The 144,179-nt window shown below is 42.1% G+C and overlaps 3 protein-coding genes across 6 annotated transcripts in view; 1 reads left to right on the plus strand and 2 right to left on the minus strand.

Moving 5' to 3' along the window:
- Positions 1-3,837, plus strand: part of LOC139696799 (solute carrier family 35 member F3) — a 153,161-nt gene extending 149,324 nt beyond the window's left edge. The window contains exon 13 of the mRNA XM_071595644.1: positions 1-3,837. This exon is cut by the window's left edge and continues 2,845 nt beyond it. The gene's annotated coding sequence lies outside the window, so the exon portion shown is untranslated.
- A 2,394-nt stretch (positions 3,838-6,231) lies between these two features.
- LOC139696423 (nucleoporin NUP42-like) lies at positions 6,232-21,920 on the minus strand. Of its 3 annotated transcripts, XR_011702619.1 has the most exons (7): positions 21,738-21,920; positions 19,478-19,622; positions 16,055-16,226; positions 15,066-15,152; positions 13,219-13,648; positions 8,999-9,177; positions 7,095-7,165 (listed from the first exon to the last, which is right to left on the minus strand). XR_011702619.1 is itself a non-coding variant. In XM_071595183.1 (6 exons), exons 1-6 carry the CDS (start codon positions 21,817-21,819, stop codon positions 6,888-6,890), a joined length of 1,188 nt encoding a protein of 395 aa, XP_071451284.1. In that variant the 5' UTR covers positions 21,820-21,920; the 3' UTR covers positions 6,232-6,887. The 3 variants fall into 3 exon arrangements, 2 of the variants coding, with proteins under 2 accessions (XP_071451284.1, XP_071451283.1); XM_071595183.1 differs by lacking the exon at positions 8,999-9,177 and having other exon boundaries at positions 6,232-7,165; positions 13,219-13,642; XM_071595182.1 differs by lacking the exon at positions 8,999-9,177 and having other exon boundaries at positions 6,232-7,165.
- A 5,586-nt stretch (positions 21,921-27,506) lies between these two features.
- LOC139696308 (chitooligosaccharidolytic beta-N-acetylglucosaminidase-like) lies at positions 27,507-103,453 on the minus strand. 2 transcript variants are annotated; one of them, XM_071595013.1, is made up of 6 exons: positions 103,264-103,453; positions 49,935-50,044; positions 41,086-41,682; positions 38,451-39,354; positions 36,677-37,010; positions 27,507-27,851 (listed from the first exon to the last, which is right to left on the minus strand). In XM_071595013.1, the coding sequence occupies exons 2-5, from the start codon at positions 50,042-50,044 to the stop codon at positions 36,699-36,701; spliced, it is 1,923 nt and encodes a 640-aa protein (XP_071451114.1). In that variant the 5' UTR covers positions 103,264-103,453; the 3' UTR covers positions 27,507-27,851; positions 36,677-36,698. The 2 variants fall into 2 exon arrangements, with proteins under 2 accessions (XP_071451114.1, XP_071451115.1); XM_071595014.1 differs by having other exon boundaries at positions 27,507-27,856.
- Positions 103,454-144,179: the final 40,726 nt, after the last annotated feature.

The raw sequence follows: 144,179 nt of genomic DNA on the forward strand, positions 1-144,179 counted from the left end.
GACATTTCTTTTTTAAAATAACCTCTCACTTGCAAATAATGTCAGGAGACAAAATTTTAACTATTAAAACATCCACCCAAAATTTACTTCCCTTCATCTAACACCTATGACGGTTCAAAGTGAAGTAAAACTGACTGAAATTGGGAGCATCGTTTCTTTAAAAAGTTACTCATTCATCAAAGCATACATTACAATAGTTTTCTTACAAAAAGGAACACATTTGAAAAATAGCTAAATGTAAATATATAATTAAGCAGGACTGAATCTTCTTCACGTTTTGTTTAATCGAAATGTTTAAAAAAATGTAGAAACTCAATTCTTCTGCCTTTTACAGAAGGCCTTCGGTGTACAATCAATTTTTCCCATAATATTCTTTCAATTTGACATCAAATTTTGCATGTTTCATTCTCAAATTTAAAAAATCTAATTTTTACAAAACATCAGAGTAGATCATTAGTCATTTATTAATGATACCAAACTCTTGATTACGATTTATCAATTTTAAACAGCCTTTTTCTAATAGTTCAAACACAACATAGCAACTTAATTTAGGTAGATACCAACATAGTTAGAGAAGTAAATTACCAATCACAAAACATGAACACAGAGACAATCATTCAATATTCAACTTCAACTCAAAAGGGGGAACCAGTTTCTTTCAGATAATTTTGCTTCATTTTTTTCAATTAAAAAATATCTTATGACTAAGCTAACTGATTGCAAACTAATAAATCCAAGAAAAACAAAAATGTAAATCTGAGATACATAATGGAGTTGCAGGTTGTTGCTTTGACTTAAATGCAGCTATCCCAAAAAAAAAACTTGGGCACAAAAAACTTCAAACTTGCTATTATTCTTACAAGGGCTTTCAAAGTTAAATTACCGTCACTGAATTTGTGATCAATACGATTTTGTGGCAGATAATTTTAGCTCCATTATGTTAGATTATTGTTTATTTGTATGATGACTTTTAAATATAAAGTGTCTTATATACATGCAAAAGGATAATAAAAGGGCTTGCAAGAAAGGGGGTGAAGAACATTTAAGCTTTCAGCTGGTACTCTTTTCATCAAGAGTTTTGTTAACTGATTCGGACCTTTGCGTTGTGCCTGCTAATAAAAAAAAACCTTTTTTATTGCCTTAAAACATGACTGCTATACATAAAAAATACAAATGTATATTTTTTAATCATTTCCAACAAAACACAACCATCACAGCCATTTTTTTAGGACACACAGAGAGATTATTTAGTTGGTGACTAAAACTGTTAATCTATCAGAGTAAAAATACTGGCACTTTGTAAGACTAGAGCATCATCAATGGCAGCTATGCTCACGCCTTGCTTGCTGTTGCCGTGTCCTGCAGACTTGAGGTTGCTAATTTAGTCAAGGCTATAGTCTTCAGCATCAGGAAACTTTTCTGCATTTGCCAATTGAAGCGATGGAACAGTGATTAGGAACTTATAATCTCTTTACACGTAATGGCTCCAGATTGAAGAAATGCATCAGCATTTCAAATATGTGTTGGTTATTTAACCCATCATTTGTAGAATAGACTGACTTTCGATTTTTAGACAGTATTCCCTCCACGTGAGAGACCAAGGAATAAAATAATGTATGTTCACCTTCTGAAATTAATGCACCAAATCAATCAAACACAAAGGTTCCAATAGAAAAGCTTGTGCAGTGTGCGATTGTTGTTGTCACTGCAAATGCTGTGTGTTTCACTCAGGTTCCAACCACCATAACTAACCCCAAAACTATTACGCCTTTTTCTATTTGAAACTTTAAGAGTATTTACCCAAATGTAAGAGAATGAATGATGTCTCAAAATTTTAGAATGGAAGTATAAATGCGTGCAGGATTTTCACACTTAGGAACCAAAAGAAAAAAAATGCCTTGGGATGAAACCTACTGTGAAAGTCACATTGACTTGAAAGAGCAAATACATAGAAAGCTCTGTAGAGTGAATTGGAAGGTAACTAATATTTAGTGATTTGTTGTATGAATGAAGAGATTAAAATGAAATAATAGTTTATTATCCAACCATTTACCATTTAAAGTAAGAAAATCTTTTTATTCCTTCCATTAAGTTTATTACTTAGCAAAAAAAAATAGGAGAATCTGAGTGAAATGTTTAATGAAAGAATTAAGATGTTTTTCAAATTATGAACTTGGGAACAAAATTTTATTAATAAAAACATTTCACGTGATGAGGCCTACCAAGAAACATGCTTGCTCCGTAAGAAAATTCACAGTATTTCTACCAGTTTCAATGCTGGACATGAATTTGAGCTGGCAAACATTTAAACAAATTGGAGCTACCTGAAAGTAATATTTCAACATTGCCAGGACTAAACTTCCATTGAAAATCATTTCCATTTTCGTCTTGAAAGGAAGGTTGAAACTGTAGGATACTCGGATGAACTCATGCTTCTTTCCTGTATAGTGTCCAATAAAAATTGAAATATTCATAAATTTTTTATCCTCTTATACTCGGGTAAATACTACTTTAGAACAAATTTAACCAATAGAGACCCATTGACTGAGGCTTACTTGATGTAAATTAGGAGATTACCCTTGCTCTCACTGAGCAGAGACAAGATACTGCCTTTCTTGTGGCATAAGTGTTGATGTTCTGCTTTGTGCTCACATGCCTCGATTGCTGGTCACTCAATTCACGGCAGATTCAATTGGAACTCCCTCATTGCCCGAGGCCAATTCAGAAAATTAACAGTTTCAGATTTGATTGGATAGATGTGTCTCAACCAAAGTATTGCTCGCTTCTACCCCTGCACATTCTTAAAAGGGATATTTTTCTGTACCTAATTGAATATTTAGTTGAGAGTGGTGCACTGCCTTTGGCAAGGGAGTGTGTGCCCGTCCATTTCAGCACCACTTGCTCAAAGGAGAGATCCAAATGTCTTGGTCCCTCCTTGACATGCACTTGTGATTGAAATACATGCATTGGGGAGTTGGAAAGAATATATTATCAGGTGATAAGAGATAAATCACATCTCTCGACTGCAGGAAAATGTGTGTTAAGCAAAAATTTAATGCTGGTAATAAGTTGTTTGTCATAGAAAGTATTTTCCATAGTATAAGTAGTGTTTAAAAACAAAATGCTGGTCAGGAGCTTCCAAGTTTTGTCATTGAAGCAGAATACATCTCGCATTTCAGTGAGCTTCTTGTTTGAGAAATATTTACCATGAATTCCTACTCCACTTTGTGGTTAGCATGAATTCTTTTATTTAACTGGAGCTGATAATAGCTTGGATCCTCTAGATCAGGGCTGTTGGTATGAAATGTAATAAAAATGAAGACACATGTTCGGCTCTGGGGTTTAGATTTGCAATAGGGCCATTTTGACCTCCAATTAAAAATTTGAAAGCAATCGAGGCATGGAGATGTAATTTCCCAAATGTTTATTTTATTCCAAACATATGATGATGAAGATAACACACGGAAAAGGGCACGGAGCAAGTTGGATGAAACTGAGAGTCAAGGAATGAAAGCCCTTGCCATAAACATATCACTCCCTCCCCTTGCACCACTCACTCCTTCCCAGACAATCCCGTCGTAGTCCCTTCCCCTCCAACTATTTGTGAGACATTAAAGAAGACTTAATGGCGATATTTTCTGTGTTGTTGTTCAACAGGGTATTTTAAATGACACTCACCTCATTCCTTTGTCAATGTAAATCTCACCATTAAAGAAATCTTTACTAAAAACTTTTTAAGACATGTTTACTAGTGCAATAAGAGCAAGTAAGTGTCTTTGATGAAATTCCATTGATGTTTTGATATGTGTTTCAATAAACATAGATTAACAATGTTTACTTATCTTTGTTTTATTTTCACATTTCTTCCAAACTAGAGTGAATCAATTAGTAATTACAGAGAGGATGAAGTCAGGGTGTGAAAATGGGGCTGGGAACAATTTGTCAAGCCAAGCATTCAATAGTTGTCATTCTTATGAGAAACAAAATTTTCACTTTTCCACAGATTTATGCAATACAATACAATGCTTTTCAGTTCATCGAAGCATCTTCAGGTACAAAATAATAGATGGTTGGATGGACTGAAACGCGTTGGTACGTTACAATAAATCTATGGAAAAGTGCAAATTTTGTTTCTCACGATGACGAACTTCCACCACATCTCGCCAGAATCTATTGAATATAGTTGTCATTCTGTAGACATTCAAGTGGTCGGGTCTCACACACAGCTCCAATTTCCATGGCTGTTTGAATAATGAGGATTGACAATCACTTTAAGAATGTTGAAATTAAATTTAAAACACTTCGCTTTTCCACATAAAAAACTTTTATTTACGACCTAGGTTTTGTTATGGTATAACATCATCAGACCTGATGATGTTATACCACAATGAAACCTAGGTCGTAAATAAAAGTTTTTATGTGGAAAAGCTAAGTGTTTTAAATTTAATTTCAATATGAAGAATTTCCACCAAGTGATGCCAGAAATTGTTTTATTTACTTTAAGAATGTGATGACTGAGCCTCGTAGAAGTACGTTTTGAGGAGTAAATAATGAACTCATAAGCCAAAAAAGAATGGAAAACCTAAGTGCATCAAAAAGTAGTAAAAAGGAGTTAATGTGATGATGCGGATAAATCTCAGAGGCAGTAAAAAGTAGATATGCTATGTAAGTAGGAATAATCAGCATGAAAAACTAAAAATATTCTTATCACGTGAGGTAAGACAGAAAAATTAAAGATGGAAACATAGAAGAACTTTATGGTAAAGAAGTTATGCCAGCAGGCTTAAAAATGGAATGAGCATAGATGAGGATTTCTTGATTCCAGGGATATTAGATAGTGAGATAGAAAAGTGCTGAGGGCCATGAAGTTTCACAAGCCAGTATTCATGGCTGAATTAATACAGTGTTTTGAAGAAAATGGGAGGAAGGCACTATCTGGACTTGGCAGAATTTATTAGAAACGAGTCTGATAAAAGACACCAGCACGCCAATTTTAACTTTCTTCGCAAGAAAAGGAGTAAAGTAGCAATTGACCTTAGGTCATGTGGATACAGTTATGGGGGTAATATGGAGGTAGGGGTGAAATAATCTGTGATGGTATTGGACAGGAGCAGGAAGGGAGGGGGTTTCGGAGGAGAAAGGTTTTGCACATCACATAAAATTAGAAAAAAAAATTACATTTCCCTCTCGAGTCTTCACATTACGTGGTCCTCTTAAGAACATTAATTAGAATGAACAAAGCTGCATTATTTTCCTTTCTGCAATGGATAAGTTCCACAAAGTCAAGCTCGAAATACCAATTTTTGGTTGGAATGATATTCAAAAAAGTATTTCCTCTTCAGAATACATAATCAATTTGATAAAAAAGGGAGTTCATCTCCTTGACTAACATATGTGAATATGGAGGGCAATCAACTTCTGGAAGGTTGTTTTGACACTATCCTCATCTATAATCCCTGCTGTTCTCAAAGGGAAAAAATGGAAGCCATGAAGTTCACATAACGAAAATGCATAATAACTAACGCATTCACACATTGGCAATGAGAGAATCACACTCAAAAGTGCATATTGCATTTCCCTTTCATGATGTACCGGAGTCAATCGAATCGGAATGAATGAAATCAGCCAACAAATAAAGTCATTTGTAAAAAATAATCGGAGAATGCAAAAATGATGATTTCTGAGCAGAGTAAGTTAATAACTATAACACTAAATAAAATAATAAAAATAAACTAAATATAAAATTACTCTATTTCTTCCTACATGAGAACCGAACAGTGTACATACAAATGGATTGTGGGATGAGAAAGGTGATTTGTAAAGAGCCAAGATTCCTGAATGTAAGTGAGCAATTTGAGCACATAAGGTTTTCTCCACTTAAATTCAGGTTGGCCAAGTTAGTTTCAAATGAAACAATTATGATTTTTTTTACATATATATATATATATACATCTACATATGTATATATATATATACATACATATATATATATATATATATATATATATATATATATATATATATATATATATATACATATATATATATATACATACATATATGTATATATATACATATATATATATATATATACATATATATATACATATATATATATATACACACACACACACAAATTCAATCATGGAACACTAAAAAAACAAAAGACGGATTTGCAATAATGTCCACTGCTTTCAATTCAGAAAATAAGTAATGTAATTCATAATAAAGCTCTTTGGTTACATAATATATTTAAAGGTTGTCATTCCTGGAAAAATGTCATTACTGTGTGAATGAATTGATCTAAGCAATGCCATTCTGTTTCCTCACAAAGGGTTTAAAGTCTTACAAAATTTATCACAGCTAAGTAATGCTGTTATAGCATTTCCCTGGCAACATCTTACATAAAAAGACAAGCAGGTGACAACTTTTTCTGCAGCAACGATTCAAATGCTAAATATTGCCCATGCATTCCGAGTGATCTAAAATAAGTCCAACAAAATTTTATCAAAAAATATTCTCAATTAAAAATGCTGTCAGATGATGATGAGTGCCATTCCCAAGTGCACCCTTCATCTCTGATACATTTAATATTCACTTACCCAAGACATAAAGTGTTCTCATTTTCTCTCGAGTCTTCAATGCCTTGGTCCTCTTTGTTTATGATGCTTCACAAGTACACAGCATCAATATACTGTATTTTGAGTGCACAATGATGACTTGATTAGAGATTTATAGTGATCACAAGGGTATCTTGTTAACTACCTATAACAAGGTTTTCATCAAACAAAAAATACTATCATTCACTGAATGAATTCATTAAGAGAGTCAACTGGATCATCTCCAGAAGAGGAGAGACCATTTGAACCTAAACTTTTGACTCTCTCTCACACACACAGTTTACTTGGGGGTGGCCTCAGGGGGACACAGCCAAGGGTGAATGTCACGGCCGTAAACTCTTTCCTCTCGGATTCCGTGAGGTCCGAGAGGGGAGTGTAGATGCCAGGAGTGCCACTTTGAGCTTGTGCCGCTTCTGCCTTTGGCTGGAATGGATCAGCTTCGAAACCTGTGGTACCAGATCCAAAGACTGAGCCAGTCGCTTGGCCGGGGTTGACTCCAAACACGGATCCCAGTTTTGTGGCATCTGACTGGACACCAAAGAACCCTGAAACATTGATTTGGGAGGATGCCTTAAATTATCATGGCATCTGTAAAAGTTAAAGAGAGAAAAAAAATTATTGTGATCAATCCATGATTTTCCATGTCAAAATTTATATTAAAAAAGTTTCCTCGGGCCTTCCACATCAAGCATCAACTGCCCTGAGGACAATGCTTGGGGGCAGAGGAGTGATTGGCAGCCAGTCAGTCAGGGCAGTGAAGATGATGCTCGAGTCAAGCTTTGAAATGCCAACCAACATGGAATCCTTGACCCGGCGGAAGACCTGAGAAAACTTCATTAAGCTGATATGCCGGGAAAGCACCAGATCACATTTCAAATTTTAAATTGTTTTCATAGTCTGTTTTTCTATGATCTCTTCCCCAAGAGGGATTACTTCATTCAAGGACTGAATATTTTGGGTCCAACAGCAAAAAATACATGGGTTGTCCAATAAGTACTTAGAAAAAATTGAAAAACAAATTATTTTTGTCCATTTTTTATTTTTCAGCCATCTCCTTTTACCTCTATACATTTTTCCCAGCATCTTTTTTAAACTGTTCAAAGAGTAGGATTTTGGAAAATAGGCGTCTGCATTGGTGATAACATAATTTTTTTATGCGAATCATTTTCCACCAAATCATTTTTTCAGGTTTCGAAATCAAAGTAGTCACTACGGACCAAACCTGGTGAATATGGTGGATGTTCTAATAGTTGAACCTTTAATTTCATAATTTTCTACATCAAAACTGCACAGGCACTATATATCTGTGCACTGTCTTGAAGGAAGAGAATTTTTTCTTTGACAAAAGAAGATGCTTGTTCTTTATTTCTCCCCTCAATTGGTGCAATTACAATGTATGATACTATTCTGTTATCATCTGTCCTTTCCGCTAGTAATTGATGTAGATGATTCCATGTACATCCCAAAAAACCATTGCCATCAGTTTGTCAACCGATTTCACTATCTTTGCCTTCTTTGGAGCCAGGATGCCTTAAGAAGCCTACTGTTTTGACTGTTCCTTGATCTCTATATTGTAATAGTGAATCCATATTTCATTGTCAGTTATACAGAAACAATGCAGAAACTTGTCAGGATTGTGACGAAAAAGTGCCAAACCAGACTCCTAATTCACCACACGATTGCATTCAATGTTCATTGAGAGCGAATGCAGCATCCATCTTGCGAAGATTTTTTGCACAAAATTGAAAACACTGAAACTTATGATATATCGCCGACCCCGGTGGCCGCGGGGTAACGTCCTCGTCTGCTATTCCAAAGGTCGCGGGTTCGATTCCCGCCTGGGTGAGTTTTCCTCCACCTAGGGCTTGGGTGTTTGTGAATGTGACCATTGTTATCGTTGTTAATAGTTCGATGTAAAGGCCAAAATGTGCTGTTTTCGGACTTATACTGAATAAATAAAAATAAATAAATAAAATAAAATATGCCTGCGGCCACAGCTATTTTGCATACTTTGATTTTCCAATTACTCAAAACCATGGCATGAATTTTGTCAATTTCGGAGGAAGTCACTTCCACCGGACGTCCAGAATGATATTCACCATTGGTGGATGTATGGCCATGTTTTAACTCGTTCACCCAATTGTAAACAGTCACAGGTGTGCCTTCCATGACCTTTATCCTACTCAGCTTTAATCACTTTCTGAGTGCAGCCTTTAAAATAGAACCCTTTTTAATGGCACAAAACTATTTTTTTTTCCGTTTTTCGAAATTAACAAAAATTTATTGCTTTAGTCGACAGTGAAATTTAAACCACGAGCTGGATATACCTGTAACTTTAACAGCAGTCTAGAGAGAGATGAGGCTAACTAAAAGCAAACCTTTTCCAATATTACATGCGCCATCTCTTGGATTTTCTAAGGAGTTATTGAATGACCCTCGCAGACTAAATTAGAGCATACACTGCATTTGATTCATTGGCTCCATTGGCTGCACCTTCATCATTTAAGTCTTCTCGTTTCTTATTCTGAACTTATTTTGCTCTCCCATCATCAGTTCACTAAAAATGAAATTTTATATTTAGATATGGTTATTCTCAGCCTAGGGTACTTCTAAGTTTTAATTTCTGGATACTTCTGGCTTCTTGGTGCTCTCTTTTGTCTTCTTTTGGAGACAGTTTTACTCCTATTCCAGGGGGCATCTATGAGTGGAAGTGGCCATTATTCAATCTGCCTTTAGGCTCGTCATTTTGAGTCAGCGCTCATGGCTCTGTGAGAAGAGTTTCGAAACATCTTCTCCACAGTTCCTTTCAAGATGAGAGTCCCATCGTAGAGTGGGTGGTCTGGAATACACCTCTTTACGTGTACTGTCAAAGGGATAGACATTATCACTAATGGACCTGTGGGGGCAGTATTTAGCTCTTTAAAATGATTCTCGTAATCACTTGAGGGAGTCAAGGCTTCTCCCAACCACTACTTCACCCAATAGAGCTTACACTAGATACAAATGTTGGGGGCCAATAAGAGTCCATTTTAAGTTTGGACAAAGATGCACTGGGCAGACTGAGAGATCCAAAGGGCTCTGACCAAGAAGTAACTTTGTCTCTCAGCTGTGGCAGAGCATGCTTCATCTAAACCATGCCTTTGGAACATATGAAAATAATAGCAAATCGAAACCTCAACTTCCCCCTGATAAAACGAGATGCCAGAGAAAGAGCCAAACACCCATTCATGACCAAACCGAGCAGGCCTTCCTGCCAGCACATGGAAATGGGTGTTCCACTCGAACCTATAACGGAACACTCATCCTGAAGGGAACTGCAGAAAACATGAGTTAAGAGCAAATGGGAGCTCTCCCCACTGAGCCACTAGCACTGACTCCCACTGACTTGGCGACATATTACATGGAAACCACCTTCACTCGAAGATGCCCTTTGAAACCCTATACACAGGAGCAAAGCCACAATCACGAGTCAACGATGGACAGCACCAAGAGCTCTGAATCACCACACACATCACATTAGAATATTCCTTTACAAAACAGGGATAATGCCCAATCATGGCATCATAGAATAAAAATCATGATTGCCAACACCAAGGCCACATGCAATGATAGCCAAGAGAGGGAACTGCAGATGGAATCATTTAGAATTGCGGCCAAATGGCTTAAATAAGGGAGCGTCCTTCGAAAGACTGACAGGGCCATCTTAAATAGGGCACAGTACCTCTCCAGGAAGTTGCCTGTCACAGAGGGCATTTACAATTCATGCCACTGGTGAATATTGGTGGACTCCCTCCAACAGCTGGTATTTATTTCATGGGAGAGTTATAAACCCAAACATAAGTACAAAGACAACCATTTTAGAATACTGTCATGCAAAACTTTAATCCTAGCAAGTCATAGCAAGTCCATAAAATCATGGCAAGAGCGTTATTACTGATTAATCAACATAAATATACTTTTCTTAATAAAAATATCAAAATGCACTTTCAGGATAAAATATTATGCTATAGGTTATGCCGTGATGGAAATGTTAGAACCAAAACAAAGTTCTGCAATTGTAGCATAGGTCAAGAAGTTTAGGTCATCCATAAAATTTGTTTTAAAATTACAAGCCACAAGCTAATGTGGCAAAATATTGTTACACAAATATAATTATTCAATATATTCTAAATGAAATAAAAATGTAAACAAGTGTTATCACACTTGTTTACACAAAATGGTGACATTTTAAGGCAGGAGTAATTAAAATAGCAAATTGGTATGGAAGGAAATCAAATAACTCTGGGTAGGCGAAGGATTTTCTTCCTGGAAAACAAATACAGCGGACTTTATTGAAGACGTTCCTTGGGAGCACCTTTCCCTTGCTGGCATGCCCATTCCTTCAGGTTTCTTGTCACAACCCATGTAAATAATTATGGTTAACATGGTTGGGTTTCCTCTTTTAGATATTCGACAAAATACAGGGTGCGGCAACATAACTTCCTTTTTTTCAAAACGCAATAAAATCCATTTTATGGAACAGAATCTTTTTATAATTTTTTTAATGAAGGTATGTATTTAAGGTTTTGTTTTACACAGTTTTGAAAATCAAATCAGGCAGGTGATGCCCCCCATTGTCCATACACCGAATAAGCCGATTTCTGGCATCTTTTATGACCCTTACCAGCATAGCAGCAGGTATGTTGGCAATTTCAGCCTGGATGTTGACCTTCAGGCCTTGTGGGGTCCTTAGACAGTTGACATAAATGCAGGACTTCATAAAACCCCACAAAAAAAATCGCAAGGGGCCAAATTGGCGGAGTGGGCTGGCCCTTATTGAGATGAGGCGCTTCGGGAAATGTCCATTCAATACAGCCATCGATGACCTTTAAAGTGTGAGCCGTTACTCCGTCCTGTTGGAACCAAATGTCCCCTATGTCCAGTTTATCAAGTCGTGGACAAAAAATTTCCTTTTAACATGTTTACTTACTGGTCTGAATTCACAGTCACTCTGACCTCATTTTCTTCAAAAACCCAGGGACCAACAATGCCGACTGAGGAAATAGCACCCCACACTGTGACTTCAGGTGAATTCAAAGGCATTTGATGCAATTCTCTGGGATTGGTGTCAGCCCTGTTACGCATGTTCCGTTTGCTGACATTTCCACTCACATGAAAGTGGGCTTCATCACTGAAATACACAATTGCATCCTCAGGAACGTTTTCGAGAGGAACCTCACAAGCGTTCCTCTGAGAATTGAAGTCACGTTCAAAGAGTTCCTGCGCAAACGCCAACTGGTAAGGCTGGTAATGAAGGTCATCACGAAGAATTCGCCTCACTGAATGATTGAAAAGTCCAAGGGCTGATGCATGTTTGCACACCGAACACCATGGGGATTGCAAGATGGCGGCTCTCATTGCCTCAATGCTCTTAGAGTGATCTGATGGAGCGAGGGAGTCCAGTTTTTCCTCTTGTTGCCCTTGTGGTTAGTCTGAATGCAGTGACCCATGTAATAATTGATTTCTGGTCCAGGAAAGGGCCCAACAGGGCTATATTGATGCGATTTCGGAAGACCCGCGGGGTTGCAGTAACAGTAAATCCATTCGAAAAGTAAGCCTTGATGGCAAACGCACGCTCCTCACTGTTCCAACGCATGATGGCAACTGACCGGGGTGGGGGAAAAACTTTAGAACCCTGGCTGTCGAAATGAGATGACTCTTACCTAACTACGATCTCTACAGCCTGATTGGCACGCATTTCAAATAAGGAAGTTAATGTTGCTGCTGCACCCTGTACCAACATTTAAAATGTGCTGTGCTCAAGAAGACAATCCAAGAGCAAAATATTAAATTAAAAATTTAATAAAAAGATACTTATATGCATAAAATGATCAAAACTACATTATGAATTATTTCATTTAAAAAACGGTTGAAAACAACAGTGGCAGAAGGTAATTAAAAAGGAATAATCACAGCATTCAAATATCCTATTTTATTTTATGTGATGTGAGGAGTGATATGACACACCAGAAGTTAAGACACATGAATTACAGGAGTCCCTCTGAAAGGCCAACACCTCCCCTCCTTCAAAGAGACCAGATTAAGCAATTGGGAACTGCAAATTGTGAGCGGGGATCATTGAGGCAGCTGGGAAAGTGTGGACTAAGTGCTTATTTTGGTGAAAAACTTATTTTAAAAAGTCATTTAAACTATGCACTGAATGGTTGAGGCCTTAACATTGTAGAATTCCATTTTTAACTTAGGAAAAATAATATCTTTGCTTTCTACAAAATAAACTTATTCGTCGACTAGTTTCGTTTACACTGTAACATCATCAGGACTAGTGGTACAATATACATTTTTCTGAGTTATATACTCGGTCGGGTAGAGGAGGCGGATGGGAGATGGGAGAGTGTAATTAAGGAAAGGAGAGGTGTAAGAGGGGGGGGGGGGGAGGGGGAAAGGTTGGGAAGGGAGTGTGGGTCTGCGTCATGGGGATTTTTTGGGGTGTATGGAGTGGGTGTTTTGGAGTGATCATCCGCACATGGACAATACCTCATCATATTATTTCACAATGACATCAAAGGAGAACCTGAATGCAGTGGCAAAGCCAGCATACCTGATGGTATCGCCTGTGGCTGCATGTTTGTGGTGGCAATGGAGGAGGTGTCAGGCGTGGCAGCACCACTCCCAAACAACAGTCCGACACTCTGCCCGAACGCAGGCTGCGTGGTCCCAAAGCTGCTCGGAGTGCTCGCGTGAGCAGGGGGAGGGGTTGAGCCAAAGGAAGGACTGCTTGGTCCCAGGGTGAACGTGAAGTTGGGGGCGACTGCAGAGGGTGGGGGACTGGCCCCTGGTGAGAAAATGCTCCCGCCTGACTGTGGGGGCACAAAGGCCATGTTCCCCCCGAGTGAAAACATGGACTGCGGTTGCAGCTGTTGCTGCGGCACAGGGGAGGTGGTGGAGTTGAAGGAGGCGGCAAAGGAGAAAGAGGGGAGCCCAGCTGATGGAGTCTCAGCAGTCGCCCCTTGACCACAGGCCATCTTCTCCTGCAAAACAAGGGCGCACATACATTGTCAACATAAGATCTCCCGCAGAATAAACAGCAACAAATTAAAATGTGTTTTCTAGTTTATTCTTCTGTGCCTGGACCCAACTAAGTTCTGAATGAAAATCATTTAATTATTCTAACAGTTTTATAATGTTGCCCTTACATGGAATGGGTAAAAACTAAGGAAACAAAATATGTATTTCATGTAAAAATATATTTTTACATGATTTACTTCTGATTATATACTTGAATACATTTAGGATTTTCATACAAATTACACTGGACACACAATTGTGAATAATAAGCCTAATTTTGTCTAAGGTTTTCGGATATGTCATCGCATTTGTGGTATCCCAATATTACACACAAGCACTAGCACTGAAGCATTATAACGTACTGAAGATTACAATCAATGATATTTACAGCTGAATCCAACTTTAATAATATCCTGACAATAATCGGTAAAGAGTTGTATAAAATAGTTGTAGTACACCCTTAAATAGGAATATCACAAATATTCAAATATCCTCTTTATTTTTCGTGATTTTGCTTCAAAATTCATTCATGGTGATGCTGGTTTGAAACTAATGGTGGCCATTTTATCAAATTAGCATGAGCATTTTGTACTATTAAAAGCAGGGCAATGATGGAATGAAACTCTACATATGAAAAGTGGCAGTAGAGTAATTCTGGCCACACAAAACATTTGCCTTGACCGGGATTTGAACCTGAATCCCTCAATGTCCAACTGAGTGCTTTAACCAGTAAAGCTATTGAGGTGTCCTATTACAATGCAAGATTTGGGTCCAAGCTTTAAAGGGAGAAGATGATGTGATGATATTTTTACACTCTGAAATTGTTGCATTGTAATGCACACTTAGCGGAAGATTCAGTTAAAATTTACTGTTGTGGCATCTACAGCAGTTTCTTTGAATTTGTAGAAAATATCATATAAATTTTAGGTGATTCATTTGATACTTAATAACATTATTGCATAGACATAAAAGTTTTCAAATCAATTAAATGATTAATTTAAAGTCATAAAATTTGGACTATACATTTCCAAAAACTGGTGATTTAATTTAAATCTCCTCCGACCTATTTGATGGGATTAATTTCAATCTCCTCCGAGCTGGAGAGGTTTAACTAACTTTTCAATGTACATCAAATCAATTCAAACTTGAAAGATTAAAATTTGTAACACAAAATAAATTCACGATTAATTAATTGGTAGAGAGAAATAGACAATAGAGAGGAAAACTAACTTTTATTAGGAGAGTAAAAGATTTTTGGGAATAAAAAAAAAAACATTTCAACACTAATGGAACTATTTCCAACTTAACCATGCCATACTCACACACATAATAAAGGAGAGGGGTAATATTATACCGTTAATAATGACCATATAAACTTACAATCACACTCATCACTTGCCCAGTTGGATTCTTCAACATTCCCCATTTCATCCTAGTTGCCTGAATTAAGTTCTCTATTTTTTTAACCTGTCAAAAAAAAAAACAAAGGACATGTAAAAAGAAAATTATGAAGGAAAAACCATAGCACTAAATTGCATCAAGTCATTTACATGGGCATAAGTTGATACACAAATACATGGAGATTGAGTGTTTCATGAATTCAAGATGTCCACTCTCCCAGTGGATTACAAATCACAATTTGTTCTCGCAATCAATAAAATCATTTTAGTAATGATGAGATAAAATGAACCTTGACTCACCACCATGGGCACACATAGAATTTTCATTTTGCATCATCTTAAAACATTGACTTCAAGCAATCACAAAATATGCATTCGATAGATTTGCATTTTCCCAATCATAATATTTACTCAGTTGTGAAGTTCAGCAAAAGAAAAATTTAAATAACGTGAAGCAAGATATTACATATCAACACTTTATCTTCACCCTGCACTAAATAAATCCAGTTAAATTTTGGCATTGCCAAGTTCTTACCAATGAAATTTTAGGGTTATTTCTATGAGCAGCAAATCAATATACAAGTTATTGTTGTTCACAAACCTGTTGTTTTCTAGAGCCATTGGCAGGGTTCTAAAACTTACCCCGTAAATATATCAAATAGGAGGCAAATCATTTATTAATGACAGATGATAATGGGGACAAATCGCTTGGGAGGAAAAACCTTATGCAGCCCATATCAATTTCAGAAAAATCAACAATTTCCACACCCATTCCACCAATATGATCCTTTGACCTCTTATTGAAATCACAGACATAGACAATGTGTCAATACCCAACAAAATGAAATGGAAAAGACAATGCACATGCCATCCAATGAAGACAGGCATAGACTGCAATTTGGAGGTACATTTCCCTTGAAACTATGGGTCCTGGTTAGGCTGGGATTGGTTAAAGTGGGTCATACTCACATACTGGTCGAATGTCCCAGAGGCCTGCGCTTGATACGCTTCGTAGCGGACCTCCTCCATGGATGTGTCGTGGAAGCCTGGGAAACTCCCAAAGTCCTTGGAGGGCGTGTAACATGAGAGGGGCCATTGGCCCCCTTCCTCCATTGCAATCACATCCTCATTGATGGCTTCACTGCAAAGCGACAAAATGCCACCCATTAGGAAAATGCATGGGCTGCATTTCAAACCCATCGTGGGACCACGTCACTCCTTTTCATTTAAGTAATTCTACAAACTGCCAGGGTGAGGACAAATATCATAGAGGGAAGAGCTTGAGTGAGGAAATAAGGCAGGGATCATCTATGCTGGTGCCATGATGTTTAGCACCGAGTGTAAAGAATTAAGTAAGCATAACATGTTAATCGATGAAACCAGGACAGAATTACTTTATAATGCAATTATTTATCACACCAAGTGTAAAAATCATTCAACTTGAATGGGATTCAAAACCAGATCCCTCAATGATCGGCCGAGTTCTATAGCAAGTTAGGCTACCAAGGCGTCCTCTAACACTCCGAAATTATAGGCCAGACATTGAGGGATCTGGGTTTGAGTCCCGGTCAAGTCAAATGACTTCTATATTTGAAATTGTTGCATTATAATTCTCATAAGCAGATGAGTCTGTTAAAAGTTACTTTCGTGGTATCTCTCACAGTTTCTGAGAATTCCTTCAAATTACAAAAAGGTACATGACACATGAAAATAATTTTGAAATAAATTGGCATTTATGAAAATTTCACACCATATAGGCAGAATAGACACATAGAATAACAAAAGAAAAATAATATGAAAAAAAGAGTATGATATGCTAATTTTTCCCATTATATCACATCATCAAACATTTGTCAAAGAATGACATTGACTTTATTTAAATTCCTAATTCCTGAAGGCTTTCTAAAAAAATTCCCAACTGTCAACAATTACAAGAACACCGACTTCCAATACGTATCAGGAAATTATGAACATGTGATGCAGAAAAGCATAAAACTTGAAAAATGGCCTAACTATTAGAATGCATAATTCTTAAAGAAATTATACATTGTACATGTGCACATTTATACTTTGAACCTCAAAGAAAACCATACATTTTTAAATAAAATCATAACAGCTTGGTTTGAAAATGGAAAGCCTTTTCTATCATCAACAGGAACTAAAATATTATGACGCTGAATTATAATTAAAACTGGAGTAACTATAAATTATAATTATAATTTGGTAATCTCAACATTCCATGTAGGTTTTGGGAAGATACCACACCTACATTTCTTAGCCTTACCAAACAAGAAACCCCAAACTACATTAAACTCTTCTCATACACATAACAGTTTCAGGTTCAACTTTGTGGGATTCCTTCATGATGTGGGTAAAAAAAGAAACTTTGCATTTCCACATAAAGATTTAATCTTTCACGACCATGGTTTTGATTATGTGCAGCATCGAAACCATGGTCGAGAAATATTAAATCTTTTTGGTGGAAGTGTAAATTTACTTTTTTTACCCTCATCTTCTCACGCAATCTACTTCCCTTCATCAAATCCAACATCCCCATTCTATTCTTTTCCTTCTTTGCTCGCTTGCCTATCATTCTCCCCTATATCACAGTCTTCAACATTCCCTCTCTAAACAGGTTGATCTGAATCCATTTTTCCTGCCTCCTTCGGACTTCTCCCAACAACCCTCTCCCCTTCCCCACCATGCCTACTATATTATCATTTAGTTTCCTTTCTGTCCACTTTCCTCTCTCCATCCTCCTCCGCAAGCACATCTCAAAAGCCTCTAATTTATGCCTATTTATGTTTTTCCTTTATCATCCTATGTCATAATGAGTTATGGGATTTCAACTTATAGTCAGCTGCTACAAAAAGAAAGCCATTGGAACCATAGCTTTTCTTAATAAAATCTTTCAATCTTGATACGATCGATATGATAACTGTGAAAATTTCAAGTCACAACTTTCACAAATTCTTTTGCAAACAATTTGGCCAAGTTCCTTGGTCACCAGGGATTAAAAACATTGACAATCAACACTTTGTACATGTTTTTTACCATATCTCATAATTTTCTATACCACAACAACTCGCGCCCTTCAATCATTAAGCTAGGACGACATGACCTTTTCATCTGATGTCACGTATCAACGGTATTTGCTACTTAAGCTTGAAAGAAAGAGATGATGGAACTCTGATGAGTTGAAGTCACACACATGGGTTGATTGCCACTGGGTCACTGTAAAATCTTTTTGATGGATGAACACTTGTGATGATAATTTTCTTCTGAAAACAGGCTGATCACCATTAGACCTTACATCCTCTAAAGGATTACAAAAGGATTCAGTACAAACACACAGAAAAGGAGAACCGAACATATACTGATAGTAACTGCACAAGGTCACATACAAATAATATAAGTTATATAATGGATTTTCCCATCAGTCTCCGAGTACATCACACAAAAATGCCTGGATGGATGTTTGAAACTTGTAGTAAGTACTTCTATCATTCAAACCTGAAACTATGGTCAGCATCTCATGAGTGAAACCTCTTTAGGATAACTAGCCCTAGTGATAACTCAGTTCCAGATCGTTGTATAGTGGTCATGCATATAATTCAACTCCGAAAGCTTTTGCTTGGCAACATTAACAAAAATCCAGTAGAACTAATAATAGCAAAGACATTAGCAGCCGACTGATAGCCTGGTAGGTTTGGAGAGTTTTCAATACTGCTGGCAATTGGGGGGGGATCGGAGGTTCAGGAAAGGAGAGATTGCGGGGTGGTAGGAGACAGCATGTGGATCTCAAGGAAAGGTAGAGAAACACAGCTTCCAACTGTGGTGCCCGACTCCCTATTCTCCCCAAACTCCCTTCTCTTAACCCTTGAGCTAGAATTCAAAGTTGAAAGCATGTTTCTTTGTGTACAAACATATAGGCTGGTGTGCCAATGCTTGATTATCTTGTCCATTCTTAGAGAATGTGTTCAGGCGGACATGATGTTGATCAGAATCTAAACTGAAATGTTAAGGAATATGACACTAAAAAGGAAACGTGAGACTTGTTCTTGTTTATTGGTTTCATGTTCATTATGAATCCATCAATCTCAAAGAACAGATTACACGTTGGAGATTCTAAGATGAAAAATAAATGAAGACAAGAATCAAATTAACTCAATGCTGATGGCTTATAGATGAATAAATTAAGATAGAAAACTTAAACACAATTATTTTTATCAAGTTCAAATGATGATATCGGAAGTCTTAAGTAGTTGAGATGTTTCACAAGGGGGTGCTTTTTACAATAGCTGCAATACTGATTCATCATCCCCCAGAGTTAGGAGTCTCCGTAGTACACATTTTCTTATTGGCCCAGAGAAATTGCAATTGTGGACTTACGCCAAATCGAGTGGATTTAAGGAGCCAGACCCAGCTTGGGCGCCTTGGTAGTTGCTGACTGGAGAATTTGCATTCCCTGGCTGTCCATGGTTGGGGGCGTGCCAGGTCCGATTGTGGCTTCGGTAATTGTTTATCTGGTTGGACCCTGAAAACAACAGATTTGGCAGGTTCATTCTGGAAGTGCAACATTCACACAACTGAGCAACATTGAGAAGTGGTTCTCAAATAACTGGATGTGGTGGCCAGTAATTCTTTCAAAAGGATCAATGCTTCATTACAGTTTGGGCTGCACTGGACTGTAACCAGTCTTGATGATCTACATTCATTAACAATCTTCACACACTCAAGGCATTCAATAAACTACCATAGCAAGTCTAGACTTACAGTTTGCACAGGTTAGTGAATAAAGCTCACAGACTGTGGATTAACCTTGGTTCTCAGCAGTGCATGTGGGTTTTTTTGGAGAAATCCATTAAATTCCATTGGAAGTCCCTTGGCCCAATTTGTGAACATAATCATACAGTGTGCTATTAACCTTCGATTCCATTAGAACATAATAATGAATTGAAAAAACAGAGGGAGGCATTGAACATCGAAACCCAGGTCTTATCGAAATAAATTTTCAGTGGAATAACAAAGTTACTATTTCATTACCAATATGAATAGATTCCACAAAGTTACGCCTGAAACCATCAACCATCCACAAACCAGTATCTTTATTTGAATATCATGAAAAAATTAACAACTAACATGACACTTCTGAAGTGAAAGCATATTTGGTTTTTCTGGCATACATTCTAGTCATATTTATGTGAAATCTGGACAGAGTTCTAACTTCCATCCCTGTGGAACTATGAGCAGCTGATACATCTCCTGCTGTACTCTATGCCTCAGGATAGCCTTCAATAAATTAATACAGAGTCGATAGCTTTCTTCTACCCACTGTATTCACAAAAGAATAGCTCTCTCCACATTTGTGCTGCATGCAATAATTTCTATTCATCTCACATCAACATTTAAATTAAGAACAGGATAAGTAAAAAATACTGTATTTGCATGGTATAACTGGGGTTAGAAAATAATACTCAGTAACTTTTAAGAAATCAGAAGTTCCCCTACCACCTCATTTCTTCTTGTTGCTTAACTCACCCAACTTTGGTTTTGTTTAAGTACAGTATATATTTTAATTCAATAAAAGATTTCGAACCTATGGGGTTTACATCGAAAAAATGGAAGTATGTCTTCAATGGTCCATGCATCTAAGTGAATATCCAACAGTTAGAAATAAACTAAACTATTTGTCTTTGCATGATTTAACAGACGTTTATATGAACAAATTCATAATATTATTTAAGGAAGGCATCACACAGTACCCAGTACAAAGCCCTACGGCGTGTGAAATTCCGACACCAGGGTGGGGGGGGGGGGCATTTCCTTTCCTTGTGCCGGTAATGGTTTCCCAAGATCTGGTACCCGTAAAATCACATAGCTAGGGAGAATCTACGGGGACTTGTTTGGGAATCGAACCAGGGCCCTCTCTTCAGTTGTCCAACGCTCTATGCCTGGGCTACCGCGACCCACAGGGTTAGTATTATCATCCCCAAATAGACAGTGAAGATAATATACTGCAGTAGACATACGGAATTTCTCAAAATATAGCAACTTCGTTTAAGTACTCGATCAAAGTACATACAATTTTTTTTCACATTTATGGGCCAATACATGTGCAATAATATATGTGCCTGCATCAGGGAACTTATGCATTTAATGTGCTTCAACATGATGCTCGGTAAAAGGTCCAATAGTATTTTCGATATCACCTCCATTTAAGTCTTTTGGCTGGAAAACTTTAAGCTAAGCTTTGTAGGACCGGTGGACCTACAATGCTTAGCCTAAGTGGTATTTTACAAAATAGAATGAAAGTTTCGCCTCTGCTGAGGTAACTTTTCTTTTTTGACTTCTCCACTACCAAAAATGACAAACAGTGTATAAGTGTTGAATGCTCTGCTTTCATTCTTTTTGTTTGGTTGTGGAGAAATGGTCATTGATCCAGAATTATAACTTTTCTCACCATCCTGCTGGGACACCAAAATATTTAGAATTAGGAGTGATTTTCGTGTGTTTACACTGTTTTGGTTTGATATACATTACTACCCATGCGCCGTCTGCAAACTCGAAAGGCTCCTTTAATAACTCTTCGGATACGACCCGGGTTTTGATTAGGAAATTCGTAATTAATTGACAAGGGTTTTTCACTTACCGCGATTCTCTTGAAAATGTTGAAATCGGCAGTGATCACCAAATTTACAGAAACCTTGAAGAAAATATCTACAGACAACCATTCTACAATAATCTATCAGAAAATTTCATAATCCCACAATATTTTCAACACGGCTGTGCGGTTTCCGCGTTTCTCAATTTGCGATTCTCGCTATAACTCACAGATTCCTATTCCCAATCGTCCTGGTTTCGATTTTAGTGCATTCGGAACCATCGATATAGAGTGTTTAAGGCGGACTACCTTGGACTAACCAATAATGAGTCAGGTCGCATCCAAATGGTAGTTGGCCCTGGTGAAGGCGCGAATTATATAAATATTAGTCATCGAAAGTATTAATTTAAGGTAAAATATCGCGGTTTTCCTGCAGTATAGCACATTTTCGCCATTATGCTTCAAGTAAAACCAAATACCAAGCCTGCTGTTGCTATTCAAAACAATATTGTTTCCCTTTTGAAGAGAACGTATACCATGGTGGGCAGCATATTGTTGGCCATAACTGGCCAATAATAATAATACTTGATTCATTTTGAAAAATGGTACAATCCTATTAAATGTCATCAATATAGATATTATTTAACATACAAACATAAGTTCGTAAATGTGGTGAAGGTTGTAATGAAAGAATTCATCCAATGAGTAAAGTGGGTGAGCCAACCAGGTATATACCCTATTCTTGAAACTATGGATGCAATTCAATAAAAACTGAGTTGGCAGATAGTTATACAGTCGTATTTCTACATTATTAAATGTGTTATAAGTTAATGACAATCTACAGTAAGTAGTATTTAGATTTGATTTACCTCTTGTGGAGTAGTTATGGATGCTAGATGTATGCCTGTTGCACTAAGTTTTATAAATTAGAAAAAAGTAAATAGATGTGCACTTGATGCTTATTATAGGACACCATGTAGGTGCTTATTAAAAAAATTAAGTGTCCTTACCATTCCATCTATGTTTAAATTTTCATCAAAAATAATATCCATCTCTTTCGTGCAAATAATGTAATTCATTCATATTCAACTATAAATAATCATACCAACCAGATAATTTACCATAAATCGGAAATTTCATATAGTAAAAGTCCAATTAAAATGGGTGTAAGAATTTATGACACATTGCCGCACTCACAGAAAACAAATGATAAAGTATGTTGTTTCAAATTGAAACCCAGGAAACTCTTCATCTGAAGAGTTGATATTCAATGAATTTATTTTTAAATGACATGCAGTTGTAATGCCTTGTGTTTTTATAGCATAATTTAATGTATATGGTCTTTTTAAAGCATTTTCATCGTGACTAAATGTACCTGTATTTTGTACTCTTTGTTCTATGACCATTCCTACACCTGCATGATATATATGGTCAGTGGACATTAAAAGTATTAATATTATTATTGAAAATTGGGCATTGTCCTGTAATAATCTTTATTATTTTTTATTATTGCTATGTGTTTGGTAATCTACCATTCAAGATCCCTTCATTCCATTGCACATGCCTATTCTTTTCTTACTCCTTCCTCACCTGCCCTCCCCGCCTAATTTTTCTCCTTACCTCCTCTGCTGCTTCTGCTGTTGATCCCACTTTTCATGGATTTAATGTGATGAGAATTGTCAAGGAAGCCTTCCTTGCGTCTACTGTCGCTGGGAATAACACACAACTAGTGAACAATCCTTGCTTTCAGTTGTTCATTCTGAATAATTTGGCCATCACATTTTCTTGAGACATATAATTGAGGTGGTTTCTCATAGCTGTCCTCAACAGTGTTTTTTATGTGACATAATCCCTCATAATATGGTGAAACCATTGGGGTCAAATGCTTTTGCAACCAACTCTTTGATGAACAAATGCACAGACTACTTTTTGTCTGGCTCCTATCCTTTGAGCTAACTCCTGGTGTGTTATGAGTGACCATATCTGGAACAAATATCGTAGCTCGCAACAGTACCCCTCTTGGGGGTCATCATAATTGACCAGGCCTTTCATATTGTCAAGTTTTTAGTTCATGGGGAGAAAGATGCTTAAATAAAAAAATTTATCGATTATTCAGCCATCATTCCATGCATCCAATAGATTCATCAAAATACAAGTAAAATATATGACTGAGTTAATAGTATTAATTATGCACATCTCTTTCCTTAGCATTTCCACAATTGGTCATTGAAAATACAGTGGGCCCAGATGATGAGGTAGTCTTCAGCAATGAAGTTGTGGAATGAGATTGGCCATCACTTCCCCCTCATGCACCACATGTTGAGAGGCTGACGTGCTGAATACTGGCCTCTTGGGGGGGTTGGGGAGTTTGAATCACCAGAGGCTACCATCCCTGCCTGTGTGGACTTATGGGATATCTTAGGGTATTTATTTCTGGCTTGAGTTCGAGTGCACGATCTTTTAATACATTCAAATGTTTGTGTCAATATTTTCTTGCCAACTCATTGACAGGTCTTTCTTTGAAGGTTCAATTTGCAAAAAAAAATAAGTTTTTCAATAGTTGTCAAAGAGCTAAGGTTAAATATTTCTTTATTTTATGGCAGCAGTATTGTCAATCAATACTCACTTTTGTGAAGCAGCAAATTCTCTGTAAACATTGTTGGTTTACCTATTTATTCTCTTAAAGCAGCTGTGAGGGACGGAACCATCTCAAGGATTGATTATTTAGAAGTCAATCGTCCAGCTAAATATTTGTCAATAGCCTGGTACACTGAACTGGGTTGTTTCCTGGCTATTGCTCAGCCATGTAATTACTCAATAGGTAATATGCCCACTACTAGTAGCAAAAAAAAGATAAAGAATGTTGCCATTCCTTTATTCTCTAATTAGTGGGCTAATCTTTGTTTCAAAACTTTAGGCAAGGCTTATAGAAATGTACCTCATATGAATATCAATAATTTCCACACGTTCACACGAAATGGAAATCAATCAATCAATATTTATCAATGAGAATAATTGTGAAAGAAGTGTTGAGGTTTGATTTTTTAATGTTTACTTTTACTTGATTTTCTTTCAACTTGCATTTATCAAATGTACCGAACTGATAATGAATACAAGGCGTAAAAACATTTTTTCACAATTAAAAGGTATTCTAACAAACTGCATGGAAGAATTTAAAACTGTCAGTTGATTCCTGTGTCACAGATACTTATACTTGAATAGTTCAATTTCTCTCATCCATTTAGGCATTTAAAACATATTGGAAAAGGTTCTCTGAATTCTGTGGCTTGTCGAAAGCTGATATAGAAACCTTACATTGCCAAAATATACATTTTGTAGTGAGATTCATTTGATATATAACTGGATCATTAGCTTAATGATTTTAGGGATTTATATTGGTATTTTCCATGTATACCTGCATCTTTTGTGGTGTCTAAACCAAGTGTTGGTGATGACTAGCCCCTGTACCTTGCAGAACTCAACTGCTTTCTCCCCGCGGTCATTCCTCGTGCCTAAACCGTAGTCCCCGACCTCGTCACCATCTCTTCCTTCGCCTACCGTCGCATTCCAATCCCCCATCACTATAAAATATTTCCCTGCAGGAACACACTGGATTATGTCCTCTAACTCATCATATATCTTATCGACCTCTTCTTCCTTATGGTTGCTCGGTGGCATGTATACCTGAATAATAACTAAGTTCGTCGGTTCTGCTCTTATCTCTATTAGTAGTATTCTATCCGTTACCTGCTCTATGTTGACTACGCTTCTTCCTACCTCTTCATTTAATGCTATGGCAACCCCTCGTTGGCTCTCGTCCCTGCCGCTGTATATTATTCTATACTTATCGCTCCAGTAATCCCCGCTATCTTTCCATCTCACCTCGCACAGACCTAAAATATCTACATTTCCCCTGCCCATCTCTCGCTTAACATTCTCCAATTTCCCCATCCTCATCATTGTCCAAACATTCCACGTTCCTATTCTAACTAATGTGGTCTTCTTCTCCTGCATCTTCTGTCTTGCTGCTGCTGGTTTTCCCTTGCAAGGGTTTCGTGGGATGACGACCGCGGAAGCCTTGCCTCCCCTGCTGCCGGGCACGACACACGGCCGATTGGGCCGGGCCCCGTGGTTGCCAGGACTCAAAATATCTCTATTGTCCATCATATTTTTTCTTGGGAATGATAATTGAGGTGGTTTCCCGTTGCCTTCCTCAATAGTGTTTTTAACGTGACACCATCACTTACTGGCCGCCCCACTGGGGTCAGACGCCATTGCAGCCGCCTCACTGAGGAACAGACACTGCGTGGACTACCTTTTGTTTGGCTCCTAACCTTCGACCTATCTGGTATGGGTGACCCTACCAGGAGCAATAATTATTACTCCCACCAGCACAGCTCTAGGGGTCATCGGAAGGCACAAGCCCTTCCACCACGTCAAGGTTGTAGTCCGGGGAGGGTCGTAAATATTTACCTAACCAAAATTTATTTTAGGCCATTCTCAGTTATATTTATGTAAAGAGACCTGAGTATGAACCAAATTTGTTAATAACATAATAGCAACTACTTGCACAATGTTCTCTACATTTTGTCCTAACATTTTGTTCAATATTACTGCCACCTTCCCCTGGCTTTTGTCTGGTTCACAGTACTTTATTACTATCATTCTAATAATCCCTGCTATCCTCCCGTCTCATCTTGTACAGCTCTGACTTATTCGTATTTCTTTTCTCCATCTACCATTTGATGTCTTCTAACTTCCATATCCTCACCGTCTTATTATTTCAAGTCACTATTTAAAATATTGTGGCCCTCTTGTGTGTCTTTCTTCCTGCCTGACCACTTCCATTTTGGTAGAATTTTATGTCAAGATGACTTAGGTAACCTTTTTCCTAGGATGCTGGGTACAATACCCTCATGCACTCAGTGGGCAGAGTCCTGTTGTCGGTAAGACTCAAAATAAAACCTGTGCCCATTATAGTTTAGTGAGATTCGTAATTTAGCTAGTTTCCCATTACCTTCCTCAATGATGCTCCTGATGCAAAACCATTTCTATTCTAAATTTCTACCCCGCTGTGGTCAGATGCATTTGCTGACTCCTCACTGAGGGACAGATGCTGTGCTGACTACTTTTTGTTTGGCTTCTACCCTTTGATATACATATGCATGGGTGATCCTACAATGAGCATTTATCATTGATCCCAACATCATAGTCGTTGGAGTAATCAGAATATGCAAGCCCTGTCTCCATGTCAAGATTATATTCCAAGGTGAAGGAAATAATGTATTGGGTGCAAATATATATTTTTAATTGGAAAATCATTGATAAGTTTAACTAAGTGACATCTGACAGCTCAAAGAGTATTTAAATTTTTAATTCTTGTTTTCTGAGAATGAGACCATGTTGTAGAATCCTCCCTCTTGAAGTAAATCTCTATCCATATGAATCAATTTAGCTCAGTAGCTGGATGGTATAAGTCATCCACTCTTCAATGAAGATTCACATGAAAACTGATTTATAAGATTGGTGTTGAACCTTGTCAAACAATTCCTTTTCAGTAATCTTTGGTATTTATTATGGGTTGAGCTTCAGTTATAGAGCATTGGTACTGTAATAATAGGGATGCTAAAATATTAACCAATTGGCAAATGTGAGGGAAGTTTAGTGCCAGCTCTCAAGTTCCATATCCTGCCTCCTCAAGGTTTAACCATGGTGTTTTTCCATTCAGCTTATACTTAAGGACAAAACTTTGGAAACAAAATATGATTTATTTCATCATTAGATCAATAGTTTTTATTATAAAAATAAATTATGTAAAACATTAAGGCAAGTTACTGCACTAGCAGATAATCATTGATTAGGCACAAGTGATGCCGAACACTCATCATTTGTGGAAATTTGATTTTTGTGTCATTTTTTACCATATTTATCATTTATTTCATCGAGCCTAATGAATACTTGATTGATTTCAGCACACAGTGATGAAAAAGTGGCAGCATGAGTGAACGAATGGTGTTAGATGAAATGCACCACATAAAAATGATAAATTCATTTGATTTTCTACAGTTGCATCTTCCATGGATGACATACATTTTCTTTCTTGTTCTTGTGTTTGCACTTGCCCATCCATCTTTCCAGAAAAGAGCAGCGGTAGCTTCACATCTGTACTGAAACAAGTAAGAAGTTTGCTGAAGTTAATTGATGGAAATTGCAGGACATTGATAGCAATTAAGGAACTGCTCCAGAGATGCCCTGCCCAAGGAAGAAGAGATTAGGATGGAATCTCACGCATGGCGAACATATTTATTTAGTTACCAACTTATATATAATATATATAATGGACTTTAATAACAAGACTTCAGTCTCACTTGAAGAAGGCCTCTGAGATGGCCGAAAGCTCGAACAATTTACCGTGTGAGTGTCCTTTTAAATGTTGCTATTCTATTTAAATATAATTATATAAAAAATAATATATTATATATAATTATATATATATATATATATATATATATATATATATATATATATATATATATATATATATATATATATATATAAAATAAAATATGTATGCATATATTTTTTTGAGCATTTTTTGCACATGTAGTGCATCTTTGCGCATATCCATAATTATTTATCAAAATGCCCAAATATGTGGAAAATCAGTACATACTATATGTTGAACACACCCGAGAAAAGGCGGACACTCGAGCTAGGTCACTCCTGGAACGGTCGCTCAAATCGATAATATATGGTGTCATCCACGAATGGATGAACACACACGCGACTCGCATGTGGCATATTTCCAGCAATTGCGAAACATTTCCATTCCAGTATCTTATCACTCCGATCACCGCCACATATCAGTGGAAATACTGAAAAAAGTTGGGAGAAGGAGGACCTTTTGGTTGGGAAAAAATTCTGGCGTTGTTATCAAGGAAACAAATGCCCAACCAGTTCTTAACACCTTCAACCCTTCCCGCCATTCTCATTCAACTCCTTCCCCGCCGCTTGAGTCGCCCCCCATCCTCTCCCACGGCCTCATCTGCCGTTCCCACCCCTTGTCTCTAGCATGCATCGCCACACCTCTCTCTATGTATCGCCTCCATCCACTTGCCCCATTCAACCTCGAATTCCCTCTCCAACTTCCTCTTCTCCCCTTTTATCCGTATTTATAACGTGACCATCTCTCGTGTTGTCAACTGCTCTTTCCACAGAGGCTTTTTCATCCCTTGCTACATAATTATACATTGGTCGTTTCTCCTCCATTCTTGTGCATGGCCGTTCCACTCATCTTTTCTCTTTACTCGGCCACCCTTCGTGCCTTTCCTGTTGTTATTCTTAATACGGTAAATTCTACAGTTTGCGTTTTAAAAATATACTTTGCTTGCCTGGCATATTTTTTGCATAGAATAAATTGCGATGGATTTGAAAACTTCTTTTGACATCTCTACTTTTGTTATGGGTCTCAGACATTTGTTTCTCCGTACTATCTGATTCAAACATCCTCCCAATCATTGTCTTCATTTTTATCTGATGATACTTCAGGAATGAAATTTTTTCCCACCTCCATAACTCTTCGCAAGCCGTTCATATTTCCTGCAACCAATGCCACGTCATTCTGCATCACATAGGATAATTATGTCTTCCCTCCATCCTTTGGCCTCTTAGGGCTTTTAATCTTTCTTTCTTATTTCACCCGTGATTGAACCAAATATAAGCGGCTTCAGAGAAGAAGAACCTTCCTTGTATGATGCCTTTTCCCGCCATAGTTGGTTCATACTGGGTCTCGTTGGCATTCAATGGATTATCCACTCGCACCCAGGAGACTTACTGTCGGTACCCTTGTGGAATGTGCCGGTCCGTGGGTTCCCCCGGTTCGATTTTGTCGTCATCTGCTTTTTCGCAAACGCGGGCCAACTGAGTCATCTCCGCGCGCACACGTGGACGCTTGGCGTGCAATTCGCAATCGACAACAATGCTGGAAATTAATTGACGGTGGAAGAGAGAGAAAACAATGGAATGAAGGAGCTAACTGTTAACGGTGAAATGCAAAGGGCAGTTCAAGGTTGCACAAGCAATCAAGCGCACGGTGATCGAAGGGATGATGATGGACTGGGGCTCACCTGCCTGCTCATCCAGAACGGGAGGAGGGCTCGGCGGGAAGGAGTGGGAGGGAATTGGCGGGGGCGAGTGTTTTCTCCACGCAACTACAAGACGAGGACGTGAAGTAATCGCGAGGTAGCTTCCACCGACTGATTGCTCGGGGGACTAAGTGATGTTCATGTGTACAAGAAAGGTGTTGGAGAGTCGGTCTCAGTCCTGAGATCCTTTGTGTAAATGTGCTTACTCCATGACGTATGCATTGCCATGGCCGTAGAATAGCATAGCTCACGACAAGTTGAATGGAGTTAATTTAGTCACATTGAATCCAATTTTGAACAAGATAACAAAGAGAAAGCAAGGATGTAAATCCAATTGAAAATATCGAAATTATTAATAAGCTGTCATGGCATTCGAATGCGACAGCACGGAGATGTTGATGTTTTAATGGAGGCGGTGGACCGTCGAGCATCGACGTTTATAGAGGTGACAAAGGCGGAAGTGCAACAACTGAGTATTTATTCCAATTCTTGACTGGAGTACAATTCCAATTATTTGATGAAGTCGTGTCTCGACCATTATAAAATAAATCATAGGCAGAACTGCGGAAGTCCTCCTTCTTACGCCCGTCCACGAAATAAATATGCAAGATTTAGATAAGCGAATTATCGAAAGAAAGAACATCGAGGTACCATGCTGACACCATTCAGAATCGTACTTATCCGGAGTAAAACGCCCTAAGATAGAGATAATTCATTCTGAACAATTTTAATAGTAATAAAATAGCATTTTCAGCCCTCATTTTGTGATTGTTAAATAATTCATTTTAATCAACCTATTTAATTAATCCCGAAACATTGTATACACGTGGGCCGTTCAATAATTCCTTAGAAAATCCAAAAGATAGCGCCCTTAGCATCAGAAAAGGTTTGCTTTTAGTAAGCCCCATCTCTCACTAGACTGCTGTTAAACCTTCAGCTAATATATCCATCGCTTGCTTTCATTTTCATAGTCGATTGAAACAAAAAATTTTATTTCTTTGGAAAAACGAAAAACGAGTTTCCCGCTGTGATTAAACACTTCCATTTAAAAGGCTTAACAGCAAGAGAGATCAATTCCGACCGAATTGGATGTACGTAGTTCATGGAACATTTGCTCCTCTGTTTGCGACTGTTTACCATTGAGTAAATTGGTTTGAACGTGGCCTTAAGTCCACAAGTGATAGACATCGTACGGGAAGTCCAGTGGAAGGGACTTCCTCCGAAATGATTGACAAAATCTACGATATTTTTTTGAGTGACCGACGAATCAAAGTTCACGAAATAGTTGAGGCCACAGTTATATCATAAGGTAGAGTGTTTTCAAAATGATAAATTAAAACGTAGGTTGAGCTTCTGTTAATAATTTTGATGGCCTGGAGGTAATATGCGCATTCTTTGTCGCGTAAAAAAAATACAAAATTGAATATGTCCAGGGTTGGGGACCATTATGTAACTAATTGATAAAGAAGCAATTCCACTCTTTTGGAATCTCTTCGATCGCTTAAACTCGAAATTTGTGGTCCTAGGGTCCCACTTCACCCACATTGATTATTTAACGCCTTCAATCGAATATGAGTGCATCGGTAATTAGATTCCTGCGTCACCGGAAGACGAGTGACGTAGGCGTCCAAATCCGGCATTGATTGCTTTTGAGTAGTCGCTCTCGGGATTATTGGAAACAAATCTACATGGTCTGGTCTGCCCAATAAATACGCGAACTGGTGCAATCTGACGGCCATGATGTGGACTACAGTCCCGCCCACTAGCGGCGCTAATTGCCTGAGACCCAATGAGCCGTCTGTGCTTGGCGGATCGTCGAGCTGTGCGCATGGCGTTGCCAGTTATGTTAGTTTCTATTGTCCTTGTTTTTACTGTTTGTCGAAAATGGAAATTGACGAAATCACGGAGCTACGACCCAACATCGAGTTTTTTTGTGAAGTGCGGTAAAAGTTGTCAAGAAATTACTGAAATGTTGAAAAGCTGTTTACGGTGATAATGCTTCGAAGAAAATATCCGTTTTTAAGTGGATTAAGCGTTTTAAAGATGGCCGACGAGACGCTAAGGATGATGCAAGGCCGGGACGACCTTCAATCACCTGAGTTGAGGACAAAATTGATCGTGTGCGGTGCCTTGTCCTTACCGATCATCGAAAAAACCTTCCGAATGATAGCTGATGAACTGAATTTAGGAAAATCAACAGTGCACACTACCCTACTCGTATTTTAACCAAACACGATGGATGGATCCTTCACCATGACAATGTACCAGCACATTTAGCATTGATTGTTCACCTGTTTCCGGCAACAAATTCAATCGCAATCCGTAATCATCCTCCTTATTCGACAGATCTCGCCGCCTGCAACTTTTTCCTATTTTACAAAATGCAAAATATGTGATGATGGGAAATCACTGGGAAGATGTGGGCACAATAAAGCAAGAAACGACGAAAAAACTAAAAAGCCTAACTGCCGAGGACTTCCACGGGCGCTTTAAACAGTGGAAAAGAAGAAGATGGAATAAGTGCATAGCAACGAATGGAGAGTACGTTGAAGGGGACAAAATCGATGTAGACTAAATTTTGCAAAATAAAGATTTTAGGCCATGGCCTAAAGTTTTATGCTCCGGTATTTATTGGACCAGGTAGTACCGTTTCGACACCAACCAACATATGGAAAATTGACCCAAGGGTTATTCATCCGGTGGCATGACGGATGAAAACCCCCTGAAATTTCTGCCCTCATTGCCTTGCCCTCTGGAAATCGAAACTGCAAGAATTTCGATACACTACACCGAGCATATTCAAATATTGCGCCGCCTGTAAAACACCGATTTCCCATTGGTGCGACGTCGATTCGTGTTGCATTTTTGCATAACGGGGTGAGTCACGTAGATACGGAATTGAATGTCCACCATTTTCTTGAGTTATCCGCATAAGCAAAGCGATTTTTGCAAAGTAGGGCAAATTTCCAGACAAATTCAGAATCAGGTGCATTAGTCTTCAGGAATGAGTGAGTAGGACATCTGGTGGCAATATATAATGATAGACCTTTAACCCATCCCAATTTATACCATTAAATGCAACAAATATTTCAAAAGTTTTTTTGAACAAAAGGATTGGTGCGCCATTCGAATTTCTTTTTTCGTATTCTTAGAAATATTTGAGCCAAATTTGAGTCATCGGAGAACTGTTCTATTCTTATATCTGAGCAAATGAAGTACACGGAGTAGGCATACTATCTACCATGCAGCACTTAAAATAAATGACAAATAATAACTTTTACTCCCATCACCATATTTCAGCGACTAGCATCCGCACTTAAGTGCCGTGCAATCAGATAAGGAAACCAGAGTGACGTAAATGTGTGATTGTAATACGTTTATTTTTTATTAATCTTATCATTATGTGGAAATTCTAAGCAGCAAAATGTGTGTTGAACTACTAGTACTCAGCTTTTAACATACGTGCGTGCAACGTGTTAATCTTTTACCTTTTGTCATTAGATGAGTAAAACTGGAAAATTCCTCTTTCGGACATTAGTTTTGGAATATAATAAAAATGAATACTTTCTCGAAGATTCCCAAAGTTCGTTGTTTCAATATTTGTTAATTGGAGTGTAACGTTCGTTTTTAACGAAATCAATAATTTCAAAAACTTAAGACTTGACTATTTTAAGGATAGCTTCTTGTCTTACCCTCAAATAGTCTAAAGCCTCACACTTATTGCTAGAGGAGAGTCATCATCGTCACAATTGCTTAAATTTACCTTCCTTTAAGTGTTGTCGAAGTCTTCTCTGTAGTTTGCTGAAAAACAATTCTGCGCTATTTACATAAAGTCACATTAAAAACCTTTTTTGAAGTGTACGCATACGGAGAAACCAGCTAGAGAAAATTTAAAATCATTAAATGCCTTCTAAAATTGAAAAACCTGATGTCTCGCTCATTTTAGCATTCTATTTTCTTCGAGTTCTCGCCTGCGGTAGAATGCTATCCCTTCTTTGTTATCGACTTGGTTCAATTTGATTTGCATTTGTCTAACGGTTTGAGTTGTGCAGTTAACTTGCTTCGTTCCTGCAATGGCTGCAAATCCAGGATATCCGGTAGTAAACTAATGCTTCCATTCGTCATATTTCACAATTTCGTATTCGAGAAATGGGAAGATTTTCTCTGTGTTTCTTATTCAATTCCGAAATAAGGTACTCTGTGTAGAGCCACGAATTTTCGACGCGTATTCAACTTGAGGTGCTGTATAGCAAAGTTAAATCTTTATCGGGAAGTAAGATGGGATGCTAACAGTTAGAGATAACGTGGGTAAGATAATAGTTGGCACAGGAAAGATCCAAGAGAGATGGAAGGAATATATAGAATAACTGTATAGTAAAGAACATAGACCAACAAAGCTAGACATAGAAAAGGAAAATGGCATAGAGGAACATAGATTAGGTCCAGTCATACTCGGCGATGAAATAGAAAGGGCATTAAGGGAGATGAAACTAAATAAGGCCATGGGGGTGGATAACATTCCTGCGGAACTACTGAAATGTTTAGGAAAATCTGGGAGGAAGAGACTATATGGGCTGATTCGTAGTATATAAGGAATCTGGCCGGAAGATTTTGTGAGAGTAGTTTTAGTTCCTATTCCGAAAAAGGTAAAGGCTACATCATGTGATGACTACAGGACGATACGTTTGATATCCCACGCAGGTGAAGTTGTTCTCAAGATCATCAACAAAAGGATAGAGAGTAGGGCAAATCATTACTTAGGGGATGATCAGTTTGGGTTTAGGAAGGGGAGAGGTACGCGTGATGCCATTGCAGTAATGAGATTATTAATCGAGAGGAATATAGAACACAACAAGGAGGTATTTGCGTGTTTCGTAGATTTCGAAAAAGCGTTTTATGGAGTGAATTGGGAAAATTTAATGGGTATATTGCAGAAAATAGGAATAGATTGGAGGGAAAGGAGGCTAATCCGCAACCTGTACATGTCTCAGACTGCTCAGGTGCGGGTGGGAAACGGGGAGTCAGGATGGGCAGTGCTAGGAAGGGGTGTAAGGCAGGGTTGCCCATTATCGCCGTTGCTGTTCAACCTGTATGCAGAGGAAATGATCAAAGAGGCATGGGAAGAATTGGAGGTAGGAATGAAAGTGGGCGGGGAATTCGTAAAATCAGTTAGGTTTGCTGATGACTAAGCTTTAGTTTGTCAGTCAGCCAAGGGGCTGCAATCATTGCTTAGTGAATTGGAAATTCAGTGCGACAGGTATGGGATGAGAATCAATATCAATAAAACAAAGGTTATACGATTTTCTAGAAAGAAAAAGGCTAAGCTAAACATTAAAATAGGAGGGCAAAAACTAGAGCAGGTGGAACAGCTTACGTATCTCGGAAGTGTTTTGGACCAACACGGTCAAAGTAATAGGGACGTAAGGAGAAGAATTGCACTAGGAAAAGAGGCTTTCACAAGGAGGAGGGAGTGGATGACGGGGACGTTGAGTAAGGATGTTAAGAAAAGACTCGTAAAAACTTTAACTATGTACGGTGCGGAAACGTGGTCATTGAAGCAGGAGGATAGACGTAGACTGGAGGCTTTCGAAATGTGGTTGTGGAAAAGAATGGAGAAGGTGAAATGGACAGAGAAGAAAACAAATGAGGAAGTACTTGGTATGGTGGGCGAAGATAGGGGTTTGTTGGGAGAAATCCTATGGAGGCAGGAAAAGTGGATGAAGGAGATATTGACCGACAGTGGGATGTTGAAGACTGTGATAGAGGGGAGAATGTTGGGCAAAAGAGGAAAGGGAAGGAACAGGATAGGGATGTTGGACGGGATGAAGGGAGGAAGAAAGTACTCAGATATGAAGAGGGACCTGATATAGAGTAGGATGATGGATTTTGTTTTTTGTTAGGAGTAATAAAATGTTTGTTTGGTAGCTGTGTCCATCCAAAAATCTACCTTAACCGGTAGAGTACCTTAAAAAAAATTCAACTTGAGGTCCAACCTATATGAATGGGCACCTCACCTTAAATTTTTTCGTCCCACTATTTCCTCACTATAAGTTTCAAAACTCTATTTTTTTATATATCACTTGGTACTCAATCTAGTCTATATGCTTAAGGTTCATGAATTAATTTTCCGGGAATTTAACTACTGCTCATCGTTTCAGATTCAACTCGAGAGCCCACTTCGGACAACAAACACAAATGTTATTGTGATAATTCGAAAGGTTCGTCAACAGCCCGACATTTTTATCTCGGCAATTGACTGCATTATCATCAATAACTCTTGACCTTTCTGGTCAATTTTCTATTTTTGTCACTAATTTAATGAGAATGGGACCATGTGGAATTTTCTCTACGGGACGCTAGATGCTGGAAAACGAAATAGCAGAGACCGTAACCTTGGTTAGCACTACGTTTGTTTAAAACAGGGGAGGTAAAAACAAAGTGACTAATAAGTGGAAGATGGGAAGCACACACTGGATCACTTGGATGTGTTTGGGAAACAGGGACCCAGGTGTACCTCAATCACACCCTAACAATGCAACATTAATAAATAAGGAAGCAGACTTACAACCACTCGATCACTAGGGTGTGTTAAGAAATAACGGCCACTCTCGTGAATCGCATTCACACCCACAATCACGGTTTGCACACACCGCGTAGAGAGGGAGTTCTCGTCCTAAGGAATGGCGTATCCCCTCGACTGTCGAAATATTCCTTGGAGGCGAGTGCAAAGTGGTTCTCTTGAAAAACAAAACTGGACTCCATCAGCTAGGCTCGTTGTGGGCCCGCTTGTGATGGGGAATATTCACGTATTTATGCACGCATGTGTGCAGGGGCAGTACCCACCTCATCCCGAGTGACGTGGGAATCACGCGCACTCCCCCTCGTTGTAGTAGCACCACTTGGGCTGGAGGGCGTCGGCCCGGATGCCCCGGGACACCATCCTCTCGCGGTGAGACATCATGCGGGTCCGGGCCCACAGCCAGCTGCTCTTGGCCCTTCGCCCGCTGCCCCTTGGGTCGCTCCAGAGTCTCTCGGCGGTGGCCGCCGCCCGGGGCCACGTCTTGGCGTCCAGCGTCACCCCGTCAACCATCTCGCCCCACGTGGCCGCCTCTCCGCCCAGCACCTCGCCACCGCTGCCACCCCTGGTCCTCGGGGGCAGGCCGTTGTCGTACACCACCTTACCGACGAAGAGGGGTGAATTAGGTCACGAGCATCATTCGGGAAGGGCATCGTTAAGAGGTTCAGGGTACCTCCCCCAAGTTAAAATGTCAATGTTTCTAGTAGCTATTATTTTATCTTGAGTGGCTTTCAATGGCCAACGATAGTGAAACGGAGGCTCACGGGGCACGACCTCTCGCTGGAGAATCCTCCGACGATTGGCGCCCGGAGGACCAACTGAACGTTCATGCTACTGTAACTATTCGTCCGAGCGGAACGAGATGAAGAGTGAACACCGGGGTAAAGATGTAACGGTAGGTAAGGGTAGATAGCGAGGGACAAAAGGTATGCTATATTTGTTGACTCGATAGTTTATTTAAATTTAAAAATTTAGTTCATTTCTTTTATTTTATTAGTAAAAGCAATCCTAATAGTTAAAACTAACTCACCTGACGAAGGGTGATTCTCCTAAAAATGCTCCTATTTTTCTAAGAATAATCCACCGAAAGGTTCGTCAGTTCCTTTAAAAATTGATTTTTTGTGACATGGAAAAAGTTTTCAATTAGTATTTCGTGAGAGTTAAAATATTTTTGCTAAATTAACTTAGGATCAACTTTAAGTTAATAGTAATAAGAATTAAATGCAACAATTTCAGAGCGTAAAAATAATTCACCTTGACCGGGATCCGAACCCGGATCCCTTAATATCCGGCCGATAGCCAGTTAAGCTATCTAGGCGTCCTTCTAGACTCTGAACATTTGAAATCCCGGTCAAGGTGAATGCATTTTACACACTGAAATTGTTGCATTTAAGTGCATATTAGCGGATGAATCCGTTAAAAGTTACTGCTGCGGCATCTTTCGCAGTTTCTTGGAATTTCTGATAAAACTTAACTGAGAATAATTTTCTTGGTCTTAAACGATAACTCAAATCAATGTGAATAAGTGCAGTATAGTTGAACTGACAGCTACCTTTTACAGACCACAAATCTTTTTACTTCCTTGGTATATAGGTCCATCGCATCCTATAAAGTTGGATGTTTTTTGACATGAACTGGTTCCAAGGGTAATCTGTATTTTGACTCAAAATTATAGTCCAATGACCCCTCCCCTCACATTTCCCTTCTTGCATGGGTGAACTCTTCTTGGCGATGACCATTGACGGGAGAACAGTCTTTAGTACCGGTGGTCCCTCAAGCACGGAGTTCCCTACACTCCCCTTCCGAGTTGCCTTCAAAGGCAGTGCTTTGCAAGCACAAAGCGCACCCGGGATGACGAAGAGTTACTTAACTAGCAAGAGAATTCACTGTGTACAAAAATCTCTAATCGCAGAGAGGATACGCTGGACCGCAGAAATAACCAATCATTGAAACGGAGATCCAGAGGAAAATTCCGGGGAAACCGCGTGTTTTTCACTTATTGGATCATTTCAAAAGCCACTCCTGCAAACACCAACCAACCTGCCAAGGATGGAAAGGGTATCCCGATATGGACGACCCCTTCCAGTTTCCATATCCGTGGTCCAGGTACCAGGCGTCCTTTGTCGAGAAGATGAGTCGATAGCCCTTGTCCAGAAGTTTCAAAGGTAGCGTCTCTGCAGCCGGCATCCACGCCTGTATGACGTACCTGCTCTTGTCCAGGTAGTCCTCCACCACGTCCAGGCTGGTCAGATCGCTGGTCCAGAGGATAGCGGTAGCCGGGACTCCCGAGACCCTGTCCAGTTCGACCAGGGCCCTCGCCTGGAACTCGGCCCACAGGGCCAGAAAACCCTCCTTCGTCCTCGGGTAGCCGTTCGACTCCATCCAGTCAATGATCTCAGCCGAGGAGTTCCAGCAGCCAAGGTGTACCTCATCGCCACCCATGTGTAGCAGGGGCGCCGTCAGGTTGCTCCCGCGAAGCCTCTCCACGGCCCCGAAGTCCTCCGCCATATCCGCGTAGATGCCGCCCAGCAGGGGGTAGAGGTCAGGGTTCACGGGGTTGAGCTGCCCGCATGGGGGCTCGATGCAGAGCTTCCTCCAGGGCTGCTGGTTTACGCAGACGGCCAGCTGGCCCTTGCCGAGCCGCTCGGAGGCCGCGTCCCAGCCGGCCCCTGCGTGGGCGGGAGCGTCGAATTCGGGCAGGACCCTGACGCCCCTGACCTTGGCGTAGTGGACGAGGGAGGCAATGTCGGCGGGGGAGTAGGCCATGCCTTGCAGGGCTCCGTTGTCAGTGAGGACGGGGACCCTCCTGGAGGTGTACGGGAAGCCCTGGGTGTCCGTCAGATGCAGGTGAAGCACGTTCATCTTGCACGACGCCATGGCATCCACTTGGCGGTAGAGGTCAGTCATCGGGAGGAAGTTCCTCGCTGGGTCCACGAGCAGGCCCCTGTCAACAGGGATTCCACGGTTAGGAGGGCGCACCCTGTTTTCTTTGCTCTTGGCAGATTAAGGAGCTCGAGGGGTTATTGTGCTCTTTGGGTTTCTGTTACTTTCCTGTTCGGGATTATTCCTTGGCAGTTTCGCCTACTCTCCGAATGATTACAAGAGAATTAAGAGACATGATATTCGTTGTTGCCTTTGCTCTAAAGTTATGGTGATTTTCTGAATCAAAATACAGTCAGAGAGAGAGAGAAAAATTACAGAAATCAGTTTGATCGCATTTAGTCCTTTTGGAGAGGAAGGAGTGGAACGTTAATGCTACCGGCGCCTTGAAATAGTGACCTTCATGTTAATTTTGCGGACTTTCGTAGTTTCATATGGGGACTAGTTGGGTTTTATAGCATTGGATACAGTAAATGACAGAAGTGCTCTGTTTGCATGCAACACGATATCAGACTTATGATACCAACGTTTTCTTTCTCTAAATGGTACCGGCCTCGGTGGTGGCGGGGTAACGTCCTAGGCTACCAACCCAAAGGTAGCGGGTTCGATTCCCGCCTAGGTGAATTTCCCTCCATCCAGGGCTTGGTCGTATGTGATTGTCTTCAAAATAATGTCTGTAATGTAGGGTTAGGTGGAAGAGGGGCCTATTAGTGTCAACCTCGCCCAATTAAGTCGATAAATAAATAAAAAAAATAAAAAAAATGGTACCGAGAGTATGAGTTTTCTTTTGATGTACATTTCCGGTGAATACGCTTCAATTGTATAAATATTAGACAAATCCAGAGGTCGAACTTAAGCCAGATAAAAGTGAAAATATAAATTGATAATCTTAGCGTATTCAAAATTAATGACATTCCCATGAAATGAAGAGATTTTATGTTATAATCATGGATTAATAGTTTACTCTGGCTGAGCAATTGGCGGTCTGAGCTTTCATTTTGGATTCGTTTAGAGTTCAGTAGAAACCGAAATGAAAACCATTTGTGTATTGCAGACAGAAGTGTATGACAAAGGTCACTACATACGAGGACGATTCGAAAAGTAAGGCCTCATATTTTTTTCATGGAAAATCAAATTTATTCTCAATTTTGTGTGCATCGTTGGAAAGGCTGAGCATTTAGCTATTTTTTTACATAGTCGCCTTGATGACCAATCACTTTTTGCATCCTTTTATCCAGCTTATCCCTTTTATCCCCTGTATGTATATATGAACCCACGATAGGTTCCCATCGATGGGTTCTGCCCCTAGTTGCTGAAACATCTACTAACCAGCCCCCGCTGAATACGTATTTAGGTTCCCTGGCTATCCCTCTCCCTTACGGCTGCATAATCAGTCGAAGACCAGGCATTCGAAACGGCTTGGGAAAAGCCGCAGCGAAAGCCGTTTTACAGAAACGATTCCTGCTCGTTCATACGGACTTTGGTACAAAATATCGCGTGCCCATTTCGTTCCTCCTGTTCCGTTTCACCGTCCCGAAACAATTGATTCAGCTTCATTGAACACCCCCTGGATAACGATAGAACTTTTTTTCAAGTAATCAGGAGAAATTATTGCAATTTTTTTGGCAATTGGAAATCGTTTTCATGAAATGACCGCGCATTCGTTTATTGGGGAAAATGAGCCCAAGATAGTGAGGCCCACTACTAACTGTGTATGTAGTATTTCTTCGTATCTCACCGTCTCTCTCTCTCTCTCTTACCGATAAAACCCTTGATCCCACTTTTTCGTGGTCACCTGTGAGGGTAGACGGGCCGGTCGCCCAACACGCTGGCGTCGGCGGCCACCACTAGGCGACCCCCGTTGTCGTCCCAGGCGACCAGCTGCGAGAGCGTCTCGAGACCGTGGCGGGCGCCGAAGAAGGAGGAGGCGTTGATAGAGGCGTCCACGAAGCCGTCCATCCCCGCGGTCGTCCGCAGCGAGTACCCCTCGTCAGTGTCCCACGTGAGCAGGTCATCTCCTGGCGAGGCTGCGACGGACACCAAGATGGAGAGGTCACGGGCGGCCCCCGCCCGGCGTTGCCCGGCGCCCCTGGGCACGAGGGCCCTGAGGTTCCCCTGGAACACTCGCACAGCCTCCGCAATGAGACGAGCCGTGCCCTCCGACTGACCCGTGTACGTGAAGGCCACTCCTTCGGGGTTGAGGGGGGAGAGGAGGGACCCCAGGGAGATGGTCCCCGTGGGCATAGGCCACAGTGCCCCCGCGCGCCCGCACGTCAGGCGACAGGCTTCCAGGCCGAGGCCCCCGGTCCCCGGGGTCGTCACGGGGACCTTCCGGCACTGACCAATGACGGCGTCGCAGTCCCACGACCACTGCTTGGCCGGCGACCTCCTCCTGACCTCACGGGAAGATAGGGAAGGAGGTAGAGAAACGGAATCGTATGGTGCATAAGTTGGTAGGGGGGAGGTCAACGAACATGACTAGTGATGCTGTTAGAGGGAGAGGTTGGTTGGTCATCTGGTGGTGGTGGAACTTAAGTGATCTACATGTACATAATACCCCGCAAGCCGCTGCAAAGGGCATGTGGCGGGGGGTGTTAGGCCACCGCCTGTAAAAGTGATTGGATAGAGAGACACCCAGCATCGGTATTACGAGCGCACTCTATATTGAAAGGCTCCAAGTGTTTTAACACAGTTTAAAGTCCCTTCCGACGGACGGCATGCTCGACTTGAAGTGCTCCCCACATACGTAGTAGCACCGTAAGTAGGGATACCATCCTGCCATATCCGGGACTCAAACCCGTGTCCTTGAGATGGGAATCCAACGCGCTATCCACCGAACCAACACGGTCCCCAAAACGACATCGATTCAAGTGAAGTTCGTACGTGGGGAAACTCTGTGTCACTCCGTCACGAAGTGTTGACTGCGAGGAAGCTCACGCACACCCACGGGTGAAACGTAAGCGAGGAAATTGTCGACAATTCTCGAAGGTCGGAGTTGAAACCTAAGATTAAGAAGGCATAGCATAGAACAGGCAGTACACGTGTTTGATCTCGTGTGGAATCGCCCATTTTAGGTGGGAGTGGACCAAATAGTGATTGCATTGATAGAGTAACTGTGCTCTATCAATAAACATTCATAAAAAGGATTCAACAGGGTGGTCAGTAATGTTTGTGTCCTTGAAAATCGGGAATGAAAAAAATCCTGAAAATCTTGGAAAAACATGGAATTTTTTTAGAATTAACTGAGCATAATAGCTAGTGTAAGGGGAGAAAAATTGCTTCCGTTTTCTTTTGACTTCAATATGAATGATTAATCAAACTATTTTTTCAAACTTGTGGCTTTCAATATGCTGCAATCGGTTAAAGAATATTGCGTCTCAACTAAAGTGTTTCGAAGAAGTATTCCTGCAGTTAATCTGGCTGAACGAGTTTCGCGCCAAGAATAAAAAAATGCCTGCCCATCGGGAAATATCAATTCTTCTCACAGTCACGGTGACTTATTATACAAAGCCTTTAATGTACTTGAATCAGAGATCGTGTACGCATTTCTGTTTCTTTACTGTAAATAATAATAGAAAAACGCAAAAAGGTGTCATGGCATGGTTTTTAACGAGGTATCTAGGTACTTACGCTAAAACTTCAATATAGACATCCTAAACACCAAGCTTGGTAATCTCTCGACCATAAGCAGCATTTTCCTTTAGAACTATCAAATATTTATGCATATGTCCTAATTCAGTATCTGCCAATGAATGTCTATTCTACAGCGGATAATGCTCTAACATTTGCACTATAGTAGTTTAACAATGTGTTACGTATTACATCATAGGGGAAAGTGGGTGCATTAAGTGAAAATGGTGGCGCAAAACCTTGGAAAACGACTGTTTATCCTTCAAAACCTTGGAAACTCCTGGAATGGGAAAAAACAACCTAATCACTGGCCACCATGGATGAATCGAGGAAGACGTTCAGCGGAGATTATTCAATATCTCTGACATGGGGCGTAGTAATGCTACAATTTCAGAGTGTAAAAATCATTCGACATGACTGGGATTCGTACCCGGATCCCTCGATGTCCGGCCGAGTGCTTTAGCCAGCTAAGCTATCGAGGCGTCATCATATACTCAGAAATTTTGAGGGCTTTTAATGAACAAGAAGTTACAAATATTTCGGAGTTAAATACAAGGCCTCGATAGCTTAACTGGCTAAAGCACTCGGTGGGATATTGAGGGATTCGGGTTCGAATCCCGGTCAAGGCGAATGATTTTTACACTCTGAAATTGTGGCATTGAAATGCATATTAGCGGATGACTCCGTTAAAAGTTACTGTTGCGACATCTCCCGCAGTTTCTTGGAATGGAGTGTAGTGCTGTACAATTCCCCTCGCTAATTAGCGTAGTTATAAACCTACCGCAGGGAGAGAAATTTATTCTATCTGAATGATGTGGAAAATTGATAAGGTTAAACTTTAGAAACCAGCCCGTTCAAAACGGTTGAGGAAAAACGCAATGCGTCACAGAATTGGTAGTAGTAGTTTTGAGGGGATGCGACCGACAGATAAGGTCATTTGCGCCATAGGGGATGGACAGGAAAGGATGAAGGGTGGAGAGAAACCCGGCGTCGGCATTAGTCTACTCTTTACGAAAGGCGCCAAGGGGTCCGCAGTTTAACGTCCCATCCGACGGACGGCATACTCACTCAAAGTGCCCTCCACAAAGCACCTCAAGTAGGGATCGAGATACCTCTGAAAAATATTCAACACCGCCGGGCTTTGAACCCGCGCCCTCAGGGTGGGAAGCCAGTACGTTAGCCCCCGCACCATCTCGATCCCCCACAGAATTGGTTATGGAGTTGGGATGGAAATCATTGGAAAAAAGGAATCATTGGAATGCTAGGTTGAACTTCTCAGATCGTCTCGAATGTGCTGCGCCCGTCAGTGCTTTCCCTCTAGCATATTTTTTCATCACAGCCCTAGAGTCAAGTAAGGTTTTTTATTGCCAGTATAGAATATCTACGTGTACGGCAGAGAAAAATTTTCTTTATCATCACAAAACATACACCCGAGCTCCTGGTTTACAAAGGATCCCATGGTAGAGGCTGTAAAGTGAAACAAGAGATTGATTAGATCAAAGAAAATAGGCACAAAGAATGAAGTTGCCGTGATACCACTGACCATATTAATTGAATAAAATCGATCCGCCAAGAAGAACGTTTAGCATCAAGATTAATGGCTGATAATATTTTATATAGCGGATATACCCTTTGCAATAGAAAGATAACTAAGGTAAATGTTACATCCTATGTTGTTCAAAACCGCGTTCCATTTCGAAGATGTACAATATATATATATATATATATATATATATATATATATATATATATATATATATATATATATATATATATATATCTTCGAAATGGAACGCTCTTCGGCGACGCTCAAATATATAAAAACACAGATGAAGATTTTTAAACCTTTCTTTGTGTTTCTATGGTTTAAAAATCTACACGTGTTTATATATAAAAATATATAGAAATAGATATAAGGAAAAGGGATAGGAACACATATAAGGACGAACACAGTAGAGGTGGGGAAGGCGGAATCAGGCAAATCACGAGTGTAAAAATATTACCTAGACCGGGACTTGAACTCCTGATCTCTCCACTTGCCGGGCGGGTGCTCTCAACCACTTGACCTATCCAGGGAACGTAATTTATAATGAGATCTGCGATGCTTTATGCAGCCAAGTGCCCCGATTCTTTGGCCAAGAGATGGCGTTAGGGAGCTGTTTCACCCACCAAAGGAGAAATAGACGACACACACAAGAGGAGAGGATAGTAGTTTAGCAATCACACAACATCATAAAGGATAGGAACAGTGCCTTTCGTGGCACGCGTAGCCAGAAGAAGAGCGGAGCCACATTGGCCTTATACACATTCAAACAGGAAATCCCGCCATACGGCGAACAAATACTTATTTACATAGAATTAGATATAAGGAAAATCACAATTTCCTTTCATTGAACATATTTAATATGATTTGGTTTTGTATGTGGCCCTGTTCTATTTTACGAATGGTGACCTAACACCCCATACTACACGCCTCCGCGGCGGCTTGCGGGGGATGTTGTAGATGTAGACATCGACGCCGTCGGCGGAGTAGTCTACCAGTGTGGCGAAAATGTTTGACTCTTTGCACGTCCAGCATTCGATATGTTTACCAATTTTTAAACCAATCGTATAGTAATAATGGAGTGACAGATGGTCGCATTAGCACTTCCACTGAAGGTGTCAAAGTGCTTTTCTTCAGATCTTCGTCCCCGCCTGTTCCTCGACATCTCCGAGCTGACGTTTCCATCGCATTATCGCTCAACTCACGTTGCCCGTCGTGCTCTGAGTGCCAATTTCGCAAATCGCATAAGTTTTATCAGAGCACGGTAATCGCTCGCTACCTCCCCCCCCCTGAGGCCCTCCACAGCCGTGTTTATGGGCCCCTACGACCACGAACGGAGTGATTGCTGGGCTCTATCCCCGACAGCGTACTTCCTCTTCCGCTATCCTGCGTGATTTGGCCCTAGGATGGGCCTTCCTCCCTCCCAGGTCCCTGCTCTACTTACACCACTTTTTTAGATGCTTGGTTTTTCAGGAAAGAGGATAACCGTATCTACAACGGAGATTGGTTTGCGATATTTGGGTCATCATTACCTCTGGTTATCATTCCGAGGATTGGCTTCAAGCAGCTCTCCAATTGATCCTGTTTCGTACCAATCAATTCATTCATTCATTCAATTGTCCCTTGTACCGATATCTTCCATAACTTGCTTCCAGTGGTTCAGCCTTGTCCTAACTGTAATTCTTTTCAGCCTTATTTTCTTCATTGACGATCCCCAGTAATCCATCGTGCTTCAGACGCAATCTAGTGTCCAATCCATTTCTTTCTTTTTCTTACTGTTGTCCTCCATAGACTTCCTTCTTCACTCGCTCTTCGCAGTACTTCTTCATAGGACACTCAATGCATCCACTTTACTTTTGGTGTTGTTATTCTTCAATACCATATTTCTATCGTCTTTAATCCCTTCTTCTCCCTGCTGCTCCTATTGCCCAAGTGTCTCATCCGTTAGAAATTAGACTCCATTTTTAGCTCCTAACGAGTCCTTATGCAGGTGCTTTCTGTCGTTAGTATTTGCTTCTTCTGATCGGAGAAAGCCTTCTTCGCCATCGTAATGCACCTATATTTCTTATTTCATCGCTATTGACCCTGCTGCCTAAATAGCAACACCCTTGCACTTGTTCCAGTGTACCTTTTCCTAGTCTTACTTGTAAATTGCATCCCCAGTTTCGATTGCAAACCATTGTCTTAATTTTAATCTCGTTTATCTTGAGGTTTTATTTTTCCACCCCATTTTTGCTAGCAGCCTTTTAAGTTTAGCTCTTTCTTCTCTGCAAGTATAGCTATGTCGCCCTCAAATCGCAGCATAGGTACTTATCCTTTAATTCGTGTTCCACCTCTCATCTTTTCCTTAATCTTGTTAATTGTCATTTCAAAACACGAATTAAATCCGAATGGCGATAATAAGCAACCCTGCCTTTTTCCATTTTTTATTTTAACCTCTTGCCTGCCCTCTTTCTGTTATCTCTTCTAAATCCAAAGACGTCGTCACCGAATACTCTTCCGCTTTCTTCTCCATCCTTTGATATTTTATCATTGCCAGATTCTTCGATGAATCGATCATCTGACTGATTGCTCTGAATTTTTCATATTTATCTTCCTTACTCGTCTTTTTTAGTACCGGGACGATTACATTCTTCTTTAAGTTCATCGGTATTTCTCCTCTTGTCTACGTATCTCGTAGAAGGTTTTATAGCTGTCAGGTTCTCTTTTTCTTAACTTTTTATTCGGTTCGAGGGCATGTTGTTGATCTCTGGGGCTTTTTTCTCTCTTAAGTTCTTTACTGCGCAGTCAAAATTCTGACCTTAGGATGTAGGTGTCTCCTTTCTCATTATCATCGACGCTATCCTCTTTTTCTAGTATTTTTGCAAGCATTTCTTTTCCATCATGAAGATCCTTCAAAAACGCTAACCATATCTTCGCTTTGGTTTCATCTTAAGTGAGCATTTCACCATTTCTAACGCGAATGGTATTGATGTGCGATGCTCTACGTACGTCGAAATGTTGTCTCGCCGTTCCGTAAGTTGCTTCAACTTTTCCCTGGACAAGGTCACGCTGTACTTCCTCGCACTGGGAGCTCATTCATTCTTCCCTGGCGCTCTTCTTGCATTTCATCTTATTTAATTTCTATTACTTTATGTAACGCATCCATTCCCTCATAGTCCTTGATGTTTTGTACTTTCTTCTCTCTCCTGCTTAAATATTTTGTCGGTGATCCATGGTATCCTTTTCACAGGTTTTATTCCGCCTTTATTTTAGTGGGGATCGAGATGGTGCGGGGGCTAACGTACTGGGCTCCCACTCAGAGGGCCCGTGCTCTAATCCCGGCAGTGTTGAATATTTTTCAATGTTATCTCGATCCCTGCTTGAGGTGCTTTGTGGAGGGCACTTTGAGTGTGTACGCCGTCCGTCGGATGGGACGTGGAACTGCGGACCCCTTGGCGTCTTTCGTGAAGAGTAGGCTAATGCCGACGCCGGGTTTCTCTCCACCCTTCATCCTTTCCTGTCCATCCCTCATGGTGCAAATGACCTCAGCTGTCGGTAGCCTCCCCTTAATACTACTACTACTACTTTAGTTCACGGCAACTAGAAATCCAGGCTTCATTTATCGCCCTCTGTCTTCAATCAATCGATCATGTGTTCTTACATTTTTTCATTTCCAATGTCTCCTTTAAATACAGCCGTGGCTTAGTTTCCTTCAATCTGTCCTACTTCCATTGAGTCTTCATCCATGGCGTCTTGAATTTCAGGCGATCCCTCATAATTATTAAATTGTGAAGTATGGCCTGGTGCTTTCCCCACCACGTATCAGTTTAATGAAGTTTTCTCGGGTCTTCCACCGGGTCAGGGGTTCCATGTTGGCCGACGTTTCGAAGCAAGACTCGAGCATCATCCTTAGGGCAGATGGGTGCCAGCTCTGCATTGTTACTTATCCACTCTCTTGGATTCTGGGACCAAGTTATTAAAGAAGCGATTGAAATACGGATGGGGAGTCGGAATTTCAATGGAGACTCTGGCTATTCCCTCAGCAACGCGAGTAAACCTTTCCTCCGGAATGTTAAAGAAGGAAGGAAAAGAAAAAAGCGCCATGGCGACCAATCGGGAGGCTCCAGTATATTTCCCTCCACCACGGACAAATCACCTGACCCGTGGCTACGTATATACAAATAAGACGGCCAAAATCCAGAGCTGGCTAAATGATCTTCTTCACGCCGACCTTCAAAATTGAACCATACAATTTCAATTCATCCAGCATCCAATTCCTTTCAATTCCAGGGGAGGGGGAGCACACCACTTTCAAATCCAGGTTATATTTTTATGGGAGAAATAATTGAGGCGATTTCTTGGGGGTTTCATCAAGACGTATTGTTTTTGACGTGACACCACCAAGATGTTTGGAACTCGATGGGAGATGAGAGAAGGGTGAAAGCAAGGGTGAAATTCGAAGGAGGCATAAAAAGTGGGTGGGTTAGGGGTGGGATGGTAAGACTCGTTCTATGAGAGAGAGAGAGGATGATGTCGGGTAGACGGGGAAGATGGAGGGAGAGAACAGGTTCTTTAGACAGCTTTAAGGCAGGTAGGTTAATAGCAAAAAGGAGGATGTTTTATAGCGGTGCATAGAACATACGCTAATTAACTTTTATTGGGTTCCGCTCGGAATTGTCCCCTTTTGGCAGATTAGGTGCGTGATGAAATTCGATAGACAATATTTTACGAATGAAATAATCATAGAAAATGTTTAAAACTATGCATTAATTTCATTTTCTTGAATTTAATTACGCCAGGATTATTTTGTTGTGACGAATATCAATGACAGCTAACGCTTATAATTTAAATAAAACAACTAAAGTTTTAAACGGATGCGAAATCTAATATGCAAATATTAATTTCCACCAATAATTTTAATGACACGGAATATATTCCAATTTAATTGATACTGTTGATAAGAGAAAGTGGTGAAGGCAATAAATGGGAATCCTCGAAACGGAATTAAGTTCAGCATACAGTGCGTATGGCATTGCTTCTGGCACTATCTTCTTATTGCGATGACTAATATCAATCTCAGATGTTTTTCAAAATATGATAAACTAAAATGAAACATTAATTAGGTATGAAAGTTGTTATATGAATTATTATGCGACGCTTGCATCGTAGATTCACGTTGCGAAGTTGACCTACTAAGCAAATATCAAAGATATCGTTCGGCATTTCGGAAAGGTGTTCAGTTTAGTTTGGCCTCCTTCCTGAAGTTTTCATATGCATGCATTTTTGCGTAAAAGTGAAACTGAATATTAAAGAGCTATCTTCCTTTCTTAACTTTGCCGGTGAGTCATCCAAATGAGATTAATTTTGGACATTTTTAAGGATAACTATTTTCAAACGTTTGAAACACGTGACTTAGAACTAGTCACTTTTTCCAAACACGATAATGCACCTCGTTTCTGATAACGTGATGCACTATTTCAGTGACTTACCCGGAACTATCGGCGAAACTTGAAGGTAGAGAGCCCACCACGATGGCGACGCAGAGTAGGGCAGAAGTGCGGGAAAACTTCGCGGTGACGCCGTCAGCCATCTTGATCATCTGCCGAGGGAGAGACATCATTGAGGCATTTATGGATCATTGCATACTGGTCTGCAAATCGAAGCGTCAAAATGAGCAACTGATTACTATCACGTGTGTATAAAATAATATTAATCCCGACAGTTAAGTATCAATAATATTCGCAGTCTTCCAGCCATAGTTAGAATTAAGCTCTACCCTGATACATTCGTACATTCTTCCAAGAAGGTCAGCACTTCTGAGTAATGTGTACCTAGATATACTTAATACCCCGCAAGCCGTTGCCAGGACGTTTGGCGGGGGGTGTTAGGGCACCACTCCTAGTTAAGAAAAAACACACGCAAAAGCCACAAATTTATACAATCCATACACGAAACATGGTATGCATTAATGCAAAAAGTCTTAAAACCCACTCACATCAAACTACCAACTAATATAAACATGCACCTATAAATATACCTGATGATTTTTTAATTTTTAGTCATGTTCCGACTGGTAAATGAAATGTATTTAATGACTCTTGAGTGACTTCGGTTTCTTACCTAGAAATCACTCGCTTAATAACCTTTTTTTGTTAATATCTCTGGAAACTTTCCATTGTTAATGCTATAAGAATAAGACAGCATGAAATAAAATTTTATAGAGATCAAACAGCAAGCATGCATAAAACCCCCGTCAATGATATATTACATAAATAAATCGTACATAATTTTATTAAGGGGTGTCCACCGGTCAACGTAGGTTTTTGGTGCACACGGAGAGTAAGCCTTGCTATCATTCCTTATGTGTCAGGCACGAAATTAAATAAACACTCTATCATCTGTAGTTAAAAAATACCAATCTTCAATTCCTACCTTCATTTCGATTCGCTCTTAATCCGTATCCTTGCTGTTTCAACACACTGCCATCTATATTGCAGTCTTTAAAACTCCGCCGCCAATCATTATACCCTGCATCCAATTTGCTTGGCTTCTTCGAATATCTTCTAACAGCCTTCTCTCTCTTCTTTTGCGAGATATATGCATACACACCCAGCTAATGTTCGTCTGTTTTCCTTTCTGTCCTCTTTTTCCATCCTCGCCCACGTGCATATCCCATAAGCCTCCAATCTATGCTTATTCTTTTGCCTCAGCGACCAAGTTTCCCAGGCATACAAATACATGCTCGATATTCAAGTTTTCACTAGTCTTTTTTTCACATTCATTTCTATTATTTGTGGATATGGAAAGTTTGAAGAGTAAGGGTGAAATTGGGAAAGTCTATGCTAACAGTTAGAGATAAGGCGGGTTTGATAATTGTTGACGGAGGAAAGATCCAAGAGAGATGGAAGGAATTTATAGATGAACTGTATAGTAAATAACTTAGACCAAAAAAGTTAGACATAGAAAAGGAACATGACGTAGAAGAAGATAGCTTGGATCCAGGCATACTCAACGATGAGATAGAAAGGGCATTAAGGGAGATGAAACTAAATAAGGCCGTGGGGGTGGATAACATTCCCGCGGAACTATTGAAATGTTTAGGAAAATGTGGGAGGTAGAGGCAATATGGGCTGATTCGTAGTCTCTATGAGGAAGGAATCTGGCCGGAAGACTTTAGGATATCAGTTTTAGTTCCAATTCCGAAAACAGTAAAGGCTACATCATGTAAGGACTACAGGACAATAAGTTTGATATCCCACGCAGCTAAAGTTGTTCTCAGGATCATAAACAAAAGGATAGAGAGTAGGGCAAATGATTACTTAGGGGATGATCAGTTTGAGTGTAGGAAGGGGAGAGGTACGCGTGATGCCATTGCAATAATGAGATTATTAATCGAGAGGAATATAGAACACAACCAGGAGGTATTTGCCTGTTTCGTAGATTTCGAAAAAGCGTTTGATAGAGTGAATTAGGAAAAACTAATGAGTATATTACAGAAAATAGGAATAGATTGGAGGGAAAGGAGGCTAATCCGCAACCTGTACATGTCTCAGACTGCTCAGGTACGAGTGGGGAACAGGGAGTCCGGATGGGCAGTGTTAGGAAGAGGTGTAAGGCAGGGTGCCCATTATCACCGTTACTGTTCAACCTGTATGTAGAGGAAATGATTAAAGAGGCATGGGAAGAACTAGAGGTAGGAATGAAAGTGGGCGGGGAATTCGTAAAATCAGTTAGGTTTGCTGATGACCAAGCTTTAGTTTGTCAGTCAGCCAAGGGGCTGCAAGCATTGCTGAGTGAATTGGAAATTCATTGTGACAGATATGGGATGAGAATCAATATTAATAAATCAAAGGTTATGCGATTTTCTGGAAAGAAAAAGGCTAAGCTCAACATTAAAATACGAGGGCAAAAACTAGAGCAGGTAGAACAGTTTACGTATCTCGGAAGTGTTTTGGACCAACACGGTCAAAGTAGTAAGGACGTAAGGAGAAGAATTGCGCTAGGCAAAGAGGCTTTCACAAGGAGGAGGGAGTTGATGACAGGGACGTTGAGTAAGGATGTTAAGAAAAGACCCGTAAAAACTTTGATATGGAGCGTAGCTATGTACGGCGCGGAAACGTGGTCATTGAAGCAGGAGGATAGACGTAGACTGGAGGCTTTTGAAATGTGGGTGTGGAGAAGAATGGAGAAGGTGAAATGGACCGAGAAGAAAACAAACGAGAAAGTACTTGGTATGATGGGCGAAGAGAGGAGTTTGTTGGATGAAATCCTATGGAGGTAGGAATAGTGGATGAGGGCCTATTGTTCGGCAGTGGCATGTTGAAGACTGTAATAGAGGAGAGAATGTTAGGCAAACGAGGAAAGGGAAGAAACAGGATAGGGATGTTGGACCGGATGAAGGGAGGAAGTAAGCACTCAGAGATGAAGAGGGACCTGATATAGAGTAGGATGCTTGATTTTGTATTTTGTTAGGAGTAATGAAATATCGAATTTGTAGTTGTGTCCATCCAAAAACCGACCTTAACCGGTAGATTACTTAAATAATAATAATAATATATATTTGTGCCTCTTTTCAACGACACCCTCTTTAGTATCATCATTTCCTTTTCGCGAATCCGAATTTGCAAACAACAAATTATCAAAAATCTGTAAACAACTTGAACATTCAAAGATAGGTTTTGGTAATTATAACAGTTAGCCTTTCCCCAGCATATGCCCTTTTCCCTCTAATTATATCTTTCTTCAGTTTCCCATTTCCCTCTATTACATTCCCCATTCCCCTTCTTTGCTTTCCGAAAATTCTCTCCCTTCAACATCCCACCCCAACCGTCTCCATTGACATTTTATATCTCTTACAAACTTCACTTAGCCCTTCTCTCTTGCTCTGCCATGGTGAACAATTAAGGTTCGTCTCCATCCCTTTCCATCTGCATTCTATATATCCCCATATACACATCTCAAATGTTTATAATCTATGCTCCATATTTAACTCTTTGCAATCTTTCTTTTATTCGTTGCCTGGCGAATCTCATCCTTTCAGATACATCTTTTGCCATCTCAATCCTCTTCCTATTGCCTCCTCATTAGAAATCACGTTGTTCTTGAAATAATTCCCAAATTTGCAAACTCTTCCTATAACTCTGATTATACCTTCCTACTGTAATGTTTCATCTAGCCTTTCTACTACTTCAAAATATCACTATTTAAGAGTTTTTCGTGAATAATATTCGTTCTTCTCCTGTAAAATAGTCGACAACTTCTGCTGCATTGCCTTTGGTTTGGTACTGATATGTAGACGATGTATTTTGCGTGTGGGTAGGTTCCAAAAGGCAACTTGGAATGTCTCTATCTCATCTGAATTCATTGAATCACAACTTTGTATTTACTTACGAAATAGAAGATAACAATGGCCTCAACTTCCATGATTTAAATATTTCAAAAATGAACAACCACCTAGAGTTCTCCATCTTTCGAAAAAGTTATCCGCTTTTCACTTCATGATTCACAGGTTAGTGAACATTCGAATTTTTAAAAAGAATTAGCAATAGCTAGAAACAATGGATATAATGAGCAGCTCATTAATAAATTGTATTTTAAAAAACTAAATCAACTGGTAGTCAGAGACATTTATAAATCTCAACCGCGAAAAGACTCAACTGCCAAATGGCGTAGAATACTATATCTGGATCATATTACTAGGAGAATTTGCAAAAAACTGCTGAAAGATATGTTTAAATTAGCCTATAATAATAAATCAAACCTCAAGAACCTGCTTTCCCACACAAAAGTCGAAATTCCAAAAAGTGAAAAAAGAGGCGTGTGTAAGTTAAGATGTGAGTGTGACGCAGTGTATGTATGTTGGACAAACCGGCCGAAAATTTCAAGCACGGATGAAGGAGCACCAAGCCTGTGTGAAGAACAAAAAGTCAACGTCACATTTTGCAAAACATTTATTGGAATATAACCACGGTAGTGGCTTTAAATTTGAAATTTTACGTGTAGAAAAGAAAGGACTCAGTCTAGACTTAGCTTTAGAGCAGCTCGAAATTTTAAAAAGTGTACACTCCAAAGAGAATATATAATAATGACATTTTGTACGCCTCCCACTGTCCCCTCCTAAACCTACCTCTTCTCGATACCCGCGCTTATGAGGGTAAGAACCCCTCTACTTCCCACACACCCTCCCTTGATATCAGAGATGTGTAAAAGGTTTTTGAATTTATGTCTATGAACAACTTAAAACCCACCCATTTCCTCCGCCATCAGGAGGAGTGTTCCTCATAGGGTGGGGGGGGGGGGCCTCCTCCCGCTTTCTACCCTTCCGTCCAACAATCATAGCTCAATTCCCTCCCTCGCCCACCCTCCCGGACCTTCCCACCTTCCCGCCCCCATCCTGAGAGTAGTATATACAGTTGGATGTCTGGGAGGGTTGAAGCTAGCGTTGAACGTCGGAACCCGGACCTTATCGAAATACATTTTCTGATACTGGGGCGATTACATTCTTCTTCATGTCCATCGGTATTTCTCATCCCGTCTACGTATCTCGTAGAGGGTTTTATAGCTGTCAGGTCCTATTTTTCTTAACTTTTTACTAGCTTCGAGGGTATTATGTTGATCTCTGGTGCTTTTTTTGCTCTTTAAGTTCTTTATTCCGCAGTCAAAATTCAGATCGAAATAAATATTCTTTGGAATCACAAATTTACTATTTTTTCATTTCCAATATGAATCGATTCCGTAAAGTTACGCCTGAAACCATCAATTATATCAACTATTGCTCTGTCATCCGTAAACCTGATTTAATCACCTCGCCGCTCGCTTTTTATTCCCACATTAAGCACTCCTATATTTCGCAATACTTCCGCTAGCTATTTCCACACTGCACTGTTGAATGCTCTCCAACAATCCGTGAAGCACACGAAGACATTGTGTTCATATCAGATGCCCCTTTCTACTAATGTTCCTTTCATCACTGTATCGGTGTTCCTCTCTCCTTTTTGAACCCTAAATGATCTGCACTTACGTAGGTGGTTGCGTGTGATATTACCTAATCTTCCAGTAGTCATTGTCAGGACTACCTTAATGTTAGACATACTCTTTTTAAGAAGGAATACGTAAAAAGTGACGTAGAATGCATAGTTAGTAAGAGCATCCGATGAAGTACGAGGCTGGTCCCAGAAGTACTTGACCCAATGAAGAAAAGACAAAAAGTTTGGAAAAATATGTATTCGTTTTCCAACATAATCACCTTTCAGCTCTATACACTTTTTCCAGCAATGTTCAATCCTCAAAAAAGCCATTCACTACTGACATCACTTCTTCGCGGTTGGAAAATTTTTGGCCACCGAGCCATTTTTTCATGTTAGCGAACGGGAAAATATCCGACGGGGCCACAATTGGCGAATAGGGCATCCCAAAAAACCGACGCCATGCCATTGCCTGCAGATGAAACGGAGTTTGCCTTCTTTCTCGTGTCCAAATTTTCAGAATATGCGATGTACCGTACTTTTTGAAATACCTATTATGTCTACTAGCTCGCACACTTTCAATTGACGATCATCCAGTATCACTTTGTGGATTTTCTTCACTGGTCAACCCATTTGGTCGACCAATACAATGCTCATCTTGACAGTTCATACGGTCTCGTAATAATGTATATATATATGAAGTTAGCAATAGGCAAAACAGACAAAAACACAAAGAAGAAACTCAATGGTTTTCGGATTTTCGGTGGTACAAGCCACGTATCTCAAGAAAGAGAGGAGGGAAATTGTTCCTTCGCTTCGGTTTCTTCGGTTCCTTCCCTCTCTTCCTTGAGATAGGTGGCTTGTACCACCGAAAATTCGAAAACTATTGAGTTTCTTTTCGTTTTTGAGTGTCTTTGTTTTTTTCTGCGCTCGCTAGTACTAAATTCATATATATACACACATACATATATATATATATATATACATATATTTATATATATATATATATATATATATATATATATATATATATATATATATACTTATTTATATATAAAAAATATCGTCTCTTACTTTGGAAAGGAATCGGCTATTACATCTAAATCCAGAAGTCTCCCGTGATGAAATAATCCCATGTAACCTCTACATAACTAAGCAGTCTTGCCTGAAAAATATCAGGCAATAGTGTGCTTGCGCAAAATAGCTGGCAGAAAATGAGTTCGAATGAGAAGTCCTCGTCTATGCTGTTATATTCGACGGCGCCGTTGGAAATGAGTGCCCCCACCCCCCGAAATGACAAATGCCGGGACTCGACCGAGTGTGACGGGACACTTGCGCAAGCACACGCGTGCGCGTCTTTCTTTGCGGATGGATTATTCATTGGTGGCGGCGGCAACAATCGCCGCGGGTCTCGAATTGAACCGTTCCTCGCACCATGGAGATTCCTTTCTGCACCTTATGTTGGAAGGCATTCGATCGTTCATTCCTCGAGGGAATGTGTTACTTGTTCAATCGAAAATAATTTGCGAGGTTTATAATTCGTTTTTATAAACCATCAAGCCATGATGAATTCTTTGGAAAAAGAAAAATTCCATCCCGAACGTCTCGTACATCGGGAACACCGACAAATAGAATATGTAGACTCGCATAAATACTTAAGGGCGTTACCCTCACTCACGGCCTCTCCTGAGCGATACACAGACGGGGAATATGTGGGCAAGCTAACAAAAAATTACGATTTATTGGAAGACTACTGGGTAAATGTGACGGGAGGTCAAAGAAAAACGTTATCTTTCGCTGGTTAGGCTTCATTTAGAAGTACGAGCGACAATTAACTTATATGCTGCAAATAAGTATGTGGGATCATATTGGAGTTGGATCGAGTACGTGAGAGAGTACGCCGTCCGTCGCATGCTACGTTGAGTTTTGGACCCCTTGGCGCCTCTCGTTAAAGAGGAGGCTGATGCCGACGCCGGGTTTCTCACCATCATCCCTACACTCCCGGAAAAACCTATCCTTAACCAAATTACCCACCTATCCCTCCTGGCGCATGTGTTCTCTGCTGTCGGTCGCCTCCCCTTTTAACTACTACTAGTACAACGACCGGCTTTATAAATACCCTTAAACCGGGGTTTGCAAGGTACCAATACTATAGGAATTATCATTTTTATTATATCGATATTTGGGTCGACGAAGTGACCCCATCAACGGGAGTGACAGTTTGACCAGGGGGAAGACCAGAGTAACGGAGCACTGCCCTTGGTCAAATGCAATTCGGAACATCACAGACTCACGCCCTCTTCATTTCTAGGACCATGTCCTTTGAAAATCCGGCCACCCGAGCTGGTTCTTAAACAAGACAGGTGTTTCGTCGACTGTATGGTTTTTCGCATTGCCAATAGCTAACTAAGGGGGTTGATCGTGACCAGGGGTCATTTACGCCGTTAGGTAGGAGTAGGTGAGGTCATTTTGGTGGATAAAAGGTTTTCAGGAAAGTGGAGAAGATTGGAGAGAATAACTCAACTGAACAACGCAGAGACCAAGGGGCCACAATTCGACGTCCGGTCCGACGGACGGTGTAATCCACTCGAGGTACTCTCTGAGGGCATGAGGCACCCGATTGGGAATCGGAATACGTCTGAGAGATTCCGCCATCGCTCCTGGGAATCGAACCCGATCACTCTGGATGCGAAGCCAGTACTTTAAGTCACCGCACCAACCCATACACCATGTTTTTTCTTCCCCCTTGTAAATTTGCAATTCAAGTTGCGAGTGACTTTTTTTGAAATCGATGGTCGTGACTGTGACGTGCTGACTGTGGTCGGCGAGGTAACTCACGCGTGCCGGCGTGCATGCGATCGGGCAGGGATATCCGACCGCACTTCGTGACCGATTCCTCTCCCTCTCTCTCTTGGACTGGTGCGATTTGTTGGCGTCACGGCGAGCGGTGATCGGAACGAGCGAGGAAGCGTGCGCTCTCGACACGGGACAGGTGCCCGGGCGGCGTTCGGTGGGAGAGGCGGACGTGGTCTGGGTTGAGGGGCGCGGAAAAGCGAGCGCCGCAAGACTTTTATGCCGGAACTGATACGTGCGCGCCCACACCCAAGTGGCTGCGGCCGGCAGGAGGGTGTAATCCACCCGAAGGGCGATCGACGCCTAACGCCCTCATCTCGGCGCGGGAATGCCTAATCCTCCCCCGTTTATGATACTTGATCTCCGGCATAAATGTGCTTGATTGCGCCACGATGCAAGCATAATAAAAGTGAATAATATCACCATGTCCTGCAATGAGATGAAAGTATAATACGTAGAAAAAAAGAAAGCATGCGATGTGATTAAGAACAAGTACAGTGAAAGGAGTTGTTCGTAGTCTTCCACTCTAAGAATTTCGTAAAGATTTTTTTATTTCGAAATTCGTTGAAAATTATTTCAAATAAATTTCAATGAATAGATTATTAACTGGGAAACCTATGCTAGACAACGAAAAAGTTTTTCTTTTATCATAGATCATTTCCACATGCATACATGTGCACTACAAGCCACCGCTAGGGTGTCTGGCAGTGGGTGATTTGACCCGAATGCTAATCCCCCCTGACGTGTTCGGGCAACGTTGTTCTGATCTCTCATTTTGTCATAACAACCTTTTTAAAAATCTAGCTCTTCTACGCTGCACGCGATCCAGTTCGGCCATTAATCCAACTTCGTGAGGGTTCCATTTACTTGCAACATATTCTAAATGAGTCCTAACCAGCGACAGATAACATCTCTCTTTGACCTTTTCATCACATTTACCCAGTACTCTTATATTAAATTCTAATTTTTTGTTAGCTTGTCCACATATTCCCCGCATGTGTTTCATCCAGGAGAGATCATGTGATCGTATGATAAACTTAGTAGCGTATCCAAAATATTAGAGCAGCTAGGCTGGGAATAACTCAGAGAGCGAAGGTTAAATTACTACAGATTGAAACTCTTGCATACATTGGAAGGAGTTATTTTTAGCAGTGACGTTGAAAATATATTATTACGCCATCGTCCTACGGTAGGAGAGATCATGTCAATAAAATTAGAGAGATTAAGTGTAGAACGGATAAATTTAAGATGCCATTTCTTCCGCGAACGATGGACACAAGACTATCGCATATGATTTCATAAAAGACCTAAGACAAAATATTTGTGAAATTTCTTAGCAGTAATTGAAAATATAATATGAGTTATCTTTTTTTAGTTGAAGTGCCTGCAGTAATTATGAGAATTTACAAATAACAATGCAAAAAACATTTTCCAATCATAGTTTCGTAATGATAGTCCACGTAAACTGAATGAGATACCTGTTTCTGCGATGAAAGTTCTGAGTGAAATTCAGGCGGAAATTGAATCCTTTTTCGCGTCCTTAGTTTTCAATTTTTCAATCGAATACTCGCGGGCCAAATAGACGCTAGTGTCGACCGCCATTATGAGGCATATTAGGCTTACATGACTTCCCCGAGCGCATGGCTCCGGATGAGTCGCATCACGCACGCGTCATTGTCGCGTCGTACCCTTGCCTTCCCCTCGCCGGCCGCCCTTGTCTCCCCCCCCCCCCGGCACACTGCTACAACCGAGGAGGGGAATCCTGGCAGGCGGGGGCAGCCGCCGGAACTCCCCTCCTCCACTCGGAACGGGAGATTAGATTCTGGCGGAAGCGTGGCGTACGAGTGAATGCACATTTCTATGGCCACGTGTCAACTGTGAATTACCCGGATAAAAAACACATTCAATGGAATGACGAAGTGCTCGTTTCAGAGTCGTGTGATTCTTTGTGCAAACATTAACAGCGGGTTTAATACCCTTTCCTCATGCCTCCTGTGCAAAATCGCAAGACCCGCCTCAATGTGATAAGTTCAATCTACTAGCGTTGAGGCTTCGAAATCTTCGCACCGATTCTCCTCCATAATTACGCGGTTACTACAGGACTCTTTTTTGCAATTTGGCCAAACCCTGCATGGGTATTTTTCAAATGTGGTTTTGTACCATGGTAGGAATATTGTTATTATTATTATTAACTTATTGTACCCTAGGCTGTGTATAGCTACAGGTAATTCAACTGTTTTCACTTTTACAAGTAGCGCTTTCGGTAGGAGAGATCATGTCAATTAAAAATGAGGGAACAAGTGTAGAAAAGATAGATTAAGATAGGGTGATAAGAGATGAAGAAGATGTAATTTTTAATTTAAGTTGTAATTTTTTCCACGAACGATCAGAATAACATTATCCTGACCGCAGTAGGGTCATATTCGGGTCAAAATTAGTCTTGTGTGTATTCACCCCCTACCACACACACTAGCGGTGGCTTGCAGGGTTGTAAAATAAGAAATTATGCCTTTACATACTGCTGCCTATATCCTTGTGAATGTGTGTTCGCCGTTTGACGGGGTTTCATCTCTGGATTCGAGTATTTTCCCGCTTTTACTATCGTTTCTTTTTCTGGCCGTAGGTGCCGTTGAACTCGCTGCACGCCTGATTATCCCAGGAGATATTCTATTCCATGATATAATGCCAGAGATGCAATCAATAGTATGTCACTTCCTGTGAATCAGACGCAAGCATCGGACGCAAAGTTTTATACGGGATTCGATAATAAATAAGAAAACGATCCCTGAATATATTGAAGCAACCGTAATGTCAAGGAACCTTATTTGTATAAGTTGTTACCTGACATAATTAAAAAAAATATCCGACTTCGTAAGGATCCCATTTACTAGCAGCATACTCTAAATGAGGCCTAACCTGCCAAAGATAGCATTTCCCTTTGACCTTTTCATCACATTTACCCAACACGTGAAATTTCGTGGTTGCGAGCCCGGAAAAGCCTATCACTGCCAAATACCGTAAACATCGCAAACTCGTCGACGATTTGATTCAAACTGGCCGGCGAATCACTCAAAAGCGTATCGCAAACCATATTGGAATATCCAAGGAACGTGTCGGCTTCATTATTGAACAATTTGGATACCGTAAAATCTGGGCGCGATGGGTACCACACCGTCTCACAGACGAGAACATACAAAACCTTCCTTACTCCCCCGATCTTCCGATTTTTATTTTTTTCCTCAACTCAAGACACAGCTCAAGGGTAATCATTACACCTCGGATGATTAGGTGAAGGCATAAATTCGATAACAGCACGCTGTTTAACTTGTGTTGACATAGCACTAGAACACGCCTCCATACTTCCCCTTCTCAAATTACACTGGATGAATGTAACGACCTCAAACCTATGCATGCGTGTTGAGGGGGAATGTTACTTCCACATGCCACCAGAAGTGCTTCTGAAGGTCATTTTGTCTGTGGTCTACAAGAATGCGTGCATTTGTTTTCAGTCTACCCTCGTATTTAATCGAGTCTACACTTTTCATTTCGGTATTCCTAATGCAGTAAGCGTTGGGGAGGGAATCGCTCTTTTTATGAAATCAGGTCCACCCAAATTATTTTCCGTTTTCGCCTCCTCCTCTTTTTTACTGTTTTACTCCATTCTCGTCCACAAGAATGGCAACAACGGCCAAAACGTCGACTAAGACATGTTTTGACGCTCCAGCAAAATGAGTCGTACTCTTAAGATCGAAAAAATTCTGTCGCTGGATTGTTGGCAGCACTGCCGATTTAACCCTTGATGTGGATGGTCGTGGACATCAGCTGTGGTGACCCCGGTCTTCAGGCAAATGTGTGTCAAGTCTAACAGGATAATAAATGAACAAGAGAAGATGGGTGGGTTGACGGGGGGGGCGGGGGGCGTTTCCTTATTCCTTGTGTGCAACCTGATGTTCCCCGGGGTAGATCTAGTATCCATGGAGATCACACACCTCATGAATTTCCATGGACATCCTCATTGTGGGAGTGCTGTTCCCTCGCGGGCGTATCGCCGTCATCCAAGGCATCACCCAGATTCGGACGGGCCCAGATGAGACGTGGGCGAAACACCTCCCTCCCTCCCTGTCCACCGCGCCTCGAATAACAGCACTTCCGTAACCGCCCTTCTCATTTTCCAAAAGAATACTCTTCTCTTTCGAAGGATGGGGAGTTAAAACATGTTTCGACGTGATTTGCATCCGAGGGGCCATTTCCGTGTCTTAAATGGAAAAGGGGCTAAAAATTTCAAAATTTTCAAAACAGACGGGTCTTTGTGTGGAGTTTTTTTTTTTTTAAAGCTGTCTCCCCCGCCTCTTTGCCCCACTCTCCGAGCAACGGGTCCAAAATGAAAAAGACGAGATGGAAGGGGTTTCCTCGATGCAGCGCGCCGAAGGGCGTCGCGTCGCGCGGTTTACTTTTCGTCCCGAGTAGTGTGAACTGTGATGGAAAGATGACCTCTCACCCTGGAGGGGTGAATGCTGACTTCTCTACCGTCCAGCGATCAGGGTGTGCGATTGGATGGAAGAAGGCGGGGAGAAGGATTAATTAATTCATTTCTCGTGCATACCATGCAAGCCAGGGTGTGTGGCAGGGGGTGAATACAGATCAGAATAATTTTAACCGAACATGAACCTACCGCGGTCAAACAATGCTATTATTATCCCCTATCGCTCCTGGAAAAAATGACATCTTAAGTCTATATCTTCTACACTTAATCTCTCTCATTTTATTGACATGATCTCTCCTACCGTAGTACGATGGGGTTAATAATACATTTTCAACATCACTGCTAAAGAGACGTCCATCCAATTTATGCAATAGATTCAATCTGTAATTTAATCTTCGCTCCGTGAGCGATTTCCACCCTAGCTGCTGTAATATTTTGGATGCGCTATTAAGTCTATTATAACAACGTTTTACAAATGTAGCTCCTCTGCGCTGCTCGCTATCCAATTCGGCATTTAATCCAACTTCGTGAGGATCCCATATACTTGCAGCATATTCTAAATGAGGCCTAACCAACGACAAATAACATTTCTCTTTGTCCTTTTCATCAAATTCACCCAGTTCTCTTCGAATAAATCCTAATTTTTTGTTAGCTTGTCCACATATTCCCCGTATGTATTACACTCAGGAGCGGTCGTGAGTGAGGGTAACGCCTAGGTATTTAATTGAGTCTACACATCCCTTTTCAAAAGGTATGACCTCAAATTTCATTGATAGATTTGTGTAGAAGAGGAATGTGAGTGGCAAGAAATATCATCGGGGGCCAATTCCTTGGCGGGATATCAAATCTAAAGCGGACTAATCTGCCTGAAGATCTCTCTCGGTCCGGCGGGTGGGCGTGTGCGTTATTCTGAGGCGGAGTTGGGATGGACGCGATGCAATTTTTTTTTCAAATTTTCATTTTATAAAAAAGGCCGTTTCTCCAGAGGAGATCTACTGGGAAAGATTCCACCCCAGGCGGAGGGTCGCGGGTCTCTGCCCATTACGTAAATCAGAAGATTCCCGCAGCCCAGTTTCCGCCCGCCGAATCCTCCCCACCCCCTAACCAGGAGAATATGAGTGTCCACCCACCCTTATCTCTCACCTATTACCTTTGCTACCCCCACCCCATCCGGTGGTGGCATTGTGTGCTTCAAGCAGACCCACGTCTGCCGTTAATCGTGTGGATACACGTTTACCCGCTGAAAGAGCCGAAAGAGTGGCGTGAGGCGTCGGTTTGATGGAACGAGCATTTACTCATTAAAATATTGTATCATTCAGGAGCATTACGTGATACTTAATTTTTTGGTTAGTTCGAGCTGTCCTGCGAGTTATAAAAAATTCACCTTGATCTTTAACGAAACTTATTTTCTAAGAATATGTGGCACTGCCAATGGGCACCCGCCTGGCATCCGATGCGCCAATTCATAAATGACCTTCTTAGAAACATACGAAGTAAGTACCTCCCGACAAAGAAAAAGGCTCAAACTTTTCATCTTGATTCGTTCATTGAGATCTCCCTCCGGTGGGCCCACGGTTAAGGAGCTCTCTCTTATATCACTGAATCTACCTCCCCTCTGTTTTTCACTCTTTCCTCCTCTGACTCCGCCATTACCTTCTTCGATATTTACTTCAGGAGCAATAAATTCGACACCTCCATTCGCGATGGACCAGCACTCTCTCCACTCCAAGAGCTGCCACCCACCCCACACCATGCCCAAAGCCAGCGAATCATCAAAAGTGCTACTTCCTCATAGAAGCACGCCAAGGATGTCTATTTAGCAATGATGAGCCGAAAATGTATAATTGGCCACATCGTACTAAGATTGGAGAAATCATGCCAATAAGATTCAAGAGATTAAGTGTGAAGTAGCACACAGATTTGAGATGTAATTTTTCCCACGAACGATAGGGGATCAGAATGGTCCTATCCGACCACGCTGTGGGGTAAAATTATTTTTGGGTCAAAAGTGATCCAGTGTTTAATCACCCCCTGCCATACACCCTAGCGGTGGCTTGCAGTGTACCAAGTACATGTATGCGTATGTATAATAGGGTGTCAGGAATTATGTGGTGCAGATGATTCATAATGGAGGACAGACTTTTTTGTTTTCTATTGTCAGCTTCCCACGTAAAAAACTTCTATTCGAAATTCATAGGAAGTAACTTTTAAATGACTTTCGATTAAAAGAGCTTTACGAAGTTCTCCAAGCTTAAGACTTCTTTCTTCCTTCTTATTCTCCACGGCCCACTACTTCCCTTCGCCCAAGAAAAAAATATCTTCAAAAAATTTATATTAAATCACCAGCTAAGATACTTTCCCAATGCCCACACGACACACAACGTCCCTAATTACCCTCTCCTGATCGACTTATAAATGCCCAAAATCTTGAAACAATCTCAGATGGTGTCACGGAAATATTGGATATGAATTGAAATGAGAGAGTTTGAAAAATATAAGAAAAATGAGTAGGTTAGGCGCGATGCATATGTAGAATTGTCAAAAAAAGACAAAGCTTGGGAAGATTCATGGAAAGAGATAGAAAAACTAAACTTTTATGGGAATAAATGCCCACATTTTAAAAATAAAAATGAGAACGCCAAAAAATACAAGAAAAAATACTCTTTTTTAAATAGAACTATTGTTGAATGGAACCAGTTGCCTGGAGGTTTGTTTGAGCCCTTTCCAACCAATTTTAGGAGTTTTAAGAATAAGTGTAAAGCAGCCACTGGGTAATAAACTTCATTGATCAGTGATTATTATACTATTGTACTTATTGTACTCATTGTATATTGTCCTGTACTTGATGTGGACGGCGTGAAAAGTTGCATTGAAAAAGTGAATGATGTGTTTACGGTGCGTGACTTTGAACGGTGTATGAAATTGAAGAGTGCGTGATTATGGACGGAGTGCTACGGCGATGGACTCTGCGTTGTATGTACTCGTATGGTTTGAACCTAGCCCATGTGTAATGCTTAAGATGCAGTTGGTAATCTTAAAGTGTCATTGTGCATATATAAGAGCATTTTGTGTCATATCTGTTCTTCTTGTGTGTGTATGTATGTGCATTGTAAGAGTGACTGTTGACCAGACTTGATTTGTTGCCACCAGGACAATTGCCTAATTGCGACGAGCTTTATATGCAACAATTTCCGAGTGTAAAAATCATTCACCTTGACTGGGATTCGAATCCAGATCCCTCAATATCCGGTCGAGTGCTTTAGCCACTTAAGCTATGGTTCAATTTATCGAGGCGTCCTCGTAAACTCTGAAATTTTGGGGCTTTTAAAGGAACTAGATGTTGTGACGAAATTCCGTACATACTATGTCACAGGTATTCGTATTCGTGCGCAACGCGCCACCGTCCATGTACGGCATTTCGTCACATCTAGTTCCTTTAAAAGCCCTAAAATTTCAGAGTTTAAGAGGACGCTTCGATAGCTTACGTGGCTAAAGCACTCGACCGGATATTGAGGGATCTGGGTTCGAATCCCAGTCAAGGCGAATGATTTTTACTCTCTGAAACTGTTGAATTGAAATGCACATTAGCGGATGACTCCGGTAAAAGTTACTGTTGCGGCATCTCCGGCAGTTTCTTTGAGATTTATATAATGATTATGATCCCTTCGCGTCAAATCCAAACGTCTCAAAAACTTGAGAAGATGACCTAAATTCGCCACAGCTTGTATTGTCTCCCACACATTACGTCACTCACCCATAAGAAGTTCAAAATATTATCACTGCATTCCTTTCCATGGCACAGACTCCTCTCTTTCAACATCAACAGTCCTTCCCGAGGGGTGTGTGTCACGAGAAACAAAATATAACGGTTATGGTGCAACCTCGGCCCCGCTTTGCACATACATCGGAGAGTGCACCGCGCACCCGTTTCCGTTCGGATGAATAGACACCGCTGTCCCCGCCACAGCCAACGGCCGCGTTCCTTAATTGCCCCCGAGGGGCGCCACTCCCACTGTCAACCTCTCGACAACTTCCTCTTTGTCTCGATGGCCAAAAATACTCCGGTCTTTAGTGAGCTGAATCGAGGTGAGAACTAGCGAGATGGGAATATTTCTCCCTTAAAAGTCCTGCCAGACTTTGGGCTTGCATTCATGGCGTCTAAAAAAGGCTCTCGCTCTCTCTCTCTTCTCTCCTCCTCTTCTCCGCTTGCCCTACATTCACTCTTCTATCGCGCCCTCGTCAAAATCCCACTCCACCTCTTAATATCCCAGTTTTCCTGCAAATACTTCCTTCGCCAGTGCTATTCTACCCTAATGTCCATTCTCTACGCTCGATTCCCTCCAAAATACTAACCAAATACATTCCCACGTGCTCTTGTCTGTTTCCTCCAGGTTTAGTGGTTTGAATTAGCCTTTGCGCTACTTGAGAAACTCATTACTTAGGTCTTCTGGTAATTAAACTATTCTTAACTATTATGAAATCTATTCTCCCGGCTTTGGCAGTATTTCCGATGGGCATTGGCACTCTCAGCTAGTGTGCTCAACTCTCAAAGCGTGTCCGTATTTGGTGGAAATCCGGAAACCCTTGGAACGAATATCCGGGTACTTACCAACCACAATCAGTACTTAGAATCACATAGTGAACATATTGAACATTCGATTGATAATGGAGGTTAAACATGATTCATGGTTATGAATCCTCGGAAAAGTATTGACTCATAAATGTATCAAAGATGAAAATATTAGCGCTCCAAGTATTGCATATTAGTACATCTAATACTCAGGGTTTACTCGCTTAGTGGATAAAATGTAATCAATTATGAAGGTCTCCGCGAATGGGTTGTGCTTTATTTTTTCTTTTCTCGCGTTCATCTGCCAATTAAGTTTGTTAATATTATTCGAGCCTGAATACATTAAAGCACGTGTACATTCCTCAGTGTAAGCAGTAATTTCTAATACCTTATTTCTTATGGGTGCTAAGTATAAAAGGCTGTTAAAAAGATTTTTCTCAGTTTTACAATATACTATATAGAAACTAATATGATATATGTATATACATATATATATATATATATATATATATATATATATATATATATGTATATATATATATACTAATTTATATAGAAACAGATATAAGGATGTAGGATAGGAACACACATAAAGGACGAACACAAGAGAGGTGGGGAAGGCGGAATCAAGCAGATCACGAATGTAAAAATATTTCCTAGAGTATAAGTATTTGTTCGCCGTTTGGCGGGATTTCGTGTTTGAACGTATATATATATATATATATATATATATATATATATATATATATATATATACATATATATATATATATATATATATATATATATATACGTTTATATATATTGATTCACATGGATATAGATATAAGGTCTTCCTTATACCTGTATCTCTATCATGTGATTGGATGTTTGATTCCACATTGCTGATTTTTCATGTTTGAATGTATATAGTATATATGTATATACATGTGTGTGAATTTATACATATACATACACATGTACACATATACACGTGCATGTGTGTGTATATGTATATATTATTATTATTAGGTAATCTACCGGTTAAGGTAGGTTTTTGGATGGACAAAATTATATATATATATATATATATATATATATATATATATATATATATATATATATATATATATATATATATAATGTATAACACTTAGCACTAGTGGACACAGACAAAAACACAGAAACGCACAAAAAAAAGAGACTCACTATTTTGTGCGTTTCTGTGTTTTTGTCTGTGTCCACTAGTGCTAAGTGTTATACATTATTATTCACGTCCGTGAGACTTTCAAAAAGTGTTATATATATATACAGGTATATATATATATACACACACACAGACACACAAACATTTATACGAGCATTCTATCTTACAGAATATGAGACATTTACCGTTCGTATGGACAGAAGGCAAATGTCACATGTTTATTCTTCTCTTGGAAATTACAAGCTTACGTTTAATTGATGGTTTCCCGGAGTAACTTTATGGAATCGATTTATATTGGAAATGAAAAAAACAGTTACGCTGTAATTCCAAAGAAAATTGAACTTGAATTTATTATAAGTGAATTATATGTAAAAATAAAGTGTGGAATCACAAAATTGCTATTTTTTCATTTCCAATCTTACGTACGTTCATTCCTTCCCCAGGTCCAGGTGCCAGCAGCATTCGCCCCATCGGTCGCATCGTTTGACAGGACACAAGGGATCTTCTCACAAAACGCATTTATGTTCCTAACGGCAGTTTTCCGTGTTAGAGCTTCCATTTATTATATGGAATTCAAATGATCCTTTGCATTTCTTATTTAACGATTCATCTTTCAAATCCCCTGTCGGGAATTGTGATGGTTGATGGAGTATGCATGTACAAAATCCCCCCCTTATGTAATAACCAATGAAATCTGATTCAAAATTCTATTTTTCCATGATAACCTTCCAAGTAGGCTTGGGTTCCGTTAGAAATATTTTTTATCCTGAAGGATTCGTTTCCCTGGTGAGTCATTTCCTGCAAATTTTATTTGCTTTGCAAACACGCCTTTTGGAAATTTCATTCACGGCATTCTTGTGTAATGACACGAATGGGAAAACCGATCGAACAAAAAGGTGTCCTCGTCAATTTTAATCGAGGACATAGTACAATAAGTAGGTCGCGGCAGTCCAGGGTTGGGCTATTGACTGGAGTGCCGGGATTTGATTCCCGGGCACTCCTCTCCAAGTACTCTCTCGGCTCCACCCAAACTTTGTTATTTATCGCTAACCAGTTCTTCCTGGGAAACCATAGCCGCATCACAGGGAAATGAACTGCCCCTTCCCCCCCCCTCCATCCTGATTTTATTAATTTCACACGCTGCTGGGCTTTCCCCCAACACTATCATCACCTACCAAATCGACCTTGGATTTATTACTGTATTTATGGTTTTTAGCACAAAAAGTGTGTAAGGTGTTTTGGTCCATTCATTGCTTACGTTTTTGGAGATGGCTGTTCATTGTCCTCGGACGAAATGAAATGTGTGCAATGCTCGCAGTGCGAACCATAAATATGCAAAGAACAATTGAAAATGAAGCCATCCGCGTGAATACTGACCCCCTGGAGTCAATCGTCGCAACCGTGAATGGATATGTGCGAGCGGAGACGGTTTGTGATGCTCTTCTCGGAGTTTGCCTCCTTTCGGGCCCTCCCATGCGTGGTGATGCTTGCCTCGTGTCAGTCGCCGAATCTGAAACCGCGCCATCAAAGCGCCACCGAAACTATGTAGCACGCCGTCGGTGCGACGACAGTCAGACAGAAGGGCGATATGCTGATAAAAGCAAATACTTCCGCTCATTTCCCCTTCCTGCCCTCTTACAGACTCCGTAATTCCCAAAGAATGCCACTGAAAACTGGGAGTTAACGCTCTTCCTGGACGGAGAATGTACTGCAATACCCACGTCTTCTTTTTAACTGGTTGGTTAATAATCAATCGATCTGCAATACCAATTTTTTATGCACGGAGGAGACCAATTGGCTTAACGAGCCACAATCTCATTAAATATAACAGGATGAATTCTTTTCGTCGTTGACGTCGGAAAAGGCACTCGCGTTTTGACACTCCGCCGAATTTCTCATAGACAACTATTCTCTAATAGATCCAGATCCACCTATCGAGAGAAAAGGCACTCTGGGCAACTTTTCTACGCCGCAGTCACGTCTCGCGGAGAGCGCATGGTTGATGTAATTTCGATGTCGTCTCATTCGACACCACTCGATCGAAAGGTATCGGAATCGAAAGGCACATCGAGGCGTAAATTATTCTGATCGATGTATTAGTGTAGTATTGACTCAAGGCGGAGTGGCTTCGACCATTGTTGCTGCCGAGTTCCGCACTCCTCCACTACGTGGCTCTGCGAGAGCAGAGCATTATTTCCAGTGGCAGATGGGACGGTGATATCAATGCACGGCGCCATTTGTTCTAAAATGGAGGCATCGACGACAATGCGGTGGATGGATCGTCGCGGCGATGGCGCTCCTGGCACGCCGCGATTCAAATTGCGACCTTGCGGCGCATTCGCAATCTCCATATCCGCTCCTCCGAGTGGAAAGGTGGGGGAGGAGGGGGGGCGAAGGGGAGTGTGAACTTGACCGTGGTGCATGAGGATATGGGGGGGGGGCACGCAAAGACGCTGTGGTCTCACCAACTCAGCGGACGCTTGACCCGCTCTACCACATTATTCACATATTCTAATTAAATGTTTTGGAAGCAGCAGTCCCCACCATTTCACGAAATTCTTCATTTTTTTCTAAAGCTACCTCCGTCCTCTCTGCTTGAAGGTTCTCCTTGTAATGCTGGGTATTTTTTTAACGAGGTCAGACTTGTCGACGAAAAGAATTTTCTCCACCATTACAATGAAGTTGAATTGTTTATGAACAAGTCCCCTTACTTCTCCTCTCTGAATGTATTTCTGAGGAAAAAATCACCTGGAAAACTACCGTGGAATTAGGAGGGTGTGCGGATCAAAAAGCGCTTTCGAGGTCGTGAGAGGATTCTTGGTAACTAAGAGAGCAATTCGCGACTCGAATATTCGCGATACATTACATTGTAATTGCGGACTCTTAGTGGGACTTAACGCGAGACTTCTGGGATGCAATAAAAATATTTCCCCTCGATATTTTTTAGTTTTATGACATGAGTTCCAAATACCTCATTAATACATGTACACTAATGAAAGAGGTACATAAAATACGAAGAGCTCAACTTATTTGCGCCCAAAACCTTAAATGTTAAAATAAAAAAAACAAACCATAAAAAAAAACAAAAATACCGTAATCTACCCGAAGGTCGGTTTGCTAGTTAATGATAGAGGTCACCCAGTACTAAGCCCTATTCGGCGTGTGAAAATTCACACATCAGGGTAGGTGGGCCAGTTCCTTTCCCTGTGCCGGTTATGGTTTCCCAGGAAGACCTGGTACCCGAAAAAAAGACATAGCTTGGGCGGAGCTGCAGGTTAAACGAACCAATGAGCGTTATATAACATTGCGGAAGGCATGTCGAAGTCCGCATTAGTTTCAAGGTATTCGGTGGAGTGCTCGTAGACTTAAGTAGTAAGTCAATTTTGCGGACCCCCGACGAAACTATGTGGATATACATATGTTAGGAGCCCATAATTATGACTTTAGAAGGGAAACTAAATATTCGTATTGACTGAATCGTAGGCCAACAAAATTGAATGAAAATTACATTGAATCTGCGAAGTCACAAAAATTAAGACTGTTGGGGGATTCACGAAGTAAATGCGTGGTCTCAATTCTCTTTCAGTACAGCGTGCGTGGAATGAGTCGCCTAAAAACATCATGAAAATGCATTGATATTGAAAGAGCATGAAAAGCATGTATTTTGAAAAAAGTAAATTATTAACAGGGAAGTATTACGTACACTCCCGTTCTTAGATACATGAATCGACCCAACACCTTGCTGTCCAAACACTAAATATTTAAACTGTACTTCAGTGGCTTCATTTCATTTGTCCTCGTTTTTCTGACGCGAAGAAGTCCTGAAATTCTGCATGCAGATAATAACTCCCAAAATATTCACGAAAATATTAATCGACTGATTATTTTCCTATAGAACGAAACTTGTTGCAACAAAAGTGATTAAGAATTTTAATTTTTTTTAAGGTAATCTACCGATTAAGGTAGGTTTTTGGATGGACACAACTACCAACAAATATTTTATTACTCCTAGCAAAACACAAAATCCATCATCCTACGCTATATCAGGTCCCTCTTCATCTCTGAGTACTTTCTTCCTCCCATCATCCCGTCCAACATCCCCATCCTGATTCTTCCCTTTCCTCTTTTGCCCAACATTCTGCCCTCTATCACAGTCTTCAACATCCCACTGCCGGTCAACACCCCCTTCATCCACTTTTCCTGCCTCAATAGGATTTCTCCCAACAAACCCCTCTCTTCGCCCACCATACCAAGTACTTCCTCATTTGTTTTCTTCTCTGTCCATTTATATTTGGTAAGTGGAAATTTACTGAAATACGTATGCTCGTATTAGTTGAGGGTAAAATAGGAAAACAAAAATTCATGGTAAGAAAGTAATCCCAGAAGTACCCGATCGAACAAAGAAAACACAAATATTTTGGAAAAAAAATGTATTTATTTTTCTACATGATCTCCTTTCAGCTCTATACACTTTTCCCAGCGATGTTCAATAAGTTCGATACTCTTTTTATAATAAGAACTGTCTTCCTCCTAAAAATAGCCGACATCACTTCTTCGCGGCTGGAAAATCTTTGACCACCGAGCCATTTTTTCAAGTTTGCGGACAGAAAATAATCCGAGGGGGCTAAATCTGGCGAATAGGGTGGTGCATGAAGTAGCAATTCAAACTTAAATTCATAGATTTTGGCCATTGCAATAACGGATTTGTGAGCTGGTGCTTTGTCCTGATGAAACAACACTTTCTTCTTAGCCAATCGCGGTCACTTTGGCTCGATTTCTTCGCTCAAACGTTGAAATACGAGTAAACTATTTCACCTCTGTTTACAATGTTAAAACGCCATGACATTACCAATTTTATAATTTTGCTCAATATAATCTCGACGAAAGAGTGACGTGTTCTGATATTAATCAAAACATATCCAACAATTTCACGTTTCTTGAAAACGTCGAGTGCTCTTGGAAAATTGGTGATTCTCAAATCGTTTATATTCGACCCATCCTTTCCATAGAACTTCCAAAAAAGCGCAGAGCGGGGCGTCGTCGGCAAAATTGCCAGCAAGTATTCCAGCAGGCCTTGGAAATTGTTTTTTTTATCCAATAATTGATGTATTTTCGTGAAAAAAATTCTCCCCCTTGAGTTACATGGTAAATATGTTTGAAAATGGTTTATTTTTAATTTCTCCTGAGAACGTGAACGCTTAGAATTTATCACCTGAAAAGAGCAAACAAAATAAAGTTTATATCCCATTGTGTTATCCAGTTAATATTCTTAAACGAAGAACAATAGAGGGAGTCTAAAAAATCAATCCATCGATTACCTTGCTTGGCGTTCATTAAAGTAGGGGCTATTTACCACTTTGATTGGACAATGCCCGTGCGGTGCATCTCGAAGGCGTTGAACGCCATGTCTCGCATCTCGGAACAGCATCACTACGAAGGCGATGATACGTACTTATAATTCATTCTCGTATCACGATCTCTTTCTTATGTCGTAACCCCTTTGTCTTTTATCTCTTCTTCCACCGGTCCATTGTCGCTCCAGCACTTGAACTCCCCAGATACGCATTACCGCTCCCCTGGGAATAGCGCGGGGGGGAGGAAAGGGGGGGGTGGCGCCTTGAGGAACTTATATTGAAGGTCGCGCCGTCATCAGTGCCGCTCCGTCAGGTGATCCGCCCCGGGCGCCCCGGTGACAGAAAGGAGGCGGAGGCGGTGAAAGGACTTAAGCGCCCTCCCATTTTCCTCAGCCATCGAGCCAGACAACAGCGTTGGAAAAACGTGGTGTCCGCCGGCTGATAGCCGCCAATTCAGCGGCGGATTACGGATGGCGGTATAAAAGAGGGGGCGACTACTTGGACGGAATTGTTTTGAAAAAATTATGTAATAGTTGAAGAGAGGAAAAAGTCATCTAAATGTTCCAGGAGATATACAAATCCACCGAGAAAACAATGAATCGCTTTGACTACTGTGCAGAACAGAAAATAATAGTTAAGGCTCCCAACGTACCTTAACCATAATCTCTACTTTTCCTTATTTAAATCACCGTTTCATTGTTTCAATTAATAAGTTATTAACTTAGAATGATGACTGAGGAAATTGGCAGAATATTTTAGCTATCATATAGAAGGTTTGTCCCAAAATTAGTAGGGCTGAGTAGATTAACAATCAATTATTGCCAGCATTGGTACATTCAAAAGTCTTCGAAGTAACACCCTTGTGCTTCCACGCACCGCTGTGCCGGCGGGTTTCCCACGCCTCGTGCGCCTTCTGGAAGGAGGCACCCGGAATCCTACTAAGCTACATCGCTACGGTCTGTTGTAATGCTCACACCGAGCCGTAGTGACGTCCTTTCAGAATGGATTTGAGGCAGGGGAAGTGGAAGAAGTCTGGTAGGGCAACGTCAGATCTGTCGGGTGGCCGAGGCATGCCTGAGAAGCTCTTGGCGGATCCGCGTCCGAGTTCCCTTTTGCTTGTCCGAGAGCACTCGCGGCACCAAGTTCGCACACACCGTTCTCACGCCCATGATTTCGGTCACAATTACATGCATATCATTTTTAAGGATGCCAAATTCATCAGAAACCATGCGAGCACTGAATCAACGATCCCAGTTCAACGGAGACTTCACTCTTACAAGATTTTCGTCACCTTTTGAGGTCGAAGGGCGTCCTCAACATCTTCTCTACTCTTCCGAAACAACTTGTGTCCCTCATAAACACCTGATCTATCCATGGAATTATCACCATAAACTGCCTTGATCACGTCATGAGCTCTTTCCCAGTTTCACGCAAAATTTGATGTCATAGCGTTGTTCCAATAACCGGCTTATGACGGAACGTAACGGGGTCACGATATAGAGGTTTCGTATACGAACTAGCCGTCCTGCGCAAAGGCTGGGAGCCAACTGCCACCGACCTCCGACCTTTCATGAGACTGCCCTCCATCTAACTCAGCCAGAGAAACCGCCGCCCGTCCGTCTATCAGGGAAAAAATAAGTTATACTACTTTTGGGACAGAATTTGTATGATGCGAGTTATTTTTTGATGGAGCATATGTTGATTGGGCCCTACGCCGCTTTTTCACGCCCCTTTGCAAAAGTCCTGCGTCCGCTCCTGAACCAGTGCCTATTTATTTAAAAGTAGGTGCTTGTGCTCTTCGTTGTTGGGGATTAAATTGCCAAAGGCTGAAGTCTATTCGGATTTGCATTTTGTTCTCCTGTAACTACAGATTTTAGTTCTTTTAATTCTAATAGGATGTCTCTACTACACTGTGTGAAAACACTCTTTCGTAAGTCCTTTGTGTTTTAAAATCCCGAATTCGAATTTTGCCAAAGATGTTGTTTATTTCTCTCCCACAAATTCAATGAATGGTCCAACTAATCATACCAGTGTCATCATATTATTAGAAATACCGATTTTCCTACAACTTCGATGCAACAAATACCAATGTCATCATAGTATTAGCTACAGCAGTGTATGCAGGAGATTGAGGGGTGTAATTACGTTTGATTGCTCGGCGTGGTGGCAATCATTGAATTTGCGAAGATAAATTCAAGCTCAGCATGGAATGGGGCTTACAAAAGTTGTTACGTGTTAAATGGGAGGTATAATTATGGCTTTCCTTTATTACTTCCTTCTCTTGTTTCATTCGGCCTTCTCATTCCTGTTCCCTTCTGCCAATCTCTTCATTCCCACGTGATTTTTCAACAGCATCCTCCGTATACCTTCAAAGAGAGAAGGAGCACTTTAGATCTTTTCCCCTATCTTAAGCGTTCTCTAAGTACCCGTTTTAAGTAAAGTGTCCTATGCCTCAAGGCTCTTGTGCCAAATTAGTCTGCTTCTTTTTCTTCATAATCATCTCTGTTTCAAACCAAAGATTGATTTTACTGCAGCTCTCCTTCTACTCTTCCCTTTACCCCGTGTTAATTCTCCCATGCACGTCGCCTTTCCCCCAACTCATCCTTCTCTGCTTTGGCCTCTATATATATAAACACAGGTGTAGATTTTATATATTTGTGCGTCGCCGAAGAGCGTTCCATTTCGAAGAAATGTATATATATATATATATATATATATATATATATATATATATATATATATAATTATATATATATATATAAATATAAATAAATATAAATATATATATATATATATAAATATAAATATATATAAATATAAATATATATATATATACACATACAAACGCATTCAAACACGAAATCCCGCGTAACAATGGGTATAGAGAAGTGTGAATTCATAAACTTTACAATAGAAACTATCCCGTTCAGCCAAGTTAGCCACGTATAGTTCTCCCACATCTGCAGAAAACCAGCCATAGTGGCGGAGATTTCTTTTTCTTGGCCACTTGTCATTAAAAGTACAAAAAATCCTCCCAAAAGAAAAGGTGAGACCGGCCTTCTACAATAAATCAAAGTTAATCAACCTGTTATACCACACGAAGGACCAAGTTAAACCCATTCACAAGAGTGGGGTGTAAAAACTCCTCTGCAATGACTGCAACCGGATATACATAAGCCAGACGGGAAAGACATTTGAGACGAGAATAAAGGAGCACCGAGCATGCTTTAGAAACCTGCAAAAAAATATATAAATATACTCGTAAAACCATGCGCAGTTTCTACCTTGTAGATTAATACTTATTGTGTTGAGCTGACTCCTGGGGGATTTCGATTACAAACATTCTGGTCTCTTATTGTTCTTGGAAAAAATGACCATTTAAATCTGTCTGTCTTGCAGTCAATCTCTCTAATCTTACATTCGTGATCCCTCCGCTCGTAATACGTTGGGGTTTGTATTATGTTCTTGATGTCATCGGAAAAGGAGCCATCTTTAAATGTTTTTAACAAGTTTAATCTATATTGCAAATGCGGCTGTGTAAGGGAATCCCAGCCTAAATTTTCTAGCAAAGTAGTTACGCTACTGCGTTGGTCATAGCAATGCTTGACAAATCAAGTCCCCTCCGCTGAACTCGATCTAATTCCAAAATCAAATTTATCTCTTGAGGATCCTATATACTGGCAGCAAACTCTAGTAGGGACCTGACTAGGGCAAGAAAACATCGTTCCTTCACTTTTTCGTCGCATTTACCGAGCACTCTTTTTACAAATTCCAATTTTTTGCTAGCACGAACGCTTATTTCTTGTATGTGCTTTACCAAGGACAGATCGTGAGGAATTACATACTCCGCCGGCCCCGGTGGCGGCGGGGTAACGTCCTCGTCTGCCATTCCAAGGGTCGCGGGTTCAATTCCCGCCTGGGTGAGTTTCCCTCCATCTAGGGCTTGGGTGTTTGTAAATGTGACATTGTTATCGTTGTTAATAGTTCGATGTAAAGGCCTAAATGTGCTGTTTTCGGACTTATACTGAATAAATAAATATATAAATACTTGAAAGGCAGTATGTGCCAAAATTGTTGAAGACGGCGTAAATTAGGCCAATATTCTAAATTAGGTTTTTCAGATCGTATATAGGAAATACATTACTGCACACAAAAACATGTCCCCATGCACTTGAATAGCTCATGAGGGATGTATGATTGTCCCAGTGGGGAATGGGTCTTGGCCAGGAAGAAATTCCCACCAGGATGCTGAAGTAAATGTCTTGCGGAAGACCGTTGACCTTGTTTGAAAACAGTTTTTGAGAAGTCAAAAGAATAAGAATGGTTACTCCACGAATCGATCTTAGGACACATAAATCCTCTCTACAAAGACGTTGATAGGGAATGCCCTAGTATTTGGAGACTGACTTCTTTAACATCGTTAGTAGGAACAAACTCAGCCGTGATCAGCATGGAATTAGGAAAAGTAGATATTGAGCAACACAACTGGGTATTTTTTTATTTATGATATCCTTAAATCGATTCACGTCTCTCCGAAAGGAAGTGGCGTTTGCCCTCATTCTTCAAGTCAGACGTGAATATATATATATATATATATATATATATATACATACATACATACGAGGGTCATCCGGAAAGTAGTACCCGTTCGTGCCGCATGAAGTGCTGACGACGCGAGTAGCCGCTGGACGAGGTCAGATAGCTTCAGTGGCTTGTCTGCCTTCTCTGAGCCAAGTTGCGTGACGCTAGCATTGCCTGTGTTGTTTCTGTGATTGTTTACAATGTTTAAAAAAATTGAGAACGCCGCCAGTTGTGAAGTGAGGGCAGTGATTAAATTCCTCAATGCAAGAAACGTTCGCCCATGTGATATTCATCGCCAATTAAAGGAGGTGTATGGAGACAATGTAATGGACGAGTCGTCTGTTCGGCGGTGGTGTCGCAACTTCAACATGGGGAGGGGGAACACACACGACGATGAGCGTTCGGAGAGACCGTCTGTCATTACAGACCAACTGGTGAGCTCAGTTGACGAATTCGTGAGGAACGATCGGCGCGTCACAATTGATGACATCTGTGAGCATTTTCCCAATGTTTCTCGAACAATTGTTCATGAAATTGTTAAACGCCATCTGCATTATGCAAAAATTTGTGCAAGATGGGTCCCTCGCGTATCTCAATGAGCTGGCGGCGAAGGACTATGCAGCAGGAATACAGAAACTTGTCACACGTTATGACAAATGCCTTAATTTGCTTGGAGATTATGTTGAGAAGTAGTTTAAAGTATCCTCTTTCAAATAAAATTTTTTATGTTTGTTAATATTTACTTTTGTGTCTTTATTTCACGAACGGGTACTACTTTCCGGATGACCCTCGTACACACACACACATTTATTATATGATATCCCTAAACCGAGGGAACTCAAGTGGACGTTGCACTTGAATTTCAAGAAAGCCTTCGACCTCCCGCGAGAAATTGGCACAGAAATTAAGTTTTTGCGGTATTAATGACAAGGTCACCCATGGCTATAGGGCCTCTCCATCTACGTAATCCTAAAAACAAGCAATCGGCGATGGATTGAGGGGATTGGAGGTGGACGTAACTTCAGGAGTGTCTCAGGTAAATGCTATAAGGTCCCTACTTTTCTCGTTTAATCGTTTTACGACCAATGTTCCCACGTTAACAGTAATCTGAAATTATTTTCATACGACACAATGATTTACGGAGAAATACGAGATACATCTATCTACGATCGTAGTAGATAGAAAATGGTCTTTATTTGGGCGAAATTGAGACCAAATAAGGACACCAGGAGATGGCGTTCTATTCTCTAGCGTTTTAGGCCAGATATCAGTGTGAATTAAGAAATGGGGATTAAAACTAAATTATTATTATTTATAATTATTAGGTCATCTACCGGTTAGGACAGCTTTTGGATGACCCCAACTACCAAATCGTTCTCGTGTCTCTCCTGGAAAAACACAACCCAACATCCTGCTCTACAACAAACCCCTCTAGCTAAACCTCGTTTTGAGCCTCAGTTCGCCATTTTGAGAGAGGGGTCATTAGGTGAGGGGTGAGTGGGGGTGCCGGGAATGTTCCACGAGTAAAAAGAACGTCCTATGAACCTTTAGTTCAAGTCCACCAGGCTATCCAAAATTGGCTTTAACTTTTACATTGGCGACTATAAAATAACTTGTACTGGTGTCATTTTTTCATTAATAATCTACCAGCAAATTTAATAAGGAATGTAAGTATTATCGGGAGCAATCGAGGCGCTAATAAACTCTAGAGTAAAGCGCATGCTCATGTTGAGTACATACGAGTATCATTACTTATTCTGGCAAAAGTAATAACCGAGCATACAGATATACTCATTACCAAGCTGTCTTTGGTTAATCAGTGCGGAAAGACACCATAATCCGTTATAGTATTTACGTTAGGGAATCTAATATTCGATTGAATCCGCATCAAAATTTCCTTTTTTCGTCCAAGCACATATACCGAACCGATTCCTCCTATTTTTCTTAAAGTTCCCAAGTCTGTATTCTATTCCATTTGCCTATTTCATCACGAAGAATTGCGTTTAATCCAACTACACTTCTCTGTTTTTCATAACACGTTCCTATTTTGCATCCATTATTGGCCTAACCTCGTTGCAAATGTACATTTCATGCATATTACTCAAATGATATTGAATGGTAGTGTTTAATATACTTTTATTGGCTAAATTTAGATCATTTTCACGCATGATATATGGTTATAAGTACGTCAAGTAAGTTTTTCGTTAAAAATTGTTACAAATAAGAACACAAGTTTGACAGGTCTCTTAGTCCTGTCTTAGTCCTTAGTCTTAGTCTTAGTCCTAAGTCCTAGTCTTAGTCCTAAGTCCTAGTCTTAGTCCTTAGACGGAGAGAACAAGCGAGATTCAGAATAAACGAGTTTAACCATGACAATGAAGGAATTATAATGGCCCCACACTATTCAGGTAGACAGGCCACAAACATAAAATAAGGGAGAAAGATTCCAGTACAGATAGATACAAATACTCATTCTTTCCCGGAACAATCAGAAATCATGATAGTAATAAACCGAAGTCATTTTATAAATACTACAAACATTTCATTCACAAGTTGGAACAAAATGAAACGTTGCAAAGATGATAGGTATACTTGCAGGTGCATGTGTATGTGTATGTTAGTTGGTAGTTTGAGTGTTTGCATGTGTGTGGGGTGTAAAGGTTTTTGCATGAATGTATGCCATGTTTTGTTTGTGAATTATACAAATTTGTGCCTTATGCATGCGGTTTTTTTCTTAATTACGGGTAGTGCCCTAACACCCCTCGCCACACGCCCTTGCGGCGGCTTGCGGGGTATTAAGTAGATGTAGATGAAGTACGCTATTCTTCAGAAAACTTGATGGTTGATAATGAAATGTGTGATACATGTCGCCATAAGTCTCTTAATCCCGTCAGTAAATTTAATGACGGTCCATTTTTGATTTTGCGAAGCCTAATGGCACGGTTTTCGAACATTAAGCTTTCGCAGTGTTGACACTAAAATGGTTTGGGATTGGTAAGACACTACTTCGCCATGGTAAACGACGCCTAAACGAAAACATTTTATAGGGCAATGCAACAAGAAAGGACTATGCGATCACTTTCTCATATCAAAGCATGGATGTAAAAATTTCCTCATAGTTACCAGAGATATTTCCTTATATCTCGATCTTTGTCAATCATCAATCTTGTGTTTCGACAGAGTTGCGCCCGAAGACGTTCGAGATGACCCCTATTGATAAAAGAGAGGGGTGACGTGACGCCTAGTGAAGGATAGATCGGCAATGGTTTGAACGCGCGCCCAACTCCCAAGATCGCGCACCTACTCCATCCGTGACTCCGGAGTCAATGTTACCTAGTAGGAAAATCAACCGGTTTCCGGGAAAACATCTCTTCCAGCCCGGGGCTAGATTTATTCACGAAAGCGCGCCTCGTCTGCCCTCCGTCTGGTCGCTGTGTGCCCTTTCCGTCACCGCCAGCAGGCGGCGCCCTCGGGGTGGGGCAAACGCCACCTTCCCTGAGAATGCGCCTGTCGGCATGGGCACTCCTTTTAAGGAAACCGCCCCGCCATCGGGAAGCACCAAGGGGGAGCATCACGGTAACGATGTGAGCATCGCGACGTGACGTACGTGATAGCGGTGTAGTGTGAGGGTGGGGGGGCGGCGGATTCGGATCCGCCATTTTCCTAATCCGCTGGAGGAGGGATGGGGAGGGAGGGGGGGGGGAGCGCGACCGGTTCCTCCGAAATTCTAATCATCCGGGGGCGGTTGGTCGATGGCCCAGTCTCGCATTGCCGACGATCACCATGCATGGAATGTTCGGAGGGGAGATAGTTTTAATGGCCACTCTAGTTTCCCTCGTCAGAGGACGCCCAGAGATAACGGGCTACTTCATGGACAGCGTTGTGTAACTGGGCACCAGATGGGCAGACGTAGGATAAGTAAATCTCTTCCCACCACAGTTATCAGCCCGAAGGTCGGTTTGATAGGTGAGGGTGGATAGGCTCACGTAGTAGTAAGCCCAACGGCGACTGGAATTCACACATCAGGGTAGGAGAGGAGGGGCAGTTCTTTTCCTAGTACCCGAAAGAAAGATCTCATGCCCGAAAACACAATCACACAGCTTGGGTAAAGCTGAAGATGCCCAGAGTCTTCTCGGGAATCGAACCTTGGTCCTCCGGTCAGTATCCAACAGGACCCCCACGTCTCCCCCCCCCCAATAAATTAAAGCTTTGGGGTGTAATTCAAAGGAAACCTAAAAAAACCTTATGTTGAAGATTATGAATAAAAATATTAAAATGGGAAAGCTTATACGATTGGCATTTTTTGATTTGCCATGGTTTTGTTGGCTTGGGATCAATTAAGGTCAGCCTCCGAAGGAACAATTGTAACATGTGACATTGAATCGTCTATGAATTACCATGCTGCCATTGGTCGACGCTTCGGAGGGCGATACTCAAATTTTCGCCAATATTATTTTTAATGACAAGAGTAACCATATTACATCGATGGACGGATGGTGGTCGAACACCCCATGCTACACACCTTTGTCCTTTGCAGCTTGCAGGACGTAAGATGTAGACATTAAAATGGGAGATGCTTGAGAGGATGGGGATAAATATAGGATTTGCGCTCTTTACAGTGAAAATCATAAATAAATTCCATCAAGGACTTGGGTGTATGTAATTGTTTCTATTGTCATATCATTGTATAAGTCCGATTTAAAGGCCAAAGGTGATGTATTCGGATTAATGTGAAATAAGTAGAAAATAAATAAGTAAAAAATAAATAAGTACAAATAAAAGGGTAAAAATATATAAGTAAAAATAAATAAGTAAAAAATAATAGAATTTCGCGGCTAGAGTACACTCGCCCATTGTGTGCGATGGGTTGACCCCATCTTGGGTCGGTCCACTTCCGCCTTCCTCTCTTCCGATCGAGAGGGATCCATTGCTGTAAATTATTGTAGACTGACTATGTTAAATAATATTTCCTGAAGTCGCAGTGTTTTTTTTTACATCATAGAGGGAAATTTCAGATTGGTGCAGTGGTTTATGGGGAAAGTTAATCCCTCGCCAGTGATCAGACACACGCTCAAAATAGTACAGCGTTCACATTTATGCTAGGGGAGTGGGGCGCTATTTCCCGAATTGGTTTGCAAGGAAAATGATACCATTGCCAGGGGCCGCATTCGGGAACTTGCACATACACACACAGTCACACTGGTTAGGGTAAAGCGGTACACCGGGAAGTTTTGGATTGCTTTCTGGATAAATTTCTTACTGCATCCTAAGGTGGAGTTATTTGTTAGATGATAGTATACAGGGTTCGTCCGGAAAATAAGTGTACTGACTCCTGGGCTGGGCGCGCCGCTCCAGGCGCGCCCAGCACCGCTCTGACGGGCTGCGATTGGAGGGGGGTATGTTGGCAAGCGACGCTGAAAAAGGCAGTCGGCTCTGAGCTGTGGTGTAGTGAGGAGCTCTGTTAACGCGAACCTCCACGCTCGACCCACGTCACGGAACGCGATGCCGAAGTTTTTGGAGCAGCGTTATTCCATCAAATTTACGGTTAAGCTTGGGAAATCGTCTACCGAAACTGTCGGTATGATTAACCAGGCTTACGGGGAGTCAGCCATGTCCAGAAACATGATCTTTCGGTGGCACAAGATGTTCGTGGAGGGCAGAGAAGAGGTCGACGACGGGTCTTCGAGAGGTTCCCGATGATGCCTTCGCGGGAGCGTTCCAGGAATGGGAACGCCGCTGGAACAAGTGTATCGACTCACAAGGGTCCTATTTTGAGGAATATTAGCTTAAGATATGTAAAAGTGTAATACATTTTTTTTTCCTGAGCTCAGTACACTTATTTTCCGGACGAACCCTGTATGTACGAGGTCTGTTCAAAAAGTATCGCGACTTTTGTGTTTTTTCAAAAATTTTTTATTTATCCATGAATATCTATTTTGTCCACTTCAAAGTAATCCCCATTAGATATTATACACTTTTGTAACGTTTTTTCCAATCCTCGAAGCACTTCGAAAATCATATTTTTGTGATCATGTTCAGCTCCTCCTTCGATACAGTCTTTATCTCATTTATCGCATCCTTTCATGGGTCTCTTCAATTTCGGAAGCAAGAAAAATTCACTGGGGCATACGGTAGCTGCGGCATCATAAGTGTGTTGTTTTTGGCGCACAAGTAACGAAATGTGAGCAGGGGCGTTGTCATTGTGCAAAAGCCAATTTTTGTTCTTCCACGAATCCGGGCGTTTGTGGCGGATTGATTGGCGCAAATTGGGCATAACTTGAGGGTAATGTTCCTTATTTACCGTTCTACCCTGTGGCAAGAACTCGTGATGCACCACCTCCCTGCAATCGAAGAAAACTGTAAGCAAAACAATTTCATTTGACTGAACTTGGCGAACTTATTTCGGTCTTTGGCTCGTGCTGCACCTTTCATTGGGATGATTGAGCTTTAGTTTCCACGTCATAACCATAAACCGAGGATTCGTCACCAGTTATGACCCTCTGGAGCAAATTTGGGTCATCGCGGATAGAGTGCAACACCTCAATAGCTATGTTAGCGCTTTGCTCTTTTTGGTCGAAATCGAGCAATTTTGGTATGAATTTCGCGGCGACCTGTGTCATGCCCAAATCATTGGTAAAAATCGAATGACACGACCCAATCGATATATTTAGGTCCTCAACAACTTCTCTTACGGTTATTCGACGATTGGCCAATACTATTTTCTTCACTTCATCAATGTTTCGTCTGTTGTTGACGTGCTCGGGCGTCCGGCTCGCTCTTCGTCCTTCACATCTTCTCGGCTCTCTGAGAACATTTCGTACCACCAATAAACGTTGCTTCGGTCCAAGGAAGCTTCTCTCAGTCAGTCAACATTCGGAATGCATCCGCGCACTTAATTTCGTTTTTCACAGAAAATTTGATACTGATTCTTTGATCCATTTTTCGGAACAGGCAAAAATCGAACATAAGCAAAAACATGTCTCAGCAAAACAGCTGTTAACAATTAACTGAACATTCAAAATGGCCGAAATTTTCGGCATAAGTGAGAGACATAAGTACCAACATAATGTCACAAGAAATCGAAAATCAAATATTCGTGAACCGCGAAAATTCAAAATTCGCGATACTTTTTCAACAGACCGCGTGTTTGCATGCTCGTAGAAAGAAAGCATTTGTGCATGAATGTATAAACCACTCTTGGTATAGATTTGCATGTATGTGTTGATTTTGCATGTGATTTTGTTTCCTTTTTATGGATGGTGGTGACCTAACATCCCCCGCCACACGTCCTTCCGTGGTTTGCGGGGTATTATGTAGATGTAGAAGTTTATCCCTCGCCAGGGACCAGCTCAGGGTATTTTATTAAAATGCAAGTGTTGGCTAATGGAGGTGGTTGAATTGAGCTCAATTTGTCCTTTCCATAAATGATTCTTTTTTCGTCGCTTGCACTCGAGTCATTTTTCTGGACTTGAAGAGGAGAGGGAGGCGGAGGGCGTAATTGTGCTCGAAGAGGAGGGCGGGGGAGTCTTCTCCTGAACTCGAGAAATTTCGGCTCCAACAAGTGTGGTTCGCATATCCGTGCATCACGCAGCGAACAGACAGTTTACGAGGCGTGATTCACGTCGTCACGGCGCACTTCGCACGCCTTGGGCGTGTCTTCTCGTATTATCTATCGTATCATCCGCTCGGTGCCGTGCAAGTTTATTTATTCAGGACTTACTTTTGTTATCCCATCTCCCTCTCTTCTCACCTCCCACTCTCAGATTACCCAAGGAGTAAACAATGCTCAATTCCACGTGTGCATCTTAATTCGCAGGCGGAAGAGGTGTTTTATTTCACTCTTTTGTTGGATTCGCGGGCTCAACACGAGGGTGATCGGAAAAATTCTCGGTCTAACAAACATAAATGATAATTTATGTTTTCAAAAAACTTTCTTTTCTCAACATGATCGTCTCAAATATTAATACATTACATCCATCGATGTTCCCGTGTCATTACCCCATCCTTGTAGTGTTCGCCTGGAATCTCTTCACAAAGTACTCGTCTACTGCCGCAATCGCTTCTTGATTGGACGAAAACCCTTGAGTTGCTAGGAAACCTTTGAGATTTGGAAGAGCTGGAATTCCGAGGGAGCCAAGCCCAGGGAATAGGGTGCATGTTCCAGCACTTCATAGTACAAATCCCTTGATTTCCCCATTGCTAAGACATTTTTGTGGCTGGATGCATTGTCCTGCTCGAAAATGTTTTTTGTCCTCGACAAGCTGGGTCTGCCTTCTCGAAATTTTGCGTCCAGTTTCGTGAGAATGTTGGAATAGTACGCCCCAGTTATTATTGTTTTCGCCATTCTCGAAGCTCCCTACGGGTGAGCAATAAGGACCGCACCGTGTCGTGTCTCGGCAGAATCATTGTTCGCGAGTCCCGATCTCGCAAGGGAACCTCATCTGATTTTCGGAACTCCATCCATCTGCGCGCTCCTCACGATGACCAGTGAGGTGATTGGGATTCTCTAAATTGAAATAAACCTAGTCTTAACTTATATGTTTATGGTTCTTGGCGCGTCACATTCTTTATGACGAAAAACAGTGGATATCGATGAAATTTCGTTCGAAGGGAAGTGAGGAAGAATTAGAAAGCAACACTACACCGTGAAACACACAGACCCGCGGAAGATCAAATCGGGAAGATGGAAGTGAGCTGCTGGTTTCAAATATTGAAAAAAATCGAGAGAAGCGCTCGGCGGTTTAAATAGCACCTTGGATATGGAGTAAATTAAAACATTTAAGGGAGTACATATGGACGAATGATAAAGGCGAAAGAGTAACCAGCAGTTTGGAAAAGGCTATCTCATTAAATTCCTTCTTTCAATGTGTCTTCACCAATATCTCACCGAATGCCCTACGATAGCATACCACATCGTGCCGGTGAACTGGTGCCCGAAATTGAAATATCATATAATGGAATAGAACGTTTGCTGAAAATAATAAGCCTAATTAATCCTCCGGGCCCGATGAAATACCCGCTCGTATATTTAAGGAGATAGCTTTGGGCATTAAACCGCGTCTAGGAATCATATTTAACATTTCGCTAGTAGATCACAAGGTTGTCAGAGATTGGAAAACGGCTAACGTAACACCAATATTTAAAAACGGAGACAATGAGGAACCGAGCAATCCAGACCTGTTTCCCTCCCATACATTTCATGCAAGGTTATGGAACATAAAGTGGCTAGTTCAATCGGGAGACACCTCTATTATTAGAAGTTATAAATGAAAAATCAGATTTCCCAAAATGTACCTCCTGCGACACACAACTTGCGCTTTTTGTTCATGATATTCTTATTTCGGGAGAGAGCAATATATAACAGTGGACGCGATATTTTCTCTTTTTGGAAAGCCTTCGACAAAACACCTCATAGTAAACTACTCGCAAAGCTAGAAGCATATGGCGTAGATAAAAATATCCGGGGTTGGATTAAAGACTTTTTGAATGGTCGAGTACAAAGAGCAGTCATAGATTGAGTTAGCTTTGGTGCAGAACAAGTTACTTCAGGTGTTCCCTAGGGAAGTGTCGTCGGACCTCTTTTATTCCTAATTTACGTTAACGACATTAACTCTGTAGTCACTGGTAGGATACGTTTATCTGCCGACGAGGCAGTGGTTTACCATTATATCCGTGATCCTGATGACACACCAGCTTTATCAGATGATCTTATGACTATACAACACTCGTGCGACACTTGGAAATTAGAATCAAACTTAAAAAAATTGGGTCGTGATACATTTTTGGAAAAAGAGAAATTCCCTCCCGTATGCCTTATGCATCGGGAACACCGAAATGGGAGGTGTAGACTCGATAAAATACCTACACTTTACCCTCACTCACGACATCTCCTGGGTGAAACACATACGGGGAATATGTGGACAAGCTAACAAAAAATTAGGATTTATTGCAAGAGCACTAGGTAAATGTGATGAAAAGGTCAAAGAGAAATGTTATCTGTCGTTGGTTAGGTCTCATTTAGAATATGCTGCAAGTATATGGGATCCTCACGAAGTTGGATTGATTGCCGAATTGGATCTCATGCAGCGTAGAGGAGTTATATTTGTGATACGTTCTCATGATAAAATTTGTGGGGCATCAAAAATATTAGAGGAGCTAAGCTGGGAATCGCTGACTGAGCACAAATTTAATTAGAGATTGAATTTCTTGCATAAGTTGGAAGAATGTTACTAAAGCATTGACCCTGTCATTAAAATGAGAGAGTTTACGTATGGACACGCACATATGTATTTTTACGTTTCGGCGGTCATAGAAGAGGAGTGACCTTCTCGCAGTAAGGGCCAGAGGGGGTCGGTTTTGGATTGAGAGGATCACGGGAGAGAGATGGAAAGGAGTATCGATGATGGATGGTGGGTTCGGAATGAAGACTTTTTATTGAATATTAGTGAGCTTGGTTTAGACCGGGCTATAAAACATACCCTTGTTGCCAAATATGTGCCAACCTCCGTGTTATAATCTAACCTAACATGATTCTGGGGAGTCTTCTATTATTGTTACTACGAGGGCACGCTGAAAGGTGATGCTTGTTGAGCGCGAGCAAAAACAAACAGCGAGATCGGGCGAAAAGTAAATCAAAGCAAAATTTTTAAATTTCAAAATCACATATTTATTTTGCAATATAATCAATGTTAAGGCTAACACATTTCTCCCAACGTGTAACAAGTTTTTTCATTCCGTCACTGAACGACTCTTCCGAATCCAGGACTTGACAGCTGCCTTCACCTCATAGTCCGATGTGTAATGATTAACCTTGAGGTGTCTCTTGATTTGAGGGAAAAAAAATAAAACTCGCAAGGCGCAAGATCGGGGAAATACGAAGCTTGTGGAATCGGTTCAAATTTCAGGTTTCGTGGAGCCTCTCCAGTTGCGCGCGAGGTGTGCGGACGAGCGTTGTCATGTTGCAGATTATTGGCGCCAGGTTGCCTTAAACGCGACAAACATCTTCCTTGGATATTCAAATATGATTTACGATACGTTCTTGAGTGATTCGCCGGTCATTTTGAATCAATTCTTCGACTAGTTTGCGACGTTTATCGCCTGTGGCAGTGATCGGACGTCCGCTGCGTGTTTCATCAACAATTATGTCTTTTCCAGGCTCGCAACCACGAAAATTTACTACCCATCGATTTGCAGTAGACCGATCCACAGCATCGTCACTATAAACTGCGTTTAAATGACGATGAATCTAAGTAGTAGTCACTTTTTTCGCAATTAAAAATTCGATAACAGCTGCTCGCTGCTTAACTCGCGTTGACATAGCACTAGAACATGTCTCCGTATTTCCGCTTCTGAAAATACGCTGAATGAATGTAACGACCTCAAACCTGCGCATGTGTGTTGAGGGGGAATGTTACTTCCACATGCCCCCGGGAGTGCTTCTGATGGTCATTTTGTTTGTGGTCTACAAGCATGTGTGCATTAGTTTTCAGCCTATCATCGTATAACAGTTCATAATGGTATATGTAATTTAAGAGGATACTAGTGTATGCTATTAAATTAGAGCGTATGCCTTGGGCAGAGGCTTGTCCCCCTCCCCAATTGGAGTGTCGCTCCCTTGTACTGCTTCAGCACGTCCGCACGGTCTACCCGAGGCTATTTGAGCGGACGCGTCCGTCGGTCGCGACGTCATTTAATCGCGAAGGTGTGCGGCGCGGTTTTTGGACGGCCGGGTGTGGGTTGGAGGAGAGGGGAGACGGGAGGGGTCCGGCCCGTCTCGTCTCTAATATCCGTAGAATTGGGCTTCATATCGGAATCCAACACGTAACAGAAAATAAGTGAACAATTTCATGAAGAACCTGAACGCAGGAGAATGAGTGAGAAAAAAACACATGAAGTCCGAGTATTGGATGCCAGTAGACTCTAACTCTTTGAAGAGGGTAAGTGCTGCCAACTTGAGAAAAATATTTTCTTCTCAATATAACAATGAAACCTGTAATCATTTGATTTTAATATCCAAATAAAAATTTATGCCAGTCCTTTCCTAAAATTAAGGTAATTCGCTCATTATATTATCGCAGAAAGAAACTGGTGAGTGGGAAAACACATTTAATCGAGTATATTGGCATTATATTCAAAACCTTACTTGATGTCCGGACGAGGCGTTCTCTTAACCTACGAATTTTTAGCTTTTGTCTTTTGTGGAGCAGGATGCTATGACGATAGATCGCACATGCGTTGTCACAGGTATTTCGTAGCCGTTCGCACTGCGCCAAAGTCCACGAGATTAAAGCCAAGGTTTGAACACAGAGAGGTGTTTGCCTTAGACAAATTCATAAACCTACAGCAAATGCCGCAACAGTAAATTTATCGGTGTCATCCACTGAATATGCATTAGAATAGCTTTGAATTCGTACCATTTTAATTCACATTAACATACGATTCCGTTAAAGTTACTGTCACCGCAGTGTCTCCCGAAGTTCATTGAACTTCCATGATATACCGAAAGAATACTTCTCTGAGTTTGCTTAAAGCTACGAGGAATATGCCAAGGATAATTTACATTACAATGGTATTCCAGACAATTTTACATATATTTACATACAATTTACATTAAAAGGCACTCAACTCTCAAACCCGGATGTAACATGGACAGAAAAATGAAAACCGACCACTGGCTACAACTTCTGGTGTGTATTCACCCCCTGCCACACATCCTGGCGGTGGCTTACAGGGTATATATATATGAAATAAATACAACGACCAGTCCGCACACCAATAAGGGCATAACCCAAAAATTACGTACGCCAGTGAGTTGTCACCATGCAGTTTTCAGACTGCAGCGATGTCAGTATTGAAACGTAAAAAGCTAGCTTTTAGTTTTTAGCGATATTTATGTCATGGCGGGTGTTCGGTTTTCATTTGACTGTCCTTAGTACCAGAATAATGACGCTTTAAATGTCGAAAGCCACGAGTTTCTAAACAGCGGTCCATTAAACGAGTCACTTCAAAAAAAGACCTCCGGAACGAGAACCGCATTCGATTTGAATGCATTTCGCACTCGAATGGCACATGAAATAATTTTAAAAATAACATCGTAATTTGGGGAGGGGGCGTATCTTAATCTTAAGTCATCTTAATCTACCCTCGGCACAGCATTTAAATTTTTTGAAATGATAAAATTGGCCACTCGACTTGATGATAGACTTTCATATTCGTTTCTTAAAGGCAAACTGAAGAAATTGTGCGAACTCCTCTCTAGGGCCACAACTTCCAAGTTGGGTGTTTGTCGGTGGGATCGTTGACCCCTTCCGCATGCCCGAGGTGGTGTTAATGGTGTCAGTGCGATTACGCAAATGCGCGCACGCCGAACAAGGTTGACAGAAACCTTATCGGCGAGCACTTTAATCCTCGTAAGGACTGGCGACCCAATGCGCTGCCTTTCAAAGCTAGACTTCGAGACATGATAACGAAGGCACACAGAAAATGAGATTCCTGACGTGTTCCGTGCAATTTTCACTTAGTAGAATATCCAAAATATGAGAGCAGTTAGGCTGGGAATCACTCATGGAGCGAAAGTGAAAATACAGATTGAAGTTCATGCATAAATTGGAAGGATATTACTAATGTAATGTATTGTACTATGGTAAGAGAGAACATGTCAATTAAATAAGAGAGATTAAGTGTAGAACAGATAGATTTAAGATGTCGTTTTTTCCATTAACTGAAGGCATCAGAATAACATTGCCCGACCGCGGGTGGGTCATGTTCGGGTAAAATTATTATATATATATATACACGAGGGTCATCCGGAAGGAAGTACCCGTTCGTGAAATAAAGACACAAAAGTAAATATTAACAAACATAAAAAATTTTATTTGAAAGAGGATACTTTAAACTACTTCTCAACATAATCTCCAAGCAAATTAAGGCATTTGTCATAACGTGTGACAAGTTTCTGTATTCCTGCTGCATAGTCCTTCGCCGCCAGCTCATTGAGATACGCGAGGGACCCATCTTGCACAAATTTTTGCATAATGCAGATGGCGTTTAACAATTTCATGAACAATTGTTCGAGAAACATTGGGAAAATGCTCACAGATGTCATCAATTGTGACGCGCCGATCGTTCCTCACGAATTCGTCAACTGAGCTCACCAGTTGGTCTGTAATGACAGACGGTCTCTCCGAACGCTCATCGTCGTGTGTGTTCCCCCTCCCCATGTTGAAGTTGCGACACCACCGCCGAACAGACGACTCGTCCATTACATTGTCTCCATACACCTCCTTTAATTGGCGATGAATATCACATGGGCGAACGTTTCTTGCATTGAGGAATTTAATCACTGCCCTCACTTCACAACTGGCGGCGTTCTCAATTTTTTTAAACATTGTAAACAATCACAGAAACAACACAGGCAATGCTAGCGTCACGCAACTTGGCTCAGAGAAGGCAGACAAGCCACTGAAGCTATCTGACCTCGTCCAGCGGCTACTCGCGTCGTCAGCACTTCATGCGGCACGAACGGGTACTACTTTCCGGATGACCCTCGTATATAGTCCGGATGGGCAGTGTTAGGAAGGGGTGTAAGGTAGGGGTGCCCATTGTCACCGTTGCTGTTCAACCTGTATGCAGTCGAAATGATTAAAGGGGCATGGGAAGAACTGGAGGTAGGAATGAAGGTGGGCGGGGAATTCGTAAAATCAGTTAGGTTTGCTGATGACCAAGTTTTAGTTTGTCAGTCAGCCAAGGGGCTGCAAGCATTGCTGAGTGAATTGGAAATTCAGTACGACAGGTATGGGATGAGAATCAATATTAATAGAACAAAGATTATACGATTTTCTAGAAAGAAAAAGGCTGAGCTAAACATTAAAATAGGAGGGCAAAAACTAGAACAGGTAGAACAGCTTACGTATCTCGGAAGTGTTTTGGACGAACACGGTCAAGGTGGTAGATATGTAAGGAGAAGAATTGCGCTAGGCAAAGAGGCTTTCACAAGGAGGAGGGAGTTGATGACAGGGACGTTGAGTAAGGATGTTAAGAAAAGACTCGTATAAACTTTGATATGGAGCGTAGCTATGTACGGCGCGGAAACGTGGTCATTGAAGCAGGAGGATAGACGTAGGCTGGAGGCATTTGAAATGTGGGCGTGGAGAGGAATGGAGAAGGTGAAATGGACAGAGAAGAAAACAAAGAGGAAGTACTTGGTATGGTGGGCGAAGAGAGGGGTTCGCTGGGAGTAATCCTATGGAGGCAGGAAAAGTGGCTGAAGGGGGTATTGACCGGCAGCGGGATGTTGAAGACTGTAATTGAGGGGAGAATGTTGGGCAAACGAGGAAAGGGAAGGAACAGGATAGGGATGTTGGATGGGATGAAGGGAGGAAGAAAGTACTCAGAGCTGAAGAGGGACCTGATTTAGAGTAGGATGTTGTGTTTTGCTAGGGGCCACAAATTATTTAATTAGTAATTACGTCCATCCAAAAACCTACCTTGACCGGTAGATTACCTATTAATATACACACACATATATATATATATATATATATATATATATATATATATATATATATATATATATATATATATATATAGGGAGCAGTTATACTATATAGAGACTATATATATATATATATATATATATATATATATATATATATATATATATATCGATTATACGGAAACACTCACACGAGCAGCACAATACTGGGACGGCACATTAGAACACAAATAGAATAGCAAAATTTAAAAGGACACTCACACGGTAAATTGTTCGAGCTTTCGGCCTTCTCCGAGGCCTTCTTCAAGTAAGACTCTCTTATATTATATATATGTCTATATGTATATATATATATATATATATATATATATATATATAGACCAGACCAGACCAGATCCCCTAATGACTGGGCATTTGCCCTCAGTTTAAGCGCTGCTTCGGTGTGACAACGTCCACCCCTTCAGCGGTAGTGTTTGTGCAGTTTGCACAGGGAAATAAATGGCGATCGAATGTGTAAATGACGAACGTGTACCTTTCCAGTGTTAGTGAAGGAGAAATTGAAAGAAAGACCTCTAGTGGGTTGGCAATTGGCCTTATCTTAAATGAAGGACTAAAATTAGCTTAATTCTAAGGGCCGAGACATTTTGCCCAAAAACACGTCAACAGGACGGAAAAACATTTATCAATCTAAAAACTAAAATTAACATTAGATTCTGGTCTAATTATTGTCTATATAAGATATTTATTTTATTTTTTTTTCTCTTTTGGTCTGTTTTTTTTTTTTTAATATATATATATATATATTTTTTTTTTTTTCATTGGATATATATATAATTTTCTTTTTGTCCTTTTTTTTTATATAATTTTTTTATAAATTTCTTAACTTTTCTTTTCAAAGTCCTTTTTTTTTACATACAATGAAAACAAATTGGCAGTTACACAATGCCTTGAACATAAAACCTTAACTCTAGCTGAAATACATTTATAATTTTTGACACATCTATAGAAAAAGAAAGTCATAGAAAAGAATTCGGTAATGTTACCGAAATAGAATTTCTTTTGGCAGTCTGTAGCTCGGATGGCGTTTTCTATGAAGGGAGTAATCCCATATGTTCTTTGTAAGCGTGTTTTGTGGAAGGGACCTCTCGAGTCGTTCAGCTTGCGCTCGAATGAAGTCGTGTATTTTAGGTATTTTGTGTGCGTTTCTGATCTCATGTATTGGGACGAGTTTACTCTGGTTTGTGAGGTAGCGAAGTATTCTATTCTGGAGTGTTTCTAAGCGTATTCTGTCTGTTTTTGTCGCGTTCCCGAAAATTTCGCAGCCGTACAGCATCCTGGGACGGATATATGAAAGGTACAGTCTTATTTTGGTTTGGTGCGTGAGGCGCGATTTGGAGCACAAGAGTGGAGACAGAAGTATATATATATATATATATATATATATATATATATATATATATATATATATATATATATATATATATATATATATTTGCTGTGCAAGTCACCCCAAGGGTGTGTGATAGGGGGTGAATACGCACCAGACTAATTTTTACCCTCTTTCTATAATAACCCGCAGTCCCTTTTTTTAGTCATATGGCACACAAACCCCACTTTTTATTTTCATATAACAGTAACATTCGCATTAAAACTAAGTGACCGCAAATGAGAACAACTGCACTCGGAAAATTAAAGCTAAAGTTAGGAAAGAAGGCCCAAGTCACAGAGCTGTTGGCCTGGAGGTGGTTCAATCCGCGAAAAAAATCCACCCAATCCTGGCAAAAAGGGACCGAGGAGTTGAGTTGAGACCTGGGGGACGAGAGGGATGAGCTCAATGTCGCACTCAAGAAAAAAAGTATAGAGGCACTCGCTTGAATCAATAGAGTCGGGGAAAAGGAGCAGTTTCAATCCGCCCCGGTCAATGAGTTCGGCGACGGGGTCTACCGAATGAACTGAGCGACTCACTCACCCTCTCCCGGCGAAGGGGGCGTTTGGACCCCGGGAAGCGTGCTGCCGCACCGGGCGGACTGAGTTGGACACGGGCGGAGGCGCGAGGTCCTTCAGTCCGTGGGGTGGTGCGCCCCGATAGGAGACGACGGCTGAGGACGCGTGCCCGGCGACGCCTTCACTGGCCAGCACGGCGAGTGATTGATGACGGATGGGGTGGGATCGGAGGGGAGGGGGCGTTTGCACGCGGGGGTGTGGTAGGGGAGGGGAGGGAGATTTGCTTTATCAGCCGCCACCTCCAGAGGTCTCGTCTCGTGTAAGCTCAAAACCTTATTATTGCGGTCAACTCTTGTGTCCATAAATTAGGGTGTCCGCTATCCGGGCAAACATACGCGACCGGGAGAATTTCGCGGGCGTTCTGAGAAAATTGATATTTGATTCAGTTCACGTAAGTTCCTTGCCTGTCATTAATGAAATGTGCTCGGGAGACGCAAGCAATTCATGCATAGGCGTATTCCTTCTTCTTCGCAATCCTTGCCCTACTTGACCTCCCATTGGGTCACTTACTGCACAAATTGAGGCATTGATTTAGTTGTACTCAGTGCCCTACAACCCTCCACTTGGGTGTGTGGCAGGGGGTGATTACACACCAGACCACCCATGACCCAAAACACCTTTCTCTTCTAGCGCGATCACACGAACGTTATTTCTTTCTGATCCCTTATCGCTCGTTGGAAAATCTAAAACCTATCTATTCTGCACTTAAATCCGTCAAATATTATTGATATGATCTCGCCTAACATAGCACGATGGGTGTAATAATACATTTTCAACATCATTGCTAAAGAGAAATACTCCCAATTTATGCAAGGGATTTAATCTGTAATTTGGCGTAAGAGTCCAACCATTTCATTATATTTATAGGTTTTATTGTAAGAACATTGTAGTTACAGACCTAAATTTATAGGAATGATAGACGTGGCACTTTTACATGGGGCCCAAATGTCGACCAGTTTGACCTTGATAATGTATCTTTTAGCAACTCTCTGAAGGATACACATACGCGCATCCCAGAATACGAAGTAGGAAGCCTGGTAAGGGGAGGGGAGAGGCAGAGGGGGATGGAAGGAGGGCACACCGATCACTGGGCCTAAAATGGGAGGCGGAAGGTGGACGGCGCTTGCCTTGTCGGAGAGAGGATGCGGGTTGCCCAGGGGATAGCGAATGAGCGTGGGTGCTCATGTGGGAGGGTGGACTTTTTAATGCATGACACTTAAAAGGCTGAGATTTAGATTAGATCAGCTGTAGATAGAAAATCCTCAATAGTCACCTATTACGAGTTCACCATTAGAAACTCAATGCAGTGCGGTGGTTTGTAGAAGTAAGACAAAATAAACTTCAAAAGAGCTGCAGAAATACTTTTTAAATGAAGGTCTGAAAATATTTTTCATCTAATGGTCTCTGAAGATTTTAATCATTTGGCGACCGTTTGATAGTCATTAAATTAAGAACACAATTTATTTCTCCGCTGTTCTTACACTACACTGAAGAACACAACGTATCTGATGCATCTGATGATGACGGCTAAGCTTTGAAACTAGTTCTACGTAAATAAAGATAAGTGGAAATATACATTGTTCTTCATTGAATGGCCACACTGTATTTTTCGACTGTTCTTCATTCAATGAACATGAACTTGCACAAAGTTTAATGCGTTTTATTTGAAAATTTTTAACTCTATGCGCATCGTTAAGTAGCGCTCAAAAAGCTACGAATCGAATTTCCATACGTTTATCTCAGTTAATTGGAAGACTCAGAAATATCCAGGCTCGTTTGAGTAATTGGCCGTAAGGAGTCGAAAGAGGTCTCTCCCCTTTCACGCCCAGGGTGAGGACCGATCGACTCGGGGCGGAGGCGGGAAGGGATGCGGCGAAGGGTTCCGAGGGTCCTCGCGGGCCCGTGGGAGACCTACGGCGATCGAGTCCCAAGCCGATTGGCGAGTGCGTCCACTGGTGACGCCTCCGAGACGCGGTTTCAATTCACGCGGACCAACTTCCCGGGCGCACGGATCGCATGCCAATCGCTGCTGGCAAAACGAAGCATAATGACCCACGGAGATGGTCGTCCATCCAAACCGCATGCAGCTGCGCCATGGTCCAGGCCACGGCGAGTGAGCGATTTCTCTCGCACCACGTCGGCGGGGATGCATCTCCGGTGAAACGCCTACGGTATAAGACCTAATGGTACCACCAACCATTTCAGAACGTGCTCACGGAAAGTTGATGAGACTAGCCGGCAGTATTCTTTATGCACTGGATGTTATTATCAGGAAATTGAATTCCAAATGATGCAAAATAAAAATGAAAGTTTGTGGTAATGGTTAAACTTTTACTCTATCACAGTCTGGCAAGTCCCGACGTGATATGTAAGAATTAAACATATAAAAGTACGTGGTGACAATTTTTGGAATTGGGGTAGTTTCCTCCCTCCTGCATCAGGAATAGCGAAATACGAGAAAGCGTAGACTCGATTAAATACTTAGGCGTTACCCTCACTAACGCACGACCTCTCCTGGGTGTAATACGAGGAATATGTGGACAAGCTAAGGAAAATTTAAGATTTATTAGAAGAGTGTTGGGTAAATGTGATGGAAAGGTCACAGAGAAATGTTATCTTTCCCTGGTTAGGCCTCATTTAGAATATGCGGCAAGTACATGGGATCCTCACGAAGTTGGATTGATTACCGAATTGAATCGCGTGCAGCGTATAGGAGCTGGATTTGTGAAACGTTGCTATGATAAACTGAGTAGCGTATCAAACTTATTGGAGGAAATAGGTTGAAAATCACTCTAAATTACAAATAAAAGGCTAAATTACAGTTCAAAATGTATTATTACCCCACTTGTACTACCGTAGGAGATATTGAGTGAACACAAATCGTGAGATTAAGTGTAGAACAGATTTAAGATGTCATTTTCGCCGCAAAAGATAAGGAATCAGAGTAACGTTGGCCGACCGCGGTAGGAGGGAAAGATGTTTTGGGTCAAGGGTAGTCAGGTGTGTAATCACCCCCTGCCTCACACCATAGTGGTGGCCTGCATGGTACCATATATAGTATAGTGTTAAAACCGAAGGTTTGTGTTTTTTATTGTCGTGGGATTAAAATTTCCCCAATCATCAGCACCACCTTATCTCAACTTTTGCCCTAGTGTGAATTTGGCGAAACATTCACGACCCTGTCCCCAGTTTCGCTTCACGTGGAAATCGCCCGTTGAACGTCATTTTGACAAGCGTTGACGACTTCTATCGACGTATTCTTAACATAATAGTCAGACACCACAACCATTCGGGTGGGAGGAATCTCCGGAACTGCCGATCCCTCGGATTGGGGAAAGGGCGGTCGACCTCGGCTTCGACGCCAGTCAGGGGGGGAGGAGTCATCCCACGAGGTGTCCCCATTGAAGACATTGCCAACGAGATAGGTCCAGCAGAGGTCAACGCGAGGCCCTTCCGGGGTGACCGCAAGGCCGTCTCTTTCCATTTGCGGCGAGGCAAACATCGCGATCGGAGGGGGAGATGCGAGGGGAATTGCGATTCGAAGGATCCCAAATAAACTCTTATGGGAGGGAGGACGTGCGCGGGCCACCGCGGGGCTGGGGGGGTGCGAGGAACCCTCCTCCTCCCGCGTCGCCTCGCTTCCGTACACGGTTAAGTTCGGGATCACAAGGGGTGGGCAGCGAGGTACCCGACGTCATTGGCGGCCCATTAGGGTATCGCTCTTATTAGTGCTATACCTCGCATTCAAATAATCAATATTGTATGTTTTAATAGGTGACAGAGATCAATTTATAACCAATGCAGTTCAGATACGAGACCTGTCCAGAAAGTAACCTCCGTTTTGATGTATCGTGATAAGTTTCTGGGGAAGCCTTTATATCGATAAAATGAAGAAAAAATTAGTTCTGGGCGATTTAAATTTGCAATGTTTGGAAGGCTGCACTGTTTTTGGTTTGTTTACTGTGACGAGTAATATTGAACAATAAAATTTGGAAATCCCGCCAAAAGTGGTTCAGTGATAAGGTTTTCAATTGGGAGTAACTTCAAAGCTGCTGGCATTCATCGGGAAATTTGTGCTGTGCACGGACCAATTGTGATGAGTGGCCGTGCTGTGCAGCAGTGGCCTCGTTTTCTTTAAGAGTGGACGGGCATGTGTCCGTCATGAGGGACGATGACCTCGGAAAAGGCACAATGATGACAAAAGTGGCCACATCGTCTTTGATGAGCAATGGAACTGCTCCAGAAAATCCACGAAAAAGTTCGTGAAAACCGGCGTTTTACAGGCCTGTGCGATATCTGATCTCTCACAAAATTTTTCACAGATTTATAGGAGTTTGTTGCATGAAATTCTATCTGATTATCACTCGTATTTTACACATAAAACAAAATTTAGTATATACATAATGTAACCGAATTCGGTGATGCCAGAGACAATCGCGGAGTGGGGGAGATAATTCGCATTAAGTGCACGATCATGTCCCAAGCTCTCGGGAGAAAAATCGGGAAGATGGCATCGAAATTGTTGAGAAGATCTCGTGAGTGGGAATCTATCCCCCGGGGTGGACAATCGAATCGGAATGGCCCGTGGCGCACGGCGATGCACGTGACCTCGGAACCCTGTAGAATGAACCACGACAGCGGGGCACCAATTCAAGGGGTGACAGCTTGGAAAATTAGGAATAAATAGAAGCGGCGGCAGCAGAGGAACTACATTTAAGTTTGACCGCTGTAGGGGTAAAAATATTCGGGTCAAAATTAGTCTGGTTTGTATTCATCCCCTGCCACACACAATGGCGGTGGCTTGCAGGGTACTAAAAATAGTTTAAAATTTTGGAATTTTTTTCTCGTTCAGACCTTGTTATTTTCTTTCATGAAAACTAAGCAGTTTATCCAAGAATGAGAAATTGTAGTAAAGATGCGACCTGACTGCAGACTGCCCCCGCGTGACTAGAAAGGTTAAGAATGAGTTTGAGTAGCACTTTATTTATAAGTAAAATGAGATTTTGCTTTGGAATCTGAAATTTACATAATGTCCTGGGAGAAATCGGGAAAGATAGCATCTATTCACATCATACTCGTATGTAAATTTAAAATTAATGCTACATATTTTTCGCCACCATGAAAAAAATGCCGATTCCGGAAGTGTTTTATTTTCCCTTTTGCGATAAAAGTGCGAATAATGAAACTGTTATTGGTCCGAATTGATATTTATTATTTGATATTTTTAGTACCCTACAAGCCACCGCTAGAGTGTGTGGCAGGGGGTGAAAACGCACCAGACTAATTTTGACCCGAATATTTTTACCCCTACCGCGGTCGGACAGTGTTATTCTGATCATTTATCTCTCCGTGCATGATTCCCAACTTAATTCCTCTTAATAATGTTTATGCACTACTCAGTTTATCATAGAAACGTTTTACAAATCTAGTTCCTCTACGCTGCACGCGATCCAATCCGGCAATTCAACTTCATGACGATCCCATATACTTGCAGCGTATTCTAAATGAGGCCAGCGAAAGGTAACATTTCTCTTCGACCTTTTCATCACATTACCCCGTACTCTTCCAATAAATATTTTAATCTTCTCATAAAATTTTTGTTAGCTTGTCCACATATTCCCCACTCAGTGCTTCACTCAGTAGAGATCGTGAGTGAAGGTAAAGCCTAGGTATTTAATTGAGTATATACTTTCTCGTATTTCGCTATTCCTGATACATTAGGCGTTCAGGAGGGAATAGCTCTTATTCCAAATATTTATCACGACGAACTTTTTAAAGAGAATTTAAAATTCTATTTTCCAAGTGCCAAACCAGCATTGTGTAACATTAAGGTCATCTGTTAAAGCTGCTAAAGGACCTTTATATATATATATATATATATATATATATATATATATATATATATTTATATATATCTATATATATATAATATCACCTTAGTGGACTTGGTGGAACTTCTGGGTGGGCGCACTTTCAATTTTCAACGAAGAGCGGAGAGCGCTGATTAAGGGCCAGTCTAGCGGTCAGGGGTGGTTTTCACACTACTGCAAAGTGCCTTAGCGTTCTGGAGAGCGAAAGCAGCATTTTACTAGTGGCTGAATGACACGGAGCCCTTCTTCAATGCACCAAACCGCTCGCCAGCCCCGCGTAGCCACCGTCGCTTTGACGCCATCCATCCGGAGGGGACCTTTGCCATCTCTTCCCTCTCCCTCATTTGCTTGACAACACTCCCCATCACTGTCTTCAGCATCCCGGTGCCGCCCCTGGCTCCTTTCCCTCTTCTGAAATACCTCTTCGTTTCGCCGATCGGAGGACCGATTCATCGCCGAGGAAGGGACGCGCCCACCTCCGCGGGGAAAGACTTGCTGGAGCCGCGATCTCGATTCTCCAGGTCGTTCCTTTCCGACCGCGAGTGAATCATTCGCCTCCGCCGATCAGAGTGCGTTCGATCTTCTGATCTAGAGAGGAAATGATCGAGAGAGGGAACGATCGAGAGCCGGAGATATCGTTAAAGATTCTCTTTCGATATCCGTCATGGTGAGAATCGGGCAAATGTTAGCATATCGCGTGCAAAATCCTCGCAAACAAAATTAACTTATGGAGAATGAGTTACACGTCACGTCTTCTGGGGAAACACTTCAATGTTTACCGTTTTTTTGATGATCAAGGAGGTGAAGGAAATATTTTTGAAGTTACAGGGCACAAATAAATAATATTCACTGGACATTTTGCTGATTCAAGTTTCTGATTCACCCTCACTTTGAGTTCACTTTGTGTTATCTTCAATTTTTAATACGTTTTCATCACAATATGCCATCATTTTAAATTTATCACTTGATGTCTTCTTCATACATGTAATGTAAGTGAAGAACATATGTGGGTTCCTTTTCGCGGCCGTATTAATATTGATATGAATGGTAATCCAATGCTCCGCTTCTGACCGCCGCACCAAGGTTAGCTTCCATTTTCCGTGGTGCTTCTGAGAGGACACCTTCAAGCTGGAAACCCTTTGCGATGTGACTTAATAATCGAAACTTTTAATTTTGTGTAAGACGCTTTAGGGTAAAGAACGGTCCACCTTCATTTAGACACCGCTTAGTAAATTGATCGAATGTTATACCTACCAGCCATGCAAATGTTCATTCCGAGGCGGACCCCTAAGCCCTTCCTACGAGCACTGACCTTGCCGTTTGATGACATTCAGTGAATGTCGTTCAATTTTCGAATTATTTCTCTCTTAGCGGAATGAATAAATGGAGTACTTCGAATTATTCAACCCGACCGTTCGCTGATGGTGTCGCTGCGACACGGGCGTGTGTCGGAAGTGACTAACCTTGTCGTTGTCGCTATCCGCGTGCTTGATGGGACGATCGGAGATGAGTCCCCCTTATGCCCTTTTATTCGGCACCTGATGGCACCACCGCGACCTTTGACCCGTCGCCGAGTGGGAAGGGGGCTGTGGAGGTAGCCGCCGACAGGACCGGCGCGGCGTTCGCTCTTGGCGCGGCGAGGACGGCAAACGAAAGACGGGAGGCAGACTGCGGCCTCTGAACGGGGCGGGCGGGCACTTTATATATGTATATACACACATATATATATCAACACCAACCCGCGAAGAGCGCTCTGGGTCACCATTCACTGCCACGCCCAACCCTCCCCTCGCCCAATAAACACGTCTACATCAACCCCCATCTACGGCCCCCTCCCTCTCCTTCAACAGCGCCAGACACCCCCCTCCTCGGGCGCAGCCCCTCTCTCTCTCTCCCTACTCCTCCCCGACGAGGTACACGTCTATGTATATATGCATGCATGTGTGGGTGTGAATATATATAATTATATATATGTATATATATAAATAAATAAATATATATATATATATATATATATATATATATATATATATATATATATATATATATATATATATATATATAACCATAAACACAGTAATCAACCCGAAGGTCGGTTTAGTAGGTGATGATAGAGTTCACCCAGTACTAAGCCCTATACGGCGTGTGAAATCCACACATTAGGGTAGGGGGGCCAGTTCCTTTCCCTGTGCCGGTTATGGTTTCCCAGGAAGACCTGGTACCCGAAAAATCACTTTAGCTTGAGTGGAGCTGTAGGTACCCGGAGAGGCTTGCCCGGGAATCGAACCCGGGCCCTAAATCTCATAAATTGGAAGGATATCTCTTTAGCAATGATTTTTTAAAATGAATCATTACCCCCATCTTATTACGGTAGGAGGGATAATGTCAATAAACTTAAAGAGATCAAGTGTAGAACAGATTTAAGATTCTATTTTTCCCACGAACGATAAGGGATGTAGAATAAAATTGTCCGACCGCGGTAGGGGTCATATTCGGGTCCAAATTAGTCTGGTGTGTATTCACTCCCTGCCACACACCCTGGCGGTGGCTTCCAGGGTACTAAAATATCTAATATCTAAAAAAACTAAACTAAAAGCAACAGGAATCGCGCACGCGATGCATAATACACTTTTATAGCTAGGGAAAGCAGCCTTGAATCGGTATCGGAGTACGTACACTTGATTGATGGACACCGTTGGATAGGGATCCCACATAGTCTTCAAGTCTCTGTCGTCCGTGGGTACTGCGTTCTGCCGAGTGCGCGAGAGAGGGCGACGCGGCGGCTGGGATTTGGTTTATTCGGCCCTCCACGCACCTCCCCCGCCCTCCTCCCTAGAATGAACCCCCTCCATCTCCTGCCGCCGCTCTGCCTGTTTCTTTTGTTTTGGGAGCGCCCGAGAGTTTGGAGTGCGAACACATCTCCACGCACGCACGCACAATTCGCACGTATCTTGGTCTTCCGCATTCCCCCTCCAGATGAGGGGGAGGGGGAGGTTCGCGTCACGGAATGGCGTCACCACACGTCGCCAAGGGGGGGGCCCACACCCCTGGAGCGCCCGAGCCGGTGCGGGGCCCGGCCCCTAAATTCGCAATCGGCGCACGCATCTCCGGCTTCCCACCCACTCAGATCGCCCGCGAATCTTAGGAGGGGGGGTGTATGGCAGGGGGTATATCCAAACCCCCGCCGTGTATCCGTTATAATCCCTTTGCGTCGGAGATTGACTTTAAAAAAGCCTGTGTCATTCCCGTGCCGAATTCACTTAAGACTGCGTCACCCTGATCTACCACGACCTCTTATTGGGGAAAACTGTAACTAATCCCGAATTATTAATAAAAATATAGGAATGAAAAAATACCGCTCAACTAGCACAAATGATTTTGTTAAAAATCAAATTTTGCTTTTGCGACCGATTTTTATAGTCTTAAGTTAAATCGGGAATTAAAACATCATCGTCATGACGAGGAACAAATTTGCACTTTTCGTCAGGTTTATTGTAACGTACAACGCGTTTCAGTTCATCGAACCGTCTTCAGGTACAAAAATTACCATCTTCAGCTTCATCTTTGCCCATCGAAGCATCTTCAGGTACAAGATCTTATGTCTTGCCCCTAAAGATGGTTTGAAGAACTGAAACACATTCTACGTTACAAATAAACCTGTAGTAAAGTGTAAATTTTGTTTTTCTCATAATGTCGAACTTCCGCTACATCTCGCCTGAATCTCTTGAATAAATCATCATCATATATTAACTAATAATATAGCACATGTGAGAACATTTAAAAAAAATGCCGATCTATGAGCTATTTAGGTTTTGCGGAAAACAAGCGAAAATTGCGGCTTCTTCTGGTATAATTAATTTCGTGAAACTGCATTGGTGACTCGAAAAGATAAAACTCGCATCGTTTCCACGTAACATTGTATTTCTTACGGCTATGATTTCGTTTTAGAGCAATTTTATCATATTATTAACATCCGATTAACAAGTGATGATGTTACTTTGTTGAGAAATCCATGATCCTAGAAAATATATTGTAATATCGAAACGGTGTGTTTTGGTTCCAATCCAATCGATGCCGCCCTGAGTTTGCCCGCTGACTCTGAATTCTAAACCCTGACGCAGGACCAAGGAAGGATACGACGAAGCCACCCTTAAACAGGAGCTTCATTAGTAAATGTCCGTTCATTTTTTGATAGGGTTTGTTCAAAAATTTGTTGAAAGAACGCGAAGCCTTCGGAAATCGGTCGCTACTCCAAGTTCCATCCAACACTCGGCGACTGACCGTGTTTGTCCCCGGAGGCCACTAACCGAAGAGCGCTCCCCTGGTGAGTCGGAATAATGGGATGATGGGCAGGAGGTCGAGTTGCGTTCTTTACAGTCGACCTTTCTCCTCCTTTCGACCATGACCGGGTTCGACACTCTGGGAGCGTGGTGTGGCCTCCTCACTTTAGTCGGCATTCTCTGATTAATGCGTCCTCCATTTCTATTTGGACTAAATTTTTCGGATCGGATTGGAAAACGGCGTAGACATTGTTGTTTCCGCGCGGTTACAGCATTGTAATAATAATCAAAGGTAACACAAAGTATCTATTTGTGTATTAAGTACCTGTTTGTTAATTTTCATTTGATTTCAGCATTGTCGCCGACGTTTGATGACATTCTAGAGCGAGCAGGGACGGTTCTCATACAGAGTTGATTCGAAATATGTGTGTTGCTCGATTTGATAGAAACTGACCTGCACCGGCTCGACTTCCGCGAGTGCGTGTGGGTGCATCTGTGGCTCCCGTGTGCTCAACGGGTAATAGTATTTAGGGGAGGCGACCGACAGCTGAGGTCATTTACGCCATAGGGGATGGACAGGAAAGGATGAAGGGTGGAGAGAAACCCGGCGTCGGCATTAGCCTACTCCTTACGAAAGGCGCCAAGGGGTCCGCAGTTCCACGACCCATCCGACGGACGGCGTACTCACCCAAAGTGCCCTCCACAAAGCACCCCAAGTAGGGATCGAGATACCTCTGAAAAATATTCAAAACCGTCGGGATTTGAACCCGCGCCCTCTGGGTGGGAAGCCAGTACGCTAGCCCCCGCACCATCTCGATCCCCGCTCCACGGGTGGCTGCCGTCTCGGGCTAGTCATCTGGGAGTGCTGGGATGATGAAGGGGGTCGGGGGAAAGAGGAAACCGAGCCTCGTCCCCTCTCTTATGGCGGGTGGCGCTCCCCCTTCCCACCAATTGGTCTCTCCACCCTCCCCTATAATTACCGCTCCCGATCCAATCGCCCTCCGCCCTCCCCGCCCCGCGGAAGTGCTCATCTCGAGGGCTCTATTTTCGCCCATCACGGCCATCGAAGCCGAATCAACGCCACTTGCCCGACTGCCTCTTCATCGCCGCCTCCAGCGTTGGTTTTGCGATGGGTCTCCGATTAACGGACGGGAAGAGCGGAAGGGATTGTAGGCACATGCATCCGAGCAATCGTCTGAAGGTCAGTCTTCTTTGTTTTGGTCATCATCCATTTATATTTCAATGCGAAGATTGATTTGGCTGCAAACCCTCCACCCACTCTTCTCTTTACCCAGAGATATTTCTTCCTAAGAGATGTGCCCGGATGGGTACTCTTTCCTAAATCCCTCTCTTCTTGTCCTAAACCTATTTGTCCCTTTGTTTCTATCGTAACACCTTCCCTTCTATTATCTGTTTCGTTAGAAATATGGGATCCCCGATCAATAACTTGATGCTGATCGATTGGTCGTGGATCAAGCAAAGGTTGATGAAACCGAGACTTAATCTGCACACCATTTGACCCTCGGTATCCTCCAACAGCACCGTCTCGAAAACTAATGTTCTCCTTTCTGGTATATTTTCCAATGGTCAATAACTTCTGGTTCATTTTCTACCCGAAAGCTTTCACTTCAATGTTTACCTGTTTGTTTTCTTCTTTGAGTGCGGTAGGGGCTCCATCGCCCCCACTTCCTGCTTGGGTTGAGCTATTCTCCGCTTTGAACTCCATCCATCCCACCAAATGCTACTTTCTACGTATCAAGTGAAAGATTTCATGTGTTCCAACTATTCTCTACTTAATGCTAAGCATCTTCATTCTGCACTCAGTTAGAATTTTAATTTTCTTTATGTCTTTTTTTTCTTTAGTCTCTACAGTTCTTATTCAAATGGTGATACCTTTAGGTCTTCAGAATTTCCTGCAATTACTGTGGCGTTATCTGAAAAGTTGGAAGCCACGTCGATATTATCGCCATCTTATTGCAATATCGCTTGTACCTGTAAGCTTCGGCGACCGTCAGTGGAAAATCAGTGATTTACGAGTATTCATGATACGGAGCTAGCAGTCTGCCGCAACAATTATGTAGGTGCCTACGCCTACTCAATTGTTATTAGTTATCATTATTATTGGTATCCTACCGTTTGAAGTAGGTTTTGAAATAACACACTCTGAACAATAACACATTACATAGCCTATCCTAACAAACCACAGTGTCCCTTCCGTCACTGCAGAAAATCCTTCTTCGATTTCTCATACCTCCTTTCTCCCTTCTAACATGCCTATCCTTTTCCTCTCCTACCTCACTTTTCCTTACAATCTCCCCTCTATCTCAGTCTTCAACATCCCCTTCCCAATAAAAATGCTCTCCATCCATTTTTCCTGCCTCCTTTTGATTTCTCTCCGAAACTTTCTTTCCTCCCTCGCCTTTTGTTTTCCTTTCGGTCCACTTCACCTTCTCCATCCTTCTCCACACCCACATTTCAAAAGCCTATAATCTACGTCTATCATCCTGCTTCGATGACCACGTTTCCGCGCAGCACATAGCTACGCTCCATATCAAAATTTTAACGAACCTTTTCTTAATATCTTCACTTAACGACCCTTCCAACAATTTCCTCCGTCTTTCTTTGAAAGATTCTTTGCCTAGCACAATTCTTCTTGTTAATTCCCTACTCTTTTGAAACAATTTTGCTCCAAAACACGACCGTAATACGTTAACTGTTCCATTTAGGTTTTTGTCCTCCTATATTATCGCTTGACTTAGCCTTCCTCTTCTTTTTGGAAAACTTAATAAACTTCGATATGAGTTTGGCATTGAATGTTGATATAAAATTCACCGAATCCTCTCGCCCAGCTTGGCATGACCGACGCTTGCACACGGGAAACGTCGGACAGAGAAAGTCACCGGTAAACTTGGTCGAAGAAGCTATTTAAGTGGAATTAGGAGGAGTCTCAGGAGCGGAAGGGTAACGGGAACAGCGAATTGGAACGGGCGTGAAGGGCATACATATCTGTCCGTATGTTCCTTGTTTCTGATAATTTTCTAAGGAAACCGATCATGTAATTACGGCAAAGAGTAATGGGTGGGTGTGAATCCCACCATGGATGCGGACGTGGGCTTAGTTGAGGAGAGACAAAAAGCAAATCCAGTACCCCATTTGGCAGTATTCGTGTGATGTAAAATGTGATGCTTGCCAAGTGACCGCATTAAAATGTTCTATTTGTATTAAGCATAGTACATATACTTGAAGCAATTGACACATGCAAGCCTGCGCGTGACGGCGATCTAAAATAATGTTTTCTCAAATCCAAGCCACTATTCCTGTAGACTATTGCAAAACCGATTTGAAATCACGCTCCCATTAAGGTCAGGAAATTATATTTAATGGCTGGCTCCTTCTATATCATTTCTTTGGTCACAAAGACCGTTCCGCTGAAGCTTACACATCGAAATTGGTGGCGTTATGATGCCTGTTGCCATTATACGAAATATCGCATTGCGATCGAAGCTGGGATTCCCGTTCTTTCTCTTGTTATGCGATCACGGCTCCTCTACCCGAGAGTGAATTCGGGACACCGAGATATAAATTCGTACTTCTGTAGGGCTGTACCATCCACTTCGAAAACACAACTTGAAGTGACTGAATCGAAACCAATGTTGGCAGTTGCGCACTCATTCAATTAGGGGTCATACTCAAATGTATTCAAACATAATTCAAACTATCCTAAAAATATTTTTGGAAAATCACATTTTATAAATATATATGCTTCATATTTACATTTGTACCGACGTTTATTTGTGAAAATAAAAAATAAATGGAGTAAAGTATCTATCTAGTTATTTGAGGTTGTAAAATACATTGATATTTAAAAATAACACAAAGGGGACACTAATAAATATCAATGATCGAAGTGCTACGCAAAAAAAGGAATCGTAACAATAAAAAGCTGAATTCATGATACCCGAGTTAAAATAAATTTTTAATATAATCATAAAATAATAAATACATAGGAGAGATCATGTCAAAGAAAATAGCGAGATTAAGTGTAGAACACATAAATTTAGATGTAATTTTTCCTCAAACAATAAGGGATCAGTATAACATCGTCCGACCGCGGTAGGGGTCATATTCGGGTCAAAAATAGTCTGGTGTGTATCCACCACCTACCACACACCCTAGCGGTGGCTTGCAGCGTGAAATGTATCTAAAAAAATCATAAAAATGCAATTTATAGGTTGATATCAAAAGAAATATTTTTACCAAGCATTAATGGGACAATAATGGCTTCTATCTATGTGACCCATAGTTATCAAAGCCGTAATTTATGCATTCCAATCAATAGTGGAGAGAATTGTATTTGTCTCCGTCCTTTGCAATCCCCTCCCACCACAATTCTTAATTTAGTGCCGGAAAGGCGAAAATGAGAGGGTGCCGGTTAGAATGGCACTGCACCTACTGCTCGCTCCCTCTCCAAGTGCTCACACGGAACTTTTCACGTGGTACGGTAACTATTATGGCACGTGTACAACACTCTGCCGGAAATCCAAAGGATCAAACACCGATCGTATTGTTTCCCCTCACTAGCCCATTGCGTTGGCTCGTTGGATGATACTCAAAAACTATGCGTATGTGTGTATATGCGTATGTGTGAGCGCATTAAAATATCCGAGCTCTCTGTCCAGTCCATTATCCGAATTGGTGGGGGAGGCTTGTGTGCAGTAGTTGGCATCATTGTTTGCATTTTCGAGAGGAGGAGAGAAAGGAGTGTAGAGGGAACCACCACCTCCCTCTTGGGTTGCGCCACTGACCTCCAGCAAGCTCACACGCACGCACACCCTCCCCGCGCGGTTGGTTATTCGTCCAAGGCAATCTCCTCCGTATCCGCTGCGGGGCGTCCCGGATTCTTCATCCCCAAAGTCAAGGTCGGCGCGGGAGCACTCTCTGTGTAAACAACCAGCCTCCAAGAAGCAAGACAACACGATTTTCAGAAAAATTCTCTTCGGGCATCCATGGTATTATATCTGCTTTCGATTAACCCAAAGTGGTAGGACTGATTTTTTTACAAAAATTTTATTGACGATATACTTACATCGACTTAATAATCTTCAAAGTATGCTCCTTGAGCTGCTACACACAAAGTATAACGTTACTCCCATTCCCCGTACGCCAGCTGGAAATTTTCTTTGGGGATGCCGTTGATGACCCTCGTCGAAGCCTCTTGAACGGCCTTTATCGAATAAAAACGTCGTCCCTTGAGCTGTCTTTTCATCAGGGGGAAGAAGAGGAAGTCCGGTGGTGCCAGATCGGGAGAATAGGGCAGGTGCGGCAACGTGGCAACGCCGTATTTGGCCAAGACCTGTCTGACGACGAACGCGCCATGGCAGAATTTTCGGTACCATCTTGGCGCACACCTTGCGCATGGCCAAATCCTGTGAAATAATGCGTTGGACGTTGGATGTTGACAGACCAAACTGGTCTGCAATTTCTTCACTGGTTAATCGTCGGTCTGTGTTCAGCAGTGTCCTCACTCTGTCCACATTCGTGTCGGTTCTTGCCGTCGACGGCCGTCCGGAGCGATGGTCGTCTTCAACGAGCTCCCTACCCTCTTTAAACAACCTGTGCCACTCAAATACTGTGGAACGGCTTAAGGCAGTGTCCCAATAAGCCTGCTTGATCATATCGAGGGTCTCAGTTGCCGTCTTCCCGAGTTTCGCACAAAACTTCACGGAATAACGTTGCTCTAAATTCAGATTTATTTTCTTTTTCGACGCGGACAAAAACTTGCTTCACTAAAAACGGTGTTCCCACTCAACGACAGCCCGCAGGCGACTGAGGTTGGTGTCGGTCTGTTGCTAAGAGCCCCCTCCACCTTACCCTGCCAGGCAGACCTACCTATATATATATATATTTGTATATATATATATATATATATATATATATATATATATATATATATACCTCCCCGGAGTACAACCTTGACGTGGTGGAAGGGCTTGTGCGTTCCGATGACCCCTAGAGCTGTGCTGGCGGGAGTAATAAAAATTGCTCCTGGTAGGGTCACCCATGCCAGATAGGTCGAAGGTTAGGAGCCAGACGAAAGGTAGTCCACGCAGCGTCTGTTCCTCAGTGAGGCGGCTGCAATGGCGCCTGACCCCAGTGGGGCGGCCAGTAAGTGATGGTGTCACGTTAAAAACACTATTAAGGAAGGCAACGGGAAACCACCTCAATTATCATTCCTAAGATTAACATGATGGACTATACAGAGATTTTTAGTCCTGGCAACTACGAGGCTCGGCCCAATCGGCCATGTGTCGTACCCGGCGGCGGGGGAGGCAAGGCTTCCGCGGTCATCATCCCACGAAACCCTTGCAAGGGAAAACCAGCAGCAGCAGGGCAGAATACGCAGGAGAAGAAGACCAAATTAGTTAGAATAGGAACGTGGAATGTTAGGACAATGATGAGGACTGGGAAATTGGAGAATATACATATGTATACATATATATATATACATATATATGTATACATATGTGTACATATATCTACATATATATATATATAATATCTTCGAAATGGAACGCTCTTCGGCGACGCACAAATATATAAAAACACAGATGTAGAATTTTAGAATATAGAGACACAAAGAAAGGACACTCACAATTTGTTATTTGACGTTTCGACAGCACGGCTGTCGTCTTCAGAATCTTGACTCTGAAGACAACAGCCGTGCTGTAGAAACGTCAAATAACAAATTGTGAGTGTCCTTTCTTTGTGTCTCTATATTCTAAAAATCTACATCTGTGTTTATATATATATATATATATATATATATATATATATATATATATATATATATATGTTTACGTATATATATAAAACACTTTTTGAAAGCCTCACGGACTTGAATAATAATGTATAGCTCTAAGTACCAGGGGACTCAGACAAAAACACAGAAACACAAAAAAAAGACACTTTTCTCGAATTTTCGCTGGTCGTGGCCACCTTCATCAAACCTTCCGAATTCACTGCCCGCCTTCCCCTTCCATCCATCGGCAGCAGGATAGAAGATGCAGAAGAGGAAGACCAAATTAGTTAGAATAGGAACGTGGAATGTTAGAACAATGATGAGGACAGCAAAATTGGAGAATGTTAAGCGAGAGATGGAAAGGGGAAATATAGATAATTTAGGCCTCTGCGAGGTGAGATGGAAGGATAGCGGGGATTACTGGAGTGATCAGTATAGAATAATATACAGCGGCGGGGACGAGAGCCAACGAGGGGTTGCCATAGTATTAAATGAAGAGGTAGGAAGAAGCGTAGTCAACATAGAGCAGGTAACGGATAGATTATTACTAGTAGAGATAAAAGCAGAACCGACGAACTTGGTTATTATTCATGTATACATGCCACCGAGCACCCATGAGGAAGAAGAGGTCGATAAGATATACGATGAGTTAGAGGACATTATCGCGTGTGTTCCTGCAGGGAAACATTTGATAGTGATGGGAGATTGGAATGCGACGGTAGGCGAAGGAAGAGATGGTGATGAGGTGGGGGAATACGGTTTAGGCACGAGGAATGACCGCGGGGAGAAAGCAGTTGAGTTCTGCAGGAGACAGGGGTTAGTCGTCATCAACATTTGGTTTAGACACCACAAAAGGCGCAGGTATACATGGAAAATGCCAGGTGACTCTGAAAGGTATCAGTTAGACTACATCCTGGTTAGACACAGGTTTAGGAACAGTGTCATGGATTTGCACAGCTTCCTGGGAGCGGATGCGGACCCTGACCACAATTTAATTGTTATGAAATGCAGCGTCTGTTTCAAAAAGATAAGGCAGGGGCGGCGAGTTAGAAAATGGAATGTAGAAGCATTAAATGGTTTGACAAGGAAGGAGTACCAACAGGCGCTTGAGGAAATCATGGAGGATTGTAAAGAGCTAAGTACCATCGACGACAAATGGGAAAGTATCAAGAAAGGGGTTTCTAAAGCCGCAAAAGACACTATTGGAACCGTTAACGCTAAAAGGACTAGGAAACCATGGATCACGGATGGGATGATTACAAAGATGGACGAGCGGTGAAAATGAAAGAATGTAAATACAGAATTAGGCAAAATGAAGTACAAAGAATTAAACAATAAATTGAGGCGGGCAAAAATAAAGCAAAAGAAGCATGGTGAAAGACGCAGTGCGAGGATATGGAAAGTCTGAAGAGGAAGGGTGAAATCGGTTGGCTGTACAGCAAAGTTAATTCTTTATCGGGAAGTAAGAAAGGGAGATCTATGCTGACAGTTAGAGATAAGGCAGGTAAGGTAATAGTTGACGGAGGAAAGATCCAAGAGAGATGGAAAGAATATATAGAAGAACTGTATAGTAAAGAGCATAGACCAAAAAAGTTAAACATAGAAAAGGAACATGACGTAGAGGAAGATAGCTTAGGTCCAGGCATACTAGACGAAGAGATAGAAAGGGCATTAAGGGAAATGAAACTAAATAAGGCCGTGGGGGTGCATAACATTCCGCGCAACTATTGAAATGATTAGGAAAACGTGGTAGGAAGAGGCTATATGGGCTGATCCGTAGTATTTATGAGGAGGGAATCTGGCCGGAAGACTTTATGAGATCAGTTGAATTGGGAAAAACTAATGAGTATCTTGAAGAAAATAGGAAGAGATTGGAGAGAAAGGAGGCTAATACCTAACCTGTACATGTCTCAGACTGCTCAGGTACGAGTGGGGAACGGGGAGTCCGGTTGGGCAGTGTTAGGAAGGGGTGTAAGGCAGGGTTGCCCATTATCACCGTTGCTGTTCAATCTGTATGCAGAGGAAATGATTAAAGAGGCCTGATCCATCCCTATCCAAGAGGATTGGGAAGAACTGGAGGTAGGAATGAAGGTGGGCGGGGAATTCGTAAATTCAGTTAGGTTTGCTGATGACCAAGCTTTAGTTAGTCAGTTAGCCAAGGGGTTGCAGGCATTGCTGAGTGAATTGGAAATTCAGTGCGACAGGTATAGGATGAGAATCAATATTAATAAAACAAAGGTTATGCGATTTTCTAGAAATAAAAAGGCTAAGCTTAAAATTAGAATAGGAAGGCAAAAACTAGAGCAGGTAGAACAGTTTACGTATCTCGGTAGTGTTTTGGACCAACACGGTCAAAGTAGTAGGGACGTAAGGAGAAGAATTGCACTAGGCAAAGAGGCTTTCACGAGGAGTAGGGAGACGGGGACGGGGACGTTGACTAAAGATGTTAAGAGAAGACTCGTAAAAACTTTGATATGGAGCGTAGCTATGTACGGCGTGGTAACGTGGTCATTGAAGCAGGATGATAGACGCAGATTGGAGGCTTTTGAAATGTGGGTGTGGAAAGAATGGAGAAGTTGAAATGGACAGAGAAGAAAACAAACGAGGAAGTACTTGGTATGGTGGGCGAAGAGAGGGGTTTTTTGGGAGCAATCCTATGGAGGCAGGGAAAGTGGATGAAGGGGGTGTTGACCGGCAGTGGGATGTTGAAGACTGTAATTGAGGGGAGAATGTTAGGCAAACGAGGAAAGGGAAGGAACAGGATAGGGATGTAGGGAGGAAGAAAGTACTCAGAGCTGAAGAGGGACTTGATGTAGATTAGGATTTTTTTGTTTTGCTAGGGGCCACAAATTGTTTAAGTAGTAATTACGTCCATCCAAAAACCTACCTTAACCGGTAGATTACCTACCTATATATATATATATATATATATATATATATATATATATATATATATATATATATATATGTGTGTGTGTGTGTGTTTGTGTGTGTGTGTGTGTGAGTCGCGGTAGTCCTGGAGTAGAGCGTTGGACTGCTGACCGCAGGGTCCCGGGTTTGATTTCCTTTCAATGAAATATGGGCGTGAAGAAGAATGGAGAAGGTTAAATGGATAGAAAGCTGAAAAAATGAGTAATTGGCAATTATAGTGAGCGAGAAGAAAGGTTTGTTTGAAGAAATCCTAAGGAGGCAGGAAAAATGGATGTAGGGCAGTTTGATTCAGAATGGAGTGTTTAAGATTGGGATAGAGGGGAGGATGATAGGCAAACGAGGAATGGGTAGAAAATGGATAAGGATGTTGGATAGAATGAAGAGAGGAAGGAAGTATTCAGAGATGAAGAGGGAGGGACCGGATGTAGACTAGGTAGCGGGATTGTGGTTGGTTAGGAGTCACAAAATATTTATTTGGTAGTTTTGTCCATGCAAAACCTACCTTAACCGTTAGATTATTTAATAATAAATAAAGAAATAGATATGAAGATCTATATATGTATATATATATATATATCTATATATGTGTGTCAATATATATATATATATATATATATATATATATATACATACACATATACATTACTGTGCACGCAATTGCATACACTTATGCCTACATTCAAGTATGTACATGCAGTGTATGTAGACACATGTCATGTGCACAGGAGTAAAAAAAGGCAAGTGTGTTTCTCGCGTGCCGCAACCCGTTTGGGGGAACGTTAATCCCCCTCCCTCCCGCCGCCACCGCTATCCTTCCCCACTCCCGGAACCGCTGCTTGATGATCGATCGGCCAATCGCCCTCCTTTGTCTTCTTCACCCCGCCCATCGGGGACTTCGGCCGCCGATTGAGCGCGCACCCTTCCCCGCGAGAGGAGGTGTTCGCGGTAGATTGGAACGGCCCGCCGGAGGTCATGGAGTGCCGTTGACTACCCAATTCACCAATTTCAGTAATTCCAGTGTGGGAATAATTTGTGAAAATCTTCGTTTCGCCCTTGCGTTTCTCAATTGGAGTTGGCTGAATGCCTATGAACTGATAATGTACCCATCTTGGAGATTTGGAATTTTGCGTTCTTCACAAACTTTTCTGAATCTACCGAGTACTATAGGAGTTAAATATAGAAATACACATGCCATGAAAAATTTCGTTGCGTTTTGCATTAAATTTCACATAAAATGCATTACCCTCTGATACGAAACAACATTATTTAGGTTCAACCCTTTAGTGGAAATTTATGAAATTAAGCAGGAATATCGCGTGAATCATGATGGTTTGCAGGATCATAATAACTACATACAAAAATTAGTGCCGGCGACGAGGTAACATCGAAGATTGGTAAATTTGTGTTCGCCGTTTCGATTCCGCGTACTTAGTTAATTTGCTATTTTTATTTTTTTCCTCAACTCAAGAGACGCCTCAAGGGTAATCATTACACCTCGGACGATGAGGTGAAGGCAGCTGTCAATAACAGCACGCTGTATAACTTGCATTGACATAGCGCTAGAACACGTCTCCATATTTGCGCTTCTCAAAATACACTGAACGAATGTAACGACCTCAAACTTGCGCAAGTGTATTCAGGGAGAATGTTACTTCCACATGCCAGCTGGAGTGCTTCTGAAGGTCATTTTGTTTGTGGTCAACAAGCTTGTGTGCATTAGTTTTCAGCCTACCCTCGTTTTTTTGAGAGTAAAAATTGGTTATCGGAAGAAATCTTGAGTGTGCATTTAAGCTCCAGAAATGATGACTTTCCTCCCAGGTGGCTGAAGGGCCCTGCTGCGGATGGACCACTGGGACTTGCCCCCCACACAAGGGTTGGAAGGAAATGGATTACAAATTAAAGTCCATGGAAGTAGAAGTTTTTCCTCGCAAAACTCATCTCTTCCAGGATTTCACCGATACTATTTTTAAGATGGGAATTAACAATGATAATAGTTATAACTAATAGTCAAACTTGCGCATGTGTATTCAGGGGGAATGTCACTTCCACATGCCATCAGGAGTACTTCTGAAGGTCATTTTGTTTGTGTTCTACAAGCATGGGTGCATTAGTTTTCAGCCTACCCTAGTATACAGATTCTTCTGATAAGGGGTCTATTTCTCTTTTCTAGGCACTCCTATCTCCTGAAATACGCTAATTGATTGGGATCATTGTACTATGTAAACATCGTATCGTCTACTTTCAGTCCTCAAAGCGAATCTACTCCTGTTTGCTACAATCGTGATCGCATTCCATGCTTTGTTCAATCAGCAACCATTGGCGTATATTTAACATCATTACTACTTTGGCATCTCACCCTTTCTTAACTCAGACTGAATATTCCCTGAGCACCATTTGCCCTTTTCTCCATCCTTTTATTGGTTGTCCTAAGTAATTTATTTGCTGTGTGCAGACCCAACCTCATGTGCCTGTAGCTATCACTCACTGGTACTTTCCCTTTTCATGGAATAGAATCAATACCACAATAACCAAGTCCTCTGGTCACATTGCTTCAGCATAAATGATACGAATAACCTCGTAGGAACTATTTCTTCCATGTTGAGCTTTTGAGTAGATTGGCAGGGATGGTACCTTTTCTAATTGTCTTATTCGATTTCAAGTACTTGGTCTCTCCTTTCCTGTATGCCTGACCAAAGCTGAGGATAGCTCTCATCCACATCATAGTCTCTTTCTATATCCAAACATTCACCCCTGCCCTGCCACACACCCTAGCGGTGGCTTGCAAGGTATTAAAACATACAAAGAGATAAACAAGTCACAAGCAAGAGCCTTCGGCATTCTGGACTCGTATCTTTACCATAGTTATTATTTGTATTCCTCCCAGTTTGACTAGATGCTTCCTAGTTGAATTATTAGGTCCCCTGCCGTATCTATGAGTTAGTTCAGATTTTTCTTTTTTGCTTTCTGCCCTTACCTTCCAGTACGGCGCACACATGTCGCTCTTAACTGTCTTCTTCCTCAAAATGCTCTCTCCTATGCTTCTTTCTTCATTTTAGTTTCTCACACTTGATTTATTGTACAATCGTCTTCTTATTTCTGTATTTACGTTCTTCCATATCCTCATCTTACCTATATTTTCATCGTCTTTTCCGCAATCCAAGACATCCTTTTATATTTTATTGTCATATTATTATATTTGGTGGTCCACCGTTTTAAGGGAGGCATTTAGATAAGCACTGGCTGATGTACACTCCAAATCCCAACACTCACTACAACTAACCCTTCCTCAATACCGCTCACGTTCTATCTCCCTTCATTCCGTCCAACACCCTTAACCCTTCTTCGCTTGCCTAGCATCCTCTCCCCTACTATCGCAGTCTTCGGCATTCCATAACCAATCAAAACTCTCTGTGGTCCATCTTTCCTGCCCCCTTCCGCTTTATCCCTACAATCCCTTATCCTCCCCGACCATACTTAACAATGCCTCGTTTTTTCCCTTCTGTCCATTTCAACTTTTCCACCCTTCACATCGTTTCAAAAATCTTCAATCTACGCATGCTATCTTGATTCAACGACCGAGATCCGAGCCGTAGAAAACAAAGAAATTCCTGACCAAAGTTTTCACTTATCTTTTCTTAAATCTCCTAATTTAAGGTTTCCGTCGTTAAAGTCTCTCCTTCTTCTAAAAGATTCTTTGCCTAACGTAATTCTTCCACTTGTGTCCCAACTACTTTGACTATCTTGGTCCCAGACGCTTCCATGATGTGTTCACTGTTTCATTTAGATTTTACCTTTCTCGAAAATCGTGTAACCATTTGTTTTATTTACATTGAATCTCCATACGTAGCACATTGACTCATCAATTCTTGCAACCGCTTGGCTCACTGTAAATCATGGGCATCAGCAAACCTAACTGATTTTACGAATTCCCCGCCCACCTTCATTCCTACCTCCAGTTCTTCCCATGCCTCTTTGATCATTTCCTCTGCATACAGGTTGAACAGCAACGGTGATAATGGTAAACCCTGCCTTACACCTCTTCCTAACACTGCCCATCCGGACTCCCCGTTCCCCACTCGCACCTGTGCAGTCTGAGACATGTACAGGTTGCGGATTAGCCTCCTTTCCCTCCACTCTATTCTTATTTTCTGCAATATACTCATTAGTTTTTCCCAATTCACTCCATAAAACGCTTTTTCGAAATCTACGAAACACGCAAATACCTCCTTGTTGTGTTCTATATTCCTCTCGATTATTAATCTCATTACTGCAATGGCATCACGTATTTATCTCCCATTCAAGAACACAAACTGATCAAACTCTAAATAATCATGAGCCCTTCGCTTCACCCTTCATTAGATATTTTTAGATAGATATTTTAGTATCCTTCAAAGCCAAAGCTAGGGCGTGTGGCAGGGGGTGAATGCACACGAGACTAATTTTTACCCGAATATGTCCCATACCGCAGTCGCACAATTTTATTCTAGACCCCTTATTGTTCGTGGTAAAAATGGCATCTTAAATTTAACTGTTCTACACTTGATCTCTCTAATTTCATTGACATGATCTCTCCTACCATAGTACGATTCGGGTAATAATACGTTTGCAACATCACTGCTAAAGAGAAATCCTTTCAAGTTATGCAAGATATATAATCTGTAATTTAACCTTCCCTCCGTGAGTGATTCCCAGCCTAGCTGCTCTAATATTTTGAATACGCTGCTAAGTTTATCATCACAACATTTTGCAAATCTAATTCTTCTGCGCTACACGCGATCCAATTCGACAAGTAATCCAACTTCGTGAGGATCCCATACACTATCAGCATATTCTAAATGAAGCCTAATCCTCTTATAGATGACCACAAGTGCCACTTGAGATGCGTAAGAAATCAAATATTTTCAATTTACTGTTTCTCTTTTTTCGCTAGCGACACTCTGCTCTTTGAATGTTCTGTACTTTCTTTTATTCCATCCATCCTCTTGGTTTAACACAGAATTTGGTCTGTAGCTCCAGTTTAAGCTTCTACTTTCCAATTTTCTATTTTTCTTGTAGTCTATATCCCCCTGAATTTCATATTACACTCTTTATCATCATCAATATTTGAAACATAATATGTATTTACTGCATCCCTCAATTGTTCTCTATTTAGTCAAATTACACTGAGATTGTTTAGATTGTAATCTACCTAAATTCGTGTTAATCTGTGGACTGATGGCGCTTCATCCAATCTATCAATTATCATTATGAAATTTGATACCCCTATGTTTATATCTTCACTTTACATTTGTATGTACGATTATATAGTGTGTAAAACTGGAGCTAGTAATAATTTCGTCATTTCTCCGGCAAACTTTGATTAGTTTTTCCCGCTCCCTCCTTTCCTATTTCCTAACCCTTGCTCTCCTAATCTCACTAGTACCCCCTCTCCTGTTCCTACCAATGCATCTAAATCCCCCTCCACGATCAATTGTTCTCTTCCATGGACACCTTCCATTATTCTCTCAACTTGATTGTACACGCATATTTGCTCTACGTCTTCCTCCCTGAGAATGTGAACCCTACCGCAGTCGCAAAATTTAATTCTAGGTCCCTTATCGCTCCTGGAAAAGTATCCCTTCCTGGAAAATATGACATCGTACATTTTCATGTTAGTTGATGTTAGTTAATTTTGCTTTCGTCTGTAGTTATGACGTTTTTTTCATTCACGTATTCTGAATTTACGTCTGTTCTTTCAAATTTTTTGTTTAATGTTACTCCTACTCCTCGGTTCTCAGGTCTTTCATCCTCTTCGATACATGCAGGCTGCGTTTCGAAAGTAATGCAATTAAATTTCCCTCGCCGCTCCTATTAATCGAAGTGGGATCAAACCACTTGGAGTGGGTGGATGGGAGGGACGCAAAGCTTTGCCGCGAAACCAGAGTGAGAACCAAGATGGTTGCCAATGAACTTAACTTGTCGTCTGATGTTACGTTTCGCATCGTTACTGAATATTTAGCGATGAGAAAAGTTTGCGCCAAGCTCATGCCCAAGTTGTTTGCCACAACACGCTACGAGTCCTCGAGTTCCTGACCAAACACCAGGTGACAACGCTGCCCCACCTCCCTTATAGTCCTGACGTCGCCCCAGCAGACTTCTTTTTGTTCCTATAGATTAAGAAGGCCCCGAAAGGAACCCGTTTTTCGTCCATAGAAGAGATCCAATCAACCGTGACGAATATTTTGCGAGAGGTCCCCGATGACGTCTTCCAGGACGCGTACCGGTCATTGCAGAGTCGCTGGAAAATTGTGTTGAGGCCCAAGGACAGAACTTTGAAGAATTGTAAGTGTTTGTGCAAATCTGTTCAATAAATTACTAAAACAATAATGGAATTTCGGAACGAGCATTGTTTATCCCTGAATATATTGATGAACAACTTTCCTTCCCACCTTGCGTAGCCCTGACATATCTATTTTAATTTTCTCCACATGCTTCCCTTGCCTCAAAATTTCATAACTATGTGCCCCACCTCCAACTGTTGCGATCCTCTTCTGCCTTCTCTTTTGCTGTTCTGAAAAACTCCGCTGTGCAAAGATTTTCTGTGATGACGACCGTAGAGGCTCCGTCTTCCCTGCTGCCGCTTACGGCACTTTCCTTACTGGGCTGAATCCCAGGAGTGCGAGGATTTATTTAACGTTTGAGTCCACCACAATTGCTTGGGTAACTAAATCGTCTATATCAATATTTGAAAATGGAACAACGTATCAGAGCACGAAGGAATTTGTACTCGTCTTAAATGTGCGCACACCATAATTTCGTGGGATTAATATTTGAGATTGTTTCCTGTTGCCTTCTTCAATAATGCTTTTGAAGTTACTCCATCACTTTCAATTGCCGCTCAATGGTTTCACACGCCTTTTAACCCGCCAAATTCAAAGACTGAAATAACTTTCCCTAGACTGATCTGTTATGGGTGACTCCATTGGGAGGAATTATCATTCTTCCCGCCATCACAGCTCTAGAAGACATGGGAAAACGTAAATCTTTCGACTTTCTTTGTGGAAAAGGCTAATGGTCCACTTGCAGAGAAAATATTTATTAAATTTTTCAACTTTTTTTCGTTCATTTCAGAAATTTGAAATTGGTTTTCATTATCCAGCCCAAAAATATTGCTACAATTTAGAATCAATGCGCTACAAATTTTCGCTCTCACTCCAAGGCTCTAATCTTACATTAAAAAGTAACTGAGACCGTTATCTATAGAGCTTTGAACGCAGTAAAGAGCGTATGGTCAAGTGGGCGGCCATGTGTGTCAACGGGTACCCATAGTGCCCCCATTTGCGTACCATGCGTATGAGGGTGGCTACGACCCCTACGACAGTTTCCCAAAGCGAGCTAAGCGAGAGCATTTCTCTTTCAGCGACTTCCTTTCGTGTTCAAGCGACGATTTGGCTCCACCAGAATTGGACAGGGGAGCGATTACGTCGCAGAGGGTGAAGAAGTGATGTGGCACCAGGACTGCACCCTGAGGAACGGCATTACAGTCGGCTTGCGATAGATCGGGAGCGACACCCGATAGCCAGCCGCGCAGCAGGTGAGTCTATAGTCGATTACTATCGGATGATAATAGGGCGAGGTGGCGGTACTTGTTGTTCGGAAGGGAGCCATAACGGCAATTCGAAGGAGCTAATAAATAAGGGAGGTCGGGGAGAGAGGTAGAATAGGGGCGGGAGGTCTTCCCCTCCCAACCTCCCGCGTTTGGCGGTGAGAGCCTGTTTACATCTGCATTTTACCGCTCATATTTACATATGCCCATCCACGAAATGCACCGTCTCCCCTCGATGGGCACGATTCCGAGCTCTTGGGCTCGCCCCCTGAACCAACAATCAGTAATTACCCATCACGCCTGCGGCCTAACAAGCACGCCCCCCCCTGTCACTTCAAACTCACCCCCACCCCTTTCCCTACCCAGCGCCCGATTGTAGACAAACATGTTTTTAATTAAATTTGTTCGTTCCGAGCAACTCTCAAGTCCATAATTTGTAATAGTTTCCGCTCCTCACTCTTTCTACCCCCCCCAATCCTCCCGCTCTTTTCTCACCCTCGAGTTTGACGTCATTTGCCAGGTTTTTGCGGACGGATTGTGGCAGTCAGCTTTTGGACCATGAGGTTACTCACTCCCTCGTGCTATGAGGGCAACGGCTGGGTGTTCGGCTCGATGGCGGGTGGGGCGAGCAGGAGTCCAGCCCGCCTTCCAACTCCCCCATTCCCCCCCTCCACACACCTCGGGGGATCTTTCTCTCTTCCTTAGCGGTCTCATGTGAAAATTACCCATCGACCGCGTTTAAGAAGTACTTTGCTGTGGACCCGATCCGCCCACCTCGCCTCGGGGAGATCTGAGACCCATCCCAATAATTCTTGAAGGGTAAACAAGGGAGAGGGGAGGTATGAGGAGGAATGGATCTGAGATTTAATCACGTTCGCTTGACTCCCATGCAATCTGCGTTTCATCCCCACCTTTATGACGCCGCTACGCATCCCGCGTCTCCCATTTGCTTAAGAAACGGGTTTAATTTAATTTTTTCGAAATAATTTAGGGTTTCCACTCTATATATTTTTCAGGATTTTCTCTGTTTCGCGTCCAGCGTATTCCCAAAACAGCCAGCGATTTGCAACACCACATACAGACTGGCGAGATTGTCGTCGCGATCCGACCGAGAAGTTTGCGATATCTGATCGCCATTCTTACGTGTTCCGATGAGGCATTTTGTTTTCGTCTCTCACCTATATTTCCGCATTTCCTGTTTTCCCTTTTCCTCTGCCCCTAAGCCGACTAAAAATTAGGTTGTAACGCACGAAACGCTCGATTCCCAACTCTCTCTCTATCCGCAGACACCGAATTTGCAACACCACAGCCACTCTCAACAAATACCTCGACAATCTACATCTTGCACTCCTCCAACGCGGTTACCCAGAAAAGCTCCTACAAAATAAAATCCACCGCTCCACCCGACCACACACGAATCACATATAAACAAGCCAACATCTGACGCAGGACTCTTACCTTTGCACCACCTATTTCCCCGGATCACACAGACTGAAAACCTTCCTTAAAGAACTGTTTCCAATTTTACATGACAATGACGCGACCTCATCCTTGCTACCCCAATGCCCATCTATCGCATACAGACGATCCGCCAATCTCAAAAACCTTCTGAGATCCACCAACCCTTTGGCGCCCCCCCCCGCGACAAAATACCTAATATTTCCCGTACTTTCAACCGCCCCCGATGTAAAACTTATCTACTCCTCTCTCCCCTCATCCCCTCATTGCCCCTAACCTCGTTCCCACGCTAATTGCCTCTCAAAAATCATTATTTATCTTTTGTTATGCAAACAATGCACTTCTTTTTACACAGGCGAATGTGTTTATTACCCCCTTATCCATCCGAATGAATAATCACCGGTACTCCTGCAATTCTGCCTCACTCTCTTCTGTTCCTATCCCTTCACACGCAAATTCCCGCAACCTTTCATTCGACCAGTGTTTTGCTCTTAACATCCTAGAATCTCTACCTGATTCAGCCACCAATGTAGAGGTAAGAACTCCAGAATCTGCATATGTACTCGCTTCCCGATCTTTTAAAATTCCCACCCTTAACCGCGATCTTTAATTCCCCTCCCAGCATTCCCTGCACCTTCTCCTTTTCCCTCCCTGACCGCTAACTTCTCCCCGAAATTTTCAGTCTTACTTGAAGAAGGCGTCTGAGAGGGCCGAAAGCTCAAACAATGTACAATGTGTGCCCTTTTAAGTGTAGTCTATTTTATTTGTGTTCTAAGGCCTTTCTTCCCTACGTTACTTCCTCTCCAAACGCCCTACCCCTCAAATCCCAAGTACCGATTTTCTCATTGACCTTTCCGATTTCATTCTCACCCGCAACTCCTTTTCTTTTAACAATAACCATTACCTCCAGATAAAGGGCTGTGCCATGGGTAGTAGATTCAGCCCTTCATATGCAAACCTCCACCTTGGTGTCCTAGAAGAGAATTTCCTTTCAAACTATCCTCTGCAACCCCTCCTGTGGCTCCGATACATTGACGACATCTTTCTACTATGGCCACACAGCATAGATTCCCTCAATTCCTTCATCTCCCAACTCAACGATTCCTCATCCCTGTCTTTCACCTCGACCATTTCATCCTCTCAGATTACCTTCCTCGATGTTAATATTACCCTCAGCAATAACAAATTCCTTACCTCTGTTCACACCAAACCCACTAATAAGCAGCAATACCTTCATTACAGCAGTTGTCACCCCTCCCATACCAAGCGCTCCCTCCCTTACTCCCTCTCTATCCGCGGTCACCGCATTTGCAACCATCCCGAATCCCTTAAGAAATACCTCAACAACCTTCACCACTCCCTCCTCCAACGAGGATACCCTGATTCCCTCCTCCATAAAAAATACTTAAACATTCCTACACCCCCAAGCCTGCCTCAACCACAGACTCCCAGCCTCTCTCAATCTGTACTACCTACTTCCCAGGCATTCAGTCTCTCAAATTCATCCTCAAAGACCTATTCCCCATCCTCAAAAATCACAACACTTCCTCCAACCTTCTTCCCAAATGCCCCTCTGTCACTTTCAAACGTCCCGCCAACCTAGCAAATATCCTCAAATCCACCAGGCCGCTCTCAAAATCCCCTCACACCCCCAGAGCCATACCCACTCCATGTCATCGAGCAAGGTGCAAAACCTGCCCTATTTTCACCACTCCACCCCACTCCATCCCACCATTTAACTCTCTCCCGCCCTTCCCCTATTCCTCTTGCACTTCCAAGAATGTAGTTTATCTTCTTACCTGTAAACTCTGCCCGTCATTTTACATAGGCCAATGTTCCACACCACTTAACATTAGGATTAATAACCACCGCGCCTCGTGCAATCCCTCCTCCCCGTCCGCGGGTCTCCCCATCCCTAAACATGCTTCCCATCATAATACCCCTTTCAACCTGTGCTACAATGTTTCCGTCCTGGCCTCCCTTCCCACATCCGATAACCCTATACAATTAAAAACACTTGAAATGGCATTCATTTACATCTGTATGGCCTATCAGCATCCGGGCCTCAATGTCGTTCACTGATGGGAGTGACCTAAAATTGTTACTTTGTGGAAGCCCACCCTCACCCCTCCTTCGCCTCCCGTTCTCCCCTTCTCCTGGCCCCCTTCCCTTTCTCTCGCACCCCTCACCTCAACAACTCCAGCAGTCATTACTTCTATATCTTCAGAGGAAGACGGATTGTTTCCGTCGAAATATCAAGAAATAACGTGTGAGTGTTCTTCTTTTTTTGTGTTTCTATATTGTGTGCTACTGTGTATTGTACTATTCGGCACTTCTGTGTTACGTCTACGAAAGCATATATATATATATATATATATATATATATATATATATATATATATATATATATATATATATATATATATATAACGATTGTACGGAAAAACTCACACGAGCGGCACAATAATGGGCTGACACAATATAACACAAATAGAAAAGAATAGACACATTTAAATATGTCTATTCTTTTCAATTTGTGTTATATTGTGTCAGCCCAATATATATATATATATACACATATATATACGTTCATTTATATAGAAACAGATATAAGGAAAAGGGATAGGTACACACATAAATGACGAACACTGGAGAGGTGGGGAAGGCGGAATAAAGCAGCTCACGAGAGTAAAAATATTTCCTAGACTGGGACTTAAACTCCGGATCTTTCCACTTGCCGGGCGGAGGCTCTTAACCACTTGAGCTATCCAGGAAACGTAATTTACTCTGAGATCTGCGATGCTTTATACAAGCAAGTGCCCCGATTCTTTGGCCAAGAGATAGCGTTAGGGAGCTGTTTCACCCACCAAAGGAGAAATAGGAGGAGAGGTGAGGGGTGCGAGAGAAATGGAAGGAGGCCAGGGGAAGGGGAGAACGGGAGGCGGAGGAGGGGTGAGAGGAATGGTTGGGGAGAGGAGAGGCTAGAGGGAAGCGGAGATAGGGAAGGAGTGTGAGGGAGGAGGTGGAATTGATACAAAATCGGAAAAGAAAACAATCTGCTCACCACAGCTGTTGCAACATCCGAGACCCCGGTTTCAACTTCAAAGTCGTGAACAAGACCCTGCAAGTCGGAACAAAGACCACACACACCAAAACTCATGTGGAATAACAAAGCATTTACCTCTCCAATATGCATCGATTCCACAAAGTGACGATTCGGACCTCTCATTGGTGAACGACAATGAGGCCCGGATGCTGATAGGCCATACAGAGCCAAATTAATGCCATTTCAAGTTTTTAATTCTCTAAGGCTATCGGATGTGGGAAGGGACCCTAGGATGGAAAAATTGTAGTACTGGTTGAAGGGGGTTTTATGATGGGAAGCATGTTTAGGGATGTGGAGACCCTCGGACGGGGAGAAGGGATTGCACGAGGCGCGGTGGTTGTTAATCCTAAGGTTCAGGGGTGTGGAACATTGGCCTATGTAAAAGGCCGAGCAGAAGATTCCAGAAGATAGGTTGGAAGATAAACCACATTCTTGGAAGTGCAAGAGGAGTGGGGGAAGGGCGGGAGAGAGTTAAAAGGGCGGATGACGTAGGGTGGAGTGGTGAAAATAGGGCAGGTTTTACATCTTCCTCGATGACATGGAGGGGGTATGGCTCTGGGGGTGTAATGGGATTTTGAGAGCGGCCTGGTGGATTTGATGATATCTGCTAGGTTGGCGGGCCGTTTGAAGGTGACAAAGGGGCATTTGGGAAGAAGGTTGGAGGAAGTGTTGTGATTTTTGAGGATGGGGAATAGGTCTTTGAGGATCAATTCGAGGGACTGAATGCCTGAGAAGTAGGTAGTACAGATTGAGAGAGGCTGGGAGTCTGTGGTTGAGGCAGGCTTGAGGGCGTCGGATTGTTTGAGTATTTTTTTATGGAGGAGAGAATCTGGCTATACTCGTTGGAGGAGGGAGTGGTGAAGGTTGTTGAGGTATTTGTTAAAGGATTCGAGATGGTTGCAAATGCGGTGATCGCGGATAGAGAGGGAGTATGGGAGGGGAGGCAACTGCTGCCAATTCCGGTATATATAATTATATATATATATATATATATATATATATATATATATATATATAACACTTTTTGAAAGTCTCACGGACGTGAATAATAATGTATAACACTTAGCACTAGTGGACACAGACAAAAACACAGAAACACACAAAAAAGAGACTCACTATTTTTCGAATTTTCGGTGGTCGTTACCACCTTTATCAAGGAAGAGAGGCACAGAACTGAAGGGAATACGAGGGCTGGAGCGATGGATGGAAGGGGAAGGTGGGGAGAGAATTCCGAAGGGACGGGTTTGGAGGGGCAGCGTTAGAAGGGTGGGGAAAATGTAGAAGGTGATTGGGATGGAAGGGGGATGCAAATATAATTGGAGCAGGGTAATTAATTCCTAATATTGATTCCTGGCCAATTCCAGGACTCCAAGAGCCAGATGAAGGATTGCTCTAATGTTTTTTGTTTCAGAGGAGGATCAGAGGGTGGGAGGGATGCTATGATGGATACACTATAGCATTTATCAAATAGAGTGTTGTGTTGGGAGGCGTGTTTGGGGATAGGGAGCATATCAATTAAGGAAGAGTTTTTGCATGAGGCTCGGTGGTTGTTGATTCTGATATTGAGGGGTGTGGTGCACTGCCCAATATAATAGGCAGGGCAAAGTTGGCACTTCAGAAGGTACACTATATTGCTAGATGTGCAAGTAGAGGAGGGAATTGGTGGGAGAAAGTTAAAAAGCGGGTGGGAGAGGGATGGGATTTTGGTTTTGAAAATAGGGCATGTTTTGCATCTGGGTTTATTGCATGGCGTGGGAGTGGTTTGAGGACGGGTTGGGGATTTAAGGAGTGGATTAGTTGATTTGAGGAGATCGGATAGGTTGGCGGGGCGTTTGAAGGTAACTGAGGGGCATTTGGGAAAAAGGTTGGCGGTGGCATTATGATGTTTTAGGATAGGGTAGAGCTCTTTTAGGATTGATCGTAGAGATCCTAAGCCCGGGAAGTATGTTGTGCAAATTGAGAGAGGGTGGGGTTCCGCGGTGGAGGATGGTTTGGGAGTGTACGCATGTTTTCGGATTCTTTTGTTCAGGAGGGATTCGGGATAACCTCGTTTGAGGAGGGAACAGTGTAGACTTGAAAGGAAATTATCAAGGGAATCAGGGTCATTGCAAATTCTGTGTCCTCTTATGGACAGGGAGTAAGGAATGGAGCGTTTTGTGTGATATGGGTGGCAACTATTGTAGTATAGGTATTGCTGTTTGTTTGTGGGTTTAATATGTACAGAGGTGTGAAATGTTCGGTTTCTTAATGTTAGATTTATATCCAGGAAGGGGATTTGGGAGGAAGAAACTGTAGAACTGAAGGAGAGAGAGGACGAAGCATTTAGGTCGGAAATGAAAGCTTTCAGGGAATCGGTACCGTGTGGCCAGAGGAGGAAGATATCATCGATGTATCTGAGCCACAATAGAGGTTTCAGTGGTTGTTTTGACAGGAATTTCTTCTCTGCGAGCCCAAGAAAGAGGTTTGCATAGGAAGGGCTGAACCTGCTACCCATGGCACAACCCTTGATTTGTAAGAGGAATTTATCGTTCAAGGAAAAGGAGTTGCGGGTGAGGATGAACTCGGAAAGACTAAGGAGAAAATCTGTGCTGGGTATGTGTGGCCACTATGGATGCAACATCCCTATACACATCGATTCCCCACTCAGAAGGTCTCTCCGCTCTCAAACATTACCTCTCCCAACGCCCTGAGCCACACATACCCAGCACAGATTATATATATATATATATATATATATATATATATATATATATATATATATATATATATATGCATAAAGCTCTAATGAGTCGCGCCAGTGATACGCACATGATATAAGTTTTGGCTCAGTCGTTTCCCTATGGTTCTTCTTTAGATTGGTTGCTTGAACCCCTCTCTAATCCCTTCCACGCTCTGTCGAGTTTTAATTCTTTTCCCGTCCTCGATGGCGCTCGTGCTCCACCTCCTGATTTCGATGGCCTTCCCCTTACGGCCGTCTTCATCGACACGCTTCCAGTAGTTGAAGCCTCTGTGCCGTCACTAATTCATCTGCCTGCCTATTCATTCATGATGGAATATGGTGTGGAATCACTTCACGGCCCGTTTCCGTCAAATTGTTCCCCGTGATGTTGAGACCACAGGAGAAAGAACATACACTCTACTATTCTATCTTTCTCACTGAAATTTGGGTCGTACAATATTCTGCGGGAAAGAAATTGAGTGTTCTTTGCAATATCTCTTCCTCATGTCGTGCCCCCTTCACCTCTTTTAAGTCTTGCGTCTAATTATGCCAGTAAATGTTCAGCTGTTTCTCATTTTTCCTGCATCCACTTTGTCTCCAGCATCCGCCGACATTGGGGACGTCATATGTCGTGAGGTCCGAATACGCAAATCCCTCTTTGACCTCAGCAGAGAGCCCGAGTGTTCTTTTCACCTTCAGGAAGTGCCCCTCCACCGCGACCTCTGTTTCCATGGACTGGAGTCCGTCCCTAATCCTCCAGTTATACCCCCCCTCTATCTATTTCTTTAACAATTTGTGGTACTCTTATGTTATTCTATGTCAAGTTTCGTGGAATCTCCATGCCATAAAATATTAACAGAATAACAAACGTTGCTTGGCAAATGATATTTTATTTATTTGCGCTATTTCAGGCGCATATGATTGAATGGAACACTATATATAAATAACTTTGGGCATAGAATGATATTTCATCGATTTTAGAGATATTTATTGTGTCGAACCAAACCTTAATATTTTAGCTTTTTACGCTGGGGATATTCCGATAATTGCGATTCTAAACTGTGCTAAAAAAATGGTCGATGATCTTTATTTCTCCATTTGGCCGGTCCTCATAATCTTCCGTTTGTTTTCCACCTGGGCACCAGATTGGAGATAAAGGAAGCTGTACTTATGATTCGCTTTGCGATTGTCAAGGTTTCAATTCCAGGAAACTCTATAATTTCTGCGCAAATGTGTGACCTCATCGTCTGTGTCCACATTTACGTTAGGTGAGCAGGATTCCGTGCGTTTGCATCAAGTAAACTTCATTTACGAGTCGCATCCCATATTTTCGCATAACATTACTCCCGCTGTCGAAGATTAATGGTTATACTTTAGGATCCACGATTAATTGATCGCAGGTTATAAAGCAACCATTGGTGAATCATTTCTGTGTTAGGGTCTGCTGTGTGCGGAACGAACTTACGGGCTTATTTCTTTCGGCATAGCGATCTTTCATATCGCCACTACAGCTCTCTGTTCCCATAACTACGATGGTAAAGGAGGAAAAGTACATCAAAGTACAATTCTTAAGTTTCAAAATTATGTATTTATTTTTCAACATTGTCGTCCGAGGTGCACTGATTACCCTTGTTGTGTCTCTTGAGTTGAGGAAAAAAATAAATATCGCAAGGCGCAAGATTGGGAGGAGGGTTTTGTTTGTTTTCGCCTGGGACCCATCGTGCACAGATTTCACGGTATCCCAATTGTTCAATAATGAAGCCGACTTGTTCCTTGGATATTCCAATATGGTTTGCGATACGTTTTTGAGTGATTCGCCGGTCATTTTGAATCAAATCTTCGACGAGTTTGCGATGTTTATCGTCTGTGGCAGTGATCGGACGTCCGCTGCATGTTTCATCAACAATTATGGCTTTTCCAGGCTCCCAACCACGAAATTTTACTACCTATCGATTTACAGAAGACCTATCAACAGCATCGTAACCATAAACAGCCTTTAAACGACGATGAATCTTAGTAGGAGTCACTTTTTCAGCAGTTAAAAATTCGATAACAGCACGCTGTTTAACTCGCGTTGACGTAGCACTAGAACACGTCTCCATACTTCTGCTTCTCGAAATACACTGGATGAGTGTAACGACTTCAAACCTGCGTATGCATGTTATGGGGGAATGTTCCTTCCACATGCCACCGGGAGTGCTTCTCAAGGTCATTTTGTTTGTGGTCTACAAGCATGTGTGCATTTGTTTTCAGCCTACCCTCGCATATCGGTGCTTTAAAATCGTAACAAAACAACATCGGCGTAACCGCGAAAACCTCCTCCTTTCTAGTACCTTTTTGGTTCTCAGTTGGCCGCGTAGGGGACTCTGGTTTCACCCACGATTCCACGAGAAGGAATGGGAATGATCGGGCTCACCCCCGCGGTGGCGTGCGGGGCGCAGTCCGTCTGATTACAACAGTAAGCCAAGGTGTCCCGGGTGCAATTCCATGGAAATGGAAATGAAAGCGAAGCAGGAATTGGAGATTTCGAAAAAAGATTTAGGAATATTTATATAAAAAAATAATTGTTTTTCAACAGGTGGGAAAAACACTGGCGGTCCGATTTCTAGGCGAAAGAATATGCGTAACTCATTTTATTTATGCTCCTTTAGTTGAATTACTGAAACGACTTTATCTTTTAATTTTATTCGTGCATTTTTACATATTATTTGGATGAAAATTACGTTCCTAGTAAATTCATACACGACCTTATCTTCTTTCGAGAGTGCCGCGGAAATGCCTGAGGGGGGGGGGGGAAGTGAGTCGTTCGGTGTAAGCATTTTTGGGAGAACCATTCACTCGTCACAATTTCATTTTACACTTGCCATCGATAACTAATAGGTAAATTGTTATTCACTCGCCACGTGAACTTTTATACACAAAAGAAGAAAGAAGATAATAATTCTGTGGTGCGTGATGAAGAAGGGCGATTGCCTTGGTATTTATACTCGTTTTGGTCGCGAGGCCTGCAAATGAGGGTCATGATCAAGGGATGGCTTACTGCTCCCTACCAAATACGACCTTCCTGTGTCTCAGGTTCAACTATTTTACGAATCAGGTGGCGGTTGTAGTTCGAATATTCCCCGACCGAGGCGCCGGCATTTGGGGATATGTACGTGTATACTTATCGAGAAGTAGCGATTTCTACTCGTGACGAAGAGTCCCTTTCCAGGAAGAAATATAATCTCTAAAAAACGTCGGCCGCCGATCTGGTTAATGTCAATATTGATACTCCAGTTTCTCGCCTGTTTCGGAAATATCGATATATTTCATCGAACGGCAGAAACAATTGCGCTTCCTGTTCCTTTCATTTCGTTCCCATGGAAACCTGCGAGCGTATGTTGCCTCCCAAGGGTAAAACCGATCCTGCGACCGACGATTTAAGGATTAATTCGATCCTGGTCAAACCGGAGTTGATGGCGAACATGAGAGACGCGAGATGCTGTTGTGAATGCAGAATTAGTGGAAACTATTTTTTAAAAAATACGCTGCTGCATATCACGTAAATTATTTCGTAATATTGCATTTAGATTCTCTTCCATATGCATAAACTTCCCACCATTCCCTGTCGAAGTGTGTCAGATTTGAAATTTTCCCCAGGGACTTATACCCATTTAATAATTTCCTCCATATTATACTAGCGATTTCCTTTCGCCTTTGCAACATTCAGGCATGGTTTCATATCTGTGTCTTGGTCCTCCTGGGGAAAAAAGATTTATGAGAATAGATTTACTATTCACGCCGCAACCACCATGATTGATTTGCTAAGCGTACGCCGCGACGGGCCACCAGTGGTACATTTGCTTCGCCACCTGGCCAATCGGCAATTTAGCGCATATTCCCTTCACCCCCCACCACATAACCCCCTCTCCCACCCTTCCACCCATCCCTAACATCCCCCTTCGTCCCTCATTGGTATGCATTCCTCCTCGCTGGGGCTGAGCATCGGAATCCCAAGCGGACGAATGCCTTCTTGTACGAATTTGCTCAGCGTGAATGGAACAAATCCCTTCGCCCGTTGTCATTCGGGGCACGCCCGGGGCGAACTTCGTGGGCCGCTCGCCCCTCGCTCGGCCAGGGGGAGGCGGAGGGGAGGAATGGAGATGTGTGCATTCCCACCGCGATTATCGCCCGTCTTCTATTTTATCTTGAGGCGCGGTTGCCTGGAATAACGGTTTGTGTAAATGGATAGAGGGGGGCAAGGGGGCGATGGGTTTTTGGGCGGTCCATTCCGAACGCGCAGGGCCGGCCGTATACAGATTCGTAGATCACCGTGGAGGGAGAGGTCCCGCGGAGTTCCCGCAGGACTGGAGTTCCTTGGGCTCGAACGCGCGGGTTATTACAATATTTTTCTTGGAGAAAATCTCTCATTTGACTTCGGAGCGAAAATTGTAAAAATGCAATATGCGGTCGTTCTCGCATATGTTGTCTCTTATTTATTTTTCAAAGAACCAATTCACACATTTTAGGTGAGGGCTTCAAGGTTTTGACCATAGAACATGATTTCATACGCACAATCGGGAAACATTTTTTGTAAATGCGAGTGTTATTGTGCTCGTCCGTTGTATCCTTGAATCGTGCTGCTCATCCCTTGTGTCGGAAGTAGTCTGGTGTGGAATCACCCGCTGCCACTCATCCCAGCGGCAGCTGGCAAGCTACCACGTTCACATTAATATATGTATACACCCGTGTATATATATATGTGTGTGTGTGTGTATGTGTATGGAGTGGCGGTAGTCCAAGGGTAGAGCTTGGTACTACTGACCGGAGGGCCCGGGTTCGATTCCCGGGCAAGGCACTCTGGGCACCCTCAGCTCCTCCCAAGCTATGTGATTTTTCGGTTACCAGATCTTCCTGGGAAACCATAGCCGCCACAGAGAAAGGAACTCGCCCCACTTACCCTGATGTGTGAATTTCACACGCCGTGTAGAACTTAGTACTGGGTGTATTCTACCATCACTTACCAAACCGACCTTCGGGTTGATCCAAGTGATGGTGGGTCAGGAGAGGGGATTTCTCGGGATAATTCTAAGGAGACAGAAAAAATGGATGCAAAGCATATTGTTTGGCAATGAGATGTTCGAACGAGAAAGGGTAGGAATAGGTTGTATTGTATAGTAGGGTGGTTGTACGGTATGAAGTGAATAAGGAAGTATACGGCGATGAGGAGGGACATTGTTGAAGAGTAGGATGTAGGGCTGTGTTTTTTAGGGATGAAAAGATATTTATTTGGTAGCAGTGTCCATTAAAAATCTACCTTAACCAGTAGATTGCCTATGTAATAACATGCACATCTCTGTGTATGTGTGTGTGTGTAGTCTGGTGTGTAATCATCCTCTGCCACTTACCCTTGCGGTGGCTTGCAGGGTGACGAGTGGCGAAATCTTCGGATGGAAACGCTGCAAGTCCGTCTATAATGTAACCATGACGGCTTCTAGAGTTTCCGTCAATTTTAAACAACATCAGCGGTGGTAAATATCAGGATGAAGACAATTCTTATAGGCCAGGAATAATATAGTGTGATCCCGATTCTTATCTTTCTGTCGCGGCTGATGCGTGACAAGGGGCAACGTGCTCCTTTTCTCGTCACCGCGCACCATCATCTCTTGGAGACTATTGGCTATCTTATCAATTTGTTGGAAACAGCGTTACTCTTTAGAGATTGTGACGATCTTATTGCGACGCCATTTTTAGCGAAACTGATGATACGTTGGGGTTATATTTAATTTATTTATTTCTATACTTGGAGGTGACGTTATTTGAATTATTATATTATTATAGTGTTTGTGACCTTGACTTTTTTTTCTCGTTTTCAAATATCCTTAGTCTCTCCGACCCAATCACCGTAATTGGTGGATACTGCTGTCCCTCGGCATCCCCAGTCCTGTTCTCCATCTCTTCCAGCCGGCGATATCTCAGCTGACATTCTGACTCATGCCTCTCCGCCCAGAATTGAAAGGATTTAAAAATTTTTTAAGTTTAGGAACATCGAGATTTGCACTACGTCTTTGCGTGCGTAAAGAATGTTTGATGCGGAAAATACCATTTCGCAAAAATGATCTCGCCAAATTTTTGGACAAATGCAAGCGACCCTTGCGATTCTAATGGCACGGTTTGATTTAACTGTCTTTGCGCGTCTTTTTCTAAACGTACCTACGTGTATATTCGTGGAAGAATCAACAATGGATTAGTCAATCGCCATTACTCAGGAATATGACAATGCACAGAAAGAACAACATTTAAAATTAATATTACTCGCATAATATTTTATTTACGAAGTTAGGCTGAAAACTAATGCACACATGCTTGTAGATCACAAACAAAATTACCTTTAGGAGCACTCATAGTGGCATGTGGAAGTAACATTCCTCATCAACACGCATGTGCAGGTTTGAGATCATTACATTCACCTAGTGTATTTTGAGAAGCGGAAGTATCGAGACGTGTTCTAGTGCTATGTCAACGCGAGTTAAAAAGCGTGCTGTTATCGATTTTTTAGAAAACGAAACGAAAGAACACGTCCATGCCTTGTCTTAAAATGGAACCAATATTTCCATTGCCATTGCAGTCGCAAAACTTTCTGGTTATCCACCACGCATGTATAAATATTTTGGGCCACGCGAAAAGGAAGTGCATTTCAAATATAGAACCATAAACACAGTGATGGACCCGAAGGTCGGTTTGGTAGGAGATGGTGTAGCTCACCCAATAGCAATGCCACGACGACTGGTTAAATTCACACACCAAGGTGCACTACAAATAATAATCCAGATTTAAAATCAAGATCAATTATATGATTCTATCTAAGAGAAATACAAGTGTGATGTTTATCCGCTTTCATCATTCAATACCTGATTTCACTGCAACAGCTGATTTCACAATCACAAAACTTTCTGATTGTCCTCCAACGCATTTACGAGCTCGTAGTTCTAGATGTTGATTATGTAAAAAAAATACTGGTTTGTGGTAGGTTTCCTTATTAGCCTGAGAATAGCACTTTTGAATGATAGTATCTCACAAACATTAAGAAAGTTAAAAACATTAAGAAAGGGATACATTTACGGATTCGATCTTGCTGAAACGAACATCTATGAAGATGATGACCGATCAACAACTATAAATTTTCGGTATTCCAGTTTCAGAAAAAGAATAGTAGAGATTTTAACTTTCTGGGCTCCTTTGTTTAAGTTTTCTTATGCCTCAATAGATTACAATTGACCTACTTTTACAAATTCCAAGATACTGCGGGATATGCCGCGACGGCAACTTTTAAACGGAGTTATCCACTAAATGCGCATTACAATAAAACAATTCCAAAGTGTCAAGGCGAATGATTTTCACACCCTGAAATTGTTGCATGGTGACCTAATTTTACGTCTTATACTTAGCGCTGCATCTATCGGACCAAATCTTCAGACGTGTCCTTTGTGACACGCTTCACCTATTTGGGTCGGCCTGGTTGTGGAAGATGGAGGTGAGATCTTCTTCACTTTGAGATCATTGATCTCAAAGTGAAGAAGATTCGCTTTCCCGTCGAATGGTGGGGGGGGGGGGTGGACAGAATGGAGCAGAGGACATGACTGAATGAGAGGGAGAGAGAGATCTTTGAGCTGTCGTCCGTTCAACAACCGATCAGCGACGCATCCCCGAGTCTTTCAGATAGATCGATAGATAGATATTTAATTAACCTAAAGGACACCACAAGGGTGTGTGGCAGGGGGTGAATGCACACGAGACTAATTCTGACCTGAATATTTTCACCCCCACAGTGGTCAGACAATGGCTATTTATTTGCATGGGAAATATTTTCTCTATATATAATTATAAAAAGTAACAAGCAGCAAAATGTTTTCAATAACGTTAAAGATTCACAAAAAATGTCAATAGAACGTTTAACCACTGCGCTGTCTACGTAGTCAACTTGCTTAAACATTTTTGGAATAAAAGAACTCATTAATTCGACTTGTACAGTGTTCATGCCGTTATTACAGCTGTATTTATTTTGTCTAGAAGTTTATATAGCGAATATAGGAATTGAATATATAAAAAATTTAATCTCCTCAAATTGCAAAAGAAATTTAAATTAAATGCCTTGGTCACTTTTCTCCCGGATTCCAATTTGTGGGGGATCGGGATGGTGCGATGGCTAACGTACAGGCTTCCCACTGAGAGGGCCCGGTTCGAATCCTGGAGGCGGCAGATGTTTTTCAGTGGTATCCCGATCCCCACTTGAGGTGCTTTGTGGAGGGCACTTTGAGCGAGTATGCTGCCCGTCGGATGGGACATCAAACTGCATACCCCTTGGCGCCTTTTTCTTTGAGAGAGTTTTGATTTTTGGTAAACTTTTACTTCACGGCATAAAATTCTCGAAGGAAAACTTTGGCTAGTATCTCAATATTTTTTTATCGCATTACTCTTGTGAATGCAATAAAGAAGAGAAAAAAAGAATAAATGAAGAGAGATTCTTCATCAAGAAAACGGGGATCTAGATGGTGCGGCGGCTAACGTACTGGGTTCCCACCCATAGGACCTGGGTTCATATCCTGGAGGCGGCAGATATTTTTCAGTGGTATCCCGATCCCTACTTGAGGTGCTTTGTGGAGGGCACTTTGAGTGAGTACGACGTCCATCAGTTGGGACGTTTAACTGCAGACCCCTTGGCGCCTTTCGAATAGAGTAAGCTAATGCCGACGCCGGGTTTCTCTCCACCCTTCATCTTTTGCCATCTATCCCTAATGTGGCAAAAGACCTTACCTGTCGGTCATCTCCCATAAAAACTACTACTACTATTACTCCAATTTGTGAGAAGTGGGCCCTTAGGCAAAGGCAATCCCACTTCCTCCGCGCAAATGTTGAAGCTAAAATGGCGTCATTCACTATCTTGTGACGAGGGATTGATATCAACACACCCCCCCTCCCCCTGTAGCAAATATTTCATTTCCACCTTTAAAATAACGGAATGCAACACGAAATCCAATGATCACGAATGAAATAGAAATTAGCAGCTGGTAATGAATGAATGAATGTGCTGATATTCTCGGGGATGTAGGCAACAGCTGGTCTGCGTATCGGGGAACTACCCACGTGTCCCCGGGCAAATCATACAAGTGGAATCACAGCGGACAACTGTTGACGTCATCCCTGTCATTCGAGCGGATTTGACGCGCGCCTTGATTGACAATTATCGAGAGTGAAAGGCAGTGGTGCTAACGAGGCACTATAGAGTAATTCCGTAGCATCGACAGAGGCCGATTACTATATAATAATTGCCTCCGACAAAAAGCCTCGCGTGCAAGCTATCCAACTTGCCCCGACAGCATTCCTCAAGCGGGTGATAGCGATACTGACCTTCGCCTTGACGATAATGCGTCATAACTCAAGGCTAAGGTAACCACGTGTGGAGTATTGTAATCTCTTAATCCACAAGAGCAGGTGAAATACTGCCATTACAGACCGGATATTGAAAAATCATAGCGGGTCATGTCATCGCCTCAGATGTGGATCCTCGGATTGAGAAAAATAGTATTTTCGGTTACACCGCGAAAAAAATATTTATATCAACAATCACGTTCATCCAATTCTACCGATGGCGTCTTCAGATCAGCGTCGAGTTTGCTAATTTAACTTAAATATTAGTGGAGTAAATAGTAAAATATTAAGAGAGGAATTGTGCCCACAAGGGTCTACATTTGAAAATTCTTGTCTGAGTTTGTTGCGACCCCCAAAATTCGTACTCCCGCCTCTCTCGCCTCATTTCTTCAAAGCTTCTCTCGTCAATGTCTTCCGATAGCCGTCTTCTCGATATCCTTCGTCGGCCTTGTCCTTCGCGCTTTCCCCAACGCGGCTGCTTCCATAGCGACCCCGTCAAACTGTTCTTCGTTACATAATGCGTTACAGAATTATTATTTCCCACTTTGCCTCTCTCTCCCCCTAGCTTTTCCCACAAACCTCATTCTTTGATTAAACTTTCCTTATTTTATTTTTCATTTTCTTCACCGTTATTTGCCTTTAGTAGATGTATATATATATATATATATATATATATATATATATATATATATATATATATATATATATATATATATATATATATATATGATTCTGATGACGACGGGCGTGCCGTCGAAACGTCAAAACAACATATGTGAGTGTCCATTCTTAGTATTTCAATGGCTTAGAAATCTACATCTGTGTTTTTATATATTTGTGCGTTGCCAAAGAGCGTTCCATTTCAAAGACATTTATATTTTTCTAAATATAGAATACATTATTAAATTTATTTTCTTTTCCTTTTCTTTTCGATGAGCAAATCTGTGCTAAATGAATTTAAGTCTCTGTATTTGTATTTATGTGTTTGTATGAATGAAATTATGAGTTTTATGCCTAACATAATATGTATGCAAAGATGGGTTAAAAGGAAGAAGGGACCCAAATAAAGACTACTATCTATCTCCCTGCCAGCCTCTAGCCACCTTCGTTCCATTCGCGCAACCCTCACCGTCACTCCTCGTCTTCGTCTTCTTTTTTTGCCAAAACGTTCCCTCTTGACGCTTGGCTTGCAGCTGCCCGATGATTTAATCATTCAGCTGCTGTGTTTGCGGCTTCTTAGCCCGTCGATGAAGGAAGGTCCAATCAACTCCTTTTCCTTTTCAATGGTGGTTGGTCGTCGTCCCGTCCCGTTGCTGCTCTTGGGCGTTTGTGCCTTTCCCAGGAGACAGGTTTTAAGCCGCCGATCGACCGCAAGTGCTCTTCTTTTTTGCCTTCAAGCTCCTCGTAAAAGGCCGTCGCGCGAGTCTTGATGACATCTCCAATGGGCGCAGTTTCAGTTAAGGCGTGGAGAATTTCTGCGGCATAGTTCCAGCCAAGCCCAAGTACACTGTTGAGTGCCCCTCTTTCCGTTACCTCCAAGTGGTGGAAGGCCGTCTGAGTCATTCTGCCACTCCATGCCGGTGAAGCGTACATCAAGATTGGGCGAATTGCCGCCACGTACAGATACGTCTTTGTCTTGATAGAGAGGGACGGTGAACGCAGCAGCGGCGAGAGTTGTAGTCGTCTTCCTCTTGCCTTCCTGGTGGCAGCGAGGGCGTGACTTTTGAATGTCAGTCTTTTATCCAGTATCACGCCTAGATAGGTCACCTCTTCCTTCCATGGCGCCTCCTCGGTGCCCACGAGGATTTCTCCTGGTTCTCGCAGTCCTCCAGGTGAAAAAAGAATCGTCTGTGTCTTTGCGCTGTTGACGCTGATTCGCCACAGGGCGTACCACTCCAGCAGTTTGTCTACTGCTCGCTGTAGGTATGTTGCCGCCATGTGTGCTCTCCGCGAAGTGGTCACTATTGCTGCGTCATCCGCATACAGGGCAACCATGGTATGTCGTCCAAGGTCTACCGGGAGGTCCGCCGTATATAGATTAAAAAGTATCGGTCCGAGCACCGATCCTTGCGGCACGCCTGCGTGGACCTGTTTCGGCTGTGACAGCGCGCGTCCCCAGGCGACACGGAAAGTCCTTCCTGTCAGGTATGATGTTAGCAAGCGGCGCTGCCAATTTGGAAACCGCTGTATTGCAAGTTTTCGCCTGAGACCAGCGTGCCATACCCGGTCGAAGGCTTTCCTGATGTCAAAGAACGCCGCCGTTGAGCAGCATCGCCGATTGAATCCGGCCGTCACCTGTTCCACGAGACGGACGAGCTGGTGTGTGGTGGAGTGTTCCTCTCGAAAACCGTACTGTGATGCCGGCAAGATTGAGTAGGCCGCGATGTGCTTCAGGAGATGTGGCAGCAGTACCCTCTCAAGCAGCTTTCCCAGGGTCGCTAGCAGGGCGATCGGGCGGTAGTTCTCTACGTTCCTAGCGGACTTCGGCGGCTTCGGCAATAGGATGACTTTTGCCGATTTCCAGATGGCCGGAAAATGTCCCATGGAGAAGCAGGCCGTAAAGAGCGTAATCAGGTGAGTTGCGAGCGAGACAGGCATCTGTCGAAGGGCCTCGTTCGGGATGTTGTCCTCTCCTGGTGCTTTCTTGCAGCGTAGTCGTCCAAGGGCTGCTCTCAGGTCGTTTTCGGTAACCTTCGTTACCGTCATGGTGCCCTCCTCCGTTGTTTCATCCTCTTCAGGAAAGTCGCTAGGATCATCCGGTACCAGTGGATCCGGAGTCGACGTGAAAGTGGCCTCCAGCGTAGTTGCTGCAAATTCAGCCTTTTCGTCTTCCGTGATAAGAGGGCCACCAGGTGAGTCGATCGGTGGGTCGATCCGAATGCTGTGGCGAAGAGAAGCTGCCATTCTCCAGATGCTCCCATCTTCGGTTCGGAGGGAAGCAACCTTCCTTTCCCACGTCGTCTGCCTGTAGTCCTGGATGAGCTGCCTCACTTCGGCTCGTTTTCTTCTAAACCGTGCCCCATCCGCGGGACATTTGGTTCTTTGAAATCGTCGTCGAAGCCGATTTCTTTCGCGGATGCGGCGAAGGATGGAATGAGGCAGCGTCAGATGTCCAGAAGGGCGGATCAGTTTTATTGGCACGGTGTTCTGTAATGCTTGGTCCACGCCAGCTGTTATGACAGAAGCATATTCGTCCAGCATAGCTTGTGACGTCAGTGATGGCGGCTGTTCCGGTAAAATGTCGGACAGGATCTGCCTGTACCCTGTCCAGTCTGTTTTGTCCAGGCATCGCACCGGCCGTGGGGGAAGTAACGTTGGGCAGCATCCCAGATAGGCGCAGACTGGGTAGTGGTCGCTGTCCAACGTCGGTGTCGCCACGAGAGAAAGCGAACTCGTGAGCCTACGGTGCAGCGCAATATCTAAGACGTCTTCGCTCCTGCCGTGATGCTGATGCGTTGGCCCATGTGGACCCGCGACGCGTACTCCGTTGTTCTGAGCCCATGTGAGTAGCGCTTCACCCCGAGGGTTCGGTGTAATTGAATGCCATGCAGCATTCTTTGCATTTAGATCCCCGAGAAAAAGCGACGGCCGTGACCCGGAGAAGATGACTTCGAAATCCTGTGTGGCTAGAGGTCGTTTTGGGGGGAGATAGAGTGACCCCACTGTGAGAGAGCCGATCGAAGTATCTACTTCAATGGCTGTCGCCTCAAGATGCAGTCGAGCTGGTAGGTCAATTTTTCTCGCAGCCAGGTCAAGCGAAACGAGGACCGCCGTGCCCCCTCCTCTTGTTTGCCGGTCATCCCGGTAAACTGCATAGCCTGGAACGCCGTATGAAGTTCCAGGACGGAGATGAGTCTCTTGCAGACAGACGATTGAGATTCTTGCCTTCCGTAGAAAGGCAAGCAATTCAGGGGTCTTTCGCTTCAATGCGCCGCCGACATTCCATGTGGCTAGGATGATAGATTTATTTAATTCTCGCCTATGGTCCATTTTGGTTTGGGAAAATAGTGGTAAGGGCGACAGTTAAAGCTTGCAGCTGTTGTTGCAATAGCGCAGCAGAGGACGTCAATGCTTCCAGGATGGAAGAGAGGGA

The sequence above is a fragment of the Hetaerina americana genome, unplaced genomic scaffold (genome assembly GCF_022747635.1).
Source record: "Hetaerina americana unplaced genomic scaffold, ioHetAmer1.1.p SCAF_7, whole genome shotgun sequence".
NCBI lineage: Eukaryota > Metazoa > Arthropoda > Insecta > Odonata > Calopterygidae > Hetaerina > Hetaerina americana.

What these genes read in the sequence shown, in the direction of transcription:
- LOC139696423 (XM_071595182.1), bottom strand. Translation starts at nt 21,819, where the DNA reads ATGGTTGTCTGTAGATATTTTCTTCAAGGTTTCTGTAAATTTGGTGAT. An exon ending in GGCAAGTGATGAGTGTGATT is followed by an intron (nt 13,649 to 15,065) that starts GTAAGTTTATAT and finishes CTTGTTTTGCAG; the next exon opens with GAGAAGATGGCCTGTGGTCA. An exon ending in GCCACAGGCGATACCATCAG is followed by an intron (nt 7,166 to 13,218) that starts GTATGCTGGCTT and finishes TCAATGTTTCAG; the next exon opens with GGTTCTTTGGTGTCCAGTCA.
- LOC139696308 (XM_071595013.1), bottom strand. Translation starts at nt 50,044, where the DNA reads ATGATCAAGATGGCTGACGGCGTCACCGCGAAGTTTTCCCGCACTTCT. An exon ending in AGTTTCGCCGATAGTTCCGG is followed by an intron (nt 41,683 to 49,934) that starts GTAAGTCACTGA and finishes CCGTGAGGTCAG; the next exon opens with GAGGAGGTCGCCGGCCAAGC. An exon ending in CGGCCCGTCTACCCTCACAG is followed by an intron (nt 39,355 to 41,085) that starts GTGACCACGAAA and finishes CCCTGTTGACAG; the next exon opens with GGGCCTGCTCGTGGACCCAG.